This window comes from Cebidichthys violaceus, unplaced genomic scaffold, assembly GCF_023349555.1.
Source record: "Cebidichthys violaceus isolate CVI_PGR_0920_01 unplaced genomic scaffold, fCebVio1.0.p SCAF_26, whole genome shotgun sequence".
Taxonomy (NCBI): Eukaryota; Metazoa; Chordata; class Actinopteri; order Perciformes; family Stichaeidae; genus Cebidichthys; species Cebidichthys violaceus.
Genome location: NW_027176439.1, coordinates 5,976,386 through 6,106,385, shown reverse-complemented (window position 1 = coordinate 6,106,385; position 130,000 = coordinate 5,976,386). Strand labels below are relative to the sequence as shown.

At 44.7% G+C, this 130,000-nt stretch overlaps 16 protein-coding genes and 1 non-coding gene across 25 annotated transcripts; 9 read left to right on the top strand and 8 right to left on the bottom strand.

Annotated features, from left to right (window-relative positions):
* Window positions 1-2,796: 2,796 nt before the first annotated feature.
* LOC137879825 (cytotoxic granule associated RNA binding protein TIA1-like) lies at window positions 2,797-11,259 on the bottom strand. Its single transcript, XM_068720737.1, has 12 exons — window positions 11,039-11,259; window positions 10,177-10,273; window positions 9,822-9,920; window positions 8,677-8,731; window positions 8,394-8,481; window positions 8,104-8,179; window positions 7,906-8,014; window positions 7,715-7,810; window positions 6,841-6,925; window positions 6,433-6,571; window positions 5,860-6,014; window positions 2,797-4,193 (listed from the first exon to the last, which is right to left on the bottom strand). Exons 1-12 carry the CDS (start codon window positions 11,065-11,067, stop codon window positions 4,055-4,057), a joined length of 1,167 nt encoding a protein of 388 aa, XP_068576838.1. The 5' UTR covers window positions 11,068-11,259; the 3' UTR covers window positions 2,797-4,054.
* A 379-nt stretch (window positions 11,260-11,638) lies between these two features.
* On the bottom strand, window positions 11,639-11,709 carry trnag-ccc (transfer RNA glycine (anticodon CCC)). Its single transcript has one exon. It is a non-coding gene; the product is annotated as a tRNA-Gly (tRNA).
* Window positions 11,710-12,037: 328 nt separating this feature from the next.
* rchy1 (ring finger and CHY zinc finger domain containing 1) lies at window positions 12,038-16,131 on the top strand. Of its 2 annotated transcripts, XR_011103780.1 has the most exons (10): window positions 12,038-12,164; window positions 12,619-12,738; window positions 12,866-12,981; window positions 13,193-13,271; window positions 13,379-13,423; window positions 13,516-13,574; window positions 13,979-14,008; window positions 14,240-14,360; window positions 14,534-14,827; window positions 14,915-16,131. XR_011103780.1 is itself a non-coding variant. In XM_068721087.1 (9 exons), the coding sequence occupies exons 1-9, from the start codon at window positions 12,114-12,116 to the stop codon at window positions 14,762-14,764; spliced, it is 852 nt and encodes a 283-aa protein (XP_068577188.1). In that variant the 5' UTR covers window positions 12,038-12,113; the 3' UTR covers window positions 14,765-16,131. The 2 variants fall into 2 exon arrangements, 1 of the variants encoding a protein (XP_068577188.1); XM_068721087.1 differs by having other exon boundaries at window positions 14,534-16,131.
* A 6,439-nt stretch (window positions 16,132-22,570) lies between these two features.
* Window positions 22,571-30,946, bottom strand: lrp13 (low-density lipoprotein receptor related-protein 13). Of its 3 annotated transcripts, none has more exons than XM_068720727.1 (21): window positions 30,814-30,946; window positions 30,532-30,687; window positions 30,091-30,306; window positions 29,751-29,969; window positions 29,172-29,387; window positions 28,855-29,084; window positions 28,404-28,533; window positions 27,748-27,938; window positions 27,303-27,489; window positions 26,787-26,999; window positions 26,480-26,663; window positions 26,183-26,384; window positions 25,756-25,920; window positions 25,358-25,567; window positions 24,702-25,245; window positions 24,462-24,581; window positions 24,116-24,223; window positions 23,744-23,977; window positions 23,291-23,672; window positions 22,749-22,857; window positions 22,571-22,645 (listed from the first exon to the last, which is right to left on the bottom strand). In XM_068720727.1, the coding sequence occupies exons 1-21, from the start codon at window positions 30,923-30,925 to the stop codon at window positions 22,622-22,624; spliced, it is 4,152 nt and encodes a 1,383-aa protein (XP_068576828.1). In that variant the 5' UTR covers window positions 30,926-30,946; the 3' UTR covers window positions 22,571-22,621. The 3 variants fall into 3 exon arrangements, with proteins under 3 accessions (XP_068576828.1, XP_068576829.1, XP_068576830.1); XM_068720728.1 differs by having other exon boundaries at window positions 25,367-25,567; XM_068720729.1 differs by having other exon boundaries at window positions 25,547-25,567.
* A 466-nt stretch (window positions 30,947-31,412) lies between these two features.
* On the top strand, window positions 31,413-39,998 carry LOC137879822 (mothers against decapentaplegic homolog 2). 2 transcript variants are annotated; one of them, XM_068720732.1, is made up of 11 exons: window positions 31,413-31,558; window positions 32,622-33,036; window positions 34,508-34,597; window positions 34,816-35,009; window positions 35,340-35,474; window positions 35,758-35,820; window positions 36,392-36,445; window positions 36,609-36,821; window positions 36,911-37,048; window positions 37,264-37,408; window positions 37,638-39,998. In XM_068720732.1, the coding sequence occupies exons 2-11, from the start codon at window positions 32,801-32,803 to the stop codon at window positions 37,759-37,761; spliced, it is 1,392 nt and encodes a 463-aa protein (XP_068576833.1). In that variant the 5' UTR covers window positions 31,413-31,558; window positions 32,622-32,800; the 3' UTR covers window positions 37,762-39,998. The 2 variants fall into 2 exon arrangements, with proteins under 2 accessions (XP_068576833.1, XP_068576832.1); XM_068720731.1 differs by having other exon boundaries at window positions 35,758-35,832.
* A 667-nt stretch (window positions 39,999-40,665) lies between these two features.
* On the top strand, window positions 40,666-41,802 carry LOC137880044 (immediate early response 3-interacting protein 1). The gene is made up of 3 exons (XM_068721119.1): window positions 40,666-40,814; window positions 41,068-41,169; window positions 41,324-41,802. The coding sequence occupies exons 1-3, from the start codon at window positions 40,724-40,726 to the stop codon at window positions 41,377-41,379; spliced, it is 249 nt and encodes an 82-aa protein (XP_068577220.1). The 5' UTR covers window positions 40,666-40,723; the 3' UTR covers window positions 41,380-41,802.
* An 85-nt stretch (window positions 41,803-41,887) lies between these two features.
* On the top strand, window positions 41,888-43,995 carry si:ch211-12e13.1 (uncharacterized). The gene is made up of 5 exons (XM_068721118.1): window positions 41,888-42,279; window positions 42,386-42,549; window positions 42,708-42,950; window positions 43,079-43,288; window positions 43,530-43,995. The coding sequence occupies exons 1-5, from the start codon at window positions 42,041-42,043 to the stop codon at window positions 43,715-43,717; spliced, it is 1,044 nt and encodes a 347-aa protein (XP_068577219.1). The 5' UTR covers window positions 41,888-42,040; the 3' UTR covers window positions 43,718-43,995.
* Window positions 43,996-44,900: 905 nt separating this feature from the next.
* si:ch211-12e13.12 (uncharacterized) lies at window positions 44,901-48,781 on the top strand. Its single transcript, XM_068721045.1, has 3 exons — window positions 44,901-45,048; window positions 45,137-45,230; window positions 47,606-48,781. The coding sequence occupies exon 3, from the start codon at window positions 47,624-47,626 to the stop codon at window positions 48,305-48,307; it is 684 nt and encodes a 227-aa protein (XP_068577146.1). The 5' UTR covers window positions 44,901-45,048; window positions 45,137-45,230; window positions 47,606-47,623; the 3' UTR covers window positions 48,308-48,781.
* Window positions 48,782-50,075: 1,294 nt separating this feature from the next.
* Window positions 50,076-59,259, top strand: susd1 (sushi domain containing 1). 4 transcript variants are annotated; one of them, XM_068720760.1, is made up of 19 exons: window positions 50,076-50,592; window positions 50,739-50,870; window positions 51,396-51,551; window positions 51,672-51,824; window positions 52,172-52,351; window positions 52,928-53,107; window positions 53,260-53,439; window positions 53,940-54,119; window positions 54,243-54,422; window positions 54,627-54,806; window positions 55,517-55,696; window positions 56,089-56,253; window positions 56,351-56,445; window positions 56,540-56,726; window positions 56,845-56,938; window positions 57,554-57,809; window positions 57,921-57,960; window positions 58,237-58,342; window positions 58,671-59,259. In XM_068720760.1, exons 1-18 carry the CDS (start codon window positions 50,538-50,540, stop codon window positions 58,332-58,334), a joined length of 2,691 nt encoding a protein of 896 aa, XP_068576861.1. In that variant the 5' UTR covers window positions 50,076-50,537; the 3' UTR covers window positions 58,335-58,342; window positions 58,671-59,259. The 4 variants fall into 4 exon arrangements, with proteins under 4 accessions (XP_068576861.1, XP_068576860.1, XP_068576859.1 ...); XM_068720759.1 differs by having other exon boundaries at window positions 50,077-50,592; window positions 50,742-50,870; window positions 58,237-58,330; XM_068720758.1 differs by having other exon boundaries at window positions 50,077-50,592; window positions 58,237-58,330; window positions 58,671-59,258.
* Window positions 59,260-59,400: 141 nt separating this feature from the next.
* On the top strand, window positions 59,401-63,608 carry zbtb26 (zinc finger and BTB domain containing 26). Its single transcript, XM_068720762.1, has 2 exons — window positions 59,401-59,561; window positions 61,746-63,608. The coding sequence occupies exon 2, from the start codon at window positions 61,780-61,782 to the stop codon at window positions 63,175-63,177; it is 1,398 nt and encodes a 465-aa protein (XP_068576863.1). The 5' UTR covers window positions 59,401-59,561; window positions 61,746-61,779; the 3' UTR covers window positions 63,178-63,608.
* A 1,372-nt stretch (window positions 63,609-64,980) lies between these two features.
* Window positions 64,981-67,774, top strand: p2rx4b (purinergic receptor P2X, ligand-gated ion channel, 4b). Its single transcript, XM_068720763.1, has 12 exons — window positions 64,981-65,123; window positions 65,224-65,371; window positions 65,477-65,548; window positions 65,978-66,050; window positions 66,139-66,235; window positions 66,347-66,427; window positions 66,534-66,675; window positions 66,775-66,911; window positions 66,989-67,082; window positions 67,183-67,248; window positions 67,372-67,476; window positions 67,581-67,774. Exons 1-12 carry the CDS (start codon window positions 64,981-64,983, stop codon window positions 67,611-67,613), a joined length of 1,191 nt encoding a protein of 396 aa, XP_068576864.1. The 3' UTR covers window positions 67,614-67,774.
* A 135-nt stretch (window positions 67,775-67,909) lies between these two features.
* Window positions 67,910-70,759, top strand: gucd1 (guanylyl cyclase domain containing 1). Its single transcript, XM_068720851.1, has 6 exons — window positions 67,910-68,270; window positions 68,392-68,476; window positions 68,619-68,784; window positions 68,876-68,967; window positions 69,068-69,309; window positions 69,532-70,759. Exons 1-6 carry the CDS (start codon window positions 68,264-68,266, stop codon window positions 69,621-69,623), a joined length of 684 nt encoding a protein of 227 aa, XP_068576952.1. The 5' UTR covers window positions 67,910-68,263; the 3' UTR covers window positions 69,624-70,759.
* upb1 (ureidopropionase, beta) lies at window positions 70,194-74,978 on the bottom strand. 2 transcript variants are annotated; one of them, XM_068720849.1, is made up of 10 exons: window positions 74,575-74,978; window positions 73,988-74,159; window positions 73,767-73,854; window positions 73,582-73,676; window positions 73,340-73,498; window positions 73,090-73,259; window positions 72,764-72,872; window positions 72,569-72,611; window positions 72,208-72,362; window positions 70,194-72,034 (listed from the first exon to the last, which is right to left on the bottom strand). In XM_068720849.1, exons 1-10 carry the CDS (start codon window positions 74,676-74,678, stop codon window positions 71,951-71,953), a joined length of 1,179 nt encoding a protein of 392 aa, XP_068576950.1. In that variant the 5' UTR covers window positions 74,679-74,978; the 3' UTR covers window positions 70,194-71,950. The 2 variants fall into 2 exon arrangements, with proteins under 2 accessions (XP_068576950.1, XP_068576951.1); XM_068720850.1 differs by having other exon boundaries at window positions 72,764-72,845; window positions 74,575-74,975.
* A 1,759-nt stretch (window positions 74,979-76,737) lies between these two features.
* On the bottom strand, window positions 76,738-78,400 carry LOC137879990 (uncharacterized protein C22orf15). Its single transcript, XM_068721041.1, has 6 exons — window positions 78,338-78,400; window positions 78,071-78,190; window positions 77,773-77,859; window positions 77,412-77,534; window positions 77,140-77,214; window positions 76,738-77,051 (listed from the first exon to the last, which is right to left on the bottom strand). The coding sequence occupies exons 2-6, from the start codon at window positions 78,093-78,095 to the stop codon at window positions 76,939-76,941; spliced, it is 423 nt and encodes a 140-aa protein (XP_068577142.1). The 5' UTR covers window positions 78,096-78,190; window positions 78,338-78,400; the 3' UTR covers window positions 76,738-76,938.
* A 1,770-nt stretch (window positions 78,401-80,170) lies between these two features.
* Window positions 80,171-87,722, bottom strand: adora2aa (adenosine A2a receptor a). Its single transcript, XM_068720819.1, has 3 exons — window positions 87,588-87,722; window positions 83,288-83,977; window positions 80,171-82,232 (listed from the first exon to the last, which is right to left on the bottom strand). The coding sequence occupies exons 2-3, from the start codon at window positions 83,623-83,625 to the stop codon at window positions 81,128-81,130; spliced, it is 1,443 nt and encodes a 480-aa protein (XP_068576920.1). The 5' UTR covers window positions 83,626-83,977; window positions 87,588-87,722; the 3' UTR covers window positions 80,171-81,127.
* A 1,478-nt stretch (window positions 87,723-89,200) lies between these two features.
* Window positions 89,201-107,065, bottom strand: specc1la (sperm antigen with calponin homology and coiled-coil domains 1-like a). Its single transcript, XM_068720806.1, has 16 exons — window positions 106,912-107,065; window positions 101,260-101,422; window positions 101,045-101,174; window positions 99,290-100,947; window positions 98,679-98,886; window positions 98,343-98,416; window positions 97,709-97,884; window positions 97,267-97,430; window positions 96,994-97,115; window positions 96,091-96,181; window positions 95,500-95,589; window positions 95,256-95,412; window positions 94,930-95,032; window positions 93,383-93,499; window positions 93,202-93,261; window positions 89,201-92,342 (listed from the first exon to the last, which is right to left on the bottom strand). The coding sequence occupies exons 2-16, from the start codon at window positions 101,383-101,385 to the stop codon at window positions 92,253-92,255; spliced, it is 3,366 nt and encodes a 1,121-aa protein (XP_068576907.1). The 5' UTR covers window positions 101,386-101,422; window positions 106,912-107,065; the 3' UTR covers window positions 89,201-92,252.
* Window positions 107,066-107,660: 595 nt separating this feature from the next.
* si:dkey-91m11.5 (PH_BCR_vertebrate and RhoGAP_Bcr domain-containing protein) lies at window positions 107,661-123,638 on the bottom strand. The gene is made up of 22 exons (XM_068720777.1): window positions 123,557-123,638; window positions 121,982-122,086; window positions 120,367-120,552; window positions 119,301-119,408; window positions 119,028-119,088; window positions 118,870-118,922; window positions 118,628-118,768; window positions 115,968-116,089; window positions 115,488-115,653; window positions 115,125-115,244; window positions 114,859-114,934; window positions 114,589-114,693; window positions 114,418-114,492; window positions 113,893-113,990; window positions 113,564-113,695; window positions 111,011-111,070; window positions 110,774-110,883; window positions 110,453-110,592; window positions 110,189-110,323; window positions 109,972-110,077; window positions 109,178-109,337; window positions 107,661-109,089 (listed from the first exon to the last, which is right to left on the bottom strand). The coding sequence occupies exons 2-22, from the start codon at window positions 122,054-122,056 to the stop codon at window positions 109,000-109,002; spliced, it is 2,319 nt and encodes a 772-aa protein (XP_068576878.1). The 5' UTR covers window positions 122,057-122,086; window positions 123,557-123,638; the 3' UTR covers window positions 107,661-108,999.
* Window positions 123,639-130,000: the final 6,362 nt, after the last annotated feature.

Here is a 130,000-nt window from a genome sequence, read left to right as displayed (position 1 = left end):
GGTTTATCAAAGGTGACACCGACTAGAAGACAGTTAACAAGCGTGGACAGTTCTGTCACAGACGCACCTCCATGTGTCAGACGTGTGACATTGAACACGTTGACATCCTGACTGATGGGCTGAGTGACACCGTGCTGAACCGCAGCAAAGACATCCACCTGCTCCACGCGGCAAACGTGGACCGAGGGCGCCACCTGGGGCACAAACCCACAATCACATGTGAGGCAGCGTCTCATCTATGTCATGAGGATGTCTCCAAGTCAGCCCCAAAGAAACCAGGAAACAACCAAGTGTGCTTTAGAGCTCACTGAGACCAAGAGGACTGAACTGATCATCAGTTATTAAACTTCATGACGAGAATAAACGGTGATCTCTCTGTGAAGTCACAGCTAGTTCAGTATTTGGCTTGAATGTAAACCTTACATGAAATATGGCAACAGTGACTGTTGGGGTGACCGTGGCTAAGCTGGAGAGCAGGGCTGTCTTTCGATCAGAAGGTCAGAGGTTCGATTCCCCGCCTCCTGCTCCACTAGTCTCATGTCAATGTGTCCTTGAGTGAGACACTTAACCCCAGAAATTGCTCCCGTAGCTCCTACGGTGTATAGTCTGCTAAATGACTGTAATGTAACGTAGTGATGAGATTACGAGGGTCTAAATCTGGACGCCACACATGATCGTGTGAAGATCGAGCAGAGATTACATCGTAAGATACATTTGTCCCTGCAAATACACAGGATATAACAACGACGGGTTGTTTTAACTAAAGGCATTCTGTTCATAGTTAAGAGCAGCTGACAACAGGTATGAAGGACTGAGTGGGTTATAAATATTACCCCCATGAAGGAAATCAAGTCATTTTGCGGCAAATAGCCTTTCAGTGACACGGACACTTTATGGCAAGTGGGAAACTGCAGTTTATGGGTTGTATTGCACAGGTATCTGAACAGGTATGAAGGTCTGTGTGGGACATAATGTGACTCTCGTGAATGAAGTCAAGTCATTTTGAGACATGAATAAATACGTTTAAATTCCACTGACATGGTAGGAGCTTTAATCTTTCAGGCAATTGTGACCTTCTGGACCCGAGCGCCCCCCACCGGGGGTTCCACACGCGTTGTGTGTATGTTTTCATCCAAACATTCACCCACTCATAAAGCCAAACAAGTGCACTCATCGGTCACGAATATAGCGATGTAGCATAGCTGCTCAAACTGCAGCTCCTGCTCTACAGAGTCACCTCAGCTGTTTGTACAAACTCCAAACACAACATGTGACAAAGCTACATATAATACCAAGTAACACAATCCATATAGCGCCCCCTAGGCAGACCCACTCGCCACATTAATGGCAATAACTTTTTGAACATTCATTCAATGCTAACACCCGTTAGCTCAGGAGATCGGTAGCAACCTGGCGGTCGCAGCCATATTCATCACATCCCGCTACGACACAGCGTCACAGAGTCACGTACAAAACAAAGCCATCATCACAATCCGCATTATCGATCACATCATAAAGCAGCTCCTTACTTTGAGATGTTCTGCAGCAGAAGATGAATGAATCCGTTCATGTTTACCGAGTATGTGCGCAGTAGACGGTCCTCTGTTTGAGTGACAGGTCGCGGGTCATCGTGTGCTGCTAGCTAAAGGGGCGGGGTTATACGTCTCAGCAAATCGGATTTTAGAAATTTGACGCTCGATTAGATTATTTAATTCTGATTGGCTAACGATTCCGTCAATCAAAGTCAAGTTGGGTTGTCTCAACAGAGAAGGCTCTGACGCGTCTACGGAAAGTTCATTGGGTCAAATGGACCCATGATACGCCCTGAAAGGTCCTGGAAGAGATACAAACTGGAAAATCCCACATAAACACTGTGTGCCATCTTAATTTACTCTTAACCAGTAACATGTATACTGATAATTACACATCTGAACACATCTCACAAGTGTTACCTTTATTATCACACCAACACTATTAAAATACACCTTGTAGTTAGAGAAATACACTCATTTTAGTATGGGTATGCAATTTTCGAGCATAAACTAAAATATTTTACATACTATAATATTACATAATTATAATATAAACTACAATTTTTTGATGAGACGGGGAACAGAGCTTATTGAATATCACTTTCCTCCATGTTTGCATCACTATTCTGAAACTTTTTAGGCTTTCTGAACAACATGCTACTCAGACAGCGTCTCAGATCTGGTCTCAGGAGGCAGTGTTGAGAGAGACGCTTCTGCTGCTGCTTCCTGTGGTTCTCCAGCTGCTCCTCCAGTGTGTTCTGGCTCCGTCTTAACACGCAACACAACTGACAGTTAAAAGTACAAAACACACGACAAGGGAAGCTGGTTTTCAGGACGCACTAAAAGACACATTTTTGTGACATTGGGATCTGGCATCCTGCTACAGTTCTAGTAATAATAGTCAGAGTGACTTATGGAATGAATGGAAAGAACAGAAATTACTTTTTTTAAAGTCTATAAACTTGAAGTGGTAACAGTATATCATAATATAAGTAACTTAACTTAAACATTGTAAGAGGAGACATGTTGAAACGCTGAGCTCTATAGTGTTTAATGGAGTTACACTTTATTTGTGATTTATCTCCAAAAATCTAAAGGTGATAAAAAGTGTATTTTTGCATAATAAGTTACAATATTAACATGAACATATACATGTACACCTCTTATACTTAAACAGAATATATACTCATCTGCAAACAAAGTGGTTTGTGAATTAAAGCTTCACGAATGTTTCAGAGAACACCAGAGAAAGGACAACACACAGTGTGGTTTATGTGCATTAGCATTTTAATTGGACAAAGCAAGAAAACATTGATTACAGTAGCAGAGTCATCAGTTCTCAGGGGTAACGCCTTTCTGAACAAAAGGGTCTGAACACGTCTGTAGGCACTGCCTAATTAAAAAGAGCATCTCGTCAGCTAAAAGAAACCAGCTCTATAAGGCAACAGTTCAAATGTAGGCCTCCCCATCTCTATGGCAAGAAGAGCAAGTGTAAAGGTTGAATCACTCAGATTTTCTGATATAAAACACTGGCGTTTCAATAGATATTTAAAAACCATCGTAAGTGTCAAACATGTTCACCCTTTAACATTTGAATTGTGTTACATTTTAAGTTTGCACAGCATGGCAATGCCGCTTTATCCCTGCATGGAAGAATTGTGTGTTGCACTGAGCCAGTGTCACGTTGGATAGTGCCGCTCCGCTACGTTCAATGTTGGAGTTAACTGTCAAGTCATCAAAACAAAAAAGAAAAGCAAGCACCCACAGTTAACAGTAGCATTTTACTTACATTGTTCCAAATGAATTCATGGATATTTACACGTGGCGAAAAAAGATTTGAGGCTGTCCGAAAGATATGGAGGAGAAATGGAATGCAAAAAGGAAAACACTCTTGAAGTCAAATTTGTCCCAAGTACAAGAGAGGAAAAAACTGTGCAATATTAATCTGCCCTTACAGAGAAACAGCAGTGGCAACAATCCCTGCAATTGATTTTAATCCAAGAGAAAATGAGAACAAATTAAACAGATTTCCATTCCTCAAATAATAACTAAGGTTCATAACTTAGCACAACTCAGACTTTAACAAAAAGAAGAGACAAACCTCTCGGTGGCTGTCTGAGAGGAAAGATGCGAAAATGGAAGCAATTTGTAAAACCCGAAAAAAAAAAAAAAAAATTCCAAAAGTTTCTCCTTTACAGTTTTATACTCATTTACAGTTAACTTAAAAATGGTGAGAGCCCTGGTCCATGGCCAGACTCGCCTACCACAAAGGGTGTAAATACCTGTGTGGGTCAAATCGCTCCTCCCTGGCTCCTGTTACCCCACCCCACCCCACCCACCCCACCCACCCCCCATGAAATCCCATTTACATCTCCTACAGACGTCAACCTTCCCATCAGGTTCCACATCCCAGTAAAAGTCTTAGTCCTGCCACGAATGGAGGCGGTGTTACACAGCCCCGCGGGGCACCGTACAGCCAGTAAGAGGCTGATGGTTGAAAAATCTCCCACCCTGCCCACTTATCAGTGTGTGGGGTATCCTGCGGCTCCCATACCGGGCTGGTTGGCTAGCATACTCCCATTCAATCCCTGTGTGGGCTCCATAACCCCACCGTTACTGATGGCGCTCATGCCAGTCCACCCAGCACTGGCCGGTAAGTGACTGCAAAAAACGAGGTAAAGAGAGAGAGAGAGAGAGAGAGAAAGAAGGGGGGTGGGGGTGGGGGGGACAGAAAGACAAAATGCCAGCAGGTTAGAGGAGACAAGGCGAAAGGGAGCCAAAAGGGTTTATATTAGAGCTACTAGAATCTGGACAGACTAGAATGAGAACAAGAAGGCAAACAGAGTTATCAGAGGTGGTGAGGGTGAGGCAGGCCGGCGCCGATCGAGCTAGCAAAACAAAGACGGAAAGAAAAGAACACAGAGCGGAGGGTTCTCTGGAGGAGGAGCCAAAGGTAACTCACTGATTACATATGGGTGGACAAGCAGACAGAGAGCACAGAGGCTAAGCGCAGCGAGCTAAATATTCCTATTACCCCACCCACCCCCAGCTGTAGGTAACAACAGCGTGGCTCATTTTCATTGCAACACTACGTTTGGCCACAAGGTATAAAAAGGTAAATCCTCACACACACACGCACACACGCACACACACACACACACACACACACACACACACACACACACACACACACACACACACACACACACACACACACACACACACACACACACACACACACACACACACACACACACACACACACACACACACACACACACACACACACACACACAGTACTTTAAGTCGTTCATGGCTCCTCTGATAAATCTAATGTTCAGTGTGGAGATAACAGCTTATTCAGAAAGTATCATCTGCAAATTTCAAGTCAACAGAGGACTCGCCTCCGCTTCTGGATTTGTGCATTTACTGTCCGCTCAGACACACTATCCCCTCACACAGAGCCTATTCATACAGCGGGGCGCCAAGAACTTTAGACTGTCAACAACGTATGGCCTCTCCTTTATTTCGTTTTCTTCGGTGCACAAAATGTCACGGCACATAGGCTGTCTAAATAAAAACAACGTTTGATAACAACCTACAAAAGATATTCAACATGTCCTACTGACATTCATATACAGATCCTCAGATGGATGTAGAAATAGATCAATGAAATCAAAAGCAAAATAATGAAAAAAATCTATGACATGAATGTAGACAAACAAAAACAACTGAACAGCCTTAAAGAACACAGTCTTTACACACAGGAGGCAGTCGTACAAAAAAAAAAAAAAGGGAAATGAATTCTTCAACGTCAAACCATCCGTGGACAGCGAGGGAGACTTTGTTCTGGGCTGCGAGCATTCATCGTGTTCAGTCACTTTAGTCACTTATCTTTAAACGTGTCGAAATTCAAGAAACAGGCTTTGAGCTCGTTTAAGGCAGCTTTCTTACAATCCTTTGTGGGACAGACTAGAGTTTGAACTATTACGCGCTACAATTCAAGAAACATTTGGGAACAAAAGCCTTCAGTTATTAGGGTGTGCTGTGAGACGGTATGACTGCAACATGATTAACAACAAAATTAAAGTTCAGATTCTTTTCTGTGTGTAAGTGTGTGTGTGTGTGTGTGTGTGTCTCAATCCTCTCGAGAGATGAGATGGTGGGGGGGAAGAGACAGGATGTGGGTTTTCGATCGGAGGGAGGTCACGGCTCCCTCCTGTGGCCAGAGGCGGCTCTCGCTGCCCCGGTCTTGAAGGGGGACTCTGGTGGCGCTGGAGTAGGAGGCGGCGGTGAAGGGGAGCCCTGTGCACGCCGTGCTACTTACTTGAAGCCCTGCTGGTTCCAGGCCTGGCCGTAGACACCGTAGGTGGGGACCTGCCACCCGTTGGGGACATACTGGCTGATCTGGGGCCCGTTGCCGTACCACTGGCCCCACTGGCCGTAGGGCTGGGCCGCCGCAGGGAAGCTCATCTTGTTCTGCTGCAGAGCACAACAAGTCTGGTTTAAGAAAACTCCACCGCAAACCACAGAGAAGCCGACTCACCACACGGCCTCTGTGTTTGGTGACACGAGTAGATTGAGATCAGGGAGCCTGACAGCAGGTTCTCTTCTGTTAACTCACAATCTAACTACATAACATAAAAGTAAGTGACTGGACACTAGGTCCCTATGTGGTCCAATGAGGACTTTTTAAAAACACCGGTTCAATAAAACGGGAAATACACACAAGTTTTATGTTTCATGCACTTGAATAATGACAGCCTGCTTCATGCTTCACCTTCCTTGTGATCATGTCCCGGGTTTTATCGGCGACACAGACTCAGGATGTCGTCCTGTGAGCTTCTACTAGGACAGAGACTGGTGTCTTTCTTCACACAGTATGTGTGAGTGTCCTTACCTGGGGCAGAGGCATCTGCTGCATCGGGTTCATCATGTCCGGAGTCTCTTTACCCCAGTAGCATTTGACTATATGGCCCTCTATTGAGGTGCCATTCACTGACACAATGGCATGGGCTGCTGACTCATGGGAGTTAAACCTGGACAGAAAAAGGGGGGGGGGGGGGGGGGGGAGAGAGAGCGAGAGAGAGCGAGAGAGCGAGAGAGAACACGCTGATATTAGAGATGTGTACTGAGCAATGATAAGCAAAGATATTGACCTTTGGAAACAGGATGAATAATCACGGCATGCTTCGCCTCCATCCTCGTGGTAAAATAAGTCCACAGCAGCAGTCCTCCATTAAACACTAGAATAAGAGTCCGCTGAGGACCAGGAGCAAGAGCCTGTAAATATGAAATGTCCACATACCTCACAAACGAATAGCCTTTGTCTGGGAAAACTCTGATCTCCATGATTTGTCCAAAGGGAGAGAAGGTCTGTCTCATCAGTTGCTCTGAAGGGACAAACAGAACAGGAACGTTAGACTTAACTTCTACGTGGAATGATCTTCTGCCGCTTTAGAAACGGTGCATTCTGACATCCTTCGGTACGAGTAAATTAAATTCATAGGCCGGTCACAACGCTGCTGATGAAACAACAGGGTTACCCCTCTGAGCAGAATAAACCTATTTATTATTTGACAAACTTTTAGCTGACACAGGCAGTACTTTATCAACAATTCCCCTGAAGAGACTAAAATCCCTGATAAATAAGTCCTGCTGTCAAGTCTGCGTTGCCAGCTTGTTATAGTTTATGTCTAAATGCAACACAACTCTCTGAAGAGAAGTACTGGTACATTGTGGAGACACGTCTTTGCTGAAGATGAACACAGTTCACTCTGTGGCTGCATCTCAAACCTCTGGATTCTAAACACAGCTTCTGTGAGCGAGCCTTAAGATTGACCGGCTGAGAGCGACGTAGGATGCATGCACCGACTGTATCGATCCTATCGATTAGAGGCTGTGGATTAAATCACAGGAACACTAACTACTGAGCTTCAGTCACAGACGTCAGAAGCAGCTGTGGGTGGAAGCTGTGGTGACACAGATTAAACTTAGTGGGATCAAATGGAAGAGTGTTGAATAATGAAATGAAATAAAAGATGAAGTGAGAACAGCCTCACTCTAAAGCGCTGCTCACTGGCATTCGTCAGTATGAACATCTTACTGATTTCATCTACCCGGTACTACCACTGTCATCATACACTGATGGTAGTATTGGTACTTCTAATAGTACTCATTACCTGTCAGTCCTGTGCTGACTCCTCCGCAGTACACAGTGCAGTTACTGGGGCTGGACTGACTCACTACTTCATCAAAGGATAGGTGCTTGGAGTTACCTGCCAGAGGAGACAAGAGACAAGAGACACTTCTACTGTTAACCCAACGTCCCGTGACAACAAGAGAACGGTGCACGTTCATCACGACTACGCACTTTCATAGGTGGTCTTTGGGGCGGGGGGCTTTCTTGTGGCCCAGTTAGTTCGAATCTGTCTGCCTCCTAACCACTGACCGCCCATCTGCTGGATGGCGTTCTCTGCGTCCTGGATCGGGGAAAGGGACTCGTGAATGCATTGAAGTGTGACGTTGCAGTAAGGCTCGATAACTCGGCGAGCGACATCTCCGTACTGACCCATTTGTTGAAGAAAGACACAAAGCCGTAGCCTTTAGATTTCCCTGTAGCCATATCTTTCACAACACGAGCATCTCTGTGGACAAACACACCAGCAGCATTAGAAACGTGGAGCGCAGCACGAAGCTCCACGCAACTCAAAACAATAATGGTCTAGCCTTGAAGTGTCCCCACCCTCTATGTCTGTCTTACTTGTTACAGTATGAGGAACAGAGAACAACACCACTTCCTGTTCATTCTCTTCCGTTAAGTTGATTCAATCATCTCTGTCAGTAGATCCTGATACTTACGATATCCTGCCGAACGGACCGAAGGCAGCTTTGACGTCTTCTGTAGTTATTTCTGGGCTGAGGTCTCCAACGAAGACGTGAAAGTGATCTATGGGGGGGACGGGGGGGACATGGACTATGTTACAATACACAGTCTAGTTCAACACTGTGACTTCCTGCTCATCATAGTCACTGTTAGTCAACAGGCTGAGGACAAAAGACCACATTCCAGCAACAAGGTGTATTTCTGTGTAGATGTGCACATGCAGTAGTACTGTCCCCAGTGAGTAGCACATGTACTTACTACTTGTGTCTTTTTTCTGGCTGGTCGGCGTCGTGGCCCAGTTGACTTTGACCTCCTGTGGATTGGGGCAGAGAAAGAACAGGCCAGGTGGGGTATGTTTACATCACGTACATCAAAACCTGGAGACCTCCACTAGAAGAGTACCGGATTCAAACGCTGCCTTCGAGTTATTTAAAATATACTAGTTTTAATTTAGTTTAGTGAGACTTCTGTCTCGTGTATTTCTAGAGACAAGAAAATGAGTCTCGTCTCAAATCTTCAAACTACAACAAAGATTCTAGAATTCTTAGCAAATCAAAAAACGACCACGATATGATACAAAGTGTTGACTTAATGTTTAAACACCACAACGAGAGGCATAAGTCAACAGCAACAAATGCAGATATTAGTGAAAGTTACACATGTCTTCTGCCGTCAATGACGCGCATCTCACTTCAGCCCTGTAGGTCTGCACCTAATCCATTCATCTAACGGTTATTGTTTTGATTAGTCTTAATAATTCTAAAGAAACAGAAAATGTAATGTTAGTTTAAGTGAACAGAGCAGTGCTGTTGTGAGTCTACAGAGCACCACACTGTCTAAAACAACACCACCCTTCAGAGGATCAGGGGTGACGTTTGTTATCCTGGGGAATAACGCAGCACAGTGCCAACATTTGAATTAAAAGTGTGATTTTAATGGTTTGCTCTATTGTTCTAGATAACCTGACATCATCCAGCTCCTCCCACACTTCTTGTTTTGCTATCTGTCCAATGCAGCTCACATGGTCTTGAAGACTTTGATTGAACAGCACTGGCTCGTTTAGTAGATCCCTGAATCTATTACTTTTTTTTGCCAAACCTTACTTTGCTTAAAACACTCAAGCCACACGATGATAAAAACCCTCATGACCTAACGCCACAGCGTCATGTTTTAAGAGATCCTGTAGAGATAGCTGTCTGAATGTAGTGACAGCTTCCCTTTAACAGTAAGACAAGTAATCTAACCTCCAGCTGGAAACTTTAAGTATCTAATCAAACGAATTAATGGAATATAAACGCTAGACGTCAACTAGTAGTTTTTTTTTACTTAGAAGGCACTCAACCGAAAATGCCCATAACCGAAGACCGCCCGTCCCCACTCACCCTGTAGACACGATAGCTTACCTTACCCATTATTTTCCTTCCATTCATGGCTGCCAATGAGGCGGCGGCATGCCTGTGGTCATAGAACTCCACAAAGCAGTACGGATCATTTCCAGCCGTCTGTCAATGGGAGAACAAGACTGGTGTTAAATCCACAGCAAAGGGGGACAATTTAAAATCACTGCAGATGACAAGAGCCACCCGCTGTAGTCTGGAGCGTCAGGCCTGATGTAAAAGACCGGGAGAACAAAATCTATTTCATGCACATGTGTAGATTGAGACTTTCACAAGCAGCAGCAGCAGCAGCAGCAGCAGCTCTCAGGCCACTGCTGAACGTAAGAGTAAAACAATATACACCAGAGAGGAGAACACTCACATCCACTATCATTTTACAGCTCTTGCAGGGTCCTATCTGTGTGAAGACCTGCAGGATGAGGGGCTCGGTGACATCCCTGGACAGATTCCCCACATACCTGCAAACAAGGAGAGAGAGAGGAGGGGTGGGGGGGAAATTGAGTCTTTGTCAAACAGGAAGTAGCAAGCAAACAAAGGCTAGTTAACCGGGCTAGCTACAACCCACAACAATTCCTTAAATTAACATAAAACCAATGATGGTGGACTAAATATTATTGAGGATGGTCTCAGCCCCACGCAGATAACTCGAGTGTGGCCGGTCTAACACGAGCTGTCCCGGGCCGTCTCTCTCCGAGCGTTGACGTGGCTCGTCTCCCAGCTAGCTAAAGCTAGCAGGTTCATGAGGGCCTCATGCTAGCTGGGTTGGCAACAAGACGGCACTAAAATTACATCCACTCTGCGAGGGTCTGGCTAACGCCTGTCTGTTGCTAATAAAACACGGATATTGTAGTGATTAAGTATACTCATAGGTTATACACGCGTGCATTTTAACAGAAGCGACTGGCTAGCTGCGTTTGGGATCTTTGGCTAATGATAACTAGCATTAGCTAGCCAGCCATTCAGTTTCATTTTCAGGTTCCGTCTATTTATACGAGTAAATCAAACAGAACTTCACGCTAAAAATCAAAAATCCAACATGTGTACTGTATTTACAAACGTTACTGTTTCCCCCCATGCGCAGATATCGCGAATTAAATGTTAATTTGAGACACAATGAGAGGGTTTCACAGTGTTTAATTGAAACAACAACGTGGAAACATTTCGGACAGTAGTTACACCGAGCCTTCCCTCTCCAGGACATAGACGGCGCCGCTGTTACTCACAAGGTTCTGGGTTGATCGTCCTCCATCATCAAGGTTTAGTGGTCGCGTCCTGAGAGCTCCTTTAATCCAATGACATACAAATGGTTTGTGCTGAACTTGAACGACCGTGAACGTAAAAGGCTATTAATCTACTATTTAATGATAAATCGGTGGGCCGATTCTGCTCTCGCGCACACACCGCAGACAGCCTCAGTCTGATGCAAACAATAGGAAGTTGAAGATGGCGGAGGAGCGGCGTCAGCAGCGTCAACCTGCGCGCTGAAATGAAGCCAAAATCAAGCGCTCTTTCTCCCACTCACTCACAGATGAGCCTCTATATTCTAATGGCTGCAAAACACAGCGAGTTTTGCAGCTTTGCGTAACAGCGTAGAATACTTCCCCTCGTTATCGGTCATAGTTTAATCAGCCATGATGCAAAAAAAAAAATCGTTAAAGAAAAACTGTAAACATCTGTGAAACGCATGTTAACCCAGCAAGTTACACAGTAATGTACCGTGTACTGTAGTTGACTAGAACTTGGTATTTGCTTCACTTCATTAACTACTGGTGCGACATTTTAGCAATTTATTTCTGTTTTATTAGCTACCAAAGCAAAAGCCGTGCGCCGCCCGGGAATCGAACCCGGGTCGCAAGAATGGGAATCTTGCATGATACCACTACACCAGCGGCGCCGTCGTAAACATCAGAAAGACCACTCCATATCAAGAGACTCCTGTGATTCTTGATGGAGGTCATATTAGGCGAAAAAGAGTGTAAAACATTGATTACGGTGGTGCATCAAAGATGTAGGAACTCAATATTAGCGCAAATGTAAAAAACAAAAAGCATAAAAATGAAATGATCCTTACTACTAAAAAATGTATAAAGGTTCAACTGGACGTAACGTTAATATAACGGTTTTAGCAAATCATAGGGACAGAATGCATGTGATAAAAATCCACGCATATGATTCTCAAACGGAGGAGGGCAGCACTGCTCTGTCTCAATAAAGAAGAAGAAAAAGAAGAAGAAGAAGAAAAGGCCAGTCTCTCGCCATCGCACTAGAAGAAGAAGAAGAAGAAGAAGAAGAAGAAACATGGCTTCCCCTGCTGGTTGCGAGCATTATGTACGCAGCTGCTTATTGAAAGTGAGTTAACTTTCTGAAATGTATCGTATATATTTATACTATGTATGATGGAGGCACGTGAATGTTGAGCATGTCTCACTGTGACTCTGCTACAACGAATAGTGCTGCTGTTTAACTCAGTATAAGCACTCACAGCTAGCATAGCTAACCTACTAACGCTAGTTAACGTGGTTACTAAAACACTAGCTGGTGTTGTAACACAGCATCTGAACGGTTATGACATGTTAGTTAGTGTCTCATACCTTTATTACACGTTGATGTTATGGAAGTGGTGAGAGCTTTAGAGTTTAGTGAGTAACATGATGTCATTACTTAGTCATGTGTTCATTTATTACATTCATGCATTGAAAATAATAACTTTAGCTCTCTATTCACGTCCAGTTGTGTTGCAGCAGATGCATGTTATTGTCGAGCTGTGACGTGACTATTTCACGCACGTTTCTGTGCACTGCAGGCGCCTTGCTGCGGTAAACTGTACGTGTGTCGGCTGTGCCATGATGCAGAGGAGAACCACCAGATGGATAGATTCAAAGTGAGAGAGGTGCAGTGCTCCGAGTGTCAGACAGTGCAGCAGGTAAAGAACAAGCTGCTGGAGCACTACGTGGGGTCAAATGTCCCTTGTTTCCCGTTTGGTTTTTATGTTGTTTTTGTGCATGCAGTGGTTAAAAGAACGGTACAAATTAAAGGTGTCTCTCTTGTAGGCCCAGCAGACTTGCCAGCAGTGTCATGCACAGTTCGGGGAGTATTACTGTGACATTTGCCACTTGTTCGATAAGGATAAGAAGCAGTACCACTGTCAACCCTGTGGAATATGCAGGTGAGCACTAGTAGAGGTCATACATCATAAACACTATTCACTCTGTTTTTTTACCTATGTTTTTGTATGATTATAGCCTAAATAGAAGACACTAACAGTGATCTGGGTGTTTGGGGAGTAAAAGTACAAATGTCTCAAGATGAAAACAAATACAAATACAGAATGTCCCCCAGTCGTCTGTGTCTGTGACGTTGTGTTTGGACCCCTACAGGATTGGGCCCAGGGACAAGTACTTCCACTGTGAGAAGTGCAATCTGTGTTTAGTCCAGGATCTGCGGGGAAACCACAAGGTGATTATTAGCCTGCACCTGTTTCTGAACCACACACACACACACACACACACACACACACTGAGTGTCCTCACTGCTGTTACTTACAATCATCTTTTATGTTTCAGTGTGTTGAAAATGTTTCGAGGCAGAACTGCCCAGTGTGTATGGAGGTAAGGGATCACACATTCGATGACTTGTTGGCTTGTTTATGCGTTGCGTTCCGTTCTCTAGGATTTTACATGATTTCCTCTTGTATGTTCAGGATATTCACACGTCCAGAATTGGAGCTCACGTGCTTCCGTGCGGCCATCTTTTACACAAGTATGACTCATTATTCTCTAGACACTATTAGCTCAGTATTGTCGGATTGAATTGTGCATTTTTGGTTTGTATAGATCCTAATTTTCATTGCACTGCAGAAAAAAAATAAATACATAAATGAATGACATTGGCCAGATAGATTTATTACTCTATAAACTACATTTTAAAATAAATCATAGTATCTGTAAAACACAAATAAATATGATTAAATTACAAAGGTAATTGAAAAAATAATAAAATGTTGTAGATGATGTAGACTAATAAATCGAAATATAATATTTTCTAGCCCCATATCATCGATAAATATATATATATTTTGTTATATTTAGTAATCACAGATCAGGATGTGTTGTTATTTGTAGCTGTTTATTAATTATTAACGTGTTTGTTTACTTTCTCTGCAGGACCTGCTTTGATGACATGGTCAGAACAGGGTATGTCTAACATTTCCTGGTTATTCAATAGTTGAGTAAAACACGGCTTTGGTCCATGTTAAGGTCTTATTTATTTGGCATAAACATTTCACGCATCGCTCGAACAGTTGAGTCCTGCATCAGTCATTGGTTTTCATGTCTTAAACTTAAATACAAAGTCGGTTTCCACCACTGAACATTTGAGTATTATTTCTAAATGTCATTTTTTATTTTTCTCTCATTCGTCTTAAGAGCGTATCGCTGTCCCCTGTGTATGCACTCTGCCTGGAAGATGGAGGACCACTGGGATCAGATAGACGAAGAGATTTCCCAGTCACCGATGCCCACTGAGTACCAGGGTGCAACCGTCAAAGTAAGACCTCAGTACTACTCAGTCAAATCAACATGTATTATTTCAATTTAGTCAAAAGAAGTGTGGAATTACTGATATGACATTCATTCACTTCAATAGAGATGTGACTTTGTAAATGTTGTGATTGGATATCTTTTTATGTAATCCATTACTTTTGTTTTTCCTCATTATAGATTATATGTAACGACTGCCAAGCCCACTGCACGGTGCCTTTCCACGTGCTGGGGATGAAGTGCAGCAGCTGTGGCTCCTACAACACTGCACAGGACGGGGGCCTCATCCAGCAGGCTCCTCAACAACAACAACAACAGCAGCAGCCAGAGCAGGACGCTGAGCAGAATGAGGCAGAAACAGACACAGAGCCTGAGCAGCAAGATCAACCTCAGTCGCTTACGCCAGATTAAGAACTGACATTTGTACTTTTGATGTTTGGCTCGTTCACTTACTTGTAATAACTTACATTGAGTGTAAGTTGACTGAGCCAATATTCCTAGATTGTACATATTACAAAAAAACAATCCCATCTATTTTCTGTATCTGCTTATCCTCTTCAGGGCTGGAACCTATCCCAGCATGCACTGGGGGAGATGAAGTGTATCAGGCTATCACAGGAGTCACACATTTACACCTACAGGCCATCTGGAGCCGTAGTCCGTCTGACCAGCCAGGAAGGACTTACTGGGGGTGCCAGTCTAACCTCTGAGCCACTGTGTGGCATGATGAAGATAAAGACTGTCGTTCTACTGTACATCCTATTTAAATGTTCTACGTAAGACATTGTGTTAAGCTTGGAATACACACAGTCCTTTATCTGCCTCTACAACAATACTTAACACCAGTTTTGTAAGTTTGTCAGACCCAAATAGAAATCCAAGAGATTCACGACGTAGTAAGCCTGCAGGTGAACTTACCTGGCAGCGTGGCAATACAAACCAGGTGCACAGGATTAGAATAACATTCAGGACTCATGAGAAGTGGAAGTGACACAGCGACTAAAATATACAGAGATGCATTCAACTCTCTAGAAAAGTGCACTTTTTAATTTGACTGCTTTTTTGTTCAGTCAAACAAAATAAGCAGACAGCATCATTCTAAAGCGTATCATAATTACTAAGAGTGGGTTCCAGTCTTCTTCATTATGATATGGTTTCGTTTTGATTGAGGCGTCATGTTGCCGTCACATCGTTGTTTGAAGCATTGCCTCGTCCGTCGCTCCCCAAATGATCGACAGGTTTCTTGTTTTGCTTTTACACCCGTCATGTTATCTACTTGTTTAAATCAGTTCTGTGATCAAAAACTGAAGTATAAAAGGAGAAATATTAGACATAATAATTTTCCGTTGACGAGGGAAACACTTCATTAATGATTTAATTTACCTGTAATTTAAGAAATGCTTATTGGGCCTTTTGAACCAGCTCATTTTCAGAAGCCAGATAATAAGATGCCAGTGTGGTCTGTGGCACTGGAAATATGGTCCAAGTATTGCCTGTTTGTTAAGATATAATAGACATAAAACTGCAACACATGTATTGAGTAGTTCCTTCTCATAACATACATACAGTTTACCTTTGAATCCGCCCACTGCACTGAGTTCAAGTCTGCAAACAGAGTGTAGCGATACATACAGTACATACAGTACATACAGTACTGTAACGTCTAGTATGGCTGCTGTGACATAAGGCCTTTGATTGCTTTTTGTGTTTTTGTTATTGCTTGGTTACATTTTACAATGACAGTAATACAAAGTCAATAAACAACGTGATTTTACTAAGCTACTCTTCATTATTGTGTTGTGTTCTGAACCCGTCATTGAATTACAGATAAGAACATTTAATCACATTTTAATTTCCAGCTGCTCATATGAATTCAGTTTCAATTGTGTTTGTGTAGCAGTCAGGTACACTAGCACTATTATTAAAACAAATCACCACTGATATTGTAAAACGTGCTCAGGAAAGGTTGAAAAACACGGCCTTAACACATCAACACCAACAGTTTAGGACCTGTAGTAATGCATGATTGAAGAGCTTGTGAATACACCAGGTGTAACATCAAGTTATGGGTGAGAGACCTTTGAGCAATCCCCCACTATGATTTATATACATATATATATATATATATATATATATATATATATAATTTGCCATTGTTGAGCATCTGAGCCTGCAATATAGTGGCTGGATAAGTAATTAAATACTCTTCCATGCCAGTGGGTGGCAGACAGTAGGCAGCGCAATAATGACCTTGTTAATGTAAGATAGTAGAATTAAATGATGGCGGGAGATGTTGCGGTGAAGAACAGAGATGGAGAAATATTTCAAGAACGCAAAAATGCAGACTTTTGACCTTCTAACCCTCGAGGCAATACAGAGAAAGTTATCTTTCGCTCTGAGTCACTGACTCCGTTGTGCTTGGTGTGGGGGGGGGGGGAGCTATCAGACAGTACCATGGTCCCATTAAAAGACAAGGACTATTGTGTTCGCCTGCGTACACAAACTGAGAAACAGATAACTTTTATGCAAAAAAACACAAAATGTGTCTTGAGAAAGCTCTCAGAACTAGCTACTTAGTAGCTAGCCTAGCGTAATAGCTAGCTAGCTATTGCAATAGGCTAGTTGCTAGCCTAGCGTAATAGCTAGCTAGCTTAGTAGCTAGTTTGAGAGCAGGTTTTTTTTCTGCAAAGTGACAGCTAGTCGTCAGTGATATCACCACGAGTGTTCCAGAATAGTGACATCCATTTATGAACCCTCACCAGTAGAGGACTCAGCTTCACAGATCAGTCACTTTGACTTTGAACCTGGACAGAGAAACACAGTGGATGTTCACAACCAACAGACTGCCGCCATCTGGATGTTCACACTCTACAGGTAAGTCATGTTTTAAATTCATACAGGACCTTTAAATACAAGTAATGGTTATTTTTGATTGTCATCTCCTTGATGCTCCTGTGTCTCCACTCTTAGGGTGGGAAGAGTTGCAGCTCACACAGTTCAGGAGGTCCAACACCTGACGGAGCAGAAGAGGAGATCCTGGAGCCTGAGACAGAAGACAGTGAGGGGAAGGAGGACAAAGCAACCGCTCCTCTGGCTACAACAGGGAGCATGAGATAAGATGTGTTGTTACCTCCACGCTCCACACACACACACACACACACACACATAATTAAGACTTTCTGTCTCATAATTTTGACTTTTCATGTCAAAATTATGACTTTTTGTCTCATAATTACATTATATTACATAATTATGACTTTTTATGTCAAAATTATGACTTTTTTATCTCATAATTATTATTTTTATCGCATTAGGACTTTCTGTCTCATAATTATGACTTTTTAGACACAGATAACTTTTATGCGAAAAACCACAAAATGTGTCTTGAGAAAGCTCTCAGAGCAGCCTAGTAGCCTAGCGTAATACCTAGCTAGCTATTACAATAGGCTAGCGTAATACCTAGCTAGCTATTACAATAGCTAGTTAGCTAGCCTAGCGTACTAGCTAGCTAGCTTAGTAGCTAGTTTGAGAGCAGGTTTTTTTCTGCAAAGTGACAGCTAGTCAACAACAGGGAGCATGAGATAAGATGTGTTGTTACCTCCACACACCACACACACACACACACACACACACACACATAATTAAGACTTTCTGTCTCATAATTATGACTTTTTACGTCAAAATTATGACTTTTTATCTCATAATTATGACTTTTTATGTCAAAATTATGACTTATTAGCTAATAATTTAGACTTTTTATCTCATAATTTACATTTTATCTCATAATTATGACTTTTCATGTCAAAATTATGACTTTTTTATCTCATAATTATTACTTTTATTGCATTAGGACTTTTTGTCTCATAATTATGACTTTATGTCAAAATTATGACTTTTTATCTCATAATTATGGCTTTTTATCTCATAATTATTACTTTTATTGCATTAAGACTTTCTGTCTTATAATTTTGACTTTTCATGTCAAAATTATGACTTTTTGTCTCATAATTACATTATATTACATAATTATGACTTTTTATGTCAAAATTATGACTTTTTTATCTCATAATTATTATTTTTATCGCATTAGGACTATCTGTCTCATAATTATGACTTTTTAGACACAGATAACTTTTATGCGAAAAACCACAAAATGTGTCTTGAGAAAGCTCTCAGAGCAGCCTAGTAGCCTAGCGTAATACCTAGCTAGCTATTACAATAGGCTAGCGTAATACCTAGCTAGCTATTACAATAGCTAGTTAGCTAGCCTAGCGTACTAGCTAACTAGCTTAGTAGCTAGTTTGAGAGCAGGTTTTTTTCTGCAAAGTGACAGCTAGTCAACAACAGGGAGCATGAGATAAGATGTGTTGTTACCTCCACACACACACACACACACACACACACACACACACACAATTAAGACTTTCTGTCTCATAATTATGACTTTTTATGTCAAAATTATGACTTTTTATCTCATAATTATTACTTTTTATCTCATAATTATTACTTTTATCGCATTAAGACTTTCTGTCTCATAATTTATAATAGGTATTTTGACTTTTTATCTCATGAATGACATTTTATCTAATAATTATGACTTTTTATCTCATAATTATTACTTTTTATCTCCTAATTATTACTTTTATCCAATGAATTCTTGTCCCATTAATTCACATTTCTAACTTTGCTTCTTCCTATTTCTATTACCGATTATTACCGCACAGTACTGACTTTGCTTCTTCACCAGAGTGTTTGTGCTTTCTCTCCTCACAGGTTTCCGTGGATCCTGGCTACACCTGGACCGTGGACCGACCTCTTGCCGTGGTCCCATCATATCCATTGAATGTGTTGTAACTGTTTTATTGTTCGGTCTGTACACGTGACATCTATTGCACTTCTGTCCATCCTTGGAGAGGGATCCCTCCTCTGTTGCTCTCCCACAGGTTTCTCCCCTTCAACAGGGAGTTTTTCCTGTTCTGATGTGAGGGTCCAGGACAGAGGATGTCGCATGTGTACAGATTGTGAAGCCCTGTATGGCTGATTTGTGATTTTATAAAATATATTTTATAAATATAATTGAATTGAATCTTTTATCCCTGAATCATTTTCATCTCCCCACCCCCTTCTCTCTCTCTCTCTCTCTCTCTTTCTCTTCCATCCACAACCATCTCCTTTATGTTTCCTTCCTTTTCACCCCACACTTCCTCCCCTTAATCCTTCTTCCATTCCCCCCATATCTCTCGTAGATGGGAGATTTAGGACCTATGTCCTCCTGTCTTTCATCTTCACTGAAAACAAGAGAATTGTTAATCAACTTAAAATAATTACTTCAATTGCGAACACAAATTAAAAAACATTTAAACTTTATTCATATGATTGAAATATCACAGTCTCTTCACATTTCTTCCTTTACACACACTCTCCCACCCTTATGAGGACATGTTAAATGAAAGTAAAAGCCAAGTACTACCCATGTATATGTACAACAATAACACGGAGTAACTAAAACTGTACGGCTGGATCACATGCTGTCTCCTCTCGGTGGATCCGGCTCAGGAGTGGTGAACTGGAAGGTGAAACAAACAGGGACACCGGTTAGGACGGGTCCCGTTATGATCGGCAGGGGTGTGGCTGTAGAGAATTGTAGAGGTGTTGGTGTGATGATGTGTAGAGGAAAGGGTGGAGTGACACCCTGGGGGAATCTTAGGGATGCGGTGACTGTGGTGACTTCTGGTTGACTTGTGCCACCGACGTCTCTGATTGAATCCGTTTCTGTACACCCCGGGTGGAGCGAGCCCTCTGGATCTGGTGGAACGGAAGAGTTAACCGAGTCCTGTGAAGGATCAGAATCGGTGCCCAGTGCAGTGTGTGACGGATCATCTGGCATGAGCCGTAAAGGGTCCGTGTCGGCGGAGGTCTGGGGATCCTCGGGGTCTGGCAGAGCTGAAGGATCGGGCGTGGCTGCAGAAGGCCCTTCGTCTGCAGAGGGAAGCCGGGGGTCGGTCTCCTCCATAGCATTCGGCACGTTCGTCTCTGTAGACGCCGACGGCAGCGGCTCCTGTGAAGGCCCACCAGGAGCGTCGATCTCCTCGGATGAATCTGACTCACTAGACTCTGAGGACTTGGATGAATCCTCACCCTTACTTACCCAGACCTGTAAATAAATAAAGGTTCTTTACATTTGTCACAAGTTCTCTTAGATTGCTTGACCGTGGTTGTAGCAGAACAGGAGAGCTACTCACCGGTTTAGACATCACCACCGTCACCATGAAGGCAGCGCAGAGTGCAGTCCTCACAAATGCCATTGCTCTCGTTCCTGTATTTGCTGAAACAAATAAGCCATAAGCTTTTTAAATCGGTGGAATTGTACATCTGCTGCATTTCAGAGAGGAATATTGTGCTTTTATCTTCACTACATTTACCTGACGACTACAGACACTCGTTATTCTGCAGATTATTCTTTATACTAAACATAAAACATGATGCATTGCTCAGAGAAATCTACCCCTTGAGTCTGGAATTGAGTTCAAGATTGTATTTTACTGTAAAAAAAGGTGAAAACTAAATCTGCCAGTGTGGGAAGAATATCTCAACACATTTTTTTTTCAACATTTTCGTTCTCCGTTTCATGATATAGATCTTTACATTTTTCAAACAAGTTGACATTCAAAACAGGCTAAACATTTCAACTATGCAAATTAATGTTTTTAGCACTCAATTAAATTAGACAGAAATGTGCTGTCCATATTGAACACTTCTAAAGTAGTTAAAACCAACATGACCTCCAGCAGCTACAACAAAGACGCTCACACACTAATGCATCCCTTTTAATGATATACTGTATCAACATACTGCATAACTCTAGATACTTTCAGTACATAGTGATACTATATTTGGTTTTTACTTAATATTGTGAATGTAGGACTTTTACATGCAAGAGATTTTTTTGAAATTGAAAACATCTAATAACATTTGCTCAGTACAATCCCGCGTGAAACGGCAAACAATTGAAGTATTTCATTTCTTCAATGTACTCTCAATCCATTTATGTCAAATGTAGGGTAACCTAAGCCAAAGAGCTGCTGCTATGACCGTTGTGTTGAAGTATCTCATCATTTTGACTTTCTATCTCATCATTTCGTGACGTGGTGGGTCTGGAGTTTGACACGCGTGATACAGACGCTTTCGCATGAGCTACAAAAAATAAAAATAAATCATCAAAAGTAAATTATAGTATATTTAAGCTGTATTAGTTTGGATAATATAGCATTCCTGCTTAAAGACCTACCTTGATATGTGGTGTCCTCTTATTCCTGCACACCATAAGGACACAGCAAGTCTGACAGAAGCAATACAGTAAATGCAAATTTTTCATTATGCAGCAGACATCTTTTTATATGGTTATGTGTGGGTACAATAAATCAATAAGTCAACTATTCATATCTTTAGCATCAGTTACTTCAGGCCAGTCTAACTCACCAACAATTCAATCATATTAAATACCCCAGACAAAGCTAAATTAAGGGTGCTGAAAATTCTTAGGGGATAAGACCAGCGCAACAGAAGTGCCTATTCATAAGCAGCGCAAACATGCATTTTGTGGTTTGAGCATGAACAATGGGAAGAATCTAGTTTAGACTTTAAATACATGTCATCAGAATACAGTCTAGCAAAGTAATTCAATCGCTTTTCTTCCAGCAATCAATCAAATTTGTCCAAAGAAACAAAACATTCTCTCCTGAATCCACCAGTCAAAAGGTCCCAAATCAACATTTATTCTCCCAATTTATAATTACAGCAACTTTCAAGAGAATATTTTTGAACTACTTTATATGCCCTCCATCTATAACAATGGGGCATATTATATATGGCGATCACATTGTGCATTTTGAATCTTTAAAAGTAACTACCTGTCTAATGTAATGTGAAAAGCGTAGCATGTTAGTGTAGAAGTAGGGTTTAAGTTTAAAACAATGGTAATGCCTAAAGTACTAAATGAACTTAATCCTCACATCACTTGATCAAAATCAGCAGTAAAACCAGACTTCAGCTCTGAGGCTGTACTTTTACAGCAGTAGCTACATGCTAACACAAGCATGCTAACACTTCCGTTTCTCAAGTGGGACGGTCACTGAACTAACTTGATTTTACCGCCTGTTAAAAAGTCAACATTTGTGGTCTGACAGTAAACAACGCTGAAATAACTTCACAGGAGACTTCTAAATGTAAACCGTTTATTTAAAACTTCGCTTGCCCCAAGAATCAACCTCAGCCCACAGAAGATGCCGCTTCCTGCAAAGACATAAAGAAAGAAAGTAAAGTCAGACCACCATCCCACAAGAACAGTAACAAAATTGGGAACCTTCTAGTTCATGGAATTTTTTCGGAAGCCAACCTCTGGTTTGTCAGACTCTGGTGGGGCAGTTTGTGTCGTTGGGGTGGTCTCAGCTTTGTTCTCCAGGTCGGTCATGCTCGTGCCATTCACTGCTGCTGGGCTAGCGCTCCTGCAGGAAGGAAATACAGAAGTAGTCCTGTGCTCTATATGATGCAACTGTTGCCATGTGGGGCAAACGTTTTACCCAATCTGCACAGACATCTGTAGCGACACATTGAATGTTTACATTATCAATATTCCTGAAATTTGAACGGGCACATATGACGACATTCATTTCAGCCACGCTAGCAGTGTAGCTCTGGAGATAGTAATGTCACTTTGATCCGGACTAACATCTCAACTATTGGATGGATTGCCATGAAGGTTGGAAAAATATTCATGGTCCCCAGACGTCGAAGCATACCGACGTTGTCATAAGTTCCATTTGTCAAACGTGTTATTCTTATGTAGCATAAAGGGACTACAGCTGCATTTCAGTGTGCAACCCCGTGATGTTTATTGTGTGACTAGACAGTTTCTTCTGAATTAGTAATCAGACAAACCTCGTGTTGGCACTCTTCCGCTTAACCACGACTGCAATCACAGCAATGACCACCACTCCTGCACAGAGCCCCGCGGCGCTGTAGACGAGGGGACCCTGCATGGTCTTCAGGAGATTGTGTTGACAGGAGTCACCGCTGTACACCAGTGAACACACGCATGCAGTGTCTCCATTGGTTTCAATACAGCGTCCGTTGCCACTGCAGTGTTCCTGGCTGCACTGCTGGGCGTCCAGGATCTTGAGCAGACCAGTGGCGTTCAGGGTGGAGTTCAGGCCAGTGACTTCAGAAAGAGTTACAGGGGGCAGAGGAGTAGGAGGAGAGGAGCTGCTGGGCTGGGGGGTTGCAAGGCCCTCGACTCCCGACCACGGCTTCAGACCGACACCTAAGTGTCAACAGAGAACTCATGAGTTTGTTTTATGTGGTTTTAGATTAAGCGCAAGTATAAATACTCACAGTTCTCATCCGAGTGGTCATTGCAGTCAACGCGACCGTTACAGAACTTCTCAACAGGCTGGCATGAGAGTTGATCCAGACACTGCCTGCCGCCATCTGAGCAGCGCCGCTCCGGGCCACAGTGGGTGGCATTCACAAGGACTTGGCCATGGGCACACCTGCATGTCCGTCCTTTTGGGGTGGCGAGGCACAAGTGGTGGCAGTCTCCGTTGTTTTCCGTGCACTGGTTTGAACCTGTGAAAAACGGGTCAGTAGATTGACCATCAACTGGAGTTTGTGACACTAGACGACCTTTACCACCTCAGTACGCTCACATTTGAAATACCCTTTTTACTGCCATCAAAACCGCTACGGCGTGCGGCTCTTACGTACCAGTCTGACTGGACTTGCTGAACGCCTTTAAGCCGATCACTTCTGTGTCGACCTCAAACCACAACTTGTTTTGCTGCTGCTCGTCTCGATACCAGAGCCTGGTCTTGTCTGAAGGAAAGCATCAACACAAAGTAATGGAGCTCGATTAGAAATCTATATTAAGATGTTTGACCATACAGTGTCTTCAGCTATGTATTTTTACAAGAAAAAAAAAAAAAAATATGCAGAGAAGAAACTATTTAAGATAAAGTTTTGATGTAGTTGAACAGCCACACCACCTTGTAGTTCGTACAAACATAGCATTACAAATACACATAATTTAGTACATACAATATGAGCCCCTTACCACTGACAGTCATCCAGAGCAGCGCATAGTCAGTCAGAGCCACAGCAGCCAGGCCATCACCGGCCTTCAACTCTCTGTATCCGGATCCATCCAGCTGGACAGAGCCGATGGTCCCTGAACCTGGGCAAGAATCCAAGCGATGTTACGGCTTTTCTAAACAAATGGTATCTTTTTTTACACTTTTAGAGCACGAACCATCTTGGAAACAAACTTCACAACTATACTGAAAACTTGTCTTACCTGTGTCAGCCCAGTAAATCATATCCCCATTACTGGAGAAGACCAAAGATGTGGGCTGGACAGCATCCTTCCACGCCACGCTCCGTCCGGCACCGTCCATGTTGGCACACTCGACCGTAGCGACTGTACTCTGCAGGACCAGGTTGGTGAAACAAACACGTCCACTGGGAGGGTGGAGGGCGATGGACTCCACTCTACCGACGCCTTCCTTTATGAGAACAGCGGTGTGTGCACTGGGGATGGAGGTCACCTGCAGGCGGGGCTGTTTGTTGCTGCTCCAGTAGACGTTACACGTTACCCAGTCCAGGGCCATGGCAGTGATGGTGTTCCCCAATAGTTTTAGAAGTTGGCCCTGAGAGGACAAGTCAGAGCCCTTCAGTTTGAAGGAGCTGAGTGAAGTTGTGCCGTCATCCGTCACCAACAGGGTGTGGTCACGAAGGCTGTAGTCCATGATGGCTGCCTCATTGACGCCGGGCACCTGCAGGGCCAGGTGTTCAGGCCAGCCCTGCAGGTCTGCCGCTGTGTGTCGGGACTGCAAGTAGATCTAGGAGAGTATAGACATGAGTGGTAACGCATTACCCAAAATGCCCAACTTTCCCTTTAAAAAGTATCTGTTAAAAGCCAATTAGACCGAGTGTTACTATGCTTTATTATACATCAAAAACCTGGGTGACAGTAGAGGGAGACAGCATCAGCAGGTACGCTGAATTGACCAGGCTGGAGCAGGTAAGACCATCCTCAGCCAGTAAGAGTCCAGCAGGACACTTGCAAACAGCCTTGGGTCCTGGGGCCAACACACACATGTGGGAACAGCTCTTCTTCTCACACTGGTTCTCAATGCCCACCTGGAGCAACGGGTGGATGACCTGCAAACCAAGCAGGGAACAGGAAAGTATTTTAATAATGCTATTCGTGCTGATAAATTATATCTAACATGGTACATTTCAAACAGTTATTTTTTTTGTAATCATTTCCCAAAACTGGTCCGTCTCTTCATATGTGAAACTATCTTACAATAGCAGCCAGAATCATCAATTCTGAACATGTTGCTCACCTTCACACCAAAAGGTTGTCCGGGTCTTTTCAGGAGAACTTGGTGGTTTTTGCCAGATATTTTATGGGCAGCCAGCACGACTCGCTTCTTGGCATCAGACCAGTAGAGCATGTCATTGAACACTGCCAGGGAGAATGGGTTGGTGGTCTCCTTCATCTGTAGAATCTGAAAATTACATTTAGACAGATTTGTTATTCAAGCATTTTACGTGTGTCTTGGTGTGAAATCAATCCAAAGGAAAATTGCCCATTGTGCGGTACTTTGTTTTATAGGAGGGCAGGAGGACCTTTTGCTGGTAGATTTAGTGTTGAGTTTAAATTTATCTTTAATGCCTGCAACATGCGTTGGTTGAGTGGTTGCATCCAAACGCAGAACTATTCTTTCAAATCTTAGAACCAGACAACATCCTGCTTCCAAAAGGTTTTACCCGAATGTCATCTCCATCCAGCGTAGCAGATCCAATCGCCCTCAGCCTTTCATCCGTCCAGTAGACTCGTTCAGAGATGGTGTCCACGGCCACACCGCCTGGCCAGCCCAGGCTGGAGTTCACCACTGCGGTCCTCTCCGACCCGTCCATCCCGGCACGCTCTATCTTCACTACATTACCGATCTCAGTCCAGAACATCAGCCTGGTAGAAACATTTTACAAAAAGACTCTAGACTGATCTTTGAGATTTTTTTTTTTTTACAAATTAGTTAGGAGATGAAATGAAGTCATGCGGACCCTTTTTGTGGCAGCAGTGCCAGAGAGCGAGGCTGATCCAGGTCTTCATCCAGGATGACACTGTGGCCCACTGACTTCACAGTGCCTGTGGCCAGACTGACGGCAACAATCTGACTGTTCACTCCGTCGATCCAGTACAGGTTCCTCCCGAGCCAGTCGACAGCGATAGAATCAGCTCGGACACCTGTGGAAACGAAGCGTCGCATATCTTGAGAAGTATCCTTAGTCACAACAATGACTATGTATTCCTCCATCAATACATCTAGATGTCCCCTACAATACTCGACCACATCCGTGTTGCACCGACCTTTAATCAGAGTTCCTGTGGTCTTCTGGTCCAGCGAGGACCACTTGATGCCGTCGGTGTCCAGACTGACCCAAAAGACCCTCTGCTCCCTCCAGTCGTAGTCCAGGGAGAGGATGGCCTTCTTGGCAGAGGACGACAGCACATCTAGGCTACCACTGCGCAGGCCAAACAAGAAGAGGTCCGTTTGGACCGACGTCAACAGGAAGGGTTCACCTGAAGGGAGCGAAAGGACCAGCATTTTGAACCCATTCAGGATGGACCAAATAACTATATGCATTTATTGAACCACAGCCAAGATATGCTTTATTAGATTCATATCCAATACATTTTATCAACATTTTCATCTTTATAGGTTGCGTTACTGTGCAGATACAAGACAAATGTTGCAACATTTGGACAAACCGCCTCTCATGTAAATATGAAGCTGCAGCCAAGAAATTGATTTGTATGAAAAGTGCATTTCCCAATGATGCAGACACTTTTCTGGCCCACATGTGGTCCACCAGAGGACTTTACCGGTGATCTTGCAGTGGTGTCCGCCAGTCTCCATTATGTAGCCTGGGTGACAGTCACATTGGTATGAGCCTAGAGCGTTGATGCATAGCTGACTGCACACGCCTGGCCACCGGCCTTCACACTCATCGATGTCAGCACAGGTCAGCCCGTCCTCCAGGAGCCTGAACCCTGGTGCACAGCGACAATGCTGCACCGCAAAAAAAAAAAATTAGTCAGAGTAGCTATGACATTAAGTGCAAGTAGTCATGATACTCACTTTAAATCTGACTGAAAAGAATACTTGTGTATCCAAAACTGTCTTTCAATAACATTGTACGGCTACATTCACAATTCAATTTCTACTGCATTTCTTCTTTAAGTTTCCATTTCAACCCACTGATTGGCTGATAGACAAACTTAATTGGAAACATCAACCACACAAATGTTGGGGAAACGGGGTCCTCACCGTCCCCTGTGGCGTGGCGTAGCAGCCCTGAGAGCAGCGGCTGTTATCCGCCTCCGCACAGTTCATCTGGCAGCTGCCCCCCTCGTCTGAGCCGTCTGCGCAGTTGGTGATGTCGTTGCACACCAGGACTGGATCCAGGCACTCCTGGCTGCCACACTGGAACTGGTGAGGGGGGCATGTCACCGCCCCACCTGACACACACACACACACACACACACACACACACACACACACACACACACACACACACACACACACACACACACACACACACACACACACACACACACACACACACACACACACACACACACACACACACACACACACACACACACACACACACAAAATAAGAGGAAACTCCTTCACTGAAAGTTAACAAATGAAAACTGTTTAAGCTCTTATGGGTTTCATTTTAGTCCCTTAAAATCTTTTACAGTCACTAAAAAGGTTCTTTCTTTATTCTGTTTACACTCTATACTCTTCACAACATAATTTTTCACTTCATTAGAAAGTACACAGAGACAGGAGCCATGGGAATAGAGAGGGCTGGATTCAAACTGGAGATGTGCATTTTGAGAAGACACCCTCACTTCACTTAAAATAGTTTCATTTCTTTTCGGCAATGGATAAACGACTAATTGACATCGACTCACATTCAGTCTCGTCACTGCCATCGTTGCAGTCCTTCATGCCGTCACACCTCCAGGCTGTAGGGACACACTTGGTCTTGGATTTACACGACCACTGGAACTTACCACAGTTCAGTTGAGCAACAGGACAATCCTGAAGAAGATCCAATGGAGTATTTTACCGTCATCTAAACTGCTGCTTAAAGTAAACATTTTGACTTGGAAAAATTGAGGGAACAGAGAGGCCACATACGTGTTGGCCATTACATGCCTGGCTTTAAAACCACCACACCTTTTTGCCTAATGGAAGTACTCTTAACACACAGAAACCCCACCAGCTCCATGAGTGTGTGGAGCCTGTTCCACATACATGACTAAAACATGTTCTTATAAAATCGGGTCAAACACAGAAAACTTTTGTCTACTTTAACGTCTATTTTTTCACAACAAACTTGGTACTGAATTCAACATCCACCTTCTCGTCTGTCCCATCTTTGCAGTCCTGATCTCCGTCACAGATCCACTCCTGCACCAGGCACTCTTTGCTCTGGGGGCAGCGGTGTTTGGTGGTGCAGACCGGTGGGCTGGTGCAGCTGTCCTCATCGGAGCGGTCCTGGCAGTCTGGGTGACCATCGCAAAGCATCGTGACCGACACACACTGGCCACTGATGCACTGGAACTCGGCGTCAGTGCAGCCCGTGTCAGCTGCAGGAGAGGTCAAGAGGCCAAAGACACAAGCACAGCAGATTAATACAGCATATATATTAACTTCCTTGTTCAATGACAACGTACCACAGTCTGCCTCGTCACTGCCGTCCACACAGTCCCTCTCCCCGTCACACAGGAAGCTTTTGGGAACGCAGCGGCTCTTGTCGTCACACTGGTGAGCGCAGCCCTGCATCTGCTCGGCACATCCCAGTTCATCCGAGCGGTCCTGGCACTGAGGCACGCCGTCACACACCTGGCTCTGCTCTATGCACTTCTTTCCATGCGCGCACTGGAACTGGTCTGCAGGAGACACATGGCAAAACCAGGATGCCGGCAGAGCTGGGGTTATAATTGAGCTTTAAAGTGTGTTGTGCGTTACCAGCTTTACTGCCCATGAATTACGTACGTCTTTGCAGTGACAATACAGTACAATGTCACTTCAGACCCATGCGTTTGTAGACTACATTCAGATCGATACACTTCACCAACAATCCTCAATGTCAGTACTGTGAAGTCAAATTGCTGATCTGTCTCAGCACCAACATCCTGTACATTTGAAAGGTATTTGATGCTGATGTGACAAAACATAAAAATGAACACCACCCACTAGAGGGCAATAAAGTAAAACATTTTGACCTACGTCGATGGCACCCACCAGATTACCTGTTTCACATGTTGATACGCATTCTCCCTCATCTGAGCCATCTTTGCAGTCTGCTTCTCCATCACACACATGTTTGTAGAGGACACACTCAGAGCCATCCTTGCACAGTTTAGAGCCAAAAGGACACTTGATGGGGGTTGAGGAGCCAACAGAGGTAGCAGGCACTGAGGTTGAGCTGGCCCCTTTGTCCTTTTCATACCCGTCTTCCTGTTGGACCTCTGATGCAAAATGAAATGGGTCAACATGATGACCCAAGACCACATACTATGCAAGCTTGACATATGGATGTAAATGATCGGCGGTGAGGGATCTGTATATTCTCAAATCACTTCAACGTACCGCAGTTGGCCTCGTCCGAGCCGTCTGCACAGTCCTTCTCTCCGTCACAGAGGAAGTTTGCAGGTATGCAGCGGCTGCTGTCGTCACAGTGATGAACACAGCCCTTTGTCTGCTTCTTACACTGCATTTCATCAGAACGGTCCTGACACTGAGCTGTACCATCACACACCTGGTTCTTGTCTATACACTTTTTCCCATGAGCACACTGGAACTGATCTGCAGGTGTTTTACATTAAAAGACACGTCATGTTTTAACAGAAACAGTTTATTAGGTACACCTAGCAAGCAATCTTGCAATAATTCCTATCTTATTGAATGTTCAGTTGTTAGTTTTAATTCACATTCACAGATCTGGTGTGACAAACACAATCCCATCTGACCGAGTAGATTAAAGCAAACCTCAGAAAGTAATGACAAATTGTGTGACTTCCAGTCCAGTACCTTCATTGCATCTTGAAACGCAGTCCTCTTCATCCGACTCGTCCTTGCAGTCGGGCTCTCCATCACACACATGTTTGTAGAGGACACACTCGGAGCCATCCTTGCACAGTTGAGAGCCCAGGCCACATTTCAAAGAACTGCTTTCAGCTGAAACAACTGTTCGGATCACAAAATGTCACACACTACTAAAGGAAAAAAAATCATAACAGGTAATACATCTCTTTTTTTTTTTTCTTTTTTTTTGTAGATGGTGAGAAATTAGTTTTGGTAGACCTGGCTCACCTTGCAGGGGCCCTGATAATTGTAATAAGACGGCACAAAGAAGCATACATGCACCCATTGCCACAGACTGAATAAAACGGACCAAATGCCTGGAATAGCTTAAGCATAGCATTTTATAAGGCTGCCAGGTGATGCCAATACAACCTAACTGAACACCTGAGTGAGGGGAGGAGCTAATGATTATTGTCCTATCATCCTATGCAGCTGTTGAGGTAATCATATCATACATAAACAGAAGTAAAAACATTAAATCTCATACTGGACCTGACTGTGACAGTCTTTAAGTCATTTTTTTTTTGTTTATGTTTTTCTGTTAATCTACTGATGTATTTTGTTAAAAATGTAAATTCATTAATACCCTGAGAAAATGCTAAATACAAATAGCTTTTGCCTCCTAACCTCAGATAAAAAAAAAACAGATATAAACTCTGTCAAATAAACAATAAAGATATCCAAGAACGTCAGCCAGTGTGAAGAGCGTGTCTTTCTTTAATCGTCCAATCAGTGTTTGAGAAGGCGGGATTACGAGCTCGTACGTAGCCATCACGTTTGTTGTGTTGTCCCGGTCTACCTAACCTGGCAAACTAGCCACAGTAGCACTGGTAGCAACTTGAGAGGAGCCATCAAGCCTTGTCAAAATTAGCTGCGGTACAATACAGTTCAGGCATTTTTATGTCAACAAGGCGTTTAGAGGGCTGTGCACGTCTTTCTTTCAAAAAGCGGAGCGTTGGACTTTAAAACTGGGGTAACTATTGAAACGCTTTTAGCTGTTTTTCTCGACTTTGAAGCATGTTGTTTTGTGCAAGAGATGCAGGTCCGTTAGCCAGCGGGAGCCAGGACTCAGTTTGGAAGAGTTCGTCCAAGATGCTAACTCATTTTGGTGCCGTGTCTGTATTTTAATAAAAGTCACAAACATTCAATAGCTGCGTCGAAATACGACATTACAGTGTTTGAAATCGTGAAGCGATATTTTGTGTAGTTAGATCAGTGATAGCCGGGACAAGCTGGCGTTTAGGCAGCAAAGTAGCGCGACTTGACTGTTGCGCATAGGAGGATTTTTTTTTGTGGATCACAACAAAAGGATTTTTGATAACAAGCTGGCAGCTAGCTCAGTTAAGCTAGCTAACGTTAGCTGACCTAGCTAGAGGAGGACATCTCCTTTAAACTGCCTCCGGTCTGCTTAGGTACGCCAACTGTAGGTTTTTGATTTTAGCTAACGATGAGAGCATTTACGCCGTTTGCTATTTAACACTCTGCAAGCTAACGCTGGTGAAGTTATTGTTGTGATTTGAGCCAAACAGGGCCCCCCCCCCCTCCAGATAGCTAGCAGCCGGCCTTCCCAAAGCCAGTTGGTGTTAGCACTGTGGGGGCCTGTCTCAAAACACTCTCCTTGTTCATGTCCAATTGATGGTGTTCACTGTGTTATCCAACGTGGTCCTCAACGTTATTTACTAGTCGTCGTTGCCTCCAGACACGGAGTCACACGCCGTGTGTTAACTTTCCAAGTTTGCATGCTAAGCTAAGCTAACTAGCTTGGATGTCGAGTAATGTTTGTGACAAGCTAACGTCAAAGGTACAGCTCTGCTTGTTCAACTCACCAAATGCTTAACTTCACACAGGAGGCAGTCATGTAATGTTAGCAAAGCTACTGACTAAACCATCTTACCATTTTATTTAATATTCGAAGTTTCCTTGAGTAATAAGTTAAGTTGCATGCTTTATATTGTTTTGATGAGGCTACAAATGGTTGTTTTTCTGTCCTTTACTTTGTGTGTAATGATGCACTTTGTGTGTGACTTTCTCCCAAGGTGTCCCTCTCTTTTGAATAAACCCTGCTAGCACTGGCGTCCACCCTGTGACTCATTGGTCACTAGAGGGGCCACATCAGAGCAAGGGCCCAAACTGTAGCTCCAGGTCCCCTCTGTCAGTGTGTGTGCGGGAGAGCTTGTGTTGAGTCCTCTGGAGACTCGCGGCTTGTCCAGCTAAGATGTCCTCCATCTTGCCATTCACCCCTCCTGTGGTGAAGAGGCTGTTGGGCTGGAAGAAGTCGACAAGTGGCCCGGGTGGAGCCGGCGGCGGAGAGCAGAACGGGCAAGAGGAGAAGTGGTGCGAGAAGGCTGTGAAGAGCTTAGTGAAGAAGCTCAAGAAGACAGGCCAGCTAGATGAGCTGGAGAAAGCTATCACCACACAGAACTGCAACACCAAGTGTGTCACCATCCCCAGGTATACTGTCCAACACGTGCTCTTCAAACTAGAATCAGGAAACTGATACGCTGCTGATGCTACGCGTCTCTGCAAGCGTACTTAGTTGAGACCTCTGGGTAATGTAAAACCATGACATCTTGTGCTGGTGGTAGATGCTGATCTTGCACTTCTCTTGTCTTAATGCTTTTTTTCATAATTTCCTGTGAGTATTACCCAACATGTAAAGCCGATTGCAATGTTAAAAGGTTTGTTTAGGGATGCAAAATAGTGGAGCATGAATTGCTCTCTAAAGATGAACTGATAATATATCAAATCCCTGTTTATTTACTACTGCACTTGCAGTCAGATAGTTTGTATTGTGCTCATGGGGGGGAGAGAGACATTCAAAGGGTGAGAGAAGACGTTCTCTTTATCAGCCAGCCAGCCTTGATGGCCCAGACTCGGTGGGAACGCCACGCTAACGGAGTCATTCCGCACTGATGTGCCGTCAAGCACCGTGTCAGATGTTTGTATGTCTGTAGATAGCGGCCTGGTCGTTATCGCCTGGGAATTGTTCTCGGCTGCACTGTTATGTTAAGAGAGATACGGTGGCTGGCTCGATGTGAATGAAATTATTTATTCTAGAGGGCTGGACTAGTGGAGAGGATAGTTACACAACATGAAGCCCGATTGAGGCTTTGCCACCAGCCATACTTTTGTTGGTACATTTTAATTGTGATTGGGCATCTTGTCTACCCTGCTTGTCACTTTGACATGATCCATTTCTGGATTTAGACTGATTCTACTCTACGCGTTCAGTTGTCTGCTGTAGAAATAGCTGTTGAGTTGAATTGGCTGGTGGACAGTGTTCCCTGCCCTGTCATGAATCAGACAATTGCAATTTTGAATGTTGGTTGAGAAGTAATTAAGTCTGGTAAATATTATGCATTTGTAGCATTTCATATGCAGACTTTGTTGTCGTTCTGTTGTTCTTCAGAAGCAACTACTCCCATTTGTCCTCATTCCAAGTTTTTATTCTAACTTTCTTTGTCCATTTTCTTGTGAATGTTTTGAGACGGTCTGAAAATTGATTATTTTTTTTCTTCCAAGGTTGCCTCCTCTCTTTTCCCCCTCTTTTGTGGTGTTGTGTGTCTTAGTGTTTGTTTGTTTGAATGTCTCCAGATGAGTTCGGACATAAACGACTGCAGTGAAAAAGTCTTCAGTCATTTTAAGCGTTTGATGCGATGCTCTTTGTCCCACTCATTGTGCGTTGGCAGATTCCATGTCGTTGTTTTTCCTCGATTCTCTCAAAAAAGGCTTCTCTTATTTGAAATTCCCATCTTTCATTTCCACTGCTGAAAATGAATTTGATGTCTTTATTTTGCCACGAGACTCTAATAAAAGAGGCCTTTTACTGTTTACATTACCCATACTGATATTTCTGAATGAGCCATGTCCCATGTTTATCATTTGTTTTTTGTTTTTGTTTTGTTGTTTCCTCTGTGCACAGCAATTGCTCTGAAATATGGGGACTGAGTACACCAAATACGATAGAACAGTGGGATACATCAGGCCTATACAGCTACCCTGACCAAACCAGGTGACTATCATCAACTCTTGTATGGTTTGTTGTGGGAGCGTTGTCATTACAATGTTTGAGGTGACGGACGTTGAGAACATCTTTCTCGTCTCCGCTCAATCCAATCCATCTCCATCTCCCTCCCCTACCTGGCCATGTTATGTGTCGCCTCCCCTCTCCCCTCTCCCCTGTCCCCCCCTCCCCATCTCACCTCCATTTCCTGTTTGCTGTTCAATCAGATCCCTGGATGGCCGCCTGCAGGTCTCCCACAGGAAGGGGCTTCCCCATGTTATCTACTGTCGCTTGTGGCGATGGCCGGACCTCCACAGCCACCACGAGCTGCGTGCCATCGAGGCCTGCGAGTACGCCTTCCATCTAAAGAAGGATGAGGTCTGCATCAACCCCTACCACTACCAGAGGGTGGAGACCCCAGGTGAGTCCTCTTAGCTCAGTGGACATTTGTCACCTGAAACATGCGCGTCTCTTCATATTTCAGTGTCTGTTGCAGTATTGTTTGCTCCCACTTAGACTGTAGAATTTCATAGAATTTCTTACTAGGAGTTCAATGAGAAGATCAATAGCATTCTCTTGTCTGTATGCTAACAGCCAGCTGCCAGGTAGCTTAGCATTAAGAGGGGAAACGGGGGTAAAGAGCTAGCTTGCCTCTGTCCAAGTCCAAAACCAACTGACACCCATTGTGTAAAAGCATATGGCTGGTAAGTGTCTAACTCATCTCTTCTGACACTTTTGCCCAACACTGTAGTGCTGCCTCCTGTTCTTGTGCCAAGACACTCAGAAATCCTGCCAGAGCTGCCACCTCTGGATGACTACACTCATTCCATACCTGAGAACACAAACTTCCCTGCAGGAATCGAACCTCCGAACAACTATATACCAGGTGAGCTAGTTATCTCTACGCCGGATAGGAGTGACTCTCTCTAACTACTGGAGGGTTACATAATGAATAAACTGTCACTGTAGGTTACTGTATGCAGTGTATTACATGCATTCTAGTTTGTATCTGTGAAGTTGTCATACTGGTATTGTAACACTTCTTTTACTAATGACATCACGTCAGCAAAACAACATTACTAACATTATGTTTTTAGGATTTCAGTAGGTTAGACAGCCATGTTAACATACGGTAACGCCACAGCTCTTTCTTCTCGTTGTTTCAACAGAAACGCCTCCACCGGGCTACATCAGTGAGGATGGAGAGGCCAGCGATCAACAGATGAATCAAAGTATGGACACAGGTACCCTAGACTAGCTCCTCCTCCTTTCCTCGTGAGTCTGCCTCACCTCCACAGAGACATCAAAGTCACATGTATGTCTTCATGGACCGTGTATGTCTTCTTATGTGAGAAACAAAACGGCTGACGATGCTCAGAGGAAGGACTTTATCCTCCTCTGCTTCAACAGACCTGTGTCATGTCTCATAGACCAGATCCTCTTCTGGAGATTTGGAGTTTCTTAACTACAGATATTGATTTTGACCTGACTCCCTCAGAGTATGCTGTTAATGATAACCATAACAGCAGCAGCGAGCTACTTATTGTTTTATACTTCATCCATTTAGTTGTAGTTTAAACCGCATGATCTCAACAAAGTGAGACGTTCCAGTAACGGTTTAACGGCACCTCTGCATCGCTCTCATGCAGATAGAGCAGGTTCACAGTATCATTATGGCATTTTTTCGCAGGGTAGCCTCCACTTTCATCACAACCGTTTGATCCGACCCACCTGGTTCCCATGTTACGGTCTAATGTGAACCCGTCCGTATCGATGACTTCCTGTTGTCTTGTCTCCGTCAAGGTTCTCCAGCCGAGCTCTCCCCCAGCACTCTGTCTCCTGTCAATCACAGCATGGGTAAGATGCAAAACAAGACGAAGACTAAAACAATACAGAACATGCAAGCATACCGTGTAGTAGTACATCACAGGTGTAGTTAGATAATACACACAGACATCTTCGTCCACGGATGAACGGTGTTGTATCAACAAGAGATGATTGACTCCATCCTCTACCACAGACCTGCAGCCGGTGACCTACTCTGAGCCCGCCTTCTGGTGCTCTATAGCCTATTACGAGCTGAACCAGCGGGTGGGGGAGACGTTCCACGCCTCTCAGCCCTCGCTGACGGTGGACGGATTCACAGATCCATCAAACTCCGAGCGCTTCTGCTTGGGTCTGCTGTCTAATGTCAACAGGAACGCCACTGTGGAGATGACCCGGAGGCACATAGGTATGGCACGGCCTCGGGGGAACCGATCCTCTGTAGACCGCTGTACAGTTTGATCTGGTGTTCTAGCTTCTCTCTGTCTGCGTTCACAGGAAGAGGAGTTAGACTCTACTACATTGGAGGGGAGGTATTTGCTGAGTGCCTGAGTGATAGCGCCATCTTTGTCCAGAGTCCAAACTGCAACCAGCGGTATGGCTGGCATCCAGCGACTGTGTGTAAAATTCCCCCAGGTAAGATGTCACTTGTGTAGCAATTTGGGGAAATGTGCTGAAATTGACAGTGAGGGACCCACGGAACGAAACAAGCCAATGATGCCCAACACGCCACAGAAACTCTGGGAAATAATTAGCCACAGACACACAATGGTCACTGCCAACCAAAGGCCACATGTTGGCTGTAAACCCACATTAACAGCTGGTCTGTTTGCCTCTTTGTTTCTTTTTAGGCTGTAATCTAAAAATCTTCAACAACCAGGAATTTGCGGCCCTGCTGGCTCAGTCGGTCAACCAGGGCTTTGAGGCTGTTTACCAGCTCACCAGGATGTGCACCATCCGCATGAGCTTTGTCAAAGGCTGGGGCGCCGAGTACAGGTGAGCACTGCCACCGCTTCACTCAATTTGACTGTTTTTAATCGGTGTATAAATCGTTTATCTGTCGTAGATGGAAAATGTATCTTTCACGTGAGGAATTGATTCTGACTAAACACCAGAGTGTTTGTTGGACTGAAGACTTGAGTCAAGTGTGTCTTCGTTAGCGTGAAGCACTAAGGCTGTCGGCACAGAAGTCAGACGTTGAAATGTACATGTTTTTGGTTTCCAGGCGGCAGACCGTCACAAGCACTCCTTGCTGGATTGAGCTGCATTTGAACGGTCCCCTGCAGTGGCTGGACAAGGTTCTGACCCAGATGGGTTCCCCTTCTGCACGCTGCTCCAGTATGTCCTAAACAGCTAAAGAAACGCCCCCAAAAACAACCCGCAGCCCATTACATGATCATTAAATTCCAAACTTGTGAGTCCTTTCGTGAAGAAAAAAAAATGGAACCCCCCCCCCACAGAATGAATTTTCTGTAACATTCATAGTATTTGTGGCCCAGTTCCACATCCACACACACACACACACACACAAATGCACCTACACTGTTGCGCACACACACACACACACACACACACACACACACACACACACACATACAGACTTTTCAGTAAAAAAAAAAATTGGCACTTTGTTACCCATCTATGTCATGCACCTTGTTAAATTGCTTTTCCCCAAATCCTTGATATTAGATCTATTTGTGGTACAAATAAAATGTATATTGGTTTTTAGTCCAGGAAGTAGGGGAAATACCAAAAATATCTGTGAATAGTTTCTCAGTATTGAAGATTGCTTGTATGAGTAACACAAGCTTGAATGCTAAAGTGAATTTTGTTCCAGCCCACCCCAACCATTGTTCTGAACCGGAGTTTACTTCTCTCTGGGAAACTTGGCCCCATCTTTTCTCAGGGGGAGGTGGCTTGGGTGAAGAACCGACGGACTTGTCGGCCGCTTTCCTCTGAAGGAAACGCCACAATGTGTTTATGAAATTTGAATTGACTTCGGAAGAATGGCCCTTTTTTTTTTTTTTTTTTTTTTTTTTTTTTGTAACTCTCGACGTGTGTCGTTATAAGACACACTTCTTAATGGACAAATAGGAATGTTAGTAAGTAATTCCAAAAACCCCAAACGAACTGCAAACTTGATCTGGATGTAGTTTATTTCTTTGTCATTATATGGCACTCTACATGTCCTTGGTTTAGATGATTCACATCTCCACTGAACAGCCTGGTGTGGAAGCTAATGAGATGTTAGCCAGGCTTTGCGAGGTGCGCTGGGCAGGGACCAGAGAACATCAGCTGTTGTCAAAAGCTTCTTTGTTTTAGTTCTTCTCTTTTTGACTCGACACTGGGAGTCCTGGGGCTCTCCGAGGTGAAGCATTAAACTTCTCACCAGGAGAAATTGAAGGTATCAATGAATTCATTCTGTTTTTAGCCTATATCCCCATTGTTTTGCTACTTTTTTGTATTCTCATGTATTTTTATATATAAATATACTTAAAATTTTCTGTCGTTCACTTTTTATTAAAGTGATATTTTCAAGACCACAGCTGTTTCTAAAGTGACATGGAGGGCATGGATCATTCCTTTTTAATTTACCCAAAAGGTTTAGTTTGAGTTTATTTACAATTGCAGCTCTTTGTCTTGGTAAAAAAGAAAAAGGAAAAAAAAAACCTCACTGCCCCACATGATGTGTCGCCCGTTCCGATCTGTCGTTTTTCCAAAGAAATCTGGTGCATTTAAAGTACACAAAGCCACAGATTTAACCCAAACCCCAAACCCCATCCTGTGATGGTTTTAATGATTCCAGAGGCATGTAAAACTTTGTAATGGCCATTCAGTCAGTCATCTCTTCACTTCTTTTGAACAACACACGTGACCTCTTGTAGCCTGTTGGTGCTTAGTCAAGCGGGTTAAGGTTAACCAGATACAATTGGCTTTTAAAATGTTACAGAAACCTGGGTAGAGAGAGAGAGAGAGAGAGAGAGAGCGGTTTTCTTCCATGAGAAAAGAAGAGTGAATGTGCCTGCACACTAGGACATTCTGTGTTAATGTGTGTATTGTATTTGTTCTGTCTATAAAATACAGTATGTACAACAAGACTTATTAGCTTATTAAACTCTGCCATTCTTGTCATTACGTGGCTGTTGCGAGTTTAACATGTTTCCTCCCCTCCCCTCTTTTTGATGTAAATGTGTTGACCTCATGGCACTAGTGATTGTACTTTAAGTGCACCTAGTGACGTTTGGATTTGGGGAACTGAACCATGTTAGGGTCCAGTGTTACATTGTTTTTATCTTTGGCCTACAACATATGAATGTGAAAAAATACATTACAAAAACTGACGTGGACCAGACGTACATATACATAACAGTAGTACAGTATGTGTGTATTTAACAGTAATCTTTTTGCAAAGCAGTCAGTACAGTAGATGTCGCAGTTGTTTTACCAGTAGAGGGCGGTATTGATAGAGCAGTTCTCTTTTTGTTTTTGTTTTTTTTCTGACCATAAGCTTCTCAGGCGTGTGGCATATTATGCAGACTTCATACTTCAAAACACTAATAAAGATTTTTATTCTCATGATTCTTTATGTTGTGTGCGTGTCTTGAATGTATTACGGATATTTGTCACTGAAGACATAATTGAAGACGTGGATGTCGTCTGCAGTAACAGGCGAACACTGCTTCTCTAAGTCTACGGTTTGTTTAAAGAGTTGTACAGATATCAACAGTAGCTGTCAATATCTACACTTTTTAACAATGAAGGAAATTAACTAAAGTTACTCCAGCGCTGTACTTAAGTACATGTTTGAGATTCTATTTCTAAATTGTATTTTTACTTAATAATTCTGCTCGACTTCAGCGGCAACATTTTTAATTTTTACTCCCAGTACTTTTATCTGACAACCAGTTTGTGGATTCTACGTTAAAACAATGATTAGTCTGTAAAATAAGACGAATTTCTTACACATTGAACCACTTAACAGTATGTAAGGTCTTAAAGACGTTCCACTGTGAACAGACACAATCATCATATTTATTCCAGTTAACGCTTACTGATGAGACAATCATAAATGTTGAATACAGGATTTAGAATATTTTCCCATTGTTTCTAACCACTGATTAATTTAAAGTACATTATATTTATTGTAAACTCTACATAGTAATATTTTAATATCTACTTGATTAGACTTGTGTGTCTATTATGTCTGAAAAGCGCAAGCTGTCATTCGGTTTGACCTTCCTCCGCCACCGTAGGCTACGTCAGAAGTAAATACTGTGCTAGCCCTCCACTAGCTAGCTTAGTGAAGACACCATGGCTTTTACGTTGTACTCTCTCATTCAAGCAGCAATCCTGTGCGTCAATGCGGTCGCTGTGTTGCACGAAGAAAGATTTCTTAGTAAAAGTAAGTGGACGTAGTTTAAAGTGTGCGGGTCCAATATATGTCACGTGAAATATACATTAAGCTAGCTAATGCTAGCTAGCTAGTTAGTAACTTAACAGCTAGCTAAAACAGTTGTAAACACATGAAACAGTTGGGATTTATAGGGGAAGGAAAACGTTATTTAGAGGAACAACCTCTAATACATGACGGAGGATGTTTCGTTTTAATAACAGAGCTGCATGTCTTTCCCTCTGCGTGTTTTTACCACCTCTAGTTGGCTGGGGAGTAGATCACAGTGTCGGAGGCTTTGGTGATGAACCAGGCGTCAAAGTGCAGTTAATGAACCTGGTCCGCTCTGTGAGGACAGTGATGAGAGGTGAGTTTCACTTCACTCTAGAGCTGTGTCTGGTGACACACACACACACACACACACACACACACACACACACACACACACACACACACACACACACACACACACACACGAGGCTCTCGTCGTGTCATCTATTGTCTCTGTCTTTGCTCCACAGTGCCGCTGATTGCGGTGAATGCGGTCTGCATAGTGCTGCTGCTTCTGTTTGGATGAGTGAGTGAAGAGGAGACACACCAGTCTGCTGTCGGGAGAACATCTCCATCACCTCAGGAAACCTTCTGCAGTAACATCTGATCACAACATGTCTCCTGTCCGCCTGAATGGGAATATTATAATTTAATATTCCACATCGATACACGGGATATTTGTCAAGGCCTGTTTTGTAATTCAAAAGAAGTACATGCAACTACTTAGAATGGTTAACGTCCTTCTTCTTTTGAATTGCACAATAAAATGCTGAATATTAAACACTTCATTTGCCTATGATTTAACTGTCAATATGAGAGAAATGTATAACTTTCACATGGAAGACGACTGTATAATGTTTGCAATTTATACGCTGAAAACATGTAAATTAATTATTGTATGCGTGCTATGATTGTTGAAAAGATGTTTTTAAAACTCTCACTAAGTCTGCTTACGTCTCTCATTTTCTGAAATAGTCGAATCTGTTGTGTTTGTCCCAGCTCGCGCTCCGTACTTTTGACAGCGTGGTAGACGTTTGTCCGATCGTGTTTGTGTTTACTTTTTATAGTCCAGAGTCAGACCGATTTACAGTTAAATTAAATATATTAGTGAATGAACATGTAGTGATGTGTGCTAATGCATTTATTAAACCCACGGCGTTGTATCGTAGTTATTCATTTGAGTAATAATGGGTCATGCGCAGAGTTCCATCGCTGCCTCGCTCTCTGTGTCTTGTGTGTATTTAGTTTATGTTCACATCTACTGCTCTTATAAGTTGTTGAAAACAAATGTACTGAACGAGAGACTCCCGAGCTTTGTGTACCTTTACATGAAATATGTGGCCAGAGCTGCGACTCGGAGGACGGGCTACCTGCACGCAGCAGCGACAAGGACGCGTGGAGTTGTTTACACGGTCCTCAACTGCAGGTGAGCACGGTCCACTTCCGCTGAGGTTTGAACGAGACTAACCCTGGATGAGAGAACAGACTGCTGGGCGTTCACGTGTTGAGTCAGAAGTGTTTGTCGTTAACAGGATGGAGACTCCCTTGTTGAGGAGGTTCTGCTGTGCTGCAGGCTATGGTTGGGATTATCCAGACACGGAATATAGAGACGTCCCAATGTGCTTCCCGGAGATTCTCTGCCGCAGACTGCTGCTTATGGTGCTAACTGATGACAACTTCAGACTCAGTCCAGCAGGTGAGACGTAGCACACATTCAGCATGTCTCTGTAAACAGGTGGTTACAGCTGATTGCTCCATTTTAAACATGTTGAGTACATTTGGATAATTCCCACTGCCCTAATTTCCATGATTTATTGAATGCTTATAATAAAATGTTGTGAATTTCTTTTGCAGGTCTGTTTCGTGTGCGTCAGAGTCTGAAGACCTTCCAGCCAGTTGATGAGCTGAAGAAGGGTCCGTTCACGCTGCAGGTCAGAGTTCAGGAGTACCGGCAAGTTGATGCAGGGGTGGAGGTCGACGTCGGTCTGTCTGCCGCTTCTCGTACCGGATGCCCAGTGTGGGAAAGCGTTCTGACGCTGCTGTCCAGAAACGGGTTCCACAAAGCCAGCAGAAGCTTACCCAAGAATGCACACGGAGGTGAGCGTTGATCTGGTGATGTCTGCTTAGATTTCAGCTTTTTTTTCCATTTTCACACAACTGTTGCTACTTTTATTGGCAGAAGTAAAGTCTACCTCTTCTGTTTCTGGTCATATGTCTGTTGACAGGCCAACCAGATGAACCTGCGCCAGACACTGTGAGGCAGATAGAGGTCCGAGTTCCCAGGACTACCGGACTGCAGTGTGTTTGGTTCTTCTCCGACTACTCGCCCTATCGGCTCCTCTCTCTGTCGGCCAGGCTCTTTGGCTCCAGATCGCAGACCGCACCAGGTCTCTGGATGCTGTCCGTCTGCCTGGCAGAAATAGAAAAGCACAAAGGTAACAATGTAATGAGAAGAAGAAACTTACTGATTAGGTTGATGAAACATTGTAGTAATTCAACTTGGAGCCAGTTCAAGAAAGCTTTTATTTTTGCTATTAAATATTTCATAAAAGGAAACCGACCTTTTCTTGTTTCTCTGTTCTGTCTTTTTCTCGTGATGGCGAGTCAAAATGTCTGCTGTGAGAATGTTTGGAGCCACACTGGACATGTCTTCTCATTGCTCTGTTGTGTCGTCAGGGGTTGGAGTCATCACTGCTCCCGTCAACATCACTGCCGAATTTAAGGAGCCTCTTTTGGTTCCCGGCAGAGTGACAATCAAGTTTTGGGAGAAAAACGTGGATCAGTCTCCTGCCCAAGACCTCAGCTTCCACATGCAGCAACATGGGAGCAACACTTCTCACGTGATGGGATCGATTTCTAGGTGATTGACTAACTTATAAGGTTAATATTTGTAGTTTTGTCGATACACAATAAGTGTATGATTTATTTTATATGGATAACTTTGTGTGTAATCAGTGAAATGCAGCAATCAGACAATCAGCTAATTGACAAGTTTGTTCTCATGTGATCATAAAATAAGCTTATTTTTTTGAAAATGAGAATAGATATTTGATACTGTTAAAAAACTCCATGTCGTCCAATAAAATCAGATTTAAGACTACATTTTAAAACCTCAATTGTAAAATAAAATGTGCAATGTCCAGATGCATTTTGGGAACTCATTTTAAACACATGCTGACAACGCACACCTCTTAGACATCAAGGGAAGTCAGGGAGAGGTGCACATTCATAGACCCGATGCAATCGCTACTTAAAATTCAACAGTTCAGCATGTGTGTTTAGTTTGTTGGTGGTGCGGCTTCTTGGAAAATTATTAATGACGGATATACATAAAACATGTGCACAGAGGAACACACTTAAGACAAAAGCCAGACACAAGAAATGTCAATCCTAAGGAGGGAGGTGTAATTTAATTTAAGTCATTTAAGTTGGAATATATGTGATTGCATTGATCAGCAGGACGTTGTGCTGTGTGTTTCATAGGTCTACTGTCCATGAGCACTTTGTCAGATGACTATAGGCTAATGCAGACACCGTCCCTACAGGGAACGAAGACGTTTCAATATTTGATCCCTCTGTTATTCCAGTTTGCAGCTTTCTTGTGTGTGAAGGTCTGTCCTCCTGTATTATTTATTGGAACACAGTCAGTGAATGTGAAGCCATGCATCCCTGCACCACTGCAACGTTTCATAAAGGAATCATGTTAGTGAGCTTTAGAGGCGCTGGTAGGACGATTCTGTTACTTTTGGACAGGCTAGCTGTTTCCCCAGTTTCCAGCATTCATGCTAAGCTAACTGGCTGCTAGCATTCCTTCTTCTTTAATTAGAAGAATGGTCCGATAAGTGAACGCTCATGTTGTGTTCTGTAGATGCTGATTGTTTCCAGGTGAACGTATGTGCAGCCATGAATAAACCCGTTGGGGGGGGGGGGGGGGGGGGACATAAATAGCGGTGTGATTTAAATGGAGGGAGCGTCCCGTGACTGCCTCCCTGCACACACTGTGAGCAGTTGTAGTTTACAAGATGAGGGGAGGGCGTGTGTGAAGAGTCTCTGTTCATAGACGACCAGACGGAGGAGAAATCAGTTTCAGCAGCTCTACTACAGATCGGAGGGACACATGCTGGGTCATCCCACTGCTGCCATGTGATCTTCATTACAGCAACTTGGGGAAGAGTTCATCTGTGGAAGGCTTGGGGTAAAAGCTTTTGCATGCAAGTGGATTTTCTGTAGGATTCTGTTTTCTTGTTATATCACTGTAATTGATCTATAGCCTATTGATCTAGTGAGTGTACGGGACACAGATGTTCTGTCCCCCTACAAGAGGAGCTTCATTAAACACTTCAACTCGTGATTGGCGATGAAGTAATTCACACTAAGGTGAGTCTTGAGTCTTTGGTTAATTCAACATTATTGTCTTATTCCTCCTCGTCAGTGTAGATTCACTGCTGAGAGAAAAACAGCCACCAACCAAGAGCAAACTAGAGTAATGTAGTGAGTGTGTTTAAATCAAATCTATTGTTCATCTATTGTTCCTCAGCTACCTCCACATGCTGGAGTGGAGTAGACTCTTGCCTGAACATGTACATTGGCTGTTATTATTCATTTATAGAGTCCCGATTCTGTCATGCATATGAGTCAGTCAAGTGTAAGAGGGTCAGACAGCTAAGCTCCTGTACAGAGTGGATTGCATTTAGCATGTAGAGACGTAGAGCGGAAACACTCCTCTTGAACCACTCTTTTAATCTTGTATTTAATGTAAATAAGTCATTTATCAAACGTGTTCTTCTCTTTAAATAGTGCATGTGTAGCAAATTTGAACATGAACTTTTCAGAGACAGTATCTGCTACTGTAGCTTTGGCTGATGGTAGATTTCTACAGTAACATTTAAATCACCTGCCGCTCTGCCAATATATCCACCACTCCGTCTCTTTTGATTCTGTGTGAAGAAGAGATGGGTGTGTGTGGGTTTCACAGAGATGAGATGAAAGGAACACACTCCTTCCTTGGTTAGAGCACTTTAGAGGAGTTCTTCTGTCTCCTTCTTCACAGAGCTGATCCTCTGGGAATTCAAGTTATTTTTGCTTCTTTTAAAAGTACCAGCTTCATTTATTTATCCAGAGAGGCCAATACTAAATGACAGCGTGTTCAGGCTGCGTTAGTGAAAGATGTGACTAATATTAATGCTGCAACTGCACACTAGTGCCATGTATACTAGGGGGGAGGGATGTCTGGCACAATGCATGTCATTTGTAATGGTGCACTAGCGATACAAAAGGAGAAACGTTAAAGGAAAACCCTGAATAGATGAGTGCAAAATGCAGGGCGAAGGAGCAGCGGCTCTACTCTGAACCCCGTCTGGATGTCTGAGCTCCTCACCCGATCTCTCTCATTCTCTCTACTACCCAAACTCACTTCAGTCCCTACCGATACTCATACAACACCTGTGTTACTGCTGACACAGCACCACACCTGCCCGTCTCCCTCTCCATCTTACTATAACTCGTGAACAAGACCCAGAGATACTTGGAACTCCCTCGTTTGGGGCAGTGACTTACTCCCAACCTGGTACTCAGTCGTCTCCTGACTGCTTCACACTTGGTGGCAAATCACCCCAGTGCCTGCTGAAGGTCACGGTCTGATGGAGCCAACGGAACCACATCATCTGCAAAGAGCAGAGATGCACGCTGAGGTCCCCGCACCGGTCACTCTCCTCCTCCCAGCTTCGTCTTCCAACAGTTTTCCAGAACTTCCTTGTGGAAAATGCTACGTCCTTCTAACCGAGCTCCTCCGACACCCACGTTTTTGCTTTGGCAAATGCCGCAGCCCCTCCAGACATCAGTACCTGTCTGCTGTTTTCCAGAGACTCCAAGGCCAACCGAGCCCGAAAGGCCTCCTCCTTCAGCTTGACGGCGTCCTTCATTGCGGGTGTCCACCAGTAGGTTCTTAGATTGCCGCCACGACAAGCAATGATGACCTTCATACCACAACTCCTTGCAGCTTTTTCCACAATGGAGGCTTTGAACATGGCCCACTTGGATTCCATGTCCCCAGCCTCCCCTGGTAATTCTTCTGGAGGTAGGAGTTGAAGACTTCACAGACAGGGACCTCAGATGTTCCCAGTTCACCCTCACTACACATCTGGGTCACAGGTCTTATGATACAGCCACAAAGTAAATCATCGATCTTTGGCCTAGGGTGTTCTAATGACCACTTGGTTTCAGATCAGGCAGGCCTCGCCTACCTCCAGGTTTCTCAATCGTTGCCCACGAGGGCGTTTCAGTTCCCAGTCAACGCCCAAAACCAATACACATATAATATATATATATAATATACACATATAAGCAAAAGAAAAGTGTACGACACTAGAGCAGAGCAGACATAACGACACAGCGTCACTTAGCTGGGGACTCCTCTAACCACAGGCTCTGGAAGAGTCCAGCTCTTCTCTGGGTGTTTTGTTCCAGAACCAGAGTCAGTCTGCGACACCAGAGGTCGGCATCATCTCACCACTCAATGCTGTTGTATAGAAATGACTGATGCAGGTTTGATCATAATGACAGAAATGCTATGACTGGTTAGGTTCCACACAATCATTCGGACTGGTTTTCTCAACCGTGACTGCATTAATTTAGAATGAAAATGTCTTATTGTTATTATTTAAAGCTTATTCATAAAAAGTGTTGATAGATCTTGATTTAAACTACTATTTCCAAGGCCAAGTATTCATTTTAAATTTTCTTTTTTGTCTCAGTGCAGCGAACAGAAATACATGAAGAATCAAGGAAAAGGCAACGCTGCTGCCAGCATCCCCCTCTCTTCCCCACCAGGGAACAGCGGTGTGCAGGTCTACCATGACTACCAGAGTGTGGCTTTTAAGATGCATTCTGGGAACGGCCATGCTATAGAAAATGGCTGCCACACCAGGAGAGACCGGGTCACCGGCCGAGACGGTACAAGCAGGATGTCCTCTCTTCCAGACATCATTTCTAACAGCCAGGACCAGAGGTACGGCGTGAAAGACGAGGGCGTTCAGAGGAACTCCCCGTGGATGATGGACTCCAGCAGCCAAGCATATTCAGGACCAGAGGACAACTCCACAGACCCACATGAGACCCTGACAGAGACTTCAACTCTGACCTTTGTGGACGTTCACACCCTGGAGGAATCAGCAGAGAACCACAGCCTCCACGGGGTGGAGATGGTTTACCTCAAGGAGTTTGTGCTGATAGACGACGACGATGACGGAGACATGTCGCTTAGAGAGAAAACAGTGATAGACTTGTCCGTCATGGATGGGAAAGCGGCTGACCTGGTGTGCGGGAGGCTGCTGTCGACCTCCAGCGGCTCGGTCTCAGAGTCTAAGGAAGAACTCGCGGCTCCTGAAGCGTCTCCGCCTGAGGACGTTGAGACTGCACATGGAAAGAAGCGCTGCTGTTTCTGCACTGTTCTATAAAGAGAGTCAGTGTGAAGCTGTTCTAGACGACTCGGTTCTCTGACTCGGTTCTGATCTCTCTAAACACCACTGCTCACTGGTTTTATATGTGTGCTCCTGTTGAACACATGTATAGGCATGGTGACGTACCGTGATTTCATTTATTGAGTTTTCGTTTTACTCAATATTTCTGGCATTCATTTTACAAAGCCTTTATTCAACAATAAAACAGAAAACATATTTGTGTTGGTCTCAAATGTCAGCCACTTATGTTTTTTTTAAGTAGCCTAATTATGAAATGTATGTATGCTGAGACGCATTCACGTTGAAAGAATTGGATCATTCGGGTTAAGATCATCATTTTCAAGTTTAACAAACACATCTCTGACGTTTATTATACAGTTTTTATACCAAAAAAAGGCACGTTCCTATAATATTTTATCTGAACGACGTTCAGGTTTTGTGATAACTACACAGGTCTACAAAGATCAGGTGCTAACAACAAATAAAAATATCTCCACTGACCAAATGATGTGTCTAGTTGTGTCTCTGTGTACACACTTTGCTTGGCCATGTTATGTTGACTAACCACTGCTGCACTGCAACGAATACACCAACTACAACAATGCACAGTGATCAGCTCATTATGCCAAGCTGTGATCGAATGACAGGACCCAGTGATCTTGGCTTGGTCTGGATCCTGCACTCACAGATGTGGAGTCTGTAGAATGTAGCAGCACTAGGGAGCAATGTTCTACAAATAAAATACAATACCCACCCCAACAGCAGCCGGTTCACCCTGCTGCCATCGGCCAAGTGATACGGTCGCATCCACCGCCTCACCACCAGACTACCGAGCAGCTTCTTTCCTCAGGATATGAGACTCCTCATCTCATCCTCTGTACTCAAAATAAACATTTTGTTTAGTTACGTTTTTTCTTGTGTCACAAAAAGAGACTAGACTTGCATTACATTGTGAAACCCTGTGTTGTAGAACGACAATAAATGAACCTTGAACTTGATGTAATACAAAGTCCTGAACCAGCATCTGTGTGAAGCTTGACATCTACTGGTGACAGCAGGAATGAACCAGGACCAGGTGACTTGCACTTTAAAGTCACAGTAAGTGTTCCCAGTCAAAGTCATGTGTTGCTGAGGACGTAATGCATTTTCGGCCCGTGAAGCGAAGCCTCAGTTCAGGCAGAACTGATTGCCATCAGCTGGTTCAGTCACGCCTCCCGATCATTGCCTCAGTCACAGGTGTGTGTAGCTACCAGCTGACTGAACACATCCAATCATATTCATGCAGGTGCACAGCATGGTCACTATTGCTCTGCCTCCTTGTGCGTTAGATCTTTGGTATTATTGATTTAATAAAATTCATGTTCATGTATGTTTCTATTAAGGGGGAATTATTCTTTCAACACGCTGGCTATAAATGGTCAATCCGCTGATGGACGTGTGTCTGCTCTGGGCGGGGGTTAATCAGTCCAGTCCAGCAGGCACTGGTATGAGGCGGTAGCTTGTTGGTTTGAGTGACAGAGACGCTCCACTACGGACCAGGCCTGGCTGACAGATAGCAGCTCACCACACTTATCTTCCCCTCCCACAGCTCGCCAAGTGACACCCCATCAGCACCTACTGCAGACCCTGAGGAGGGACGAGGAGGGACGAGGAGGGCTGTTGGTTTCATTGACTTCAGGAACCAGTAAACATTTGAGGATTACATTAAAAAAGGATCAATTCAGTTAGTTTAATACGGGCTACTTTACATATGTAGGGCAAAGGGTGAAGGTGTACTATGAAATTCATAAAATGTCATTAATATTAACTTGTAGTTGATGTAGTTTCTGAGTCATCTAGTTAAAGACTCTTAACTAGCTGTCCCTTTGTTTCTAAAATGCACATCCAACAGGTTCGTTAGGCCAAATATAGCCGTTTATCAGCCACCGCAGCATGAGCGTGCAGTTCACCAGGGTGAGCGCTGAGCGCATCGCCGCGTGTGATGTGTAACCCAATGTGTCGGGGAGTGACAGATTAAACACCAGCTGCCAGAAGACCATTGACAAAAGGAGCGATTTCTCAGAGTGACCTCAGCTCACCCACTCACAGAGTCCTCTGAATCCCGGTTATCAAATCCGCTCAGCGTCATCATGGACCACAAGACGGAAGCACAACACAGAAGAAGAGAAGATGGGGGGGTTCAGTGTCTGCTGAAGTGAGGAGAGCATCGGGGAGACTCTCACAGAGGATGGATGGGAGAAACAGAGCAATGATCCTGGTTCTTCTGCTCTGTGTCATTGCAGGTGAGAATACTGACAATCTTTGTGTCACATCATTCACACATGGTGATTGTCTAATATGTTTAAAGTCTTTATGTTTCACTGAAAATTGCAGAAGGGCTGAAAAAAGACGATACTGACTGACGGATGTTCTTTCTCTCCTCTTCCAGCAGAAGGCCACATTCTGGACGTGTGTGCCACCTGCCACGCTGAAGCCAAATGTGACGACAAGTCAGACGGCTCCGGCAAAGTGTGTAACTGCAAGTACGGCTTTGTTGGAAATGGGAGAACCTTCTGTCAAGGTAAGAAAGACATGTTTATTTACCAAGAGACGCTAAAAGAAGTCTTCTCGTCTCAACCTCGTTTCTTTCTTCCTATAAAAAAGGGATTTGCAATGAGAACTGCAGTTCAGATGAATGCATCTAATTCTCTAAAATTTGTATTTTTGTATTAACAAAAGACTGTGTGTTATATAACACTGAGAATTAATTCAGCACCAGACAAAGTCAGTGACTAGATAGTGAACATGGTGGAGCATCTAGCAGCTAAACAGAGGAGGTGGTGGACAGCGAAGCTAACAGGTGAATATTGGACTTAACAGTAAATTCGTCAAGTTTGCCAAATGTTGACTTAATGATGGTGCTTGATTAAAAGCCAGGAGATCACTGAAGTCAGTAGGATGCATCCTCTGCGGACCATGCATGTCTGTAAAAGACTCCATGGCAATCCGTTCGATGGACATTTTGACTTGTCAAAGTAGGAAAAGCATAAATGATTTCAACCCCCTCTCTCCTATGTTGAAGTGCAGTGAATATGTTTTCTTCCAGATAAAGATGAGTGTCAGATAGGTGCCAGTAAGATCTGTGGGCAGCACACCACCTGCCAAAACACATATGGCAGCTACCACTGTACCTGCCTGTCTGGCTACAGCCCCTCTAACAACATGACCGTCTTCATCCCAAATGATGGAACCCACTGCCAGGGTGAGTTTAGGCTGGACATGGGGCATAACTATGCAGAGAGGTACAGCATATAGGACCACATGAAGTTTGGACTTTAACCTCTAAAACGCATCACATGCTCATTTACCATGTGTTGTGCAGACAATGACGAGTGCAGCATCACAGGCGTGTGTGCAGAGGGAGCTCAATGCAGGAATCTTGAGGGCAGTTTTGACTGCAGCTGCCAGCTGGGGTATCAAGTCCACAACGGAGCGGAGCCCTTCCACCCTCACAGAGACAAAGCCTTCTGCAAAGGTAAGACAGCATTTAAATCAGCATCATTACAGTTATGAGTATATTAAATTACACAGTAGGAATTTAATCTCCTTTTAAAGGGTTTGAAAGTCCATCTCCTGCCCTCTTGCTGGATTGTCTGGAGCCGAGTTCCAAAACCATACAACACACACAGGAAAAGTGTCGTTATATCTGTCTTGCTCCACGCAAATCGCACTCCAAAGACTATTAATTACAAATTCAGTGTAACCCATCCCTTCATGTCATTAGTGTGCACCCCTCACTTTGGTCCTGGCAGTGCCTGCTGGGTGTGGGTGGGCAAACAGCTGGATCTAATCTCGACTGGTGTCTGTTCTCGTCCCGCTCAGTGGTTGACTGCGGCCGGCCTGCCTCAGTGGAGGACACGGTGCTGCTGTCAGTCACAGGCACCACATACAGCAGTGTGGCCCTGTTTGTCTGTGATGAAGGCTTTGTGTGGAGGAGTGGAGACAACAGCTCTGTGTGTGGAGCTGATGGACTGTGGAAAGGACCCAACATGGTCTGTGAAGGTAACAAAACACACGTTAAATATATATATATATAGTCTGCCTTTCTCCACAGCTTCTAGCATTATATTACTCTGTGTGATCATTCGTCACCACATTGCAACTTTGTACGTTGCTTTCTCTGCTCTCTGCTTGTGTTTCTTTGATTGTTTGGCTTTTCAGGAGTTCTTCACAGTGTCAATTCAATGCATCATGATAACAAATGTACCCACAAGTACTTTTAGCCACGCTAGCTGTCGGCTAGCTCTGCAGGACTTTGCTACTCACAAACTACTAACTGGCTCTCCTCCTGCAGATTTCAATACAGATTTGTTGTTCACAATGTAGCACTGTCAAGGAACAGAATAAACGTGTTCAACCACAGGTATGTAGTACTAGTGTACACATGTGCAGTACCGACACGTGATCACATCACGTGATCTCAGCATCCGATCCAGCATCATCGGGCTGCATCGGTAGCAAACTCGATGCATCGGCGTTGAAACAACACGGATCATAAAGCCGATCGGTCGGAGAGAGTTCCTGGAGATTTTCCAGTGACTGCGGTTTCATGCAGCGTGTCACTGCTTTGGCCCTCAGAGGTCGACTGTGGCCCTCCCCCTGCCCTCCCTCACTCTCATCTGCTGTGGAACAAGAGTTCAAGGATGGGCACTGAGGTGGCTTATCAGTGTAACTCTGGATATCAGAATGTTGGAAAGGGCAATGTGTCCATCTGTACTTCCGCTGGACAGTGGGAGAGACCGTCTATGCTCTGTCAAGGTACCGTCACTGTTTCATCAGATCACTTTAGAGTAATTACAATATCACTGGAAAGCACACTCATCCAAAGCACACAGAAATAGTTTGTTCTTCTGAGTTGAGTTAACTGAAAGTAATCTGGATCTTGGTGTTCATGCTACATGTTATTCCAGAGGTCCTGTGTGGAAGTCCTCCGATGATGGAATCCACTGAGCAGGTGTGGGACAGTCACTCAACCCCTGGCAGCACTGTGCTCTATGTTTGTAAAGAGGGCTTTTATAACAAAGGAGGACTTGATATATCCATGTGTAGTGAAAACGGTCAGTGGACCTCCCCAACTCTGTCGTGTCAAGGTAATTAAAACAACCACTGAAACCATTCAAAGCATTTCATTTTCAAATATAAAATGGTAGGAAATTACTTCTAGCATTTTCTGTTATGACACATTGTGGAAAAATGACTTAATCAAAAGTGTTTCACTAAACTCAAGACACTAGCCTGCACCCCCACAGAGGTGTTTTCACAGCAAACATTCTACACATCAATGCAGTTAAGGCAGGGCCCTGGTTTTGTGCATGCAGACTCCCTGGAATAGCTTAGATTGAATGGGGCTGTTGTTCATTTTATCACTTAGACCTGTGCTGTTTACCCTGTGGGTACTTGAATGCACAGGTTGTCTGCACATGGCTACACAGTCCTGAGAAGAGCTACTCAACATAAGTAAACTCAATGTATTGTGATGGGTGTGCAGGGCAGAGATCCTTACGTGAACATAACTAACACTTTTGTCAAATTGCTAAGAATTCATTAGTTATAAAGAATTTTTTTTGTGTGTATACTTTTCTTGTCTTAGACATATTATGTGGGGATCCTCCTATACTGCCTCACACTGGGCAAGTGTGGAATGGCAGCTCCAGCCCTGGAAGCACAGTGACTTACTACTGTAAAATAGGGTTTTATACCAGTGAAGGAAATAACATGTCATTGTGCTCAACTAATGGTTACTGGACAAAACCAAACATCTCATGCCAAGGTAGAAAAAAACTTCCTCCAAAATGTCGTTAATGCTGGTTTAGCATTGTTTCTCCATTGCTGTTGTAGACTCAAATAATAACAGTTTTCACCTAATTTAACATTTGACTTTCCATACTTGTAGAAGTTGACTGTGGCGTGCCGCCACCCATCCCCCATTCGATGGTGCTGTGGGATAAAATCTCCACTTTGGGCTCTCAGGTTGTTTATCAGTGTGACTCTGGGTATCGCAGTGCTGCAGAGGGAGATGTGTCAGTTTGTTCTGCCAGTGGGGATTGGGATGGAGCCTCTCTGACCTGTGAAGGTAATAATGACACTAATCTACACAATGGAGGGTTGGGTTACCTGCTTCCAGTCAAAGTGATAATGCAATCCTCATTTCCATGCTGTAATTGAACAGTATGAATGTCGCTGTCTTCATTCAGCTGCCGTTACGATCACTTGAAACAATGTCAACTTGCAAAATGTGTAAATGCATCCGCAGTGACCTGCTGTCTTTTTGTTGTAGAAATCAATTGTCAGGAGCCTGTTTTTAAACCTCGTGCTAAAATGCTGTGGGACGGCACGTCACACGTTGGCAGTGTGGTGCACTACCGGTGTGAGGAAGGATGCCACACCAGGAGCCTGAGAAACCACTCAGTATGTGGAGAGAATGGACTGTGGGAGGAGATTGATCTATGGTGTGAAGGTGCAACGTTTGACTACTGTTTACATTTCAGAATATTTGTAGCAATTTGCACAAAATATTTAGAACAATGGTTTGAAATGTTCAAAAAGCAGCTGGTTAGCTTTGCTGAGCATGACTAAAGGAAACAAGCTCTGTTCACCGGCAACACAATCCACCTGTCAGCACCTTAAAAGCTCACAACATGTTATCTCGTTTGTTTAATCCACACAAATACCAATGTGTAACTACGTCTTGGCTGCAGTGACGTCCTGGAATCTACGCTGGTTGCCTGGTAATCTCACAGGGACAATAAGACTCCACTCACTGCCAAGAAATAGATCATTTGCTACCTTTGAGAGCCATGCTAGCTGTTTCCCCCTGTTTCCAGTCTTTGTGCTAAGCTACGCTAACTGGCTGCCCGCTGAAGCTTCATATTTGCTGTCGAGACTTGTATTGATATGACTCTGTGTAAGAAAGCAAACAAGCCTTTTCCCCAATATTCAAACTCTTGATTTAAAATAGAAGTATTAGTATACTGCTATGCTTTGTGAATAGTTGAAGTATGAAAACCTAGTAATTCTATAATCTATAAACGTTCATATTTATGTGAGGTACACATACGTGTAATAAACACACAGTTTGTTCTCATTATGTTGCATCTCCTGTTCAGCTGTTGTGGAGGAATGAACTGTGCTCCTTGTGATCTGTTGCTAATTCATGTCTGTGTGCAGAAATAAGCTGCGGCCCCCCACTAACCCTCCCCCATACTAACCTCCGGTGGGACGGCACCAGTACACCGGGCAGTGTGGTGCTGTATGAGTGCATGGATGGATTTTACCTGATGAGTGGAAACAATGTTTCAACATGTTTACTATCAGGACAGTGGGGGAAGGTATCTGTACAGTGCAAAGGTACGGTGATCATCTCTACACGTGCATCTACTCGACTGCGGAACAATCATTCTTTGTTAACGTGTTATTGACATATTTTATCTTATATCTTATCTGGTAAGTAACTGATGAACGCTCCATATCGTCTCCTTTGTATTGCTGCTTGGGCTTTATGTTGTGTGTTGTTGAGGTAATTTGCTGAATCATGTTTTGTAACTTTCACATTGTTATGCTGGTATGATTCTTTCTGGGGGTCAATCCACCGCTGACTGAATATTGAGGAAACAACACGTTGCATGGGATTTATTTGACTTTTACCACCTGACGACTGACGACATGTGAACAGTATGCTGTGATCATGCTTATCAGGCCTGACAGTCAATTAGTTAACCAGAGCCACTGTTTTCCTACAGCTAAATGTGGCCCGGTTCCCTTCTTTGCCAAATCAGAGGTGATGTGGCATAACAGGAGTGTTGTGATCCACCGCTGTGTGGAAGGATATCACAGCTGGAGGGGCAGCTACGCCTCTGTGTGTGGCAGCTCTGGGCTGTGGCAGAGAGCTACACTGAGATGCATAGGTGAGCGACAACACAACCCCATTAGGGTGTGTGTAATATATGTCAAATAAAAAGGGGAAGACGTGTGGTACCATCACTCTGTTTACATCTCGTACAGAAATAAAGCCACCTGTCAATCACCTGTCTGTGCTCAATGAGAAATGTCTGCATTGGAGAGCAGAGAAACATGAGGAGGACAAAGAAGTATACACGGTAACAGGAGCTTTGATCGTCGTCGTTGCTGTTCATCTGGTCTCTATCTCACCACTATTGTCTTCATTTGCCACATTGCATGTAACCGTTGCAGGTGACATACAGAGGATCCAGAGACTATGAGAGGTCCTTTCATGATAGAGGGAAGCAGTATCTGAGCTCTGAGGCAGACCAGCTGGAACTCTGTCTGAACCTGCTTCCAGCCACAAACTACAGCATCTCCATCACTGCCCTGTCTTCCAGATTCACTGCCACCATCTCTACTAGCACCAGTTTAACAGGTATCGTTGCACAGTCGTGTCTCCTCTGACATCAAAGTGAAACCAGCTTTTAGGACCGATATAATTGTCTTGAATGTGATGCATTCTTCTTTATACTGAGCATAATCACATGTGACAGTGCCCCCAGCACCAGTTGTCTACTACAGAGAATTTGAGACTCCCGTACCAACGTTGAGGCTCCGCAGATCACCCAACACGCTGGACCCCATAAGGTAACAATCAGCTCTATTGTCCTGCCAGGTTACAGGGGAGATAAAACAGCAAGACATGCTTAAATGAGTTTGATCATTTATACATCTTTGTAATAAATCTAGTTAAAAGCACATTCAGACCTCCTGGACCCTTCCATGAATGGATGAATCAGCAAGGTAGACGTATCTGATATTAGCTTATTGCAGATACATCTGTATCAGTGCTTATGTCGGCCGATTTGTTTAAAGAAAGCCACTTCAGGAATTACAAACTAGGTTATAAAGTCATTTAGAAGCAGCGTCTCCACTACATAGTTTGTCCACCAGAGGTCACTGACAAGTTGAGTTGTATTCTGTATCTACAGATTAGTATGGAAGTTTTTCACCTGTTTACACAATGAAAAGTCACTTTCACCCGGCAAAACTTTGTCCCCCTGCTTCAAAGATAAACAAAAAATATTTTAATTTTAAAAGATTATCCTGCAGTTTCCGTTTTTCACCAGTTCTTAAGTCTGAATCACATTCTTGTATGTACCATGTTACTTTCATGTCATCTTCAGGTGTAAATAATTGAAACGTGTTAACTTATCTCCATTTAGGACCATGGTAACAACTTCTGTGGTCTTCGTTTTGCAGTTCGTACCAGGTGTTTGTGCTTCCTGTGGAGGGGGTCATGACGTTTAACTGTTCCCGTCCCGCGAGCTCAGACATCTCAAGCAGAACAAAGTCCTCAACAGAGTACATCACTGCCCAGATGGATGTGAGACATGTTGGGACAGAGATGGACTTCACTGTGGGGGATGGACTCTACTATGGAGGCTTCTTTAATGCACCGCTGGAGAACGGCAGGAACTATTACGTCATCTTACGAGCTGTCAGTCAGTGGAAATCGGTGGGTCCGACCACTATGCAATGAAGCATCAGTATAAAAATGTACTGACTTATAAACTGCAACAAACTTTGCAGTTTACTGATTAAATTACCTGAATGTTTTCTCTTCTAGGCTTTGAAAAGCTCCTGTGTCCTGTGGGCTAAAGTAAGAGGTAATTTACTACCAAATACCCAAATCCTACAGTGTCCTTTTTTTACATTGTACCCAGTGTAGGCAGCAGGATGTTGTACGGTGAAGAAAGGAGAGAAGGGGGTTTGGTGCTGGTCTGGTTCAGTGTTGGGAGTTCACTATGAGAACGTGTTGGACTGATTTATTCATCCCTCATCGTACACCAGTAACAACATTCAGAAGGGAGAAGGCAACAGAGAGTCATTTCAAAAGGAGTAGATGTAGAACGTTACTCACACGCAGCATCTCCTCGTTCCAGGTGCTTCCTATGTTCTGAGGGTCTCGTCTCTGTCGGCTGCTGCATCAATAGGACTGGTTGCCTTGGTCATTTTGGGTGGATACTGTTTCACCTGGTAATGAAGATGGTACAATAGAGTATAAAACCCTGTTAATATCCTTTTATGTGTGAAATTATTTAATATAATCAAATCTACACAGTCTGACGTGATTCTAAGATGAAATACATGCATGAACAGTTTTAATATTATTGTTACATTTTATTGAACCATTAATTCAAAATTAATGAATATGAATGGTAATCACAGCCTGTAAATTAAATATTCATTTTTAGATTTGTTTCTGGTGACAAAAGGCCCGTTACGTTTCACTGTGAACGACTGTAACTCAGATGTTTTGCACACTTTCAGGTGAAAGACGATTGTAATTTAATGACCTGTTCTCCATCTGTTCCAGGTTTTTCAAGAGGACATGACACTCCTCAACTCCTTAATTCAAGTCATTATAACAAACTAAATACAGTCCTGATTTCCCATCTGTGCATTTTATTTTGTACATTTTTTAAATAGTTATAATAAACTGTTTTTTTCACTTCAATAAAAAACTGAGTTATGTGCTTTAGTAGAGTTGAAGAGGATGTATAAACCCCAATCCCATCTTTAACAAAAGAGGGATATTTAGAGCCCTTTATGAACCCTTTTCGTGAGTCAGCACTTCTGAAAATTACCCAAAATGCATAGCAATGTGACGTTAAACACCAGTGGAAGCATGGAGAAGTTAAAAAAAAGAAAAAAAAAAAAAAAAGAAAAAAGAAAAAAAAAAGAGGACGGCAGGTGTGTGTTCAGCCTGCAAAACACATTTACTCAGAAACATTAAGGATTAAATATGGAACATAAAAACACATGGAAGCACAGCTAATATTACACAGATGCATTCATCAAACATCAACTTTTGTCATTGAAGCCGTTTTGACAAAAATGAGAAAATAGATTATTTGAAATGAGAGGTGAAGATGAGGGGATGAGAGGTGAGGATGAGGGGATGAGAGGTGAGGATGAGGGGTGAAGATGAGAGGATGAGGGGTGAAGAGTGGGGATGAGAGGTGAGGATGAGGGGTGAAGATGAGAGGATGAGGGGTGAAGAGTGGGGATGAGAGGTGAGGATGAGGGGGTGAAGAGTGGGAATGAGAGGTGAGGATGAGGGGATGAGAGGTGAGCCCGTACGGTTGTACTGGCCCTTTAAATAGGTTTTACATCCGGGTCAGCTCTTTCATTTCCCCTGACGGTCCGACAGACTCCTGCCGATGAAGACCCTCCTCTAACTGGCTTGTTTACGAAGGGTTAACAGGTACAAAACACGCATTACCAGGTTCCGTTAAAGTGAACACTTTGTGATACAGACAGCTAGTCAGAAGTGTTGCATGTTAGCAGACAGCTGGAGACGTCAGCTCGAGTGTGGAGTAGGCCAAAGGAAACACGGAGGGGACTTGTGATTGATTGTTTACATACAACGCTAGCTGTTAGCTAACGCTAGGCATGGAGGGTCGCTTTATACAAGACTACCTGATTGTCTCGTTAAACCGCAGGCTAACGTCGCCTATCCCCCCTTAAAGGAAACCGATAATGTAACGGTAACGTTCATGGTTTCGCTGACACGCTGCTCGTCAGTGATGCTAGCAGGTAAACCAGTTAGCATCACGTTACCGATGTTCTTACCATGTGTATGAGAGGATGAACGCCAAACTGACGAGCTAACGTTAGCTAGCTAACGTCACGTTTGGATCTCAGGCTCACTTTATCCACGAGAGCAGCACGCGCCTGTTTTGATGAAGACCATGAGGATTGTTCTTGACTCAGGTGGTGGTGACGACATTAATTAGCCATCCTACCTGCCATTTGAAGTACTCGCACTATATATACACAGTGGGGGAAAAAAAAGTATTTAGTCAGCCACCAATTGTGCAAGTTCTCCCACTTAAAAAGATGAGAGAGGTTACTTCATCATAAGTATACCTCAACTATGAGAGACAAAATGAGAAAAAGAAATCCAGAAAAATCACATCACAATAATTTATTTGCAAATAAGTATTTGGTCAATAACAAAAGTTTATCTCAATACTTTGTTATAGACCCTTTGTTGGCAATGACAGAGGTCAAACGTTTTCTGTAAGTCTTCACACACTGTTGCTGGTATTTTGGCCCATTCCTCCATGCAGAGCTCCTCTAGAGCAGTGATGTTTCGGGGCTGTCGCTGGGCATCACAGACTTTCAACTCCCTCCAAAGATTTTCTATGGGGTTGAGATCTGGAGACCGGTTAGGCCACTCCAGGACCTTGAAATGCTTCCTACGAAGCCACTCCTTGGTTGCCCCGGGCGGTGTGTTTGGGATCATTGTCATGCTGAAAGACCCAGCCACGTTTCATCTTCAATGCCCTTGCTGATAGGAGGTTTTCACTCAAAATCTCACGATGCATGGCCCCATTCATTCTTTCCTTTACACGGGTCAGTCGTCCTGGTCCCTTTGCAGAAAAACAGCCCCAAAGCATGATGTTTCCACCCCCATGCTTCACAGTAGGTATGGTGTTCTTTGGATGCAACTCAGCATTCTTTCTCCTCCAAACACGACTAGTTGAGTTTTTCACCAAAAAGTTCTATTTTGGTTTCATCTGATCATATGACATTCTCCCAGTCCTCTTCCGGATCATCCAAATGCTCTCTAGCAAACTTCAGACGGGCCTGGACATGTACTGGCTTGAGCAGGGTGACACGCCTGGCACTGCAAGATTTGAATTCCCTGGCGGCGTAGTGTGTTACTGATGGTAGCCTTTGTTACTTTGGGCCCAGCTCTCTGCAGGTCATTCACTAGGTCCCCCCGTGTGGTTCTGGGATTTTTGCTCACCGTTCTTGTGATCATTTTGACCCCACGGGGTGAGCTCTTACGTGGAGCCCCAGATCGAGGGACATTATCAGTGGTCTTGTATGTCTTCCATTTTCTAATAATTGCTCCCACAGTTGATTTCTTCACACCAAGCTGCTCATCTATTGCAGATTCAGTCTTCCCAGCCTGGTGCAGGTCTACAATTTTGTTTCTGGTGTCCTTTGACAGCTCTTTGGTCTTGGCCATAGTGGAGTTTGGAGTGTGACTGTTTGAGGTTGTGGACAGGTGTTTTTTATACTGATAAGTTCAAACAGGTGCCATTAATACAGGTAACGAGTGGAGGACAGAGGAGCCTCTTAAAGAAGAAGTTACAGGTCTGTGAAAGCCAGAAATCTTGTTTGTAGGTGACCAAATACTTATTTTACAGAGGAATTTACCAATTAATTCATTAAAAATCCTACAATGTGATTTCCTGGATTCTTTCCCCCCATTCTGTCTCTCATAGTTGAAGTGTACCTATGATGAAAATTACAGGCCTCTCTCATCTTTTTAAGTGGGAGAACTTGCACAATTGGTGGCTGACTAAATACTTTTTTTCCCCACTGTATGTTGTGCTGTTCAGGAGAGAAACCGGTCTGTATTTGTCCTTAACAGGTGCGCTGCTGCTGCTGCTGGCCCTCGGTTCACTATGGCCCAGAACCAAGTGATCCTACAGTTCCGCTTCTCCACATTTGGGGACTCCATGCTGCAGAAGATGAACCTCTTGCGACACCAGAAACGCTTCTGTGATGTCAGAGTGCGCATCAACCAGCTGGAGGTCCCCGGTCACAAGGTGGTGTTTGCAGCCGGCTCCTCGTTCTTGAGGGACCAGTTCATCCTTCAGCAGGACTCCCGGGAGGTCCAGATCTCCATGATCCAGGAGGCGGAAGTGGGCCGGCAGCTGCTGCTGTCCTGCTACACGGGTCAGCTGGAGTTTCCTGAACTGGAGCTTGTGAATTACCTGACGGTGGCCAGCTTCCTCCAAATGGGCCACATTGTGGAGCAGTGCACTCAAGCTCTCAGCAAGTTCATCAAACCTCAGTCTGCACGCAAGCTGGAGGTGGATGTGGATATGAAGAGGGAGAAGAAAGACGGTTTGACCTCCCAGGCCCAGACAGAGCAAGAGCGCTCTCAGGTTCGGACTTCTCACCAGGAGGAGGAGGAGGAGGAGGAGGAGGAGGAGGAGGAGGAGGAGGAGGAGGAGGAGGTGATGCAGGCTGGGGACGACAACAATGGCGACGACGGCAGCGGCGCAGACGACGACGCCGACGGCAGCGGCGCGGACGATGGCAGCGAAGACAACGACAACGACGTGATCATACAGCCTGCGTCCCCTCTTCAGACCTTAGGCAAACATCCAAAGCAGGGTGTGGTGGAGAGTGACATCACTATAGTAAAAGTGGAGTCCGTGTCTGACGTAGCAGAGAGCTCCATCACTGGTAACCTCCTCACCAGTCCTGCTCCCCCTGCACTGCACTCTCCTGAGCCCCAGCACTCTCTCATCAACTCCACCGTGGACAGTCGTGGCAGCGAGCTGGCGGTTCCGCCCGGCGTGGCCGGATACCCGCTCGGTCCTCCTCCTGCGGAGAAGCACAGCGTGCACCAGAGGAACTACGACAAGCCCCTCCAGTGGTACCACCAGTGCCCCAAGTGCGCCCGGGTCTTCCGCCAGCTGGAAAACTACGCCAACCACCTCAAGATGCACAAGCTGTTCATGTGCCTGCTGTGCGGCAAGACCTTTACGCAGAAGGGCAACCTGCACCGGCACATGCGCGTCCATGCCGGCATCAAGCCCTTCCAGTGTAAGATCTGCGGTAAGACCTTCACCCAAAAGTGTTCTTTGCTGGATCACCTGAACCTGCACAGCGGGGACAAGCCGCACCGCTGCAACTACTGCGACATGGTTTTCGCTCACAAGCCAGTTCTCCGCAAGCACCTCAAACAGATCCACGGGAAGAACAGCTTCGACAACGCAAACGAAGGCAACCTGCACGACGGGGGGCTGGACTTTGATTTTGGACAAATGAAGTCCGTGGACCTGTTTTAGCAGCTGTGTCGAATCGGCCCTTTAAATGGCCGCGCTGCAGACTTTCCTCCGGAACATTGTTGTCGTACATTTAGCGGTTCAAGCAGCGGACACGGTTCACACACGGCTGGAGCAGAGAGCTGGTTATTTGCATTATCAAAGAGCGGCAGATGAGCGAACATGATGGCTGGTTTCCAATAATGTCAGCCTCATCCTGATGGGTTCAACTGGAGAATGTGAGCGCGGACGTTCTCCTGGTCTACGTTTCACTGTAGCTTGACTTTTATTATTTTTCTAGATTTTATGTAGATGCCTTCATATCGTACTTGAAAATTCAGCACTGAAACACGAAGCATATTGACTGTACTTCATGAGTTTTAATGATGAATTAACATGTCTTTGTGTCTACGTTGTCCAATGAAAGATATCCACATGTGTGTGTGTGTGTGTGTGTGTGTATATATATATATATATATATGTATGTATGTATGTATGTATGTATGTATGTATGTATGTATGTATATATATATATATGTATATATATATATATATATATATATATATATATATACATATATGTATATGTATATGTATATATATGTATATATATATATATATATATATATATATATATGTATATATATATATGTATATGTGTATATATATATATATGTATATATATATATGTATATATATATATATATATATATATATGTATATACACAGAGTCTACTGTAGCCTTTCTTTCTTACCTGTGACATCACGGACTTCATAACTAAAGGAAACTTGAAAGGGGGCGGGTTGAAAAACTATTTTATTGAAGGCAAGCTACACCCTGACGAGTGGGAAGCCAAAGTGTCTATATGAGCTGAGATGGTTCTTTTATACAGACTTTATATCTGCGGTACCATTGGACCAAAGTGACATTGTATCTGTCCTGTGTTCATGGAAGTCAATGTGTGTAAAGAAAATAAAACTGGTTCTTAATCGGCGTTGGTGTCAAGTGTTCTTATTGTGAATAATAGGAATCCAACGTTTGCGGTGATGTGGTGCAGCCGAGATGTAAATGCTGCGTTCCTGATGTGAAGAGGAATGAGCGCAGGTGTCGACCAACGCGCTCCTCAGTTTGCACACTCGCTTTAATCGGTCAACAGTTTGTAGTGCGGCATGTAAATGTGTGGTGAGTCTAACAAAGGCTCGTTGTGGTTACTGCAGAAGCTCCTCTGAATAGACCACTAGAGTTCCTGTGAATGAACCGAGTATCACGAGTACTGTAGGGAGTGTTACACATGCACTATAGTTATTAATAGAGTAATGGGTGGTTTCAACACTCTGTGAGTTTGACATGTTCATATATATATATATGTTCATAAAAAAACCACTGGTGACAGGACAAGGACTACTCCCATCAGACATATATATATGTATAAATACATACAGATAATATTTGCTGAAGTATGATTATGATGTCCTTGCTCTAACCACACTTCCTTGTTCTATTGTTACTGTGCGTGTTTGAGGTTTTCTGGATCATTTTAACAGTGCTGCAAAGATCACCTGTTCTTAATGTTTGACGATGACACTGACCGTCTCTCTGCAAATGTATTTCTGCACTGGATCTTCTCTGAAGATGTGGAAAGTGCTTTTGTCCAGCCTCTGCTGCATGTGTTTTGTTTAAACCGACTACATGTCCACTACATGTAAAACGTGCTGATGCCAGAAATGGATTAGAATTCAATGATTTGAATAAGCTACGGCCTCTCATCATCATCATCATCATCATTACTGCTCAGTAGTCCGTCTCTGGTGTGTGGTGCAGCAGCGATGAGCAAGTCTGCAGGCGGCTTCCAGAGCTGTCTGCATTACATGTTTGATTATGAAACACCAAAAACACTGCTTATTCCAAACCTGTGGGTGGGATTTGTCTTCAGGTTCACCCAGTTTCTGGTGGTGCTGTATGTGGTGGGGTAAGTAACAAGTGATGGGGGGGGGGCATGTGGACATAAAGCTGATCTAGTCGTGAAGAACTGCTGTGATGAGCTGCCTGGTGTCGCTCTACGTCCGCAGGTATGTGTGTGTGGTGCAGAAGGGCTACCAGGAGACGGACTCTGTCGTCAGCAGCGTCACCACCAAAGTGAAAGGCTTCGCCTTCACCAACACGTCTGACATGGACCCCCGGTTTTGGGACGTGGCTGATTACGTTATCCCGTCTCAGGTATTTAACCAGACATTTCATCTTTACTGCAAAAACACGTGCTCAACCGACCCACACAGTTTGACTGGGAGTAACACTGATTTGTGCTTCTCTTGTGTCTAACAGGGCGAAAATTCATTCTTTGTTTTAACCAATATGGTTATTACCCCCCTTCAAACTCAGTCACGTTGTCCTGAGGTGAGTCACCAATGCTAGTGTGTCTTTTAGGTATGATCAGTTTTATTATTGATTAATATGTCAAACAAATCGATTGATAATTTAGCCTAATGTGCCGGAAACATTTTTTTTTTTAAATGTCCATCACAAGTTTCCATAAACCCAAACATACTTCAGTTAGATCAGTTTAGATTATGTAATTCTCACTTTTGGAAAGCTGGAACCAGCAGATGATTGGATAACTTATCTGGTTAACTGATGACTTTAACCAGATATTTATTAACAGGCAAAGGTAAAGCATTAATGATGGTAAATTATATAAAATAATTATATAAAAAGAACTCCTCCCCCTTCTGCAGGGGGAGGAGTCAAACAGGTAGAACAGACTTCCTCAGGTGTTCTGTGGTGCACCATCAGGAGACAGATTAACGATGGTGACTTCTCCTCCAGCTTCCAGACCCCTCTTCTACTTGCGTGGATGACTGTGACTGTATCGAGGGATACAGTGATCCCCGGGGCAACGGTAGGTCCATCAATAAGCGTTAACACATCAGCTATTAATGATGTGACGCCACACAGCAAACACCAGCTGACGTTGGTTTTCTTCTCAGGTATACGGTCGGGGCTGTGTGAGAACTATTCCACCACTGTCCAGACCTGTGAAGTGCTCTCCTGGTGCCCTCTTGAAATAGACACTAAGCTGCCAGAGTAAGAATATATATATATATATATATATATATATATATATATATGCGCTGTTATAGTATTCATAAGTAAGAAGCATACTGTAGATATGGCTTGACACGTTGTGTCCCACAGACATGCACTGCTGGCTGCAGCAGAGAACTTCACCGTGTTGATCAAGAACAGCATAACGTACCCGAAGTTCAACTACCACAAGTCAGTGTCTGAGTGTGACAGAAAGGCTCTCATCAATGGAGATTATGCAAATGTTCTGTTTTATTGTGTGCCATTATATCAAATATATACGTCTTTCTTCCTGCAGAAGAAACATAGGGTCACATGTTAACTCCTCATACCTGAAGAGGTGCGAGTTCAATCGTACAACAGACCCCGACTGTCCCATATTCCGCCTCAAACACATCGTTTCAGAGGCTGGAGAGGACTTTGGAGACATGGCTGTGAAGGTGAATACACACAGTTTAATATGTCTCATCTCTTCCCTCCCTTGGGTTTCAGTTATAGAACTATGTACAGTGTCAAAGTTGTGTTTTTTGTTGATGAAGGGTGGTGTCCTCGGTATTATCATCGACTGGAGCTGTGACCTGGACTGGTGGGCGAGGAAATGTTTCCCCAAGTACAGCTTCCGCCGGCTGGACAGCAAACACCCCGTCAACAATGTGGCTCCTGGATACAACTTCAGGTGAAACCATGTTTTAACAAACGCTTATGAATAAATGGATTGAGCTGGTAAAAAAACAAAACAAACACTGGTTTTAGGTTTGCAAAATACTACAAGACCAAAGACGGAGAGGAAACAAGAACCTTAATCAAAGCATACGGGATCCGGTTTGACGTCGTCGTATTTGGAACCGTGAGGCCAGATTAAATCTTGACGTTGCAAAGAGTTAGTGACACAAAGTGTGTGTGTTCTCTCTGCTTTAACAGCACCTGGGTGTTCTTTTATCTTGCAGGCAGGGAAATTTGGAATTGTACCAACCATAGTGAACTTGGGTGCAGCATTGTCATTCCTCAGTTTGGTGAGTCGACCGGTTCGGTCCTGCATTCATGCCATGCGTTAAATGAAATGCCCTTTTCTAGAAAGAAAGGCAAAAGAAGCAATGATACACAGGATGTGTGTGTGTGTGTGTGTTTTCCTGCAGGTTCCCATGGTCGTTGACTGGTTTATGTTGACATGCGTGAGAAAAAGAGATCTTTACAGCAAACATAAAGTCACATATCTAAATGAGGACGCTGTCACTGAATCAGTAAGTGGTCGATCCTTTAGTTTCACATTTTACAGTCCTTACTGCTTACAATAATTTGGGCTAGTTGTACAATCAATCTTTTTATTTCTCTTTTTATGATACAGGTGTCGATGGGAACCAGCTACGGAACCCAGTAGCATGCTCACCTGAACTATTGTTCTCCTGTTAAATTGTTTTTTGAGGAGTTTTTCTTTTTCCAGTGACAGAGGATGTCGTGTGCTGTACAGACTGTAAAGCCCTCTGAGGCTAATTTGTGATTCTTAAACTTGAAATGAAAAAAAAAGAGATCTTCAACATTATTTGAATTCTTTAATAAATCTGGTTAAACGTCTAAATCTAAAAAAAAAGGGTATATATATATTTTTATTTTTATTTTAAAGATGACTCCCCCGCACCGCAAGGGGGCAGCATCACTTTCAGTGACAACATGACCACACAGAAGAAGCGTCTCAGTATGCTAGCAAACAACAGAGAAGTGAAGCAGAGCAGCTTTTTAGACCTAAAAAACCTGCTTAAAAAATACAATTGTTCTTACTTGTAACCTTTATTTGTTTAGTTAACTCATACGTGTATTTGCTGGGGTGGCGTGTGTCGAGGAGCTAGCCTCGCTATTTATGCAGCTTAGCGGCCAACTGACCAGTTCGTACCGTTAGCCGTTGAAAGTTGCAGTTGGGCAGCTGGTTTCTGCTCGTTAGCATCCATGAAGAAACCCAACCCTGGATAACAATGCTGTGAGCAAGACTGACCAGCTCGTCTCGAGTTAGCTAGTAAGACTGAACACAACAGAATGACAGGTGAGTGACACCATCCGACACCAACCGCCTCATACTCACGAGCTGAGCTAGCCTAACGTTGCTTTTCTGATATCACGAATTAATAACTAACACGGGTGTGGGGGGGGGGGGGGTTTCTCAGAGGATGCCGTCTTGCTGGATGTCCCTGTCATTCGGCAGCTCTACCACTGGGACTGTGGGCTAGCCTGCTCCAGGATGGTCCTCAAGTAAGTGCACAACAAAGTCGTTAACTTCTTAAAAAAAATAAATAATAATGTTTGCGTAATGTTATGAAGTCTAGTAAGCCAGTAATACGGAGCTGGTTGACGTGCTCAGTGGACTGTGTGGTTTAACTGTCCGGTCTCGCAGGTACCTCCATCCAGTCAGTGATGAGGAGTTTCAGAGAGCATGCTGGGAGCTCAAGCTGACGGAGAGCGTGTGGACCATTGACCTGGCCTACCTCATGTGCCATCTAGGAATCAAACACTGCTTCTGCACCCAGACTCTGGGTGTTGATAAGGGCTTTAGGAACCAGGTACTCTGCCCCGATCTAAGCTGTCAGTACTGTCCGGACCAGATTTCCAGTGTTCTGCGTATGTTGACGGTTTCTTTGTTGTCTTTTGCAGTCCTTCTATAAGAAACACTTTGACACAGAAGAAGACAGAGTGAATGAGCTTTTCCTTAAAGCAGACAGCAAGGGTGTGGCGGTGAACAAATGGTAAGTTTTCTGTTTTTTTCCTTGTACAAGCCACCAGCTTTTGCCTGAGACGAAGCAGACCTAACACCTGACGTGTGTGTCTGTGGTTGTCTCCTCACAGCTCTGTGACGGTTCAGGAAATCCAGTCTCATCTGGAGCAGGGCCACGTTGCCATAGTGCTGGTTAATGCCGTCGTCTTGACGTGTGAACTCTGCTCCTCGCCTGTCAAATACTGCTGCTTCCTGCCTGTGGGCCAGAAGTGTTTCTGCAGGAAGCCGGAGTACCAGGGTCACTTTGTCGTAGTGTGCGGCTTCAACAGGACCACCGGCTGCGTTTTCTACAACAACCCAGCGTATTCTGACCGTGAGTAGTCTCGTATGTCCAAAGCACGAGTGTATATGAATAAGAAAACAGCTACAGTACATTTCACCGAATCCCCTAAACGCGAGCCTCAAACACAGACATGGCCACGCTGCTGGAGTGGACGATCAGCTGATCCCTGAACGACTACAATCATCTGACTGCCCCTGTAGTAACAAGTTGCGTGTTAACGTTGGAGCTGGCTGGTGTTTGTGTGTTTCTTAGGGGTGTGCTGCACCAGCGTCGGGAACTTCGAGGAGGCTCGGCGGAGCTACGGGACGGACGAGGACATCCTGCTGATCTTTAAGGAGAGTTGATGCACAGCGATGATGGGTTTGGATTCCTCTCTTCCTCAGCTCATCGTTGTAGTGAGCTGATGCTGCAGGTTCACGGTCTCGGACTAGCGGCTCCTCCCTGCTATCGCAGATCCCCCCCCCCTCCCCGGGCCATCCCCTCCGGTGCTAAGATGCCCAACTGCTCACATGACTGCTGCAGATCCACCGCTCTTATAAAGCCACCACCACCACAGACTAACAGCTGGGAGTTTCACAAATCTACGTTCAGTTTATTTTTGTATTCTCTTGTTTTTGGGGATTAGCAGATAAGACCAAATGGATTTTTATTGCGTCTTCGTTGAATTTTAATGACTCAAATGTGAGCTGTTGAAATCTCAAGCTGTGGAGTGTTTCGGACTTGTGGAACTACAGTGGATGAAATGTGGGAATCACGACGGAGTAAGACGTACCTGGAAATAGTGTGCACATAATTCAGGGCTTAAAACATTTAGTATAAACAATGTATTTGTGCTGTTCAGTGTTGACGTCCTGAAGAGGCTCATCAGCCTCACCTCCACTTGCCTTTAAAAAAAAAAAAAACACAAAAAAAACTCACCTCATCACTTTTTATTCTGACGATTCTATCAACAGGGAATACAGGAAGTAGTTGTGCTTTGAGAGTCTCAGGTAATCAATGCCCTAAAGTGTGACATCATCCACAGATAGCTAGTGCAATGCAATACCCCACAATGTCTATGGAGCTCAACCTGCCTGCCGGAGAACATGGACTCACTGAGACGTGTTCTCACCAGAGTTCAGTGGAGAGAGAACAGCTGATGGATGGAGACGCTGTTCAGCAGAACAAAAGGTGGAACTTTGACTCGTGTTCTAAGTTGAAAGTGGTGAAGAGCTTTCCTCATTGTCACTTTTTATTTTGTCATTTTGGTATTATGAGTACGTTTTTGCACTACACTTTCCAAACCAGACGTTATTGTGTTATTTAAATAAAACATTGACCATGAAATCGCCGTTCTTGAACCTATGAAAAGTGATTTCTTCCCGGTTGTGCTTTTTTTTGGTAAGAATAAAACAGCGCGTTTTAAACTTCAGACTTTATTTTTTATTAAAACATAGAGCTGCATTTATGACATGTGATTAAAGAAGGATTTGAACATGTGCTCCATCCTTGTCACGAGTGTTTAATGAGAAGCCTGCACCTTAAAGGATACACTGAATAAAATCTGATCTCGGTTCTTTAATGTATAGATTTATAGATAATGTAAAGTTGTTTTAGGTTATACAAAATACAATTTGAAATGCAGTTAAACAAAATCTTTAAGTAGCACAGCGACATCTTTCTGCTGGTGCTTAAGAGAACTAAAGGACGTCTCTGAGGAGGAGTCAGTGTGTGATCAGTGTTGGTGTTCGACCTCTTCTTACAGTGGCTTAATGCTTAGTGTTAGCTGTTAATGTGTAACGAGTCAGTTCACTGACTTTGTGACTCTTAGCATGAACCCTTCAGCTGTTCAGCTACGTTTTACTCGTTTCTCTGTTGACGCCAAATAAGTTTTAAGACAACAGAAGTCATCGAGGATGAGATGAAGTTAAGTTATCCAGTTCTAAAGAACACTGGTTTGACTCAATATAGTTTCCTGTGATAAAGTTTGAATTTGACATGGTTGTGAATTTCTTTTTGGATTTTGGAAGTTCAACCTCAGCTCCTCTAATAATTCTATAATAAACTAAATAGCCGAAATAAAGACACTCAGACCTTTTAAAGAAAGGACAGAAATGTCCCCAATGAAACCCATTAAAGCCACAAGGTTTGATCCCATGGCAGCATCACATCATCATGCATTCATACATCATCACACATTCATACATCAGGCCTTCAATCCGGAGCCACAATGTGAGTCTCTACTGCTTTAGCCCTATGGGGCAAATACATGCTATTTCCCTGGTTTCCTGCACAAAAACATTAAGATGCAGGAAATAATTACATTTGTGTGGTTTTCTTTTCTTTATAACGACAGTGACATAGTGTCAACAAACAGACAATTCAGAAAATGAATGAATAGTTGGTAGTTAGCCAACCTGTGCATGAAAAATGCATTAAAATGAATGTTGTTGCTAATCCCTGACATATCACAGACTGTAAAACAGGAAGTGATGAAGCCCACATGTTTGTGGTATTTTTTAGAAATAAAATCAACAGTGGCATTATGTAAACAAACTGGCATTAAAAAGGCTCATCTTCTGGAATAACTGGATATTGGTAGTCAGGATCAGGACTGACTTCAGGACACAGACATGTTGTCCTCTAAAGACATCAGAGCACAGGGACTACCTCTACTATAGTGGGACATCATCTACTCTTTCACAATGCTGGGTTTGAAGTCATGGCTCACAGTCTTGCCAAGTTCCTCTGCATACTCAGAATACCGGCCGGTCATCTGCAAAGAGAAGCACAGCGCACAGGTAGACTAACAGAACGTCAGGAGAAGAGATTCACCACAGTGGAGCTCACACTACTGAAGCCAGCACAACCCTTCAGTCGCTGCAGGAACAAACACACACGTCCTTTTTAAAAGTAGGTCACAGTGAGGCCTCAAACACTTATGTTTACCTTAAAACTCCATTTGTCGCTGATTTGTCTGTTCAGGTTGAGATCCATTTCTACAACCAGCAGTCCGTCACGGGTTCTGGAGAGACCCGGGCTGCGGCTGCCGTCGGGAGCAGCCACGTAACTGGATCCATAGAAGTGTCCGAAGTCATGGTGAGCTGCAGAAGTCAGAAGATCGGTCTGCAACTGGAACTGAAACAACTGCCACTAACCGCTATTCACCGTTTAGATACAGATAACATGAAGACTGCAACACTACACGACATGTAGGTTGTCCTTCAGAATAAACGTATTGATGCAAACGTACACGTTCAGGAAGCTACATTAAAGTTTCTCAAATCCACCCGAGTAATACATCTCTTACCTTTTTTTCCATCACCGGATGTGAATTCACTTTTGAAATGTTCCTGTGGGAAACAAGAATGAAAGTCACACAAGCTGCCAACAGATCAGCCGCCGAGTGGAGGACCAACGCTGACAACGGAACCACACCAGATGAAATCAATCAATCAATCAATCAATCAATCAATCAAGATAGATATTACAGAGACCAACTCACCGTCCCAACACGGTTGATTGCACAAGTGAAGCAGTGGTTAGCTATTGCTGCATTCCTGGCCCCGATAGACCACATGGGCTCACTGTAGGTGAAAGACAAACACTTTATTCTTCACACACACACACACACACACACACACACACACACACACACACACACACACACACACACACACACACACACACACACACACACACACACACACACACACACACACACACACACACACACACACACACACCAATAAGGGAATATGTACAACTAAAGCCCAACATTAATTACATGTTGTGTATTCCCAATAACACTGACTCCGTTTCGCTCCTTACCTGAGAGCTCCAACAGTGGCCGAGGGGTTGAAGATGATCTCCGCTCCGTTCATGCTGTACATGAACCAGTTGAGAGGGTGATGACGCCCGTAGCAGATATTCACAGCAATGTTCCCAAACTGGGTCTGGAACACTGTGTGGCCGGTGTCGCCCTCCATGTAATATGTAGACTGGGAGTAAGAGAAACACGGTGAGCAGAGCAGTTTGCCTACTGTCACACAAGTGCAAGTTACGCAAACCCCTCACCAACCTCGTTAAAGTCTCCAACCCTGGGGATGTGGTTCTTCCGGCTCTTTCCCAGCACCTTTCCAGAGTTGGAGATCACCACCGCTGTGTTCCACAGAGTGCTGTGCAGCCCCTCCCGCTCCAGGATCGGAGAGACGACCACCATGTTGTATTTTTTGGCCAACTAATGACAGAATCACAGTGTTTATTAGGCCACTGCAGCGAAGCACATCGCGGCAAACATGTGGCAGACATCTGTAACCTCACCTCCTGGCAGAAGCGCGTGGTGTTTCCTTCTTCAGCAGACTCCGCAAACTCCGTCCATGGTTCTTTCTCGCGGGTGCAGAAAGCGAAGGGCATGGCTGTGGACAGCAGACGACGGGTTAGTCTATTTTTTTTTTTTTTTACTGGCTTTTATGACATGTGTAGTTGTGACCCATGAAAGCACTCACTCCAGGTCTCCTGAAAGCAGACAATGTTCACGCCGCACATGGCTGCCACTTCAACCATCTCACCGACACGGCTGTGCATGGCATTGATCTGTGGAGGAGACAACCAGAGGGTCTACACCAGGGACTTCTACATCAACGGCTTCAAGAGGACACGCCATCAAATGTACGCCATCCCCGTCAGTCTCTGTGTCCGTCTAACGGCACGCGTCCCGAGTCCTGACCTGGTCCAGGATGGGGGCATCGGTGGGCAGGACAATGCGGTTCTGAATGAGTCCGACGCGGATCCTTCTGGGGGGCCTCAGTTGTTCCTGTGCAGCTTCAAACCTGTAACCCTTCAGCTCAAAGTCACGCTCGGAGGCAGCGCTCACGGCACATGTGGGGAGGTCCAGCTTCCTGCAACAGAGAAGACCCTGCAGATTAATCCGTGATGAAAGTGATCGTTAGTCGCAGCATTAGTTTGTGTGTTCCTCCTTCACTGCATTCTCCCTTGTGTGTATGACTGGAGATGTGACTCATGAATAGGAGTCTGGAATAATCCTCACTACTTTCTGCCTGTGTGCTTTTCAGCAATAGCGTCATTATAGGAGCAGAAATACATGTGTGATGCCTGCTTACACCTTAACGTTTCAAACATGTCATTGCGTAATCTTTTCTTTGCACGGTTTAAAGTGTGTTGAACGCTGCAGACACAAAGTGACCAAAGTCCAGAAGATGATTTACTAGAATCAAACCGAGCAGAACAAGCATGTTGAGAGAATGTAATGTGATCTAAGCTCGATAAAGTTAAAGTTCTCTCGCGACAACTCACTGCGTTTCCTTCCCGAACAGGATGCGTTTCACCTCGGACAGCTCGGCCTCAGGCAGGTGGGTCTCCAGAGAGTTCTCCAGCGATTCAAACTCACACGCGGACATTGCTGCGGTGTTCTGGGGTCTGCGGTGTCTCTCACGGTGACGCACGTTTTTACCTTCTGCACTCGTTATGTAACCAGCTGTGTTTTCACGTCTGACGCAAAGTCAGGACTGTTGAGGAAGAAGACCCGACGTGTCTGTGCAGCGGCTCTTATGGAACGTTTGGTCATTAATTAACCATAAGTGTCCCCCACCCGTGTGTGTGTGTGTGTGTGTGTGTGTGTGTGTGTGTGTGTGTGTGCGTGCGTGCGTGCGTGCGTGCGTGCGTGTGTGTGTGTGCGCTGGTTGAAGTATTATGCATAACACACACACAATAGTAAGCCTCTCAACTTTGAACTAGTCCCCACTTTGCGGAACGTGTGCATGCATTACGATATGAGCGTGCAAGAACTGACTTCAAAATAAAAGCTTTCAGCTTCTTCTTCCGGTGAACTTGATATTCTGTCATATTATATAAATAAACACACATAAATAAATAAACGATTAAAACAAAGGGTGTAAATCATATTAAATAATAAATTAAATGAATTATTACTATCACCTGCAAACTGTATTTCAGAGACAATTGTTTGCTTCATTAATCTTAATAATAAAGAATACATTTGAAGACTCTCACCTCAAAATGAAAACACAGTACTCTTCTAAAAAGATGTGGTACATGTATGTCTTTATATGTCTTTTTGACATCCAGATATATGTATCTTATTGTTCACAATCCTGCTGTTTTCTTAAATGTTACATCAGCTGCTTGTCTTTTCTATACTTTGTACCTGTGAACTCCACAGTTAACATTAACTGCAAATGTGTTTGACAGGTTTCACTGTCCTCTAGTGGCTGGAGGCAGCGTAACACACTGTAGCACGTGTTTAATCTGTGTTTAATTATCAATTTGAGAATCCATTTGGTGAAACATTAGAAATGTAGCACAAAAAGAAAAGGCTTGAACAAGCAGGTGGAATATATTACTGTCAGTAGATCATGAACTCATTATAACTTGGCCTTAAAATACTTGATACCTAAATATTTTGTTTATTTACGATTAAAGTGTGTTGTGTTGTGTGTGTGTGTGTGTGTGTGTGTGTGTGTGTGTGTGTGTGTGTGTGTGTGTGTGTGTGTGTCAGTGAGTCATCTCTGCCACTGCATTAAAAGCAGAGGGTCTGTTTCTATCTCTACGGCTCTGGTTAACATTGACTAAGTATAGACGTAATCAAATCTCTTCAGCTCAGGTTTAAATTATTTCTAGTTCGTCTCCTTTATCAACAACAGGAGCCCCTGCAGCACACCCCATAATTAACTAATTAGTGCCACCTGGTGGACATTCAAGAGCTGCAGGGTTTCTCACACTGTTTTATGGAGGTGGAGAGCCGGCACACACTCTTCTCTCCACACTTCTCCTCATTCAACCAATCCCGGTGGTCTCTGGAAACCACATCGGTCTTTAGTCTTCAGGGGTTTAGGCATCCTGTGCACCGCTCCTGTGTTCTCCCAGGAGGAGGAGCAAACGGTCCTTAATGCAGCACTAATCGCAGCAAAACCCTCCTCTATTCCCGGCAGCGCATTATTAATGGGCGCTGTGGTGGCTGGCCCTCCCCACTAATGCATCCATTCCTCATTGTTCCGTGTCTGGTGAGGAAAACACACGCTGCCTTATTACAGAGCTGCAGGTGCACACACACACACACACACACACACACACACACACACACACACACACACACAATGCACAATGCACAACTTTTAGTTCATAGTAATTTCAAATTGTTTTATTGCCACTTTTACTTTTTTATGTTTCGACTGATACTGTCTGTCTGTTAGAATAACGTACATATGTTTTGGGTAAATCTGAAGCAGAACTACTGTATGTAATCGTCATGCCATAGTTGCTACTTGCTCAGTGTCTGAATACAAATGTTTCTGATATTGAGCTTGATGTCTAAAGTAACTGAAATATGTTATTTCTTACAGAAACATTCATCTTCCCAGATGTCCCAGAAGTGTGAAGCCATCAATAGAATAAACTAAATGAGACATGAGACATTATGTTGTGGGGTTTTTTCACTCACTTTCTTTATTGCAGACAGTGTCAACCATCTTCTAATACATCATGAATTACAACTAAAGTGGCCAAAACTAGAGAAAGAAAACATACATTTAAAAACACGACATGTGACTCGTTTAACAGATTGTTTGCATGGTTACAATACAGCTAGTCTATTCATGTGTGCATGTATCAGGAGAGTGTCTCATGACATCAGTACAGGAACTATTTCAGTTGGTGTTTCTTGTTATTTGCAGAGACGTCTTTGCTCCTGCGTGTCCGTCCTCTCGTCTTTCTGTCTCGCTCCTTGTCGGGGTTCGACAGCTTCCTCAGCAGCTCTACAACACAACAGTTGAATATGAGTGGTGCCTTACAGTCTGCTGGTTGGCTCAGCACTGCTGAGCTGCTGCTGCTGGGTTTCGTTACCTGCTAACTCGGGATGACTCTGGCTGCAGTTGTTTAGGAGCGACACATATTTACGACCTCCGGTATCATCGTCTCCTGAAGGGAAGTCATGAACTTTAATGTAATCAAACAGCTTGAGAAGGTTGTTTGTCAGACTTCTTCCCCATAAAACAACATTAAATATACTTTTGTTACAGTAGAATACCTCCAACATGAAAATATAACATACTACCATTGTGTTATACCATCTAGATGTATCTTTGTACTGTAAAGGACAAACTAGACGGACTCACGGCACACTCGCAGCAGGGCGTAGCATCGCCTCTCCACCAGCACGCTGCTGGCCAGAGCCACGCTTTGCTGCTTCCCCTCCAGGTTCATCACTCTGCCGCTGCTGTCCATCACGTCCACGCACTCTGCAGGAGGATGTATTTTAATACATAGCACTCAACATTAAATACTCTGTACTTACAGAACAATGGAAGTGGTCAATAGATGAAGATGTTGTCAGACAATCTGACTACGTAGCTTTATGTGCATCGTATTGATCCCGATAGCGAGATAAAAGGACTTTTAATGGACAATTGAGTTTCACTAATGGATGATTTCAGCAGCAAGTCCAAACCACTAGCAGTGTAGAGAGCTGTTGAGTACCTTTGAGGTCCAGACCGCATCTCTCCTTTAGATGATGGATGAAGTTGATCAGCTTACAGTTGAGATTGAACATTTCCATCCTGCTGTCTGTCAAGAAGAGAGAACAACTATTCAAAAACTTTGATTATTTCATAATAGTTTATTCTCCCTGTACTCGGGCAACAAACCACCATCAAATAACAGTAATCACGCCTCAAATAACACGTTCAATCCTACTCTACATCAACAGTGTTATTGGTTACATGTGTTCCTACTTGAAAAGCAGTGAGAACAAAATACATCCAGAGACTTTACTAACCTCCGAGCAGGATTGTGACGAACATGTTCTGGTCCCGACTGCAGTCAGACTGCACTAGTTCTGCACTAGTTCTGCCGCCTCCAGCACCTGTTTACTCCAAGAGCCCAGGGAGTAACTGGTCTGGACCGGGCACAGAATGCAACAATGGAGGATGTTAAATCAGCGCTGTGGTCGACAGGGAGAGGCTGTATGAACTGGCCTGCATAATGTAGAGATGGTAAACACACGCACACACACGCACACACACACACACACACACACACACACCTCTTTTGCATCGTCCTCCTCTTCTTCTACTTTCTAAGCAGAAGCCTTATAAATGAGGGAGACGAGAGACTGCAGCTGCTCGTATCCATGGAGTCTCTACACACAGACAGACTTTATAGACACAACTTGTTGGACAGTGATGTCAAGACTGACAACAACAAAAAGAGGCTTTGTTGTTTCCCGCCACAGATTGGAACTAAGAAATGACCTGACCCGACATTGTTCTACTTACTGACTGTAAAACCTATGGAGGCGAGTTTTAATCTTGGTTCAGAATTAATTCATGAGGGACAAAAAGAATCACCATTATCTCCCCACAAAACATTACAGTGATAAATCCACCCAGCCTCGAAAACATGTGGCGTTAAAATGAGCAGCCGAGAAATAGACGGGACATCAACCTCTGGAAGACCTTTTAGGACTGGATTCAACAAATGCAAGCTTCAGCTAGTCGTTTCCCTCTGCGTCCAGTCTTTATGTCAAACAAATAAGTATATTTGCAAAAGTGACAATATTGAATATTGATTAGAGCAACGTTGCATGATTTCAAACAAAAAGACACATTTATAGTTTCTTTGATGAGATCTAGCTGAGGAGAGGTTGAGCATGAGGACCCAGCTGGTCTCTGTGTGGAATCTTTAAAAGAATGCACTTCATGCCCCGTGGGAAAGCGTTGAAAAAGAAGTGGGTCCTGCACCCTGGAACCTGAACTCACAAGGGATTCACCCTAAGATCTGGGAAAGTGAAGAAATCCAAAGATAGTCTGACTGTACCTGACCAACCATTTCCCAGAATAAGCAAACCAGATCTCTGACTTCTCTAGACTTCCAGATCTGATGTGAAACACGACCATGCCTGGTGAAGAGCCAATGGGAAGCCTGGTCCATTGTGGCCACTGCTGAATGCAAATAGCAACTAGTACACTTGAAAGGGATGTAAAGGGATCTATTTAAAGTTACTGTGAGGAAACAGACAGAGCAGACTGACAGACCCTGCTACAGTGAAATGAGAGGTTCTCTAAAAGAACTCTGGTGCTCGTTAAAGCTACCAGTTATGTCCACAGGAACCACCAAAATCAACACTAAATTAAACTAAATTTAAAGACAGGACACATTCATCATACTGGCTCCCTGTAAGAGCTCATCCAGTTTAAGACTCTGGTGCTAGCCTACAGGGCAGTGAAAGGAACAGCTCCTTCCTATCTCCAGGCCACGGTCAAGCCTCACACCCCCGCCCGACCACTTCTCTCTGCTGCCTCGGGGCGATCGGTCGCCCCGTCGCTCAGAGGTCCCGGCGGCCGATCGACCCGGTCACGTCTGTGTTCTGTCCTGGTCCCACAGTGGTGGAATGAACTTCCCACTGACGTCAGGACAGCGGAGTTGCTGCCCATCTTTCATCAGGCTGAAGACCCACCTCTTCAGGAAGTGCTACCCTGAGCCTTCCACTCACCACTTATTGTATTCATACTAGCTTGTTGCACTTATTGTATTCATACTAGCTTGTTGCACTTATTGTATTCGTATTACTTATAGCACTAACTGTTTTTCTTGTTTCTGTACTTTGGCTCTGAGTTATGATCTGCTTCAGGCTCTTAGATGCTTGTTTGGAAAAGGAAATGTACTTATGACTTCTGGTGACTTCTTTTGATTACCAATGTTGATGCACTTATTGTAAGTCGCTTTGGATAAAAGCATCTGCTAAATGACTGTAATGTAATGTAATCAGGACAATGAAAACCAGAACTTCTTCCATGATTTTGATCCAAGTCTAAAATATTGTCATTCACAATCCTCCTAAAATGATTTCCAGACATTCAACAAATCACAGACGTCACCATTTACATGAATATAATTTAAATAAGTCACATTGTCACACTGAACAAACACAAACACGAGGTTACATCTCAGCATTGCATTTCCAACATTGGGGCTCTCGCTTTTCAACATGAGCAACATGAATCTGTCACCGGTGAAAGTGCTGTTCTTGTTTTTTAAACCAATTAGAACTCGTTCCTTTAATGTGTCTCATGAAGCCATGAAGCTGGATTACAATGTGCGAGGAGGGATTAGGCCGAACGTGACATGTTTTTTAAATGAGCGTGAACTTTGCTAAGCAGGTTGGTGACACTGTTAGTGGTCCATGCAGGTCCTCAGGATGGACTGCATCTCAAAATGATGGCGCAATACTGCATAAGAAATACTCCTCTGCCCATTGTGATGTATGTTATAGGAAGAAATCCTTCAGAGTGCGTTTATATCCACATTTCACATCCCTGACATTTTTTTGAATGTACCAATAATTTATTAATAAGTCTTTTTCTTCAGACCAGAAATGGCAGGATGATATTTACATGCATAGTATGGTGCATTACTTCAACCTGCAGTTGTGAGGGTCAATACTGTGACTTCTTTTCCATTGTGGCTAAGCTTTGGTGGGTCACGCAATGTCACTAGTCAAAGCGCATTTGTATTTAACCCGTAAATATTCGTGACGACGAAGCAAAAGCATTTAGTAATCTTGTTTGTTGAATTGAATGCGGAGCCATTAGTGATGTGTGAGGTGCCGGCATCGTAAAGACAGAAGTCGCTCAGTGGACTCGTGGTCATGAGGGGCGACATGAAGAACACGACCTCTTTGGGTTACTAGCAGTGCTCTTAGACTTTTAGTCTGGTTTAAATTAACAAGTCACGTTTAAATACTGGAGAGCTTCTCACGGCGAGGAATTCTAAATCATCTTCTTGGTATTCGCTGTCCATTATCCGTTCACAGTGCTCTCACTTCCATTGCGGATCAGGACTTTTCCCGATGCTCAGTGAGCTGCTGCTGAGCTGACGTTGGCTTCTTACTGCAAGGCTCTTGAACATCCGGGAAGGTGCACGCGTCACAACACCGTGGCTCACTGAAGCAGCTCTTTGTGTTTTGCTTGTTCAACAGCGAGGTGACCTGGCCGAGGCCGAGGTTCTGTCTGTCCTTGTCCTCCACGACCTCTGCTCCAGCGCAGTCACGCTGCTGCTGCTGCTGCTCCGCGTCCTGCAGACGATGGCCTACGGGGATTTGAGTGTGTCCGAGGGTTTGCAGTGGACAGGGGCCTATTTTAGTACAGTGGGAGATGATGACTGAGAGAGGGGAGCGGGACACTGCCATGACGCTGCCCCCTACAGGAGACGTGTGAGTCGGACAGCGGTAGGAGCTTTCGCAGCTACTGCTGCTGCTGCTTTGTTCAGTGAAAAGTTCAACGCTCAGGCTGTTTAGCTTGAGTCTGATGGAGCTGCGCTTGCTGCTGCCGCTCTCCAACAGCTCCTGCTTGCCCAGGATGTGGCGCCGGATGATCTTGCGGAAGGTTTGTCGGAACTCCCGGATGCGGTAGGCGTAGATGAAGGGGTTGACCACAGAGTTGGCGTGGGAAAGAATGATGGCCACATACATGATCCAGGGTGGAGGACGCTGACACTGAGGACAGAAGAGGGTGAAGCAGTTGATGATGTGCAGAGGCAGCCAGCAGACTGCAAACAGCCCGACAATGATGGCCAGAGACTTGGCAGCCTGGACCTCTTTCTGCAGCGTGGAGCGCGACTTCTCCCCATGGACCGCTTTCACCTCCATCAGCTTGAGCTGGTGGCGAGCGGCCATGAAGATACACAGGTAGATGGCTAACATCAGCAGCAGGGGAATCAGCACGCAGGCAAAGAAGTTGAAGTAGACCATATACTCCATGGACACCACATCCTCAAACAGGCACCCCATCAGGCCGGGCGGGCAGGTGATGTTGGCGCTCCTGGTCAGCTTGGTCAGCTTGTGCCAGCCCATCATGGGGGTCAGACCGATGATGATGGATAAGACCCAGCAGATGGCGATGATGCCTTGAGCCCGCTGACCTGTCACCAAGCTGGTGTACCTGGAGAGGGAGGCGACACAAACATCGAGCGTCAGCTCAAACGTCCAAAAAGGACCAAAAAACTGCAAAACTGTAATTAATAATCTTTTGTAAACAGTATGTGAAGTTCCCCTCCACTTATAATTTGATCAGCTGATTGCTGCTTGGAAGCACTTCTCCTCCCGGAACTAAAAGAGAGAGGATAAACAAGCACAGTCCTCCAGGACTCCTCATAGGAAGAGTCTATTTTGAGTATGCCTGTGTGGGAGAGCAGCTGAGATGTTTGCCTTGTTTCTATCACATTCCTGAGATGTTAAAGTGCAAAGGTTAAGTCCCCCCCCCCCCCCCCCCCCCCCCCCCCAATCAGGGATGCAAAAAACAACACAGATAAAGCTCATGCATCTTTCAGCAGGAGGGAAAACAGGAAGGCTGAGCTCCATGTGGCTCTGAGGTTCAGCATTCTTATTCTAACGACTGATTACTGGTGACTGTAGATGTCTGGAGACATACCGTCCTGAGATCATTTAAAAGCTAAATCCTAGCTAATGTCTGACAGTGAAATAATAAAGTAAGATTAAACGGGGGGTTACAGGGGGGGGTCACACAGTCTGTGTAAGCAATTAAAGCACAATTCATATGAATGCTCTGGGGGGACACAGCCTCGTGGGAGACGCCATTTCTGGACACACTTATTCAGCCAAGACGTTCTGGTACTTTTGGGTTTCCAGGTTGTGAGAAATTTCTTTGGTTATTTTAAATGCAGTTATAAATGTTTATAAACCATTAATACACAATCTCCCTTTCTAACTTATGAATAAGTCATAAATAAGCATTCCATAAAGTCTGTAGTTGCACATGTTAACAAATAGATTTCACTTCACGTACAAGTGAGTGAGTTTCTTAACCTGGAAACTTAAAAGTGGTTCTTATTAACGGCTTATAACTGATCTATAAAGCATGAAGACAACATGTATTAACCACTAACAAAGCCACTACTTAGAACTCATCAACCCTTTATTTTAAAGCCACACATTTCTCCGTCTCTCCTGTATAAGAGGCAACCCCGGGTCACTGACCTGAGCGGTATCTTGATTGCGATGTAGCGGTCCATGGCGATGGCCAGCAGGCTGAAGATGGAGCTCTGAGTGAGAACCAGCACGAAGCAGGCGATGAACAGGCAGCCGTAGAAGTTGGAGCAGAAGCCGGTGCTGATGACGATGGCGAAGGGAATGGCCAGGACGCCGACGGCGATGTCGGCCACCGCCAGCGACACCACGAAGAAGTTGGTGATGCTCTGCAGGTTGCTGTTGAGGCACACGGCCCAGCAGACCAGCACATTGCCCAGCACGGAGAACACAGCGATCAGCAGCTCCAGGACGATGTAGCAGGAGGTGGCGACGGGGTCTTTCAGCATGGTGAGACAAAGGGCGAGGTCACTGATGAGGAGGGAGGAAGCCTCGCCTCAACGACCATAGCTGCAGCCTAGCAACCAATCGAGCTCAGCCTCTCACCTACAACACTTTCACAAACAGCCACCAGACTCCCCAAAGCAGCAGCGGCACCTCCTTCACAACATCTGCTCTGCTCAAACAGCCGAAAAAAAGAAAGACTCCGGTTTATTCAACTTCAGACGGAGCCGTCATCTCTCTCAACTCCACACTCGTCCTCTGCTGTCCTCTTCTCCTCGGGTCCTTCCCCTCAGCGCCTGTTTCCCACAGACTTCTCAAGGGGCTGAGATGATGCCAACGACGCACAGCGATGGAACGCTATGAAGAGGAGCAGAAGTGAAGAAGAGGAAGTGCTTTTACAATAAAGGAAGTGAATTTCAACAGACACACACTTGCATCAGACACGTTTTAGAGCAAGCCAGAAGTGTTGTGGTGTTTCTAAAAAAAGAATCGGTATTTCCTCATATGTAGCAGCTTATACTCTATAAAAAAATTATTTTAATCGAATACATTTTTACTTTTAAGGCATGCAACTTCCCAGAATCCCCACTACAACCCACTCAACCTGCCTAAAAGAGCTTTTAATCCAAACACCTTTACAGAGGCTTTAGCACTCCAACGTCTGGAGGAAATACATAACTTTAAATACATCTTGGCATGTAGAATACAGGCTTTTTCGTTTAGAGACCATCAAATAATTCCACCGACGCAATGAGCCCTTCACGAGATAGTTGGACTTTTAATATGAAAGATAAATCGCCAAAAGCTGATTCAAAATGAAGATTTGGAATTTGTTCATGAACCCACGTGAGTCTGCCATATATGCATATCAGTGTTGGGTTTTGTGGGGCTGCTGCTGCTCTTGAAGCCTGCAGAGGAGCAGTGGGAGAGCGGTTTGTGCAGACTTCACCCGAGTCAAACGTACTTGAACCGTAGAGGAGCTCCCAGTGATTCAATTAGGATTTGGCAACACTGGAATCGGAATGTGCTGACAGCTGTTTGTTTATTTTGGCTGTAAATCTAATCTGATCAAACCCGAAAAAAGTCCTGATGAAGCATTTGTAAGTGTAGATAATACATAATAATTAAGGGAGTTTTCTTCCAAACTTTACCTTTGATTAATGTCATAAAAATGTGAAGCATTAGAGAAAAGCTTTAAACATGAAGCCATGTGTCCATCACACAGTGAGTCAGATGTTTACTGATGTAATGGGGAAGCTTCTCTCAGGGCTTCGGAGTGTTTTACGATTTGCTCTCATAGCTTCTTCTCGATAAAACACTTCTGACTCTTATGCTAATGTAGGTCTTCGGGGCATTTCTAAGTATGTTTCTTCTGAGAAATATGGGCCATGCGATCTATTCACAATTTGTGAATCACAAGCTTGTCGGATGTCTGTGAGCCTTTGTCCATAAGAGGCTTAACAAACAGAAACCTGCTGTTTTTGTGGAGCTGAAGTCCCTCAGGGGAACGTTTCTGGAGGTTATGTTGAGGTTCTCTGAGATAACAGCTGTGGTGGAACACAGAGGTCTTTGCTCTCTGAGTCAAGGTTTTCCCTTTGGGTTGGATGAGATGTTTCTATCAATACCAAAGACTTTGTTATTTCTAAGTTGATAGCTATCAGCAGGTTTTTTTGGTTCATTCTATTTGACTTACAAATACAGTTTTTGTTGGTCTCTCTCCTCTGAGCCCTGGGTATTCATTTGTCTTGATGTCGGAGACGCGCGGTGTTATATTGCAATGTATTATAATGTTTAATGCAAACTGCGGTTTGTCCAAAACAGACATCCCAGAGGACCGGGATGGAAACAATGAGTCTCTGAAAGATATGGCAGCGACTCTCCCATGCAAGCGACGCATAATAACGAGCTGTCATGAGATTGAATTATTTATATTTATTATGGAACGAGGGACAGTGAGGAATTTCTTGAATGAATTTTGCTCAGAGATGATTTAATTAAAAAAGTATCTTTGTGTTCAGATTGAACTGTTTTGTCCAGTTGGTAAGTGAATTAAGGATTAAAATGACATTTACTCAACCCGGCCACAGCATCAGCAAGAAAACATCAAATCCCCTCACCGTCCTCGTCCTGCAGCGGATCAGAGGAGGAACAAACAAACGCTCAGCTTCCTGGAAACAGTCACCGTACGAAGTGACAGCATGGCTGCTGGCAGAGCGAGTAGGATGACGAGACTGAAGTGTCCACGAGCTGCACACTAAGACAAGTTACTGAGTATAACATTACTGGTATTAGACTTTACATCCTTCATCTACAGATCTATAACTGACTTAAATCATTGACTTCATTTAGATACGGTGTATTCAAACTTGCCATAACCTGACTTTGTAATTGAATTCTAGGTAAATATACTGTAGGCATGTACTGTAACATGAAAACACAGTTGATTATCAGACTTTTTTAACCAACCAGGCTGAACCAGGCCCCAGAGCCTCAACGTGTCAATAATCTATTTTTGAACAAATAAGAAATGAAAGAGGAACTAACTGCAAGTGAACCATCATTTAGGTATTAAATTCAAAATTCAGAGCATCAGTATAGAATGAAACGGTGACATCACCTATTGGTTTGTGGACTACAGTATTGAAGCATTTTGGCCGTCGCCATCTTGATGTTTGCAACCAGAAGTGCCGCAAGAGGGCGGAGCTAAGTACAACCGAACGCTGAATAAGACATTTTTAAGTGTTCCAATTAACTTCAATGACCTTAAAATGCACGATGAAAGGGTTAAAGCCGTAAGACTCAAACACGGACAACTCCCAGACCTGTCAATCACAAGGTAGCCACGCCCTAAAGCATACCTGCTTTATCATTTATTTTAAAATTTAAAATCTTTTTGCAACCAGAGGTTGCAACCAGAGGTCTTTTTGCAACCAGAGGTTGCAAAAAGACTGTTGGAAAGAATGCAAGTTGAAGGCCCTTCAGCGGTGACCTGGAGGTCAGAACAGCGACTCCAGCTGCTCTGTGCTCTGTGTTCTCAGGCGGGCCACACATGCTTGCGCTCTATGCGGTGTGTAGGAGGGTGATGGAGCGTTTGCGGTACTGACGCCTCAGCTCTGGTACAGTCTTCCGGTTAGTATCCGATCTGCTGACACTGTTCCGCTTTTAAATCCTGTCTTCAGACACATTTTATTTTTTTATTGTTTGCTTAAATATAGCTCTGTTGTGCAACCCCTTGATTTTAACTTTATTTTGATAGTTTCACCTGTCCTACGGTAAATGCTTTGGGATGATTCATATGTAAACGTATTGTATACGGTCTTTAAGCTGTGTGCTGTTTTTATTTCTTGATATTTTGTATTGGTATTGATCTGCTGTCTATGAAAAGCACTTTGTGCTCCCAGCTTGAAAAGTGCTACACAAATAAAATGATTATTATTATTATTACTACATGACTGGCTAGCTAATCACAGCCACTCATGCAGCGGTTACAGCTGATAACGGATCAGTTCCCCCCTCAGGTAGTCAGCACTGTTTGCACTTTTAGCACCGTTAGCTCGTAGCCGCCGGCTCAGGCTGTTAATAAAGGAGTGTTTCAGCCCCCCAGGACCCCAAACAGCTTGATCCGGCCATTATAGGACACTGGGCGAGTGCTTCTAAAAGAATGCAGTGTGGAAACTCACTTCACTGAATTCTCTTCAGGGTTAGTCCTGCTCGCTTTTCTTCTCACAGGTGGAGACACCTGACACCCGCATCACGATCCAACACTCTCTGATGAGTTACACGCAGCTCCCGTTGGTCTGCATGCTTTCTATACACAGCATGTTATTCTACCGTTTGATGTAAAGTCACCACTTCACACGTTAAGATCGCATGCGTGAACTCTGACCAAACCTCATTAATAATACATGTAAACAGTCAAAATGCAGGTGTGGCAGAGTTAAACTTTTTGTCAGATAAAATGACTCACCTTGTTGCTCTTGATGCTCACAGAGCAGACAGGACGTCTGACGAGAGGTGATACAAAATCACACCGTTTTCACTTTCCACTGAGAGACAAGTGTGAAACTTGAATGATGTCAATAAGCGGTTCACTTCCCCGTGCTGGTTAAGTCCGGAAAATGAAGATTTTTAATTTATAATATATATATATATATATATATATAGAGAGAGAGAGAGAGAGAGAGAGAGAGAGAGAGATATATATATATATATGTATATATATATATATATATATACATATATATATATTGATGGGTTTCTCTGCTCGCGTTGGAATAGATAACAGCTTCTTCAGTGAATGACGGATCTTCAGACGGATGAAGCTCTTTCCTCTCTCTCTCTCTCTCTCTCTCTCTCTCTCTCTCTCTCTCTCTCACACACACACACACACACACACACACACACACACACACACACACACACACACACACACACACACACACACACACACACACACACACACACACACACACACACACACACCTCCCTCATAAAACACATGCAGCCTGATATGAGCCCGTTTCCTGGCGGCGGATCAGTTAAAAGCCTGTTGTGTATTCAGATGAGTCCGTTGATGACACACTATAAAACTGTGTTAAAACCTCAGACACGAGTCATCCTGTTTAGAATTGTTTTAGGCTTTTAGAGCCATGTCGAATTACCGTTAAATGAAGTGCGCCGTAATAACTAGGGAAGATTAGGCACAATTGTAACATGTTTTTAAATTTGTCCTCACATTTCACAGACTACTTGAAATACACTAGTCATCTCTCGATATAAGAAACATGTGTAATACAAATTATATATGTTTTACTAAGGATAATATTACATTTAATGGCAGAAGTTAGTGGTACAATTTTCCCCTTATATTAACTCACTGTATCTCAAATAAAAGCACTTCAGAAATATATATATATAATACTCACTTTCTGTCAATGTCTAATATTTTTAATAAAAACACTGTAAATCAAAAAAGTAACTTTAATGTCACAAAATCTGTTTTTGTTGAAAACTTCTCCACAGGCAAGAGATTCCTACTGAGCATGTGCAGAGTGAGGCTCATCACTCCAGCTTGTTTCCGATTGGATGGATGAATTGTCACAATGAGTCAACTAGAAATGTTACATCTAAAATTAAAACCACCAACAAACGAGTCGGTTTCAACGGTCCCAGAAAAACAAAACCAGACAGAATGTTGTTGTTTTCGTTTATTTCTTACTGATTATCATCGTAGTGTGCACTTAATACTGTAGCTTAGTCCCTTTACACACAATCACACACACACACGTATTCATTCAGCTTCACCCTTTCAAAGGGACCATTTCAGCACTAGTGTGATGAGGGAAGAAAAAAAAAAAAACAATCACACCAAAAACAAAATGCGGCGTGGATTATAAAAATAAAAAGGCAACATGGAAACAAAACAGACTAAAGCAGGTTCAGTGGAATTCTCAGAGCATTTTCAAGTAAACACAAAGAAAAATAAATGTATTGTGATGAAGTGGACCCAATAAAGACACAACGCACTGTTCACATTTGCTTTGCTCGTTATGGCAAAGCCCCCCCCCCCCCCCCCCCCCCCACCACCACACACACACACACACACACACACACACACACACACACACACACACACACACACACACACACACACACACACACACACACACACACACACACACTCCTCAGCTCCTACAGAGTGTAACATGTCCCTCGTGGCGGCATCGTGTGGAGGTGGAATGTGCTTCCTAGCTTGTGCCAGCCGTCTGGTCTCTCCTCACGCTCATCAATCACTCTACATATCGACACCCGCCGGACCTCGTGAAGTCCCAGGATCACTAAAGCGTGATCAAACACACACACACACACACACACACACACACACACACATTCCACTTCCAGGACGGAGAGGCTTCAGACTGTCCTGCAGCTCTCACACGGTCCTGACGGGAGCAATAAAACACGTGGGCCGGCGGTGGAACACAATAAAACTGTTGGCCGACGATCCTCAGCAACATGGCATCACAACACCGCTGTCAACACAGAGCCGGCGCTTTCAAATGTCATTAAATACCTCACACACACACACACACACACACACACACACACACAAAGAAAATAAAGAACACGGTCATTGCTGCAGGCTCTTGTGCGAACATGAAATCACTGACTGTCTACTGCAGCTGTACACACTGTGTTGATTTTGGCTCGGCAGGATGGGCTTCTAAACAGAGAAGAAGAAGTCGTATCTGATGCCAGCTGACGCCCGTCGCTCACTCTGAAGTGCTCCTCACACGAGGAGGACCTCGTTTCAGGGACCGTTTCCACGCTGCGACGCGGCGCCTGGTGACCGAAGCGTCAGTTCCGCTCGCAGGAGCCTTGGGCTGAACTGGTTAAGGCAGGACATTAGTGCGGGATACAAAAAGCTTATCTCAGTGCAGCTACTTGCTGTATGTGTGGTAAATCCATTGACACACACACACACAAAGCAATGACCTCACTACAATGATCGGTAACCATGCTAAATAAATACAGTGAACTTGGCGTGTCGAGGCCCGTTAGACAGACAGCACACCATGGTGGCACTTTAGTTTAAATCCCCCTATTTAGCATTTCAAAGCAGCATATATACATTCAATAAACGGCTTATGATGTACTTAAAATGTAGCTGTAAGCATATATATATATATATATAAGTGTTTATTAATGCATTTGTTCACAACTATAATTCCTCCTGTGACATCAACAGATAAATAATGACAATATAGTGAAACGGTTGTAATGATATAAATAAGTCTTAATAGAAGTTATTACTGCTGACAAACTCTACATTATTAAACACTTAAAATGTCCTTTTAAAGCTCTCACAGCTGCATCACAGTGAGTCATGAACCGTTGATTACATGCTTGTGTTTTGCTTGTAAATACTAAATAAGGGGACTTGAAGCGATGTGCACAACATTAATGTTGCCGACTGAAATCACACAAATGATATGACGCTGTGTGCTGAAAAGTATCTCTATAGTAACTAAGTATTTCAAAAACTACCTGTCTAACACCGCACCAGCATTCACACACACACACACACACACACACACACACACACACACACACACACACACACACACACACACACACACACAACATGAAATGTACTTGTGCATATTTTGAGCTAAAGAAATGATGATGAATGATTTTAGAAAGTACAATTTTTTTGCCGTCTTGCCGGGTGAAAGGTGAGAACATTGATACCGCTCTCATTTTCTGTGCGTTGAACATGAAGCTAGTGCCAGCAGGTGATTAGCTTAGCTTAGCATTAAGACTGGGAGCAGAGGGGAAACGGCTAGCCTGGCTTTGTACCAACTAAATCTGCAAAACAAGCACCTCGACTAAAGAGACAATTAAGAGATAACATGTCAACTAGTGAGCTTGTTTTAATGCTAGGCTAAGCTAACTTCTCATCTAACGCTCTGCAAGAGAGTGAACACGTGTATTTCCCAATAAGTGAAATAAGTACAGAGGTGTGTCATCACCTGTGAATCTGTCCATGGGGAGAGTCGCTTTCTCTCATTAGACTCTAAAGTTTAAGGCTCTCTGATCTAAACACAACTTAAATGTCAATCAAACACACATGTTATCTAGAGACTAAATACTACTCACTCATATTTTGGTTACGATGACATGATGCATGTATGTGCCGAATGAAACGCAGGCCTACAAAATGCAAACACTCACTAGTGTTCAACTCCTCACACGTCGGCGTACAACAAGCGTCACACCAGAGTACTGGTGCTGCAGCATCACAAATCCACAAATCGCAGGGCTGTGGAATATATTTGGCAACAACTCCTGAAATCTTCAGCTTCACAAACTGTAGTGAAAAGTCACTGCCGGCCTCTGTGGAGGATTGGCACATAGAGAGAGACAGAGAGAGAGCTCGTATTCTGGTCTCCTGCATCAGAACTCTCACAGGCACTTGATCCATCGAAAGAGAAAGAGAAAGAGAGAGAGAGAGAGAGAGAGAGAGAGAGAGAGAGAGAGAGAGACACCGGCATTGAACTCTGGAAGACTTGGTGCAAAAAGGCTGCGTCTGTCTGTTCTATTCTCAGGGTTGTCCGGGGAACTCCAAGATCTCTGACTTCTGGTTTGTGATTCTGTGGAAGCTGATGTTTTCTGCAAATTGTTCACAACCAAGAAAAGAAAGATTTTGCAAGAATTCCCCTGGAAACTAGAATGAAGGTGAAGGAATATGATCTGCCATGAACAGCCAGGTAGAAGGCACTGAGACTTGACTCCTTTAGGCGTGAAGCAAAGGAAGAGATGGCCGCTGGTCAGTTCATACTTGGTTGACCGGAGGTACTTCTCATGGCTTACTAGTGTAACAGTAGACGTACAGGCGACACAAAGCGCCCTCGACGCTGCATTGGAAGGATGCATCTGTGTGAGTGAGTCCAGTGAGGTTCAGGTTTAGTGTTGATACTGAGGAGCGACATGCAGCGTGACTGGGTGTGTGGTGGTGGTGGGGGGGTGGCAGTGAGGTATACCAGTCGTCCGTGGGTTTGAGAGGCTGCTGAGAGCTCAGGAGGGCAGGCGTGGCTCTGGTTGTGCTGCAGGAGCAGGTGAGACGGCGGAGTCAGGTCTCAAAGTACTTGTATATGGCTGTGACGTAGGTCATGACACTTTGCCAGTCCGGCCTCTCTGTGTGCACCATCTCATTTATGTCCTGGAAAACACAAACACACACACACACACACACACACACAGACACAGAGAGAGAGAGAGAGAGAGAGAGAGAGAGAGAGAGAGAGAGAGAGATCATTCAACAAGTTAACATTGTGTACATACTTGTGAACCAGACCACACACACACACACACACACACACACACGCATTCAACCCCTTAACAAACCTCTCTCCTCTTCATTTCCCCTAAAAGGAGTTGTAGTTTGACATTTTGGGAAAAGTTCTTTCACTTCGCTAAATATGAAGCTACCTTAGCTTAGCATAAAGACTGGAAAAAGGGTACCTCACTAATTCACATGTTGCATCTCATTTACTTTATCTGTACAACCGTTTCCTGTCTTGTTGCTAAGCTAAGCTAACCGTCTCCCCTTTATTGTACACAAATGGCATCAACTATTGGCAAGAAAGCCAATAATTGCATTTCCCAAAATGTGGTGTTCTTGAGAACTTTGGGATTTAAAATGAAGCTCTGTGGATTTAAACAGCGTCTAGCTGCACAGTTTGGGCTCTTTGTCACTAATACTTCAGCAGGTGAAAGAAAAGTATGAAACTGAAAACAGAACTATAGACGACACACGGTGCAGTAGTAGTTCATCTCTGGTTAATGATTAGCATGTCAGTATATTTACATTATGAGTAAAGGGGACATAGAGTTATTCACAAAAAGAATAACTCTAAAAATGGTCAAAGAGAGAAAGACATACATGTTTATGAACACATTCCTCTGAGTATACAGAATGTCCAAATTAAGGCATCTCATCTGACCCGAAGTTAAACCTTCTTTACACTCAGAGCACCGTCAGTCAGAATGAAGTGGTTTCATGTCGGCATCGAGCTTACCAAAGTGCACTTGATGCCCACACTCTCTGCAGCCTGGAACGCTAAGGTGAAGTTTCTCCTCTGAGAAAAGAAGAGAGAGTCAAAGTCACACGACGGCGGCGGTACGATGTCTGACACGACGGCGGTGGCGGAGTCATGGAGGCTTAACGTTCGGGGGCTTTTCTCGGGGGGCTCTACTTGCCTTCTCCTGGCTGGTGAGCTCCTGGTAGGGGATGTGTGCGGGCAGGTAGGTGTGGAGCACGGCGCAGAAGGCCAGGCCATCGTTCCAGCTGCTGCTGAAGTTCGTGATGTCGATGTTCTGAAAAACAAAGCGGCGATCGGCCGCTTAAACTTTGATTTAACTCGACAGAACAGGAGAAAAAGTCAGTGGAGTATAAAGTTCTCATGGAACTCTTTAAAATGATTTAACCACAGAGAACCGCAGCTCGATCTGTTGACACACCTGGGGTTTTATATGACGTGTTAACAGTACTCATCCATATCATATTCATCATCCTTTCCATCATCAACTGCCACCTGACCTTTGCAGGGGCTGTAAATCTGTAGTTCTAAACCAGCACCAACATGAGTCTCCTCCACTAGAACCTGGACGGTGCCGCTATGATTCAGAGACAGCCCCGTGTTTTTGTCAGGTAGGTCTCTTGCAGGATGTGTGAAGTGTTGCACACTTCCTGGAGAGAAACCGCGGAGTCATGGTAACCACAACCTACATCAGTTTAAAAAGGAGTAAACACCGCTTCAATACGGCGGGAGACAGTGACACGCCTGTGGGTCGTCATGTCTAGGTTAATGCTTTGATTTTGAGTCCGCCATTCCCACGCTGTCTTGTAGTTTGCTGCTCAAGTATGTACGATGGATTCACAGGAAATGACGCAGCATGTAATCCATCTTTTTTTTTTCATCCCATTGATGTCAGCTCCACCGTTTGCTCTTCACTCTTCTAACGCCGTATCAGTTTACTTCTAGCAACATTCTCTGCTTTGATACTTCAAATCAAAAAGTTCAAAGAGTAATGAAACGAGACGGAGGAAGCAGAGGGCTGCTAGATAAACTCCTCAGCAAGGAAACAAACTCCTCTTACTCTTCTGTTGTATTCCTAAAACAAACTGTACTTGCTGTTACCACCGGTAACCACAGGGGGCGCCAAATCCACCAGGACAGCGTTCATGCTTTGTCCCACTTTGTCACAGTCACTGTACAGATTCAGCTAAACGTTCATATTCTTCTCAATGTCCAGTCTTGAAATTATTACCCTCTTGACAGTATGTACTAGTCTAATAAATAATAACAATCAGCTCTAATACTATAAAAGAAAAAAACCTCTTATGTCTCTTATTTTGCATGATTCATTGATTTTAACTCGGCACATAAAGATCAGTTTATGACATAAAACACTACCATAAAACTCAAACCAGTGGAAGGAAAATCTGTGCCGACTGTTCTGAAGCTCATCTGGTCGCTTTTGACAAGAACTGGCGACTCTTTGACTCTTCAGACGCAACCAACACCGAGTCATCGCTTCAGGCAGTTGATCAGATTCCACACGGCTCCCTCTGGAGCCACGAAAGGCTTCATACAACCTTTTTCTCTCCCCACCTTTCACTATGTTTGTCACTTAATGCCAGCTTCTTCCCCACATACGGGAGAAGAGCTGTAGAAACGTCATCGCGTGGGGTCGGATGAGCCGGGACCTTCCAGGGACCTTCCAGGGACCTTCCAGGGACCTACCTGATAACCCTCAGTCTTCTTCTGGCACCACTTCAGCAGAGCGTTTCTCTTGGAGCCTCCGTACTCTCTGGCCAGAGCTGACAGCGGGTCCTTTCTCTCTTCTCTGTCACACAGAAGACGCATGAGAGCAAACACTCACGGTTTTAACAGATTTACTAACAGATCACACGGTAGGCATGTTTGCTTAGCGAGCTCGGAGAGACCAATCACAACTACGGTACGGAGAGGTGATGTCAAACAGATTAACGTCACTGACCGGAATGAAAACACGGACTTCAAACCGGCAGTGTGAGCGACTCGTATGTCAGCGGCCCAGCAGGCGGTACCTTAGGCGGCTGCGCGCTGTGGGGGTGATGGAGGCGGTGGGGGACGAGGAGGACAGGGAGAGCGGGGAGGACGCAGCGCTCATAGCCATCAGGGAGGTTGAGGAGGAATCCACAGCAGACATGTCCCTCTTTATCTCCTCACTGCTCCGGCGGGACACTGCTCAGGACGAGGGACACGATTAAAGACCGCTTTCTTAAACTAAACTATCGAGTGAGTTAGTTTAACTTAGCCAGCATCTCTGACCTGATATCGTCTTGGTGGAGTCCATGTTGGGGACCCTCTGGTGGACAGACGGAGGTCGGCTAGCCGAGGTTCCCCTGAGGAGGTGCTCAGCTGTGGATACATCACAGTATTTACGTGACATATGGTGCTTCTATAAGGGACTTACTCTGGAATTAGATAACCGGGTCAATAAAGAGTCACATTCCAGCCCCTCTGAGCTCAGGAAATACCGCCCAACGAGGCAGCGAGAACATTGGAGGCTATGGCCGAGTCTGCACGTTCACACAAAACACTTGAACTCATTACTGGTGAGAACGAACTGTGGGAAACTCTACATTACGTGGCGGTTCATCTTTTCCCCTCTTATCGTCCACTCCAGTGTTTTGATTAACTCAAAACATGAAGTCAACACACAGTAAACCTGCTCACTGCCAACTCCAGGCCTCCGAGGGGAAACGGTCACTTCTCACGAGAGAGTGGAGGTCCGTTCACGTTCACTGTGACAAAAGCGTAGCGGAGGGCAGAGGACTCTGGCATCTCCTGCTTGTGACCCATATTCACCGGCGCATTGTTCCGCCCTCTACGGCGTACGGACAGTGTTTAAATGATCACCTGGCATGGTGATGTCTGTGTAGCTGGGCCTCTTATCGCTCAGGGAGGACAGCGGCTTGGCGGCGGACATGGAGCCACTTATGGAGTGTCTCTGAAACAGCAAAAAACAATGACCGCTTTCTGCATTACACATCCTGTAGGTGGATACAATTACAATCTAAAACATGTAAACACAACATTTCTAAATAGATAAATAAATAGTTGCTGTCCAAAGAAAACAAAAGTGTCTCTAGGGTTGGTGATTTCACAGCCTGAACTAATAATACGAACAATTAAAAACCCACTGGAACAAAGCAGGTTTCCCATTAAAAAACTGGTAATTATGTGTGTGTTTTTATTTATTATACATATTTATTATATATTATTATTATATTACATATATGATACACTCTTACATATAATGTGAGCTCACAGTGTGAACAGATGAAGTTATTAGAACTTTAATGATTACTGTGCAATCATATTCAATACTAATTCACATGAGTTTTAATGAACTTAGAAACCAAAAGGCTTAAACAAAATGTAGACATTAGAGGCAAAGTCTAACTTCTCTATAGCCTCTCACCAGTTAATCACATCCACACGGTTTGAAATCAGCCGTCCTAATATGTATTAATAATGATTTTAATATTTATACAAAAAGTGTGTAAGAATGAGTGGGACAGGATGTGTCTCATATTCACTGTTCACACAGTTCACTCTCAGCAGAACCACTGACACTAAGTGAACAGGGAAGGTTAGTTTGTCAGAATATTAATAATGTTAATACACAATACAATAATTAATAATTAAGTTTTCCTTGTAACGTGGTTTTTAATCTTTTCTGCGGTCAATAAAGCTTCTAGATAACCACTGAAAAGTATGAACTGTGAACGGTAACGCCTGAAGCCCGTCCTCCGGTACCTGTATGGGGGACACGGCGGCTGCTGGGGGCGTCTTCATGGGACTGGGGCTGAGGGGGGTGCGTGGTATCGGAGCGGCCGTGGCCGTCGGCGTCACCGGGGCGCTCCCGTTAGGAGCTGGACCTGAATCGAGAGCGAACACAAACGGCTCAGTTTAGACCTGGTCCACGACTCCTGACTTCATGAACCGCGTCGGGAGAAAAGTTCCTTCTGTGTGGACAAGCGACGGCTGAAAGTGAGGAAAGAGGAGGAGCATGTTGTGGTCGCGGGGTACCTTGTGAGGCACTGTCGAAGCTCTTGATGAGTGTTTTAACGGTGGGCGAGGGCTCCGAGGAGGTGGACGATCGCCGGCTGAGACCCATCCCCTGTCTGAGAGCAGCCAGGTCCCTCTCCACTGCGTTCATGTAGTTATACACCCTTCCTCTCTCCTCGTCCTGCCTGGGAAACACACAGTACTCTGCTCAGTATGTCCACTCAGGAAGGATCTTATTCTGAGGTTCATATCATGCTGTAGGGACAGTTATGGGGACATTCTAAGTCACATTGTTTATTCTGTAAAGGCAATTTTTCCAACTGTGGGATTCATCAAAGATAAATGGATGGAAACCCTGAAATGAGCAAAGTTAGAGCTTCCCTTCATTCGTTTTACAAACACCAGACAGACGATGTCAGCATGACCGCTGGAGCTCGTCCAAGCGTCTCTCCGCGGGTCTTACTTGCGGGTCTTGACCTCGTCCAGCTCCTTGCACAGCTTCTCGTTCTTGTCCTGGTTTTCCTGCAGCCGGCGCCGCAGGTCTCCGATCTCCTCCTGTGCTTCGGACTTGATGTCATTAGCGATGACGACGGCCGTCTGCAGATCGGCCTGGAACTGACGCCACTCCATCGACTCCTCCTGCGCACGCACACACGCACACACACACACACACACACACACACACACACACACACACACACACACAGTGAGACAACAGCTTAGTTAGGTTAGTTGTTGTGTCTCTCTTTTCAACTAGGTGGCGCTCACGCGCTAACAAGGCGTGGCTGTGCTTGCGATTGGGTTTTGGCGGAGCCTCGATCGTGTGGCTCCACCCCCTGATCGCTACTGCGCAGACTTTGGCACAAGCGCAAGATGGCAGCGCCCGTATCGGCAATATTTTGGCTTTGAATTTGTTCAACGGGAGGAAGTGGAGAAGCGTCGTCCATCTTTACACACGGTCTATGGTTTTAACCAGCGTCGACATAAAAGCACCGGCCTAAAGTTGCTTCGTGGACCGTCTCTCTTTCTCCTAATGAAGCAATCTAAAACAAAGAGCTTCATGCTAATCATCATCTCCTCAAACAGATCACTCTTACCCTCAGTTTGCGGTGGAGAATCTTGATCTCTCTCTCCATGTCGTGCCTCTGGTCCTGCAGCTTCTTCACCGAGTCTGAAACAGGAATACAAGTGAATGCGTGTTTGTTTGACTCAATACCATAAGCGTTACCACCGTTAGCATGAGGACTGAGTTAGAGGAAGTTTGACAAACACTTGATGCCAGGAGACTAAGACCGTTGAGATGTGGAACACGATACGCTGTCATTGGTTCTTACTGGCTGCTCCAGCAAAACACGAGGGCGCATAAACCTACAGAGTCAGTCAAAGTCGGACCGTCATGAGTTCACGCCGCTCTGTGTGTTCAGCCCGCTTACTCTCGAGGTCCGTGATGATGAGGTTGTCGTGGAGCTTCAGAGCTCGGTGCTGCTCCACCTCGTCCTCCAGCTCAAAGATGGTCTCCTTCATGTCCGCGATCTCGGTCTCTTTCTCCTGCAGCTCCAGGCGCTGCTTCTCCAGCATGCGCTCCTGCTCGGCCATCTGCTGCTGCACCTGCTCCTGGAAGTGTCTGTATTCCCTGTCCAGCTGCGCACACACACACACACACACACACACACACACACACACACACACACACACACACACACACACACACACACACACACAGACAGGAAGAGTTGTATAGTTCATTTCATTAACAAGCCAAGAAGTCATTAGCAGTGTATACAGTTATTCATAGAGATGTATTGTGTACAGGGTTAAGTACATCCTCTGCCTGGTGCTTGGTGAGCTACGAACAGGAAGGTAGACTCTGGAGACCTGGATGCTGAATCTGGCTCTGCTCCACAGACAATTAAACTCTCAGTCCCATCTAGGCCAAACGCTTAAATTTAGCATCCTATGGCTTCAGGCGATTGACGCCCTACACACTATTCCTGCACTAGCCTGCGATTTGACATCTCAACATCTCTTTCGCGTTTCAACCCACCTTGCTGAAAGACTCCTGCAGCCGGGTGAGTTCACCGTGGGCTTGTTTCAGCTCCTCCTGCAACTTGGCCGCCTTGGCCTCCGCCTCTTCTTTCCCCTGACGCACTCCTTCCAGCAGCTGGCAGATGTCATTTTTATCCCCGGCCGTGTGAAGGGAGTACAGCTCGGCCACCCTCTGCCTCTCCTGGTCCAGCTGGTTCCTGCAGCGGTTCAGCTCCGCCTGGTCACTGCTCACCGCTGCCTTGTACTCTTCAAGAGCGGCCCCCATGGCGGCCCGACCCTGTCTCTCGGACTCCATGATGCGCTCCATCTGGTGGTTCCGCTCTTTCAGCGCTCCGATCATCTCCTGGGCCTCGGCGTTGTCCTGTTCAGCCATCTTCAGAGTGTTGGACAGGTGTTGCTGAACCCCCAGCAGCTGCTCTCTCTCAAAGCGGGCGTTATCTGCCAGGTCTCCGTAGCGCTGCTCCAGCTCCATGTAGCGGCCGCTCTTGATGTCCTCCTCCAGTCCGTACGATATGTGGTGGTCGTCCAGCAGGGAGCGCAGGTACTCGATCTGTCGACCGTACAGCTCCAGCTTGTCGCTCTGCTGGCACAGGGAGTCCATGAGGATCACCTTCTCTTCGCCCAGCCGCTCGTTCTCTCCGTTCAGCTCCTGGGTGATCTGCTGCAGGTCGGCCAGCTCCTGCAGCGTGGCCTGGAGCTCCTCGGCGGTGCAGTGCTGGTTCTCCTCCATCTGGTGGATGCGCTCCGTCAGACACGCCACTGACACCTCGCTGGCATTGTCGCTGCTGCCCCTCCGCGAGCGCTCCCTGCTGGGCGTGCACTCCGATTCGGATGACGAGGAGGCTCCGGAGGGCGCGTCCAGAGCGTCGTCGCTGGAGGTGACGGCCTGGTAGACCTCGCTGGACTCGCTGTCGAGGTTGTCCGCTGAGCCTCCGTGCTGGTGTCCCGTGAGCAGGTCCTCCAGGGAGCCAGGGGCCGAGCCTTCCACCGAGGAGGTCAGCGTACCCGTTCCTCCGCCATCGCTCTGCCCGCTGCCCGCGGCCAGGTCCGGGCTCAGGGAGGCGTAGTTGAACAGCTTGTCGGAGGCATCCAGCCTCTGCTCCAGAGAGAAGCCCAGCGCATTGAGCCGGTCTTTCAGCATCCGGTTCTCACTTTTCAGCAGGTTGAGCTCCACTCGGATGGCCTGGTTCTGCTCTTGTAAGAGAATCAGAGTGGACTCCACATCAGCCGCTGTGATGGCTGAAACCGGGGGCTTCTCCACCTCCTCCTCTTCCTCCTCCTCTTCCTCCTCCCCAGCCTCTTCCTGCTGCGGCGCTTCCTTCCCTCCCAGGCCGAGCTGGGCCCTCATGTCCCTCAGCTCGCTGCGAAGGTGGAGGATCTCCACATCTTTGCTTTTAGCCAAACCCAGCAGGTCTTTCACTTTGGTCTCCAGAGCCACCTTATCACTGATCTGGCCGTCTGACTTAGACTTGCTCATGCGCCCGTCGGACTCTGGCAGGAGCTGACCACGAGAGCGCTTCCCCGAGGCTGCGTCCGCCGCTGCGGTCCCGGATACCAGCTGCTTCTTATTGGCCGAGGTCCTGGATGTCCGGAGACGGTCTCGTGACGAATTTGGCTCCTTGGAAATCGAAGTGGTCGTCCGCTTGGATGAAGCACCTGGTAAGAGAAGGGGAAAAGAAGTTATGGTAATCTTTACATTTTCAGTGAAACAACTTCCTAAAGATGAAACTCATATGAAGGCATAGAATATTACCGGACGTCGTCTTTGGCTTGCTGTCTAGGTTGCTAGCATTAGTCCCGATGGAGGCCGTCCTCTTGGTCTTGTTGATGGCATTACTTGATCCTCCGGCCATAGCTGCTAAAAGATCATCGTTGCTTTTTACCTGAAAGCACACAAAAACAATATACTCCCTTTCAAACAAGAAAATCTAATTCACACCATGCAGTCGGCCACGTGACCGCTCTCACCTTAGACAGAGGTGCAGCGGTGCTGGTCTTGGCCGCAGGCTTCCCGGTCCCAGGCGTCACCGTGGCCTCCGCCTTCCCTCGATCTCCGCTCGCCTTACTCACCGCTGGCCGGACCGACTTCTTCATACTGAGCTCCGTGACGCCGATACATCTACAGCTCAATCTGTGCACGAAAGGAAGGGGAGGAGAGAAGGTAATGTGTGTCAGTGTGCAGAGCGAAAGCTCCAGTTTTCCACGGAGGAGGAATTCTTTCCACAGAGGCTATTCCCTGAACACCGGAACACGGTGAGAGCACACTGAACATCCGAGCACGTGTAGAAAGCCTTTCCCTATCCGTCGTCTGGTGGTGTATTCTAGATAGCTGGCTTTTGGGGCGGTGGTGGATATTAACTTGCTTATTCTCCCCTATAATGAGTCGTTAATGGAGATGTTTCCGTTTAAAAATGTTCATTTATCTTGATGTGGGACAACGGACGTGGTGCTAGACGTTTATATCACTTTGTCTTCACTGCAGTGACATTTGGAAGCTGTTGAACAGGAGCTGACACAGGTCAACTGATACGCATCTCCACTAGATGGCTCTCGTGTGTTGGTCATGGTTCAGTCAATTCAGAGTTTCACTCGCCCGTCAGCTGCTGCAACGACCACAGATAATGAGTTCACTCGGTGTGGTGGTTCTCTGCTCCTCAGCTAGCATGGACAAAGATGGGCAAGAACAATCGTCAGCAGAGCCCCAAAAAAGGAAAAAAGTGGATTCCTCCACAGATCAAAGTGAAGGCTCAAACCAATAACTGCACGTCATATTTTGCAAGCCAAAAATATGTGCGTGTGTTAGTCTGTTACCGGGCAACCGGTCCGATGCACTGAACAATCATCTCGCACTGCCAAGAAATCATTTTGTGCCGTGTTGGTGCAAGACGTGCTCATACCGGTTCACAATCACCGTTGCTCTATTTAAAACAACTCAGAAAAGATTCCTAATAACTATTTAATGGGAGCACATTCTTGAGCGTGATCTGCTGCGCTGCCTCGTGCATTGTGTTGCAAAAATGTGGCTTGAATTAATGACAGAAAAACATTCTCTCAAACTACTTCAAATGAAGCACCTAAAGCCGTGTTGGATTTATCTGTCGCCTGTAAACGGTGTTCGTTTGGCGGTGAAACTGGCTGTAACCAAATCACAAAAGCTTCCATAAAACTTTATTCTTTATTCGGTATTGTTCGCATGCTGGGTCCAGGTCTGAGGAGAACCTGACTCGATGCCACGATAGCAAGAGAAGTGATTTGGGACGCAGCTGGAGACCAAGAGTAAGTACTTCAGCACAGATCTGGAGCTCGTTTCTGCTTGAAGGCTTCTTGAGGGGAAGAAAAGTGAGTTATTGTGCATCGGGAACACAGCGGCAATCCATCTCCCGAGTCCGTTGTTTTCCTGAGCAGAAGTTTATTGTTTTGGATATGGAAATACACATAATCACAAATCGCAGTAAATCATACTTTAAACAGAACCCTGTGAGAAGCTGACCCATGTATTGTAGCGAGAGCACAAATGTTTAGACGATACGCAGACTGAAACGTTTCCACGAGTCGTCACTAAATAAACACACGCTGCAGAAATAAATCAATATTTAAGGTCTGATACAGCCGGGGGGGGGGGTATCATGTGAGCCACATACAGTCAACCTTCTCTCTCCAGAGGATCCAAAGTAACCTGCTACTAAAGCACAGCTGAGCTCTCCTCAAACACAAACACTGGTCTAATAGACCTCAGCTGTGTTTTCTTGGTGCAGACGTTACTTTAAATCTTTGAGCGTACTTGCTTGCGATCCATTCTCTTACTGCCGTGGCGATATTTATTTTGGTTATCATCTCTGTCGGGTTAACCTTGGCCTCCAGTGACGTAGATGCTGAGAAGTGTTTATCTTCACCTAATTCATAGGACCAGACGACAGAGACGACGGAGCCCTGGCCTTCAGGAGGAGACGGGCTGGACTTCAACATAAGAATGTGGACCTGAACTCTTTACTGGAAACAACACGCCAACTGCTCTTACTTCGTTCAGCCATGAAACACGGGTCACATGCCATCAGAACACAGAAAGCTATGTGAAAGCGCTGCAAGCAAACAAAAGGAACAATCTTCCCCGCCTCACGGGGAGGAAACGGTGAATAATGCGTCTCAGCTGGTAGATTTTAGTCCCTGAGAACAGACCTGGACAGCAGGGTTACGGCTACGGCACAAACTCCACTTTCAGAGCGTACTTTGAAGCATACTTGTATCTGGAACTTCTTCTTCGACCACTCGTGAACATAAAGTCTGCGTGGACGCCATGCATCGATCCCCAGCCAGGGTCTCTTGTTGGCTCCTCAGTTTGAACATCCACATCCCCGCAGGCATCGCCTTATTTGGAAGCTTCATGTTGTGGCCGGTCTCATGTCTGAACAGGTCTCGCTACACGTTACCCAGACCTGGACTTTGTATGTCGACAGGTCATCTTAAATCATATAGGCAGCTATGAATAAATGTCTGGGAAGCTTCTGTCGTCTTGCCAGCACTCCAACCGTCCTGCTGTGCATGTCTTCATACGTTCGTGAGGGGAACAAAGACACAAAAGAAAAGTCTAAATGTGTGTGAGCTGACTAACGTCTCCAGATGAAGCTACAGGACAATCAAAGGACTCGGCTTCCCTTTAGACTATATCATGACCCTCCTTTGTAATACTTCCCAGCCTTATCTGCACACATAACTCCGTACGGACTGCGTATGCATGGATTTATTCATAAAACAAACGGTTGACGGGGCGTTTTCCCAGAGTACTGACATGTGCACTCAGAAACTACTGCAGCCAGCTTTCTGAAGAGCTGAATGTGTGTCAGAGCAGATGTCTGAAACGGGGAGCAGCTCGCTGAAGGCAGATCTCTTTTCATTGGATCTGAACAGACATGGGAGCGCAGGCTGTGGAGCAGAAGTGAGGCTAAATGGGGCAAAGGCAGCTGTCTTTTCCTTCACTCTCTCCCTCTGCAGCAGAAAGGGGTTTGTGTATGTTAGAAACAATAACTACAATACATATACCATGCATGTATACACACTAGCCCCTCCACCGACATCTGTGACGAATCGCACAGCATCGAAAACAAGGCCGTTTCTGTGATGCTGAAAACCTATTTCTTTGGACCGTTCATGAGATAATGATGCATTGTTTTAATATCGCTGAAATCTGTAACAAACACAGAAATGAAAAGGTTTCTCTGCCACTTGCGGACATCTTCTAAAATATTAGCCGCAGAACTCTGTTGAGGAGGAAGAAAGATTGTGAGAGCCGATATTCAGAATCTACAAAATATCAAATATGATTATTTAAAATGTAATAATTTGGCCTATTAAATACAAATAAATCCATCACTATCCATGCTATGAGAGCTATGAGGTCATTTTACTTGTGACTCAACTCAGCCATGCAGCTCTCTGTGAGCTGCTCCTTGATAAGCCAGAAGCCAATAACACTTATCCCGATTCAAATCAAACACAGCTGCAGCAGCATTCAGCTTCAGCGTTAACGAACACAACGGCTCTGATCCGAGGCCGGCCAGAGGAGCGAGAGCCTGTGTGCAGCGTTCCTCTACAGACAGCCGAACGGAGCACGAGACGGAGAACAAGCTGAGTCTGGGGAGAGAAGGAGGTGTGAGGGGGGGGGGGGGGGGGCAGCAGCAGTGGTCTAGTAGCTCATTAATGCTCCTTCCCTGCTTCCTTTCCTTATTCACGCTTTAACTGCGGGGAGGCACCTCCTTACCATAACATCAGCTTCCTGTGGTGGCGTCTCCAGTGAAAAAAAAACCCTAAAAAAGGGTGACTGTGTACAACGACAAGCAGGCTCCAGTCCGCCTGAGACACAGCAGACACTGTCAGACCCTGAACTTCATCATATAATAACATGCCTATTAATACACAAGCCTGGAATGCAATTAAACAAGCCATGCTTGATGACGTAGGCTTGCATTAATATTTGTATAGGTAAAGAACTTATTGAGCTGTGGCGTCTTTAGTGAGTAGTCCTGCCTACCACAACTGATTGAACCATCTTTAATACGTTTAACCAATGGAGGTTAATCCTGACCCATTCGGTTGTCGTGTAAACACATTCATATAGTTATTTACCCTCACTTCGGGGCAAAGTTCTTCAAGACTGGAGAGTCCCCCCCCCCCAAAAAAAAAAAAATATTATCTAAGAGCAAAGCAATGATCAGGCGGAGCCAAGAGGAGTATCTCATAAGTCAGATTTACCAAGACATTGATTTAAAGAGTGGTCTGTGAAATATTGCTCTTCCTAAAGCCATTTCCAGGAAAGTTGGGAAACATCTGTGGTCAAAAGGGGAGATGATTTAAATGAAGTGAGCATGAGAGAGAGAGAGAGAGAGAGAGAGAGAGAGCGAGAGGGAGAGAGAGAGAGAGGGAGGAGGATTCAGGGAGACTCAGAGGCCACAGCTCTGCTAGAGTATGATCAGAGGCCACTGACGTGCTGCAACATCACTTCTCTGTTGACTTTTCTCAGGGGGGTGGCACATTTACATTGTTCTTGGGCTACACCTACATTAGCAGCCGCACGGCTAACGTTAGCCCAAACGGTGTCAGTGATTCAAAACACACACGCAGATGCTTCCAACAACCACAACTTTGAGACGAAGACAACAAACCCACTATGTGGAGTGAGCACACGATGGTTCAATCATGTTACAGACTAGATATCAACTTTAAAACCAAGAAGATAACGCGGCTAGCTAGTTAGCTATTAGGTCAGGCACGCAGGGAATGTCAGTAATTTCACTTCCTGTTTGGCCGTACGCCTTCAAAACAAAAGCACAAAGCTAGACACGTAAGCACAACCCTTCAACAACTCTTCATGGAGACTGTTGTTACATTATCAAAACTCCGACAGAGCAAGATAATATACCTAGAGTGAAAGTAGAGGTAGAATAGATGATATAAAGTGTAGTAGAATATGGTTGATATGGTTTATACTGCTACTAATAATAATATTTACTATACGAGTCAAAACGGTCTGAATACCTTACGTTAGTGAAACTATTTTAAAATATTCAGCTATAGTTAACGTAAGCCTTGTCATGATGTGCAGAGTGCTAAAGTAGCCGAATTAGAAATGTATCACAGAACTGATTTAAAACCGCCACAAACAAAAGCTTCGTGACAAAAGTACAGTCAACAAAACAACCGTTGCAGTTAAACTTAAAAAACTTTACATTTTAAATACAGCCGTGTTCACCACAGTTACACTGACGCGCATTTAATAATGAACGACACATGTCAACGCCTCACAACTTATTTTGAAATCGTCTTTAGTATATGTCCAAGTGATTTCTCCTAGCTTGACGGCTGACCAACAATCTGCTTTAAATGGTGCTTAAAACCTTAATTGTTTGCTATTTAAAACAAACGAACAGACGAAGCGAGTCTCCGTAATCAACGTAGCGTCAGAGTAGGTCTGTCCGCTTCTTTTCAGTCAGTTGATTCACCTCAGCTGTCAGTCAAGCAACGGCAAAGCTAAGGTTGCTAATGCTATCGGTAGGCTAACGGTGTTAGCATAGCCGGTAAAAAAAAAAAAGACAGCGCTCTGTCAGCAGGAAGATGAAATCTCCATACCTCAGGTTCTCCTAATGTGTCTGTTGGATACGTTGATGGATGTCCGACGACTCTTCATTTGTCGGCGCTAACAGTTCGCTCATTGAACTACTTCAGACTGCGGGCAGCATCGGGTTCTGATGAGAGTTTCTTTCTGCTGGCAGCAGCCGGATGATCCTCTCGCCCCCTCCTCTGGTTGCATCATCTCAGCATCACCCTCTGGACCGGGGGGGGGGGGGGGGGGGGGGGGGGCACTTTATTGCCTCCAGGATCTCTCGGTATCCAGTGGGCCGTTTATTAGAGCTTCTGAATGACTCCAGAAGAGGAGAGCTAGTGGGCACACGTTGGAAGAATGATCCCTTTATAACGTTTACATACATCTTTAAAATATCAAACACCTTCAATAGTATAAGACTATTAAGCTATATGAATATGCAGAAATCTGTTTTTTGTAATAAAAACGTTTTTGTTTTGTTTTGGTGGTTGCTTAATGATAGCAGGTTGAAAGTATACTTACCTTTAATTTACCATTACATTATTGGAAATGTCTAGATTAGGACACATACTCACCAAAACCCAGACACAGTTCAATGTGTGTTTAATTCACAGACTCATCACCGTGCTCTACAGTCCCACACTGAACGACTTGCACGACATCTCAGGTAGAATTCACTCCAGACTGTACCAACAGTGTGTACAGGTATTCATAAAAGAGGTACAACTTGAAGAGTACGTTTTATCTCACGCTAAGAAAGTAGACATTGCAAGAATAATGTTGCCACGTTTTTATTTACATAAATCATACACACAAGACCCACCAGTCTCATCCTACGAATCGCTAACAGTTTATTGCTCATTGTGCTTAAATCACAAGCCTTTAGGGTTATAGTTTGTGCTAACAAGTGTTTGAATACTTGTAGTGATTTGGAACAAAAATATGAACACAGTGTATTTTCAGTAAGTAATTCCAGGTATGTGGATGATAAACCTACTAATAAGCCAGGAGACGTGGAGACGAGTGACCCTTGAGGCCTACTAGGGAACATTTGGTATTTGAGATGATCTCCAGCTGCTCTCCTCTCTACAGCAGCGTGGTTTCGTCCTGTATAGGTAGACTACATTGATGGAATGCAGGAAGCAATACATAATACATCAACAGAACAAATCAAATCGGAAAAAAACACAAACAACATGGACACAAAACATAGGAAATATGGACAAAAGACAGCTGTGAAGTGAAGATGATACACGGCACAGAGTACATTCCATAGATCAGGCCTCACCTTTTACAGGAATAATTTGCCGTTTACTTATCTGTACCACTTCCAAAAAAAAAAAGAAATCCCTCCTCTCTACATAAAAGTTGGTTTGGGCACCACAGGAAGAACCTGTGAACTGAATACAGCCGCTATACAAATAGCACAGCACAGACACCGCCGCGCTTTAAATGCTTTGCTCAACATGCCTGCATGTTGCTGAGTGTCGACTACAGTTTTCAGTCTCAAACTTTTGAATTCTGTACAAAATTAAGAGAGAGTGTGTGTGTGTGTGTGTGTGTGTGTAAACATTTGGGTAACTGAAATGTTCTGTTGGCCATCAGCAGGGACACATTGGCACAGGTGAGCTTTCAACCAAGTCAAACATTTCTGGGAAAAAAAACAACACATGTATAGACATGAAAAACATCTGTTCATTCATTCAACTATTCATCCATTCATCCACAGAAATACATCTTACAATATTAACTACAGCAGAAATCTCCCTCTGTGAAGATGGAGCTAATGTGCACAGTGACAGACCAGGGCAGCGGAAAACAATCCAAGTACAGTAAATAACGCCTCTTGAAACTGAAGTTAAATTAAAAAAGGAATGATATATATTGTACATACATCATGTAGGGTTGTCTTTTACCGACACAGCAGGCAAGATCATAGGGAAACAGAACGCCATCAGACGTGGCTTTGGTCACGGTGGCCGCTTATGGTTCGCAACGTGTTGATGGTTCCACCTAGTGGCTAAAATAAGCATCGTCAGAGTAACGCAGCCGGCCGTGGCTGCTCAGCAGACGCTCTGCCTCTGAGCCGAACATTTACAGACACAATGTTCCCGTTACACTTCAGTGGAGAAGAGAAGGCTTTGACGTTTGCTGTCAGGGGTAGGGATGCTCTCCAGCTGAAGGAAGTAGAGAAGGACTTGCACCTGCGGACACATAAAAGGTGGTCAGGCCAAATGTCCCCCTCCAAATGTCCCCCGTCTCACTTCTCAACACCCTGACGCCGGTTTTTACCTGAGACATGACCTCTAGGGACCAGCTGTCGTTCATGGAGATCGGCTGCGAGCTGTTTGAGATCTTGCTGTCCTTTTCAGAGGGCCGCAGCAAAGTGGGGCCGAAGACTGTGGCCAGATTGTGCAAAGACATCTTGTTGACGCTCTCATTTTCAGTCACCCTGTAAGAGCCAAGAAAAAAGAACTTGACCGACTCAGTAATGTAGCTAAAGATTGCTAACGTTAGCAACATTAATCTACTGGTCATATCAGACATAACCAGGCTTTGGCAAGTGTGAATTCTAAGAGGAAGAATGTTTTATTTCATCTTCTAAAAGTTACACAGACGTGCTTTAATGCAATCATATGGAAGCCCTGAGAAGAAGTGAGAAACATTCTGGTGACCTATTAACTATGTCTGATCTTTATTGTGTTTGTGACTTACATTACAATACATTTTCCATCATACAAACAGATGAGAACATTAGAACATGGGATAGTGTTGCACTTCAGCCTCTTGTGGCCCGAAATAAGTATTACAAGAACAAACACTTTTAGTTTTTAACCCATGTTCACAGATGAAAATTTAAAGAAGTAATTTAGAAAAAGTGTGCTGGAAAAACTTGCCTCTCAGGGCCTTCGTACAATTAATAATATATAATAACAATAATAATAATAATAATAATAAGATCCAAACCCAAACGGTATGTATTTATTTCATCACAATGTCAAATTCTGACAAAAATGAGCAACTTTTTCTAGAGTGGGGTTAACGTACATACACACTGATAATGTCATATCTGTGAGGTCTTTTACCTTTTCAGGTGATCGAGCAGGAAGAGGAAGGTCACCAGGTTGGGCTCTGGCAGAGACAGCAGCAGGTTGAGCATGCAGCTCTCCTTGGCCACGCAGTCAGAGAGAGCTGCAAGGCGAAAGCACGCAATAATAAATGTGCCGGTGTTCACAACTCACAACTGCATTAACGCCTTCCTGATCGGCCATCAAATTGTTCCAAAACAAAGAGGTGACTGACCGATGCCTCCAGCAAAGTTGGGGTACAGGTCGTCAGTGAAAAGAGGCTCCGGAAGCTCGCGGAAATACAGCTTCAGCGTTCCAGCGATGGCGTTCACGTCCATCTCCCTCATCATGACAGACACGTCCCGGTTGTCTGCGGGGGACGGATGACACAACAGTCACTGAATACCAAAGACCACAAGCTGCACAGTGATCTTTGAAGAACACTTCTAAACCAGAGCAGGAGTCACTTCAGAGAGACAAGAAATCAAACTGAGCTCACTCGAGTCGAAGGCAGCCTTCAGGGCCTGGATGTCAGTTGCGACTCCAGACACTCTGTAGATTCCCACCTCGTCCATCCCCCGTCGCTCGATCTCCTCCACACACTGTCTCACGATGAGGGGGACCTTGGAGCGTTCTCGCCTGGTGAGGACGAAGTCACACAGAAAACACCTCATGTGAATGTTGCAAACACAAGAGAGACCATGGTTGAAACAAGTACCATGTCATTCTGACACAAAACTAAAACAACTGAATATATTATATATCTACACACCACACACACACACTCACACACACACACACACACACACCATTAACTCACTTAGTTACCGCGTTGATCTTCACTCCAAAGACGCCGGACTGTTTCCGTGACGGCATCCGCTTCAAACTGAACTCTCTGCTGGTGAACTTCATCGACAGCTTCACCTCCACCTGAAACGAGCGAGGGAACCAGACACGTTGGACCGCTGCGACGGAAGGTTGTGGAAGGAAGCGGCGCGCAACTGGAGAATCAGTTGCTCAACGTCACAGTGTAGCTTTCACTTCAAAAAACACTTACCCCATTCATGGTGATGACTGCCCTCTGCCAGTCTTTGTTTTGCAATGTCTGAGGATCCAGCTGAAAGACAACAAGTTTCACTTTACATTTAATTATTCAGATTCTCTTCAGAATGAAAAACCAGGAAGTACTGAGCCAGGTGATGTGAGTACTACCTGCTCAGTGACTTCACTCACATGAAGTCCATATGGCCAGGTGGCGTCTATTCTAGTCATCTGACTAATACCAATCTGATCGCATGTATTTACAGTGAGTAATGCAATAACATCATGTCCTGCTGCTAAGCAGTGCGCTTGTCCAAGACGGCAGATGTTCTGTCAACCAAGAAACCGTCAAATCTCATTCAGTTAATCCTTTGTTCAGTGAAAATGTGTTTTTCTTACGTAATACTTTTCTATAAAAAAGTTAAAAAAAAGAATCACAGCGCTGATTTCTAAAACTCAAAAGTGATGAATTGAGAACAGAAAAACAACAGTGACCAACTTAAATAACAGTAGAATAATATTAAATATCACCAGAAGGTTCCTGCAGCAGCTCACTCTGCACATTGTTACCTTTGGTCGGATCAGACTGCTGCGGACTCGGGCCCACAGACGGGCCCCCGTACCCGGGGCCTTCCTCTGAGCCGCGCCTCCCTCTTCCTCTAGACCGCCGCTGACCCGATCCACACTCTCCTCCTCTTTAGGATTACTGTCACTCATTCTTTGTGGCATGAGCAACTCTAGAATGCTACGGTCACTGACTAACGGCAAACAAACAACGAAACCAGCGCTGTTCCACAGACGGCGCTGGTTTCTAAACCGCGTCACTAACGAGAGCAGCGGGTCCGTGTTCCCTGAACAACCAGCAGCTGATCACATCTCCTTGAAGAACTCAGATGATCTTCTGCGATGCAGACCAGCTGAATCTTCACTAAACGTTCCGTCATCTTCACGTCTTGGTATTGTTAAACTCCAAATCCTTTCGTTCCACCGGGAGCCAGAAGGGAACAAAGCCACGCAGCGCCTGTGTGTTGTTGTACTTCCCTGGTGGATTTGGGGGATTAACTCCTGAGAATCCACATCTACCCTCATCACCGACGCTCACGCCGGCCGCTGTGAGCAGTGCAGGCTGATAACAAAGCATCCCAGGTAGCCTAGACAGGTGCTAATGTCCTGCTTCAGCCAATACAATGCAATGCTCATGCAGATTAATCAGTACGATTTGTTAAAAGGCTCAAGTATATATATTTATTTTTAAACTATTTTTTTTATATTATACATATACATATATATATTCTTTTTATTTTCATTTTCTAAATATATTTTATTGTCTTTTTTTTCCCTTTTTTAATTTATTATCTTACTATATATATATACACACATATTTATATGTGTGTGTGTCCGTGTGTAATGTTTTTGTGCACATGAGGTTATACTCCCTACAAAACTCTAATCATTTAATTGTTGTATTAATTTCTTGTGTCATACTGTCAGGTTTCGTCTCCATGCCATCGCTGTGGACACCAACAAAGCAAGCAGAAAGGCCGACATGACACAGCAGCTCATGAAAGTGATGTAAATGCCTGACAGGTGTCCTTCCTCCAGGCTTCTCCTGAACAACACGCCAAGCATCCGGCTGAGACGCCACGGAGTTTTGACCGACCTGTCCAGCGGGGGAATCCCTTCAGTGTCTGATCAAAGAGCGCTCTGTCTCTCTCTCTGTCTCTGTCTCTGTCTCTGTCTCTGTCTCTCTCTCTATCTCTCTCTGTCTCTCTCTCTCTCTCTCTCCGCCATACTCTGGAGCCGAGCCAACGGCTACATTTGGTCAACCCGACGTTAATCCGCCCTCTGTCACAACACCCGGACAGGGGTCAAGCTGAAGTGACTTACTGGTGACCTAATGGTTCACTTCTTTCAGCAGAGGGCCTCCCAGGGCAGGATTACCCCCCCCCCCCAAAAAAAAGCTGCTGTTGTCAGCAGTGCAAATGTGATGCCAGTGTGGAGGTGCTAGAATCAATAGAGAGAGCAAGTCCACTCCACAGAGGCAATGATTGTTTTCCTATATATGTGAGTGGAACTGTATTGATTTGAGTTCATACCGAGTCCGTAAATAACAATTTCTAGTTCATTTTTCTGCTGTTGCCATGTGAGATACAGTATGATGTATAAGACAGTTAATGTACCTTACCTTTCTGTGACTGGCAATACAATAAATAGTTCAGTATTTTGGGAAATGCACTTTTAATGCTGAAATATAAAGCTGCAGCCACACATTTGATCTGAGGCAGTGCACGAGTTGTTTTTCCACCAGAAACACCGCTGACACGTTTGTTGTGTAAAATGTCACTCAACTCAGTGCATACAGTCTCTTGATCATGTTTTTTTCATAACCAACTTTAAAAAAATACTCACTAAAATGTTTCTTTATGTTAAAAATGTAAATGTTTATAGTATTTTGTATTGGTTTGGACCTTAAACATCTAGAACTGGTCACTTGTAAGAGAAGTGTGGTGACTTCTACCCATCTGGTATCTCAGGTATTTCCCAAAAACAGCAGCACATTTGTCCGTACCTTGATCTGTCCTTTGGCTGTGATCTTGTCGGCGATCTCTGCATCCTCTTTGCTCTGCTTGGTTTTGTTGCAGCACTTCTCGTAGCAGAGCAGCCTCAGAGTTTGAGAGCCCTCCAGTTCAATCTCAAACTCCTGGCACAGACACAGAGCAAAAACATGTGACTCTAGGTTTCAGCCTAGTGCACAACCTTCCATCCACCAAAACTGAGACGCTTGCTTTTCAAACGGTTCTGTATATCAGGGAAACACGGTTCTTAAGGACACACAGCAGTGAGCGCTGAAGGTGGATCTCACTCAGCAGCTTTCTCCGCTCTGATGTGCGCTCTCACCTCGTTCCAGTTGGGCTCTGTAGAGTCTCTGTACACGCGCGTTTTGGCTTTGTTGACAAAGTAGCCAAAGGAATCCACCTCCAGAGAGCAGTAAAGGTCTAGAGGGCGCAAGCAGAAGCAGTTTGAACCGTTGAATCAAAGTTAAACTAAAGACTGAAGACTCTACTCTCTGTCTGTCTGGTGTCTTTACAGTTACTGTCTCAGTACCTGGAGAAACAGCAAAAAGGAGTGGAGGCCCCTCTTATTGAAACATGCCACTGATTACCACCTGACTACCTTTTAAAGAGTTTGAGCAGGCAATGATCTGAGACATATCTGAGTCTGCTTGTACACAGTGTTCCTGACTAATCCCACTTGTTCCAATGCAGCTGTCCACCCAGCTGACAGCCGCAGAGAGACAGGAGGGGGGGGGGGGGGGGGGGGGGGTACAACAGATGACACAGAGGATGATGAGACACTGCATGCAACCTCTAGCATGATCAGTGAGATGGCTCCTCGTCAAGAACAGGAGAATAAGCAACTTACTTAAGCTGTGCTTCAGTCCGGACGCAGAGTGGACGATGACATTCAGGAAGCCGTACAAACCAGAAGACTCATCATCTGCAGAGGGAGGCGTTAAGGGAAAAATTACAAAAACTGTAGGTATATTAAAGTATATATTAAACCCTGAAAAGTACAAGGCGTTGCGAACCTTACCTTCTTTATTCATGGTCATTGGAATCGTGTGAACGGTCTGCAGTTTCACACACGAGTTAGTGAGCATCTGCAGCTCCAGAGAGGTCAGAGAGAAGCTTTTAAAGCCTGCAGGACACAGTCAAGCCACACACACACACACACACACACACACACACACACACACACACACACACACACACACACACACACACACACACACACACAGTACCACATTACAACCGTGATGATGATGCTCTCGTGTCTCTTGTAGAAAGTGCTGCGTTAACTCACACTTCTTCTGCTGCTCGCGAACGATCTCCCTCCACTCGGCCCGTTCGTAGTCAGAAGAGATGAGGAACGTGAAACCCTGACAGAAATAAAAAGGCACGATATTTAGCATTTTATTGCACTCTCATTGCTGCAATGGCACGCTTGTTGCCAGCAGAGGGCAGCAGAAACCATGTTAAGAAGTTGCTTGTTGACGGTAAAAGATATTCACGGTGATATTTAGCATGACTCTTTGATACAGGGAACCTTCTCTAGGACTCCTGACTCACCTTGCCGTTTCGGTTGGCCACTCTGAACGCCATGTTGGGCGACATGAGCAGCAGCAGAGACTCCTGTTCTGAGAGCTTCTTCCTCAGTCGCTCGATCGCCTTGGGTCCTTTGGTGGTTCTCTACAGATTAACAGACCAGGTTTACTGTGAGGCAGGACATGCCGTCTAGACATTTGTTCTATTCACATGTGCTAACAAGTTCCTCACTGTATTTTAGCTTTGTCTCCAAAGCTGTCATTGCTGTGGTGTTTCTACAGTGCAGTTACTTCAAGTCATATAAAGCAATGCATCATAAACTACATATTTCCTTGTATTTTGAGGCTTGAGTGTCTGTAGGTGTGTTTAATATCTGCGTATCCTCACCTTCTCTCTTTGGATCTCGTTCTTGATCTGGGAGATTTTGATCTTCAAGGCGTCGATCTCCTCGTCCTGGACCAGCGGGATGGGGGTGGACTCACAGTCCTCGATGGTCTGGAAGGTCAGGTCAGCCAGTGGGACGTACCACTTGCAGTCATACTGTTGTCCTTTTCTGTTGGAGCACAAATTGTGTGTATAACGACGTCATCGTTGTCACGCTGCCCTGCTCTCTCACCAGAACGTGTCGTTAAGCAGCGTGAAGCCAACAGTACAAATAGCCACAAGCTTGAAAACTGTCGCCGCAAATTACAACGTTCATCTCCAACTGCAACCGCCGGTTGGTCACAATGAAACCGTTCTATTTCCAGCAAAGCAGAATTTACTTTGAACAAGTTTAATGCCTGTCCGGGCAGGAGTGACTCTCATTTAACCGGTGGATCCTGCAGGTCACACCTAACCCCGGGCTGCACGCCGACCCAGACTCACCCTGCAGCCTGTTTCTTCAGCTTGGTGCAGAGCAGCAGGTCGGTGAAGAGGAAGACGTGACGGAGTTTCCTGGAACCTTCCACCAGCTCCACCATGAAGCGATCCCTCAGCAGCTGACGGTTCTACCGACAGGAAAAGAGAAATCACTTCATTACACTCATCAAATACACCCCCAATAATCTAAATGATTCAGTATTTTTAACTAATGAAACCGTGAGTGAGGATTAGGATCCTTTCAACAACTATCCTACTGCACCACAAGCTGCAACACTAAGAACTGCTGACAGCACAGTATCTAATCTGAGGTTTATATAGACGCTCAGTTCAAACTGCTTTAATTTGGGCTTCACAAACAATGACTTTGTGCTGCTGCTTGTACGTGCGTATAATTACTGTACACATCATTGTTGCTACCAAACCTCATGGCGGAAGTAAACACAATAACCGAAAACAACGTGTCCGAAACAAGGAGCAGCGGCGTCCTCAGCGATCCGTCCAGCCCGCGTTAGAAACACGGGAGGACATGAGCTCTTCCTGCAGCAGCCTCGGCCTCGCAGGTCAAAAGGCTGAGGCTGTTTACAATGACGCTGCCCACGTGAGACTTCACCATCCCACACCAACCGCAGGTCAACAAAAACAAGGAAACCACCGCAGCACGGCTTTCCTATTCGGTTTTCAGGGACACGCGCCGGTTACAGGCCTGCTGGGAAGCCCCTGGAACATGTTAAGCACTGTCCTGCTTTCAAAGAGAAGAGGACATCCGCTTATTATGCTGCGACACAGACACAACCACAAAGAGTCAATAACCCAATGGAAAAACAAGAGCTGTAACTGCACAGCGCTCATGCCCTCCTGGCACTGGAGTCCGCTTCTGTTTTTATTGTGCACCATAATGACATGTTGTGCAGCGAGGCGTGGACAAGAAGTGGAGCTAAACAAACTCATGAGTTTAAATGGTCACGGAAATTACGCCGCAAAACATTAGCGAAGTTGCATTGCAAAGTTAGTTGCCAGCTGATCCCAACAACTCGTATTTCCAGCTGGTGACGGAGCTGTCGTGTGCTGGCTTGTCATCTGTCAAGCTTGTGGGAATTCAGACTTCCTTGACTATACACAGAAGAAATTTCCCAAGAACTTTCTTTGATTTAATTTCCCACCCAGGTGGGCTGGGCCAGTTCCCAGATAAAAACAGAGGAAGTTCTTATTCAGGTCATCTGAATCAGAGCCCTGAGATGCGTGGTGTGTGTGTGTGGGGGGGGGTAAACGGGTCAGGAAGCACGGCTAATCGGTACACACCCAGTGCAGAAGGCCGGTTAGACATTTAAGTTGATAAGGAGTGTTGCAGGTCACTTCTGGGAAGCAGAGTTAACAGGGAAGGATGGGAGGAATCGACGGGTTTTCCTGGTCCCTTTGCCTCAGTGTTTGCAGGGCTTTGTCACGAGCTTCGTCTATCGCTGACTTCCTTCACAACTGAAGCAGACACGCCGAGATGAGTCAGCAACAACCTGACTCACACTCCGGTTCAGACAAGACGTGACAGAAATTGCGGGGGCAAGATATGATCCCAAATGCCACAATACTGCTGTTTCAGTGAGTAAAATCAAGTCAGTGAAAGCGTCCTAAAATACTGTACGATATTCACTCCGGGACAAAATGTAAACCTCAAATGAATATAATCCCGTGTTCTGTCAATCAATAACTTTATGAACATATTATCTCATAACATGGAGCTCATTTCCCTTTATGAATTACAGCCACACTAGAGGCATGGCTCTGTGGGTCTGTCAGTCGGTCCACCACTTCAGTCAAGACTGAAACACCTCGACAGCTATTGGATGGATTGCCATTACATTTTCAACAGCCTCAGCTGTACTTTGTGTTTAGTTCTATTTAGCAAATGTTAGCATGCTAACACACCGAGCTAAGATGGTGACCATGGTAAGCATTATAACTGCTAAACATCAGCATGTTAGCATTGTCCTAGTGAGCATGTTAGCACAGAGACGTCGGCATTTAGCTCAAAGCACCAATGTACCTGAGTGCAGCCTCACAGAGCCACTAGCATGACCGTGGACTGCTAGTCCTGTTTAGTTTAGAGTTCTTAATCATTTTGCATGTTGAATATTTGTGAAAAAGGTTAGAAAGCAAGCTAGATTCTCCTAAATGATGATGCACTGCAAAGTGACATTGCGCCTGAGAGTTAGCACTCAAACTGGGTGTGAGTTAGTGAAGCATATACTGGACAAATATAAAACCATGTGCAGTAAAAGCAGGAGTGGCCCAGAGAGTCTATTTGTCGTGCCAGTCTTGGTCACTGTGCCACCACAACATTCAAACCACCGACTTTGTCCTTGGCAAAGGGAACAAGTGCTCCACAAAGGGAACAAGTGCTCCACAAAGGGAACAAGTGCTCCACAAAGGGAACAAGCTGTACCTCTTAATTTGTGCATATTAACTACAACAACCTGGGCTACATTCAGTCATACATAATTGATGGAATGACCCTTTATGATGCATCTCACAAAAACATATTTTATCTGTATTTGGGATTCAGCGGGCTTGAGCACATTTATTTGAAAAGAGGATGTGTTCATTCTACTGCAGTCAGAATCATTAGCATAACCCTGAGATGATGAAGAGACTCGGGTCTCCGTACTGACCTCTCCCTTCTTAACGGTCATGGACTGTCGACGTGGGGTGATCTCTTCATTTATACTGGACAGGAAGTTCTGAGAGATGCGCAGGGCGTCCTGTAGCAGCGGGTGGTCCGGGTGGCTGGAGGGCGTGTGCTTCAGGAGGTCCTAGAACAGAAAAAAAACAAAGCGTGACAAATTCAATCCCCCAAACTCTCTTCAGGCAGACAAGATGTTGCTCCAGACTTGCGTTTGGCAGATGCACTTACGTGCAGAACGAGTGTGCTGCGCGTCACTCTGTCCACAGGTTTGTAGAGAAGAGCTGTGGAGGAGGCAGAGTCAGCTCAACAGGCCCAGTCACAGCTCAACTACTTATAGCAATATGGATTAATGTGGAGGCTGGCCATTCACTTCAATCACTACTCACTTTCCAGTGAATTTTTAGCCGCCTGGTCTTTGCAGTCCTTTGTGCTTTTGACTTTGAGATTCTGGCAGGAAGATAACACCAGAGGGAATGGTGAGAAGAAATACTCTCGTTAAATCACTGCCCCACAGCGCAATTAAAACAATCAGCGCCACTGTAAAGAGCGCCGTGGCTTTTACACTGCGAAGACGGCTGAAAACCGCCCCGTCATCACTCGTCTCGGGGCAGCTGTGCAACATCAAATACGTTCCTGCTGCGCGTAGCGTGATTACATACCTCAGATATCTCTGCAAACTGAGCGTTCGCCTGGCAGCATTTGTCCGCCGTCTCCACAGCAACCTTGTAGTTATCCACAAAGGCCCTGTACACGCCGAGCTGGCTGGCCTGCAGGGCGCACAAGAGCACAGATCAGACTCATCCTGAACAGAGAAAGGTAGATTTAAGTGTGCGACGGCCACTTAGCAGTGTCACTGTATGCTGCGCTCAGGCATGAGTTGAACAGTATCACAGGAGGAATTAATGCAAATGAGTGTGACTCAATGTTTTCTCACATGTCTGTCTGTAAATGCATGTATAAATGTTTTTAATCCAACGGCAAACACCGAGGAAGCTCTTATTCAGCGACCTCCTATAGAACGCTTTTTCTTTCCTTTACTGCCTATAATGTGGTGAAGCGAGGCTTTTATCTGGCCGGGGGATGACTCCAGTCAGTCTACTCACATGTGCACGGCAAGATCCACAGAGCACTACTAGCAGCCAAAGACTCCCACCTTTTCCCCCTGAAAGTCTCCCCTCTTTTAATCATCATTAATGATCAAGGCTTGACATTTAAAGCGTGCTATAATTACTTTCTGAAAGTTACTGACTAGACGAATGGTGGTCTGTTTGATCAAAATCCAACATACAATTTGATGCTGTGAGGTTTCATGTTATTTGATCCAAAGGAGGGTGTAAATCAGCTGAAGTGATTGCCGTACTGTAGTTAACTTTGTGTGGTGACTGCACACTGCAATCAAACAACCATCGCAACATTTCACTCATATCAGCCCATCAGATGCTTTGTATACCACTGCTCTAAGACTTCCTTGTTTACTCTATTTGCTAACAATTCACTGCTACTTTCAAGTTAGGACAAAAGAAAAGGAAAAACAGGTTCTTGTTGCTCTGAAACGTTGTCGAAACATGTTTTCCGTCAACCGTAATACATCTTCAGAGGCATTGTTGATTATATTCTGTGTTAACATAATTTACACAATATAAATGGATTTCCACTGTCAATGATTACTTGGTACATATTTGTTCCCTTGTCCTACTGAAGCCAACCAATATGTCTTCACCATACCAGTTTCTGGAAGAGGTCGCCCACACACTGCTGGTGGCCCCAGTCCTGGACGCGGGGCAGCAGAGCATCATAGAAGTCCTTGTGGATCTCATGAAGCTCTGTCACTTTGAAGAAGATGGTCTCTATCTGCTGGATGGTCAGCATTGGTTGGGATGTTGTGGCTGCAGCCCTCAGAGGCTTCATGGGCTGGATAAATTATAAGATACAATTATAATGGTAAATTCAAAAGTGCAGTGTAACACACCCTAGCAATAGAGGCAATAGCTATAAAGTAGTAAGCTACCATCAGCTAACGTTAGCTAACAGAAGCAATTGTGTATTTAAATGAGCAAGGGTGTGTTCTTATCACTTAGAAATTAATTCATTAGACGAAGAACGTGTTATTTGTCTAAGGTTAGATAGTTTCACTAACTGACTCAGTAATGTCAGTTACACAGCAATATCTAGCAACGGTTTGCTAACATTAGCTAATGTAAGCTAACATAAGTTATTGTGTATTAAATTGAGCATGGATGTGTTTATATCACTTATGAATTCATCTTTGCATTTGTAAGAGGAAGAATGTTTTATTTCTGATGTCAAAAGTTTAGATAGTTTCAATAACTGCTTCAGTAATGTCCGTTAAACAGAAATACGGTTTGCAAACATTGTCTAACGTTAGCTAACATAAGCTAACGTTGTGTCTTACCAGACCAAGGCTTCAGCTGCAAAGCCTTAGTGTATTAGACTAGAGCAAAGGTGTGTTTTATTACTAATTAATTCCCCTTTATATTTGTAAGAGGACATATTTGTTATTTCTTCTTCAAAAGATAGATAGTCCACAAACTGACAGTTACTCTATAACGTCAGTAACACAGCAATAGCGCCAACGCCACTGTACCCATAAAAAAGTTTAAATACATTAGCTAATGTTAGCGAACATAAGCTATTGTTTATTAACTTGAGCAAGGGTGTGTTTTTATTAGTTATAAATATTATTTTCATTCGTAAGAGGAAGAACGTGTTATTGCAAAAGTTAGATAGTTCTTAAAACTGACTCAGTAATGTCAGTTAATCAGGAATAGCGTTAACTTTATTGTACCTGTAAAAAGTTTGATAATATTAGCCAACATTAGCTAGACCAACATTGTAGCCACAAGTATTGTAGTATTACAAGTATTACTGTAGCCTTAGGCTACTGAATTGAGCAAGGCAGGGTGTGTTTTGTATCACCTATGACTTCATCTGTTGTGTGCATTTACAAGAGGAAGAACAAGTTATTTGTTCTTTCAAAAGTTAGACAGTTTCACTAACTGACTCAGTAATGTCAGGATAAGGTGTATTAAACTGAGCAAAAGGTTTGGTTTAGCACTTATGGATTAAACTTTGTAAGAGGATGATGTGTTATTTCTTCTTTCAGGAGTTATAATAATTTAAAAAAGTGTGTTGAATACATACAACACTCAAGCATTTCAATACAAATACAATTAAAGATGCTAGCTATACCACCACTTTTTTTTGTAAATGCTGTAAACTAATTTCAATAATATATCTCAGGAAATGATCGTGTGTGTGTGTGTGTGTGTGTGTGTGTGTGTGTGTGTGTGTGTGTGTGTGTGCTATAAGTTTCACATACTATCAGCAGGGCCTCCAGCTGGCTGAGATAAGTCTCCTCACTGGCCAGGATTCCTGACAGAACCCACTTTCTCATCTCCAGCCCCTTCTCCTGATCCAACTCCACCTGATATACAAGCATGGTGGAAAGAGGAAACTATTTTCAAATACAAAGAGAACACACTCCCCAACGAAAAAAGACCCATGATGAAGATATGATAACGTTAATGGGTTTGATCTTTAATAAACTACCCACACACCTCTGCAAACCCCTGGCAGCAGATACCGCTGTTGTGGGATTACCGACGGACCACATTTGATTAAACTCTGTAGGAGTTTTACATTCCAAGAGGCCTGCACCAGAGACTCCTAGCATCTTAAGGAAGACAAATGTGTTTCTAGTCCGGGAGTCGTTACTCCAAACAGGTCAAAGCCATCAGTCATCCTGGCTATCATGTCGGTAAGCCATTATATTAGCTAGCTTTTTTAAAAACACTGCATGCTGTCTAATCCCCCCCCCCCCTCATGATTCAGGCTTTGAAGATCACCAAGAGTACACAACAGAGGATAAGAATACCACAGATAGGACAGGAACAGAGCAGAGGGGGAAGGGAGCTGCGTCACTTTTAAACATCTGTTCGCCCACAGTGCGTTTGCCGAGCATGTATGGTGTTTGTCAGCAATGACCTGTTTCATACTGAAAAGCACTCACATCTGGGAGCCACACTGTCAAACTGTGGATGCCTCAGCCGACTTAATGCCTGGCTGAAGGGCACTTCTTCTGTAGTTTTATGATGTGTCCGTCACTGATTTTAAACATGAAGTTCAGTCAACTCGTTATACAGAGCACTACTCGGCCTGTAAAAGAAAAGAAGAGCTGTATAACGCCCTTAATGGCTCTGGAGGAGACTTCCAAAGTCCGAGAAAATAACCCTAATTATGTTGTCATTTGAGGAAGTGTAAAACTAAATCACTGAAGTCACCCTGTATTCGCTCTGCTTTGCACATGATTTACTTGGTCAGGAGGAGCATTTCAACCCAGGACATGTCTCTAGTCACGTGTCAGCCTCTTGAAAAGTGATCTCCCGCACTTTTATGCCCACGCAGCAACACTACACAGGAGCAGAACAAGTGGAAACAACATCCTCTTTGCAACAAGAAGAACAAGGTTTATAGGAAATGCTGCAGCTCAGTGAAACACTTAGCATTAAGACAGACGACAGAGGTGACAAATATATTACAGTAATAATAAATACATTAAGAAATAAAAAATGAACTTGACCTAAAATGAACTTGTTGGCTTTAAAGAAATATCTGATTTTGTTTTGAGGAAGAATGATGAGATGGATTTGGTACTTTTACACCAACACACAGACAGTGGAAGAAGCAAGGCGCCCCGATGGAAACTTCTCATCAGACAATGAGAAGCCGGCGCTGCTCCGAGTGTTGAATGGTGCGTGGAGAGAGGACAGTGAAGGACAGTGAAGGACAGTGAAGGACAGTGCAGCAGCAGCAGCAGCAGCAGGGGAACAGAGAGATGGAGGAGCAGCACTGCGAGACTGTGACAAGTTGGTGGGAGTTGACCCAGTAACATTACCGACAGCGTGGACTCCAGGGAGCCGGAGGACTGGGTGTCTCGGCTGCTCCGGCTCTTGGAGCGGAGTCGTGGCGAGGAGGACGGGGATCCGGTGAAGGACAGAGGGTCGTGGCGAGGCTGGTGCTCCTCCGAGCGCTCCGGGTCATAGCCATACGACGGAGGGGTCTCATTGTAGGGAGCCTCTGTGACAAACAGAAGACAATGGTCACATGGGGCATCATTAAACTGTTAAGACGTGTAGTGGACACGGACAAACATCATGGGGAATGCAGCAAACTGAATACCATGCCAACAGAGATTACAGTAGATGGTGGCTATTAAAGCTATTTAGGAACCGATTGAAACATTCAGTGTTAACAGCTTCAAACTGTCAGTTGACATCATGTACATGTGCAAGCCACCAAGAGCGAAAGGAACAAGGAGGCAGCGGCTCATTTTGTTAATCCGTCCACGACTGAATCGCATTAAATTGTTGTTGCTGTTATTTTGTCCATCCCCCTGAATATAAAGCGTCAAAATAAAGAGAGATTGAAAAAGGACGTGTCTAACCAGGTTGACAATAAACACCAAGCAGTGTGCTTTTATTTTACCGCCGTTTGTCTTCATATCTAATCCTCTCTTAACCTTGGTAAACCTGTGACCTGCACAGATCTACCACCCGGCCTGTGCCAGCCACCGAGGGCTCGTGCCAGGCGGCTGGATAAGCCTGGGAAACTGCCGGGGCAACGCACGTGCCCTGCTCATGTCAGCCTTGTTGTGCAGCGTGTCTCCTTCAGGATCACAGAGAATCTGGTACAATATTCACTTTGTGGGTCTACAAGTTAAAGAGGCCTCACAGCTCAGAGAGGAGCACAGCTTTTCAAAATGGGCAGAAAAGAGTTGCATTCTGGGCCGAGACACCCACATGTTTTGCACCGTGCTGACAGGGAGTATGTGCCAGAGACAAGACAGAAATACACGTTGCGCTCGTCATCCCTGTGATTTCAGACTTTTTAGGACACCCTGGAGATCAACAGGCTTCGTAACTTGTAATTACTGTCAGCCGCCCCTGACTCACCAGCACCTATCATCATTATCGTCATTATCGGGATGTGGCAGATGCAGAATAGCCATCTCCAAACAGCAGTAATAAAAAAATAGGACAGCCATCTCTGGTGACGTGGAGTAAGGTATGTTAAGAAGAGGCTACAACAAGAACTTGTTCCCCTCGGCTTGAAAACAGGATGTAGAGGATTCCGGAAACCGGGGGAGGATAAAGCCCAGTCACCCTGGAGAGGCCTGAAAAGACGAACTGACAGGGCGACATCCACAGAGGCCATGACAGAGGACTCAAACAAACACACTGGGCCCAGCAGAGAGGCAGAGGGCTCTACTGACTGCATGAGGAAGGGACTGCTGCAGGACAAACAGCTTCAGAGCACAGGGGAAGTCCATGTGAAAGGCCACTCTGTGTTCCAGTGAGATTATACATCAGCCCCGGCACTGGATGAATAACACATCCTCTCTCAGGCAGCGGCCTCGGACACGCAAACTATCTCCTTCCAGGGAAAAAAACCACGACGGTCCGAGCTTGAAAAAACACGACTAAACAAGAGTGAGTTAAGAGGAGGATTTACAAACCTGTTCCTAAGCCTCAAACACGGGGACGTTTGTGTCTTTTGTGGGAACATGTTTTAGACGCACAGGGCTCGTTTTGGCAGCGCCAAAGTGTGAGAAAGTGGACATCACAATAGAGCCTCAGTGAGCGCCGGCGTCCTGGCGATCACAAGGGCCGCGACTGAGGAAGTGTCCAGGCAGGTCTGCCTGGAAAAATTCAGCAATTCATCTGCTTCAGAGCAGGAAACAGGCTTTCTGCACAAGGTCACCGCTTCACAAACAGCTCGCTCTCCCACTCCTGACAAACTCGCTCAGCCACTGGTCACGGCTATCAGATCTACATTCCAGCTAACTTTGATGCCTTTCACAATTAAAGACTACAAAGGGAAACAAAGAGTCTCAAAATGCAAGTCTGTTTTGACGTAAGAACGTATGTACGCTCGTCTCTGTGGAACCTGTTTTCAGGCTCTATGTTTGTCCCGATAGTGAAAGACTTTGTGACCTTTTTAACAAGAGCTGAACAAATAACCCCAAGTGTAGACTGCTCCTTTAAAACTCAAACACGTTTAAGAGATCTACTCACAGGGTGTAAACAACACAAATACCACAAGATATATTACAGTCCATGCATGAAAAATAAGACTCAAACGTGTAAAAATGCAGTTCATAATTGTTTTATGAGCTGAACTCATACTGAACTTCTACTAAACTCTGTTATATTTTTAGAGCCTCTCAAAATAAACACATTTTATTTATTACTTTAACTGTTAGAGGAACTTTCATTGTGTGTTGATTTTGGCAGTGAAAGCGGTAGTGTTTCCGATCACCAGCGCTCTTTTAGAAAACTTCTCATTTTACTGGAGCAGGGTCTGACAGTCTGCTCCACTCAGTCCTGGTTCTGGTTCTCCCGTGCCTCTCTTCCCCCCCTAGCGGGCCCAACAACACGGCCCGGTGCCAGGCGTGGGTCTCTCCACCTCCAGGCGGGAGCTCTGACTGCAAGGCTCGAGGGCTGCAGCGAAGCCGGGTCTGGGTTCTGTCCGCGGTGGGCTGGTCTGAGCTGAAGGACTTTCTGGTAAACCCGCGTGCTGCGAATCGTCTCGTCTGATTTTGAGGGGAATCGGACCCGAAAAGGCCTTTTCTACGGGTGGAAATAATGCTCAACAGCACAGTGTCACTAGAGGCGGTGCATCAGAAGTCACAGTGAAGAGACGGTGTTGTTAATGATTTCTTGGTTTCCACTCTGCAGTAACTCATAAGTGACCATTTACAAAGTATCACACATGAGCTGCTCTACAGTGTGTCCTCCCTGTCACACACACACACACACACACACACACACACACACACACACACACACACACACACACACACACACACACACCGGGCTGCAGCTTAAAATGGTTTCAACTGTGCAATAGAGCTGTAATAAATACATTCTAATGACGTTACATAAGATCGCTGAGCCCAACAGCTGTGCTTGTGAGCTGCGTGGAGCCGTGGATCAGAGAGAAGCCGATTTTGTCTCCGAACTCGCTAATTCTGTGTTTTCAAGAATTTGATTTCACCGTATTCCCACAAGTCATGGTTTTATAGACGTCAGATTACTGCAAATCATCACAAAGAAAAAGATTACGGTTGGAATCATCTTTTATCCTCTTTTTACACAATGCCCTTTTCTTTACACACCACCACACCACCACACCCAAACACCACCACCACACCACCACACCACCACACCAACACACCCAAACACCACCACACCACCACACCCAAACACCACCACACCACACCACCACACCACACCAACACACCCAAACACCACCACCACACCACCACACCACACCACCACACCACCACACCCAAACACCACCACACCAACACACCCAAACACCACACCACCACACCCAAACACCACCACACCACCACACCACCACACCACACCAACACACCCAAACACCACCACCACACCACCACACCACACCACCACACCACCACACCCAAACACCACCACACCAACACACCCAAACACCACACCACCACACCCAAACACCACCACACCACCACACCACACCAACACACCCAAACACCACCACCACACCACCACACCACACCACCACACCAACACACCCAAACACCACCACACCAACACACCCAAACACCACACCACCACACCACACCACCACACCAACACACCCAAACACCACCACACCACCACACCCAAACACCACCACACCACACCACACCACACCACCACCACACCACCACACCCAAACACCACCACCACACACCACACCAACACACCCAAAACACCCACCACCACACCAACACACCCCAAACACCACAACACCACCACACCACCGCCATACCACACCACCACACCACCACCATACCACACCACCATACCACACACACCACACCCAAACACCCAACCACCACCACCACCAACACCATCACCACACCACCATACCACCAACCACCACACACCAAACCACCACACCACCACACCCAACCACACACCCCAACACCCACCACCACACCACACCACCATACCACCACACCACCACACCCAAACACCACCACCATACCACACCACCACACCACCACACCCAAACACCACCACACCACCACACCCAAACACCACACCACCACCACACCACCACACCCAAACACCACCACACCACCACCACCCACACCCCATACACCCACCACACACGGACACCCAAACACACCCCGACTACAACAGAACTCAAGGATACATGAGGACCAAACAACTGGCTCCTGACTTTCCAGATTCCACTTTCTGGACAATCATCAATCATCGTGAAACACTTTTCCTTCCTCCAAACAACAGCCATGAGAAAAAAAACACACATGTTGGACGTCCTATTGATGACAAAACAAAGACGCATTCAAAGCGCTAATCCTAATCCATAGAGATGAACTGCGATAAACAAGCAGAGAGAGAGAGAGAGAGAGAGAGAGAGAGAGAGAGAGAGAGAGAGAGAGAGGACACACAGAGAGAGAGAGAGAGAGAGAGAGAGAGAGACAGAGACAGAGAGAGACAGAGAGAGAGAGACAGATGTGCAGCTGAGACGAGTCACAGCATCAGAGGAATAATCATGTGGTCTTATTTCACTACATGAAACCAACAGACAGTATCAACAGAAGAGGGAACTTTCCCTTGAGACGCATTTACCAACAGCTCTGTTGTTGTGTTGAGACTGAACGCTTGTGTTTGTTCTCAAAATGATTGACATCGCGTGGCATGAGCACAAAAGCATCGTCGTTTCACTTCACAGCAGGACTGTAACACACGGCGAAGAACAAGCTGGCTATTAGTTCTTGAAACAGCCAAAAGTGGGAAACAGGTCCTTGGTATCCAATCCGGACCTCCGTTTAACTCATCTTTTAAAAGTACAACGGATAAAATATCAACTCGACTGATGGGAATACAATCTGACAGCAATTCCCAAAAATAAAAAAATCAAAGAGCAAAGAGTGTTATTGATTTGTCCCAGAAAACGCTGGAACAAGAATAGCAGCATCATAAATCCCATTTCACCAGCGGGAACAGGCACGGTGCTGCCATTCTGTGTGTTTAAAATAGCTCGAGGGCCCACTTATTGTTCCCCACTGTGGACGTATTGACCGGCCACATAAAGATCAGCTGATGGACAAAATTCAGATCACAAGCTCCCAGAAATAAAACAGCACACAGCGAATGTGCCGATCGATCCAATCAGAAACAGCTGGAAATGAGATTTAAACATCTATAATTCACCACAGAGCAAAAAAAAAAAAAAGAAGTGACAGTGAAGGACGGCCTTTCTGTCGCCTCTCCAATGGTTTGTATGGATCTGGAGAGAAAGGTCGCACCTTGGGAAACAAAAAACAGCAGAAGATGCCAATGTGAGATGCTGTTAAAAGCTTAGCACCACTTTATGGCTCCAGAAAATGGATTCTCCTGCAGACTGTGCGGTCACTGGGAAACAGAGGTGGCATGGGAAGGGGGGGGGGGGGGGGGGGGCAAAGAGAGGGAATCTGGTTGAAGGGTGACGGCTCCTCAGGACACCGGACACAGTAGAGCCCCGGCCTGTGGCTCTTGTAGTTTTCCTCACTTTGATCAGAAAACAAAGCGCTAGACAAAAGACACATTTTGAGCTGATGATGGAGCTCAAAATGTGAAGTCAGAGGATCACCAAAGTTATTACAGTTCATCCTCAGGGGGACATGAATGCTTCCACTAACTGTTACGGTCATTTATCAAACAGCTTTACTAATATATGAAGATCATTAGACACTTCACTCAAAATCTCATCCTCCGGGTAGGACTAGAGAGAAAAGAGTCATCCTCAGGGGACCATGAACGTCCGTATTAAACATCATGTCAATGCATGCCACAGCTGTTGAGATATTACAGTCAGAGCGGTGGACGGTCCGACCAACCGACAGACATTACCATCCCCAGAGCCGTGCTGAGAGCGTGGCAAAACATTTGTAGTCTTCGATCCAACTCACACGATGCCGCTTGAGTCATTAGCTAAGACCCGACAAAAGACAGACAGACATGAAACACTGTGGTTCTCCCTGTGAGTGCTAAATCGACTTTGACCATGCATAAATGGCAGAACGTCCCTCGAACCTTGGGGCATCTGTCGTGGCAACGCAGCCACTGGCCGTGCGCTTTGGCAAACTATAAAAAAAAGAAAAAGTGAGCGACACATCACCATCATCGCGTCCGGTGCGTCTGAGTGTCGGCTGCGTCGGGAGGCCCTTTAAACCGCAGGGCTGGAGGAGGCGCTGAGGCCCACCAGCGCTCGTCTCTGATCTGTTGTAGGGCAGCCTAAA

Coding starts and splice junctions, on each gene's coding strand:
- LOC137879825 (XM_068720737.1), bottom strand. CDS start 11,067: ATGATGGAGGACGATCAACCCAGAACCTT. Junction 10,274..11,038: donor GACGATCAACCCAGAACCTT/GTGAGTAACAGC, acceptor CCTTGTTTGCAG/GTATGTGGGGAATCTGTCCA. Junction 4,194..5,859: donor TGGAACCAGCAGGGCTTCAA/GTAAGTAGCACG, acceptor CGTTTTTTGCAG/TCACTTACCGGCCAGTGCTG.
- rchy1 (XM_068721087.1), top strand. CDS start 12,114: ATGGCTTCCCCTGCTGGTTGCGAGCATTATGTACGCAGCTGCTTATTG. Junction 14,009..14,239: donor GATGACATGGTCAGAACAGG/GTATGTCTAACA, acceptor ATTCGTCTTAAG/AGCGTATCGCTGTCCCCTGT. Junction 14,361..14,533: donor ACCAGGGTGCAACCGTCAAA/GTAAGACCTCAG, acceptor TCCTCATTATAG/ATTATATGTAACGACTGCCA.
- lrp13 (XM_068720727.1), bottom strand. CDS start 30,925: ATGCTATGCTTAAGCTATTCCAGGCATTTGGTCCGTTTTATTCAGTCT. Junction 28,534..28,854: donor AAGATGGGACAGACGAGAAG/GTGGATGTTGAA, acceptor GATCTTCTTCAG/GATTGTCCTGTTGCTCAACT. Junction 25,921..26,182: donor TGGATGGAGATGACATTCGG/GTAAAACCTTTT, acceptor TGTAATTTTCAG/ATTCTACAGATGAAGGAGAC.
- LOC137879822 (XM_068720731.1), top strand. CDS start 32,801: ATGTCCTCCATCTTGCCATTCACCCCTCCTGTGGTGAAGAGGCTGTTG. Junction 36,446..36,608: donor TCCTGTCAATCACAGCATGG/GTAAGATGCAAA, acceptor CCTCTACCACAG/ACCTGCAGCCGGTGACCTAC. Junction 36,822..36,910: donor GATGACCCGGAGGCACATAG/GTATGGCACGGC, acceptor CTGCGTTCACAG/GAAGAGGAGTTAGACTCTAC.
- LOC137880044 (XM_068721119.1), top strand. CDS start 40,724: ATGGCTTTTACGTTGTACTCTCTCATTCAAGCAGCAATCCTGTGCGTC. Junction 40,815..41,067: donor AGAAAGATTTCTTAGTAAAA/GTAAGTGGACGT, acceptor TACCACCTCTAG/TTGGCTGGGGAGTAGATCAC. Junction 41,170..41,323: donor TGTGAGGACAGTGATGAGAG/GTGAGTTTCACT, acceptor TTTGCTCCACAG/TGCCGCTGATTGCGGTGAAT.
- si:ch211-12e13.1 (XM_068721118.1), top strand. CDS start 42,041: ATGGGTCATGCGCAGAGTTCCATCGCTGCCTCGCTCTCTGTGTCTTGT. Junction 42,550..42,707: donor CTTCAGACTCAGTCCAGCAG/GTGAGACGTAGC, acceptor TTTCTTTTGCAG/GTCTGTTTCGTGTGCGTCAG. Junction 43,289..43,529: donor AGAAATAGAAAAGCACAAAG/GTAACAATGTAA, acceptor TTGTGTCGTCAG/GGGTTGGAGTCATCACTGCT.
- si:ch211-12e13.12 (XM_068721045.1), top strand. CDS start 47,624: ATGAAGAATCAAGGAAAAGGCAACGCTGCTGCCAGCATCCCCCTCTCT.
- susd1 (XM_068720758.1), top strand. CDS start 50,538: ATGGATGGGAGAAACAGAGCAATGATCCTGGTTCTTCTGCTCTGTGTC. Junction 50,593..50,738: donor TCTGCTCTGTGTCATTGCAG/GTGAGAATACTG, acceptor CTCCTCTTCCAG/CAGAAGGCCACATTCTGGAC. Junction 54,807..55,516: donor GATTGATCTATGGTGTGAAG/GTGCAACGTTTG, acceptor GTCTGTGTGCAG/AAATAAGCTGCGGCCCCCCA.
- zbtb26 (XM_068720762.1), top strand. CDS start 61,780: ATGGCCCAGAACCAAGTGATCCTACAGTTCCGCTTCTCCACATTTGGG.
- p2rx4b (XM_068720763.1), top strand. CDS start 64,981: ATGAGCAAGTCTGCAGGCGGCTTCCAGAGCTGTCTGCATTACATGTTT. Junction 65,124..65,223: donor GTGGTGCTGTATGTGGTGGG/GTAAGTAACAAG, acceptor CTACGTCCGCAG/GTATGTGTGTGTGGTGCAGA. Junction 65,372..65,476: donor ATTACGTTATCCCGTCTCAG/GTATTTAACCAG, acceptor TGTGTCTAACAG/GGCGAAAATTCATTCTTTGT.
- gucd1 (XM_068720851.1), top strand. Junction 68,477..68,618: donor TGCTCCAGGATGGTCCTCAA/GTAAGTGCACAA, acceptor CCGGTCTCGCAG/GTACCTCCATCCAGTCAGTG. Junction 68,785..68,875: donor ATAAGGGCTTTAGGAACCAG/GTACTCTGCCCC, acceptor TGTCTTTTGCAG/TCCTTCTATAAGAAACACTT.
- upb1 (XM_068720849.1), bottom strand. CDS start 74,678: ATGTCCGCGTGTGAGTTTGAATCGCTGGAGAACTCTCTGGAGACCCAC. Junction 73,499..73,581: donor CCACGCGCTTCTGCCAGGAG/GTGAGGTTACAG, acceptor TTCTGTCATTAG/TTGGCCAAAAAATACAACAT. Junction 72,612..72,763: donor CAATCAACCGTGTTGGGACG/GTGAGTTGGTCT, acceptor TGTTTCCCACAG/GAACATTTCAAAAGTGAATT.
- LOC137879990 (XM_068721041.1), bottom strand. CDS start 78,095: ATGTTCGTCACAATCCTGCTCGGAG. Junction 77,860..78,070: donor CGTCACAATCCTGCTCGGAG/GTTAGTAAAGTC, acceptor TCTTCTTGACAG/ACAGCAGGATGGAAATGTTC. Junction 77,215..77,411: donor CGCCCTGCTGCGAGTGTGCC/GTGAGTCCGTCT, acceptor ACTTCCCTTCAG/GAGACGATGATACCGGAGGT.
- adora2aa (XM_068720819.1), bottom strand. CDS start 83,625: ATGCTGAAAGACCCCGTCGCCACCTCCTGCTACATCGTCCTGGAGCTG. Junction 82,233..83,287: donor GCAATCAAGATACCGCTCAG/GTCAGTGACCCG, acceptor CTCCCTCTCCAG/GTACACCAGCTTGGTGACAG.
- specc1la (XM_068720806.1), bottom strand. CDS start 101,385: ATGAAGAAGTCGGTCCGGCCAGCGGTGAGTAAGGCGAGCGGAGATCGA. Junction 98,887..99,289: donor TGCAGGAGTCTTTCAGCAAG/GTGGGTTGAAAC, acceptor GTGTGTGCGCAG/CTGGACAGGGAATACAGACA. Junction 96,182..96,993: donor CCGCCGTGTCCCCCATACAG/GTACCGGAGGAC, acceptor TTGCTGTTTCAG/AGACACTCCATAAGTGGCTC.
- si:dkey-91m11.5 (XM_068720777.1), bottom strand. CDS start 122,056: ATGAGAAAGTGGGTTCTGTCAGGAATCCTGGCCAGTGAGGAGACTTAT. Junction 116,090..118,627: donor TGACCGTTAAGAAGGGAGAG/GTCAGTACGGAG, acceptor TCCTGTCGGTAG/AACCGTCAGCTGCTGAGGGA. Junction 114,694..114,858: donor TCGCGAGCAGCAGAAGAAGT/GTGAGTTAACGC, acceptor TGTGTCCTGCAG/GCTTTAAAAGCTTCTCTCTG.